The sequence below is a fragment of the Castanea sativa genome, chromosome 8 (assembly GCF_040712315.1).
Source record: "Castanea sativa cultivar Marrone di Chiusa Pesio chromosome 8, ASM4071231v1".
In the NCBI taxonomy this organism is placed as follows: domain Eukaryota; kingdom Viridiplantae; phylum Streptophyta; class Magnoliopsida; order Fagales; family Fagaceae; genus Castanea; species Castanea sativa.
The window spans coordinates 50,876,866-51,021,044 of NC_134020.1; the positions used below are offsets into that span (position 1 = coordinate 50,876,866).

General features: G+C 35.6%; 8 protein-coding genes across 11 annotated transcripts; 3 read left to right on the top strand and 5 right to left on the bottom strand.

The window, feature by feature from the left end:
* Positions 1-2,481: 2,481 nt before the first annotated feature.
* On the bottom strand, positions 2,482-3,948 carry LOC142606506 (UDP-glycosyltransferase 92A1-like). Its single transcript, XM_075777843.1, has one exon. It carries the CDS (start codon positions 3,946-3,948, stop codon positions 2,482-2,484), a length of 1,467 nt encoding a protein of 488 aa, XP_075633958.1.
* A 4,355-nt stretch (positions 3,949-8,303) lies between these two features.
* On the top strand, positions 8,304-9,961 carry LOC142605686 (F-box protein At3g26010-like). The gene has a single exon (XM_075777115.1). It carries the CDS (start codon positions 8,340-8,342, stop codon positions 9,786-9,788), a length of 1,449 nt encoding a protein of 482 aa, XP_075633230.1. The 5' UTR covers positions 8,304-8,339; the 3' UTR covers positions 9,789-9,961.
* A 1,577-nt stretch (positions 9,962-11,538) lies between these two features.
* On the bottom strand, positions 11,539-14,425 carry LOC142605802 (IRK-interacting protein). The gene is made up of 2 exons (XM_075777239.1): positions 13,861-14,425; positions 11,539-13,187 (listed from the first exon to the last, which is right to left on the bottom strand). Exons 1-2 carry the CDS (start codon positions 14,101-14,103, stop codon positions 11,655-11,657), a joined length of 1,776 nt encoding a protein of 591 aa, XP_075633354.1. The 5' UTR covers positions 14,104-14,425; the 3' UTR covers positions 11,539-11,654.
* Positions 14,426-29,812: 15,387 nt separating this feature from the next.
* On the bottom strand, positions 29,813-52,257 carry LOC142607965 (protein ACCELERATED CELL DEATH 6-like). 2 transcript variants are annotated; one of them, XM_075779656.1, is made up of 4 exons: positions 51,919-52,257; positions 47,893-48,763; positions 33,313-33,845; positions 29,813-30,651 (listed from the first exon to the last, which is right to left on the bottom strand). In XM_075779656.1, the coding sequence occupies exons 2-4, from the start codon at positions 48,734-48,736 to the stop codon at positions 30,013-30,015; spliced, it is 2,016 nt and encodes a 671-aa protein (XP_075635771.1). In that variant the 5' UTR covers positions 48,737-48,763; positions 51,919-52,257; the 3' UTR covers positions 29,813-30,012. The 2 variants fall into 2 exon arrangements, with proteins under 2 accessions (XP_075635771.1, XP_075635769.1); XM_075779654.1 differs by having other exon boundaries at positions 47,893-48,799.
* LOC142607967 (G2/mitotic-specific cyclin S13-7-like) lies at positions 51,414-86,472 on the top strand. 3 transcript variants are annotated; one of them, XM_075779659.1, is made up of 9 exons: positions 51,414-51,511; positions 84,146-84,272; positions 84,413-84,467; positions 84,624-84,866; positions 84,945-85,070; positions 85,154-85,402; positions 85,566-85,727; positions 85,845-86,026; positions 86,142-86,472. In XM_075779659.1, the coding sequence occupies exons 1-9, from the start codon at positions 51,475-51,477 to the stop codon at positions 86,281-86,283; spliced, it is 1,323 nt and encodes a 440-aa protein (XP_075635774.1). In that variant the 5' UTR covers positions 51,414-51,474; the 3' UTR covers positions 86,284-86,472. The 3 variants fall into 3 exon arrangements, with proteins under 3 accessions (XP_075635774.1, XP_075635773.1, XP_075635775.1); XM_075779658.1 differs by lacking the exon at positions 51,414-51,511 and adding an exon at positions 83,327-83,419; XM_075779660.1 differs by lacking the exon at positions 51,414-51,511 and adding an exon at positions 83,333-83,419 and having other exon boundaries at positions 84,152-84,272.
* On the bottom strand, positions 60,787-64,382 carry LOC142607966 (protein ACCELERATED CELL DEATH 6-like). Its single transcript, XM_075779657.1, has 3 exons — positions 63,491-64,382; positions 62,780-63,312; positions 60,787-61,621 (listed from the first exon to the last, which is right to left on the bottom strand). The coding sequence occupies exons 1-3, from the start codon at positions 64,305-64,307 to the stop codon at positions 60,968-60,970; spliced, it is 2,004 nt and encodes a 667-aa protein (XP_075635772.1). The 5' UTR covers positions 64,308-64,382; the 3' UTR covers positions 60,787-60,967.
* A 2,146-nt stretch (positions 86,473-88,618) lies between the features above and the next one.
* LOC142607135 (G2/mitotic-specific cyclin S13-7-like) lies at positions 88,619-91,997 on the top strand. Its single transcript, XM_075778559.1, has 9 exons — positions 88,619-88,773; positions 89,696-89,810; positions 89,898-89,952; positions 90,072-90,302; positions 90,394-90,516; positions 90,597-90,845; positions 90,954-91,115; positions 91,206-91,387; positions 91,584-91,997. Exons 1-9 carry the CDS (start codon positions 88,737-88,739, stop codon positions 91,726-91,728), a joined length of 1,299 nt encoding a protein of 432 aa, XP_075634674.1. The 5' UTR covers positions 88,619-88,736; the 3' UTR covers positions 91,729-91,997.
* A 4,970-nt stretch (positions 91,998-96,967) lies between these two features.
* On the bottom strand, positions 96,968-111,497 carry LOC142607994 (uncharacterized). Its single transcript, XM_075779687.1, has 18 exons — positions 111,377-111,497; positions 111,189-111,285; positions 111,049-111,102; positions 110,892-110,944; positions 110,155-110,188; positions 109,432-109,522; positions 108,324-108,415; positions 106,869-106,943; positions 106,321-106,412; positions 105,219-105,348; positions 103,603-103,692; positions 103,133-103,198; positions 101,179-101,270; positions 100,991-101,056; positions 100,819-100,885; positions 98,589-98,677; positions 98,051-98,177; positions 96,968-97,408 (listed from the first exon to the last, which is right to left on the bottom strand). The coding sequence occupies exons 1-18, from the start codon at positions 111,433-111,435 to the stop codon at positions 97,364-97,366; spliced, it is 1,419 nt and encodes a 472-aa protein (XP_075635802.1). The 5' UTR covers positions 111,436-111,497; the 3' UTR covers positions 96,968-97,363.
* Between the last annotated feature and the right edge of the window lie 32,682 nt (positions 111,498-144,179).

The window sequence follows — 144,179 nt, forward strand, 5'->3', positions numbered from 1 at the left end:
CAGCTTGGGCCGAATTGTTCATTTTGCCCCCTGCAAATAATTTTATATAATACTATATTTTTCTCAACTTGATGAATTGGAATCCAACCTTCTTATATTCTATATCATATATTTTTGTATGTGACTAGTTTTTTTTTTTTTTTTTTGAGAAACAGTATGTGTCTAGTTTTAATTAATTGTTTTCATTTCTTTTTTCTTTTTCTTTTTGGTTAAAGGGATAATATATTATAAAAACACTAACCAACAACAGAAATTAGTCTGTTACAAGAAGTTGTTGCCCTATCAAGAGCGAGCAAATTCACCACCACATCCGGTGGGAGATCAAAATAAATAAACATAGCAGAAAACTTGGCTCCTAATTTCATTTCAATTTACCAAACCAATTTCCAAAATTTGTTAACCTACGCACCTTATCTTATCTAATATCTTTGTTTGATTATCCTATTCTTTTTAGTGTCTATTTTTTAATGAAATGTAGTGTCTATTTGGCTATCTTATAGTTTCCCCATGGTTTATTTGCATAGTATTTATCGAAAGATATAGTTTTTTTTTTTATAACATTTATATTAAACGTGTGATAAAAAATTAAAAGAAAACTTATTTTCAAAAGGCTAATTTTGTTTTTTTTAATAAAAAAGGTTGAAGCTAAAACCAAAAATGTATTTCATCTTATAAAACAAAATGTATTTTCGATTCTCATTCAAAGTCATGCAAACCCTTGAAAAAAAAAAACCGCCTAGGGTGTAACGCATTAGTAGGAGTCTCGGATTGGATCACACCTGCGTATTTAAGAGTTATCTAGTTTAAGTCGTGTGTTTTGTAACAATGTTGTGTCATGACGTGGATAGCCCTAACGCACCCAAGAGTGTCCTACGCCATGAGTTTTGCAGGTTCAAGTGGGCTGGGTCAATAATCACAGTGTGAGACCCTTTTTTGTTCATAAAAAAAGAAAAAAAAAAAAGTCTTGCAGGCGTATTTGATAATTTATATATATATATATATATATATATATATATATATATATATATATATATATATATCATCACTTGGATACCAAGATTTATTTATGGCAAGACAGAGTTCAAGATTTGAGATGGATATTTGAGCCTGAGGAAGTTTAAGCTGAGGTAGATCCTACATAAGAGAGTTTCAACTTTCAAATGTGTTACATCTAGAGCCTACAAAAGTAACGAATGCTTTAAGACCAGCAAATTTGGGCCTATAGCAACCCTTCCAGCGATATTGGAATTTATCCTTCCAATAAACTCAATATTTTTGGGTTTAATGAGTTATCCGGGAGTGGCCTTGGAAAGAAACACGCGAAGCCGAAAGCTCCAACTACAGAAATCAAGACTTGAAATATCGTAGCAAAATTGACAAGAATTGGGTCTCGCACAAGAGCGAGTAGGGTGCACAAGAGCGAGTAGAGAAGTCATATTGGTCGCCTCTCTCTGCTCATTTTTTGCCTCACCAAAAAAAAAACCTTGATCATGAGCAAATATCAAAACACCAAGGATAAAGTACTAAGTCAGTAATAAGGCAAAGTGATGGAGTTGAGCCATTTACTTGGTGGACGAGATGGTGGATGAATTTTCTGAAATGGAAGGGAAGAGAGTTTGGGCTCTCAGCATCAGCTGGGATTATGCATGTGATTTTGTCAAGATTCAAAACCAAGTCCCTTATTAAGTGACAAAAGACTTTTTCAGTGCTGAGAATAATCATGCCTGATAAAAAATATATCTTTTATATATATATATATATATATATATATATATATATATATATATAGGGTTGGGTTCAAGATAAATTTGATGTAATTCTAAGTAATGTTACACCACCCAATAACTGGTTATAAAATTCATATTTTGAAAATTTCACTATTGAATTACACGTTCTTTATGTTCTTAACATTCATGCCAATTTTCATGCCAATTGGATGTTATTTACCATTTAATTTATAAACTCATATTTTATACATTATTTTAAACTACAAAAACTTGAATGTAAACAATTGATTGATGACATGACTATTAATTTTTGACCACCTTGAAATTTTGTAAGTATAATGAATATAGAAAGATAATGTAATCTAATGGTAGATTTGTCAAAATTCATATTTTTTTTAAAGATATTGAGTTGTGTAATATTGTTTATCTAATATGGCTAATTGTGAGTGGTGAAAAAAGTGATGAGTCTATGTGAAATTAACATGCACATTCTTTAACACCCATGATAAATTTAATTAGAAATCATTATATATTAAAAAAAAATTCAAACTATCTCTTTGTGAATAATAATTATAAAATTATTGTGTTTCTAAAAATAGAGATTTGTGGTTCGATTTCTATTTTACAATCAAGTGTATTAATGAAAATTTCAGCAAAAAAAAAAAAAAGTATTAATGAAAATATTTATTCCATTATACTACATGGGAAAGTTTAGGACAACAAAACTTTTCACAATTTCTTACTACAATTTCTGCTAGGTGGTTTTCTTCTTCTCTCTCCATATTAATGCAGCATTGAAGAATTCATCAATGGCTTTGACAGAAGTTCCCGTGAAACCATCTTCATCTTTCTTAGCATTCTTGATAATGTCCATCACCTCACCAGCTTTCCTTTTCATATCCTTTCCTTTCTCAGTCTCATTCATCACCAACTCAATCTTGGCCACTATATCTTCATGACTAACCTCTCTGCTTGCCCCATTAGCCACCTCAACACAAATTCCCATCTCTTCCTCCAACTTCTTTGCATTGAAATGCTGCTCAGCCATAATAGGCCAAGCCAAAATGGGAACTCCATGACTAAGAGAATCAAGCACAGAGTTCCATCCACAGTGACTCAAAAAAGCACCCACAGATTTGTGTGACAAAATTTCCACCTGGGGTGCCCAATTGTGCACCAAAAGTCCCTTATTTTCAACTCCTACACGTTGTTCAAATCCTTTTGGTAACCATTCTTCAGCATTGAACTCCGAGTTAATGTCAAACTCTAAAGGTGGCCTAATAACCCAGATGAAATCCTTGCCACTAGCCTCTAATGCCTTTGCCAACTCAATCATTTGAGACAATGAAATAGTGCTTTGTGACCCGAATGAAACATATAGAACTGAACCATAAGGTTTTGAGTCTAGCCAATTCTTACATAGTTCCCATGTAATACCCGAGTCTGTTCCAGAACCAGCTTTGCTTCCCAAGGTGAGTTTCACAGGCCCAATAGGCCACACCGGGCGATTCATTTGCTGCCTGAAATATGTCAATCCAATTTGATCAATCTCTTCCACTGTATTGAACAAAAACGCATCAGATTCCAACCATTCATCAAACACTCTATGCATAAACTTTATCCATGAATCATCAAGTTTAGAAAATCTAAGATGCTCCGGCATTTGATTTATGCGTATTCGACAAGAATCAGGAAAGCCCGGAAGTGGGAATTCATTGGAATCTGTTTTCAAGTGAGGGAGGTTTAACCAGAGATTGTGAAATACCCCCATGCCATAGCCACCACCAGCGTTGAAGATTGCGTTAAAAACTCCAAATTCGTGAGCAACCTCTGCAGTCCAAGAGAAGAACATATCGGCTATAATGCAAAGTGGTCTTTGGCCATTTTGCTCTTCTATAAGATTGGAAATGAGAGTTTTAAAAGAAGGTTTGAAAGAATGAGAAGCTTCGATGAGTTGGCCAATGAATTGGGGAAAAGCATCAGTGTTCTCAGCATCTGGAGGAAGGCCATGATCAGAGCTGAGGAAAGGGATTTCAAGGAGGCGAATGGAGGAGCTTGAAGGGAGAGAAGGTTGGAGTTTTTTGATATTGAGAGAGGTGTTGATAAAGGTTACAGTGTAATTCTTACTTTGTACTATTTGGAAGGCTAATGCTAAGAAAGGCCTTATATGACCCTGTGCCATGAATGGGAACAACACTACGTTTTCTTTTCTCTGCTCCATTATTGTTTCTTTGAGGGACAGTGTGGTGATTGAGGAAGAGGAGACTGAGTGAGGGATTGCCACATAACCTACTTTTTAAACCCTATGGCCACATTTGATATATATGTATATCACTTAGTGTAGAAGATGATATATAAGGAAATTCTATATTTTTGAAAATATTTTAATTTGAAAACCTTAAAAAAAACTTGTAAAAGATGATGTATAAGGAAAATTTATGTTTTTGAATACATAAATTTTAAAACATGCACCAAGAAATAGGGTCTAAATTTGGACTCCAAGAAATAGCTATTACTACTCTTTTAAAAAAGGAATAGTTATTCATCAATTTAAACAATAATTATTCCTATGTAATAAATAATTCAAGTAATAAAGATGTAACCAAATGACTAAATTGCTATTACAGATTACTATTCCATTACTGAATCTATTACAACATATATACCAAACAAAGAGCGGTGTCTAGTGACCAAATACATGCATGTTTGATGGAGATAAACAATCCCTTGCACCTACAAAAGATCGTTTTATAGAAAGATAGATAGAGCATGCTTGCCTGATAATGATGAATGGCAATGTGCCATATATAAGATTTTAAGAACTCTACATGGAATTATCTTATCTTAAGGAGAGTTCTAAAGAATCCTCATCTACTTGATCCTATATACTGTACTCTAAAAAAAAAAACCTACCATTTTTTTGTTAAAAAGAAGAAAAAAAAAAACCCTACTTGAAAGGAGAGAGTTAACCAATAAAATATCAAATAATAGCATTGGGCATACAAGGAAAGGAATACATCAAGTATGTCTAACTTAAAAAAAATTATATATGGGAACAAATCAATAGAGATTAGATAATATTGTAGTGAAAATATATATTTAGGGCACGTTTAGTAGACTGTAACGGTAATTGCATAATAATAGGAATAGGTATTAATTACAGTGAATACAAGATGTTGTATTGTAACACTTATTACTATTCATTTATTTGGTGATAACACAATAATAGAACCTTGAAGACAATAGAATGAAAAAATTTTAAATCAAACTTAAGATATATTTTAGGAAATATCTTACTAATATAATTATATATCCTAAAAGATAATTATTTAAAAAAAATTGAAAGAGAGATTAGTTATTTTTTTATGATTTTTTATTTTCATAATTATTATGTGCATATGAAAAGTTTGTTTATTTGGAAATATATTAATTTTAGAAATTAATACACATACTAAATAATAGCTATTACGACCCTTTTAGAGATAAATAATTATTCATCTTTAAAAGGGTTATAATAGCTATTCCTCATTTTAAATAATAACTATTCATAAGGAATGACTATTTCCTTTAATAAAAAGCTAATTTTTTTTTTAAAATACAAGATAAAATTTCTACTCTAGTTTAATCTAAGTGTATATGTGTGTGAACTTCCTTCCTGGAGACTTGAACCCCGACCCTTACCTCCCATACTCCACAAATATTTATACATGTGGAGTGGCCATTGTACTAAGGGTGTGCGGTGGTTAATGAAAACATAACCAAACTACTGAGTAGCTAAACCATAAAGATAACTATTATATTGTAGTACTTATTACAGTCTACTAAACGTAGTCTTAAAGAAAATTTGAACAAATCAATAGAGACTATTATGTTTAGTTACTAAATTTGGAAAGTGAATTAACCTAGTCTAGGAGTCGGGTCACTTATCAAACATCAAGGTATATTACAAAATAAAAAATTAATAAATATAAAATAAGTTTGAGAAATCATAAAATAAATATGTAAATTGAAAACTTGAAGCTTTATCTTTATTGAAAAATCTAGCATCAACCTTATTATAAAATCACTTGTTTTCTTTATGCTCCAAATTTAGAGACAGTTAAATGAACCTATAAATATAATTTTGTTCAAAATTACAAAACCGGTTGTATGAAAACAACTTGTTCGAGTTGCACCAGTTGCAAAAGATCTACTGGTTTTACCGGCTCAATTGCATAAGTAGTCCAATTAACCAACCGGACTGACTTATGTATCAGTTCAATGGGTTAATAGCTTGATCATGTCAAGCCGAGTTAAGTTTTTTTTATTTTTTATTTTTTTTTTTAAGCTGAGTTAAGTTAATTAGGTTTAACAACTATTAAAGAAATTGAATATATTTTATGTTTCCATATACAGTTATTAAGGGTTTTTATGAATGCTATTCTAGGATTATTATTTTATATATATGCAACAAGTGCACCTAAAAAGGTTGATAACTTAATATAGTTCATAGCATGTAGCATTTTTTTTTTGTTATTTTTTTGTGATGATAAAATCTATGAACTTTGAATGGTGTAAACTTAAGAATTTATATCTTATTTAACTTTTATTTTTGAATAATTTGTTATTTGTTTTATTATTTGTATGGAAAGGAAGACAAATATTATATGATTGTATTTTATTATCATTAGAAATAATAATAATAATAATAATAATAATAATAATAATATTATTATTATTATTATTATTATTATTATGTATGCGAAAAAATACATGTCAATCTTCACCTAATTATCCAAATTCGTAACCTGATCAACCTAGCCAGTTTTGTAATTGGTTTAGAACGATTTTTTTTTTTTTTTTGCATAAATTTGGATTGGTCAAACCTGAAATAAATCGACTCGCGACTCATTTGCCAGGTCTTCGCACAACTCAAAAGAGGATTTCAAGTTTTCAATCTCTAATCTTTATAATTAGACAATACATTGAAATAATATGGCACGAAATTAAGTTAAGTTTGTATATACCTACTCCTTGGCAATGACTGAAGCTTGTTGAAATTGTGGGCTGCCTGGTCCACCGAGAAATTTCTTTGAACCAACTCTTTCAAATTGGGTGTGTAGAAACTCGTGTGATAGCTTCCCAACCCCAAATTCTTCTCGTTCTTCGAGTACTCTATTTGTTCTTTAGTTGCCCAAAACCTTTGCTTTATCTAGAGGAATAGATCAATTTGTTTTATTTTATAAAACCCTGATTCATTAGCTAAGAAGCAACAAAAGATTCAAGACAAAGCCTGTTAGAGTACAACCCAAGTAAGTCTGAATTACATACATTTACAACCCTATAGGATGGGCATAAAAGAGAACCAAGTCCACATAATTGACTTGTTCCTATCTTGGCAAGAGCATTTGCAGACTTATTTGCTTATCTGAAACAATGGACAATTTTCTCATGGGGAATCCAAGAAATACCAAAGAATAGATCAAATCATATTTTGTAAATGCTCTTAGGCCTCAAAACAAGGGGTGTTATGAGAGTCAATTGAGTCGCCAAAAGTCTTGTAATTTAATTAGTATATTTTGATAATTTATAAGATAGATGTTTAGAGTTTAAATCCCCCACTCCCATTGTAACTATTAATTTTTTTTTTTTTTTAAAGATAGTTGAGTCAAGCAAATTTCTAATTGGTATTATTATTCTGGCTAAAATGCAAAATGCACCTTCTAAGTTTGACTGAAATTTATTTCAATTCTCTAATTATACTTTCGTTCAATTAAATTCTCTAAACTTCAAAATTATTCAATTCAGACTTTTTGTTCAATTTTGTTAAAAAAATTGTTATTAGTATGCAATTAATCAATGGAAAATATTTATTGAAAAAAATTCTTACATAAAGAATCTATAAAATATTTTTATTAATTTCATAGATTTTTTAATGTTAAAATAATATATTTTTAAGGAATTTTTTTAACAAAATTGAAAAGAATATTTGAATTGAAAAAATTTGAAAATTAGAGAACTTAATTGAATAAAAGTAAAGTTAAATGACAAAAATGAATTTCAACCCAAACTTAGAAAATGCAATTTGTATTTTAGCCTATAATTTTTATTTTTGAAGTAGTCAACTATTTTTCTTAATTATTTAAAAATAATTTAATTATGAATAAAGTTTAGATACAAAATTGTTTGTAACTTAAGGTTACAACCTTACACAATAAAATAAACATTATTACATATTTTGAAAATCTAACCGTTGAATTGTATGTTATTTACGATCTTAATAAACATAATAAATTTTGTGTCCTTTAAAAAAAAGAAATACTGCTAGAAACACAAATTATTTTATAAAAAAAATTTACAAACTGCTGATGTGGCGAGTAATTATTAGTAAATGAAAAAAAATAATAAAAAACTTAAGAAAAAACATTTATATAAAAAAAATGAATTTCGGAAATAACTCTAAAAGCAATCTTGACTGTTTATTGAAATATATAAACGGTTTGGATTCTCCCCAGCTCAGTGGTTCAGTTTGCAAACAAGGACACAACACCGACACGTACAGGGCGAATCCCTAGAGTTAGATAGCGCTCCGGTTTCTCTTCTGAACTCATATCTGCTTCTTCTGCTATTGCCATGGCGGCGGAGTCAAGTGCAGACCTTTCTTTGGTTCCCAATAGCCGCAAAAGAAGAATAGAAGGGTCAGAACCAGACCCATCATCTTCGTATGAATTCATGAGCATCAACAAACTCTCTGATCTTTTGTTGTTCGAGATCCTTTATCGACTCCCATGTCGATGGGCTCTCCAATGCAAATCCGTCTCAAAGCGCTGGCTTTCTCTTATTTCCCATCCTTACTTTATTCGTCGCTACATTCACCACCGCCACTCAGACTCACAACAACAACAACAACAACAACAACAACAACAACAACCCTTTACTCTTCTGTTACAGTATGCACACAACTCTGAAAAAACCATCCTGGTTCTTCCGTCCCATAATTCTGAGTTCTTCACCGACTGTACCAATGTCGGTCTCGATTTTCTCAACTTTCTTCCTTTGAAAGCAAGAAAAAACGACCCGTTTTGCATCGCAGTCGAAGCATCGTTCAACGATTTATTGCTGGTACGCAACGAAGTTTCTTCACGGCTTTCGGAGCCTATAAAGTTTTGCGAGTATTTCATCTGCAATCCATTCACCAAACAATGGCTGACCCTTCCTCCGAGAACGACCAGTTTCGTTATGGTTGGCTTTATATGCAAACCCTATTGCCTTGACAATGTGCATTATAGATATAAGGTGGTACGCATTCATTCTCCGTCTGAAACCAATACTACTCAGTTACGTATGGAGATATTTTCTTCCGAAACTGGTGAATGGCGAGACTCGGTTGTGTCGTCGCCGCGGGGATTGAATTCTTTCAGAGTAGCGTCTCTGCATGCTGGTGTTGTTGCCTGCAATGGGATGCTGCATTGGGTGAATACAGATGAAAAGGATAAGTTCATCAAAGGTTTTGTGGTGTTCGATCCATTCAACGACGCAGAACGATGCCATTATCTCGATCCACCTATAGACATTTCACCTAAACAATTTGCTGTTTCCTTTGGCGAATTCCAAGGGCGTCTCAGGATATTCCAAGGTGGACATGGACGCAATGATGCTTACAATTCTTACTATTTTTCGGTTTGGGATCTCGAGGATTACAGTGGTGCAGGTACATGGTGCATGAAATACAAAGTTCACTTCAAGGACATGGTTTCAGAACATTCCGAGATTGTTCAGATCTTTAAATTAATGGAGGAGTACGAGGTCCAGCCGCCCGTGTTGTTTCTAGCTTTCCACCCAATTGATGATGAAATTGTCTTCTTACAATTCCGCCATCACGTTGTCTTGTGTAACATGAGGACTGGGGTATTGAAAATGGCTGGCGAATCACTACGAGATAAGGGGAATTCCTTATCTGAAGTTTCCGGTTTCCTTTGGTCAGTACCTACAAAATATGCACTTTTACTTCGGCAGCCATCGTGGCCAACACCAGTTCCTCCCCTCCCATTTAAGTTTGATGAATTCCCTTCCAATTGTTAGTTACTGAAGTACATTTCAGCTGAAAGTTGTTAACTGTATGCTACTCTTTGTTATTTATTTAGTCTTTTGATCTTAGTTTCCTTCTTTTTCTGTAGTGCTTACATGACACATTTGGATTGGAAATTAGATCTTTATTCTGATCCCTGAAAACTCTTGTCATATCTATAAGATTGAGCACCTAAAGTCAAAATCATTGTTGAAATTTTGGATAGTAGTGCGTTCTTTTTTTAGTATGCAAGAACATTTATAGATAGCCATCAAAGGCCAACACTTCAAATGCTATTCTTTCGAAATTATGTTTTGGCTTAATTAGCTACCAATATGAATTTTGTAGCAATTGAGTATACCTTGTGTATCTCTGATTCAAACGTGTTGTGGTCATACTTTTCTTTCAATGGTCCAGTGGACAAGAGTTTCTAATGGAATAGAAGTTTTTTTCGTTTGTGAAGCAGTATTCTGCATTATTTTTGCTTTCTAATCTAGTATTGGGCAGTGTCTTTTTGGATGTATTTTTCTTGATTGTGAATGGAATTGAACTTGAAGCAACAAAATGCCTCAAACTTTCTGATCAAATTATGCAGATTTTTTTCCCCCTTTTGCTTTGCAAAGGGTTAAATTTCTTAAGTTTCGAAGTAGTTTTGGTGCTACTTAGAAGCAGATTTTGCGTATGATTTGGGAACTAGAGGATTACAGTTATGCAGGTACATGGTGCATGGTGCATGATACACAAAGTTTATTTTTAAGGACATGGTTTTAGGATATTCTAGGCTTGTTAAAATAGTAAGGAGCTCCAGCCACCTGTGGATTTGCTAGCCATCCAACCAAGTGATGGTGGAGTTGTCTTCTAGCTTGTGCAACATGCGGCCTTCCAACCAAATGATGGTGAAGTTGTCTTCTACCTTGTGCAACATGCGGAAGAGAGGGTATTGAAAATGGCTTACCAACAACAAAATATGGGAAAATCTTATCTGGTAACTCCAGCTACATTGTTTTTGTACCTATGAAATCTGTATCCCTATTGTAAACCATCATGGCCAACACCAATATTTCCTCCACTCCCTTTGAAAATTTGAATGCCTTCGCAATTGTTAGTTACCTGATGTTCTAAACTACAGATGTATTGGTTTCAGTTATAGGCATTTATTATGATTGTGTTTGAAAACTCACTCATAATGATACATTTTACCGTTATTTTATTGTTTCTCTATAATCATGTAGAGTGGTTTTATTTGAAAAAAAAATTGACGGATTTTTTCAACTTGTTTAAAGTTTGAAATCTGAAGGTGTAATATTCCTTTTTTTTTTTTTTTTTGAGAGAGAGAGAGAGCGAGTATAATATTCTTTGTACAAAGTTGATTGCTTTGTGTAGGTTTTGGTAGAGAGTTTTTTTCTAGAGACTTTAAGAGGTGATTTGGTCGTTTTCAATATTGGGCTATGCATGTTTCAACAATAACAGCCTCATTCTTTTCTTCCCTTATTTATCTTTGGATCCACCATTTATAAAATAAAAATATTATAAAAATAAATAAATTTTAAAAAAAAAGTAAAAGGAAAAGAAACTCCCTATGTGTTTTTATTTGGCAAGATAACAGAAGGTAGCTTGAATCTCTAGTGGCCAAGAAAGAAAATGTGCAGCAAAGTTTTGGCATCAGACAACAAAAACAACCCAAAAAGTCAAATTAGATGGATAAGATTCATCAGTTAACCTTTGAAACTTCACCTAATACTTGACTAAGTAAGAAAACCAATGTTGGTCAACAATGGAAGAAACCCACTTTTACATTTATTAACACATCAATTTGATAATTACAAACTTCTCTAGGTGAGAATACCTTGGAAAAAAAATTAAAACCAAATTCTAAACAATTAAGCTACAGATTTATACCTACAAAGAACCTTACACCTCAATACCCTGTCCTGAACATAAAACCCTGGCATCACCATGATCTTAACTCGGCTAGGACCATGTGACTTCTGCCTTTCCATGAACATGTCCTCCATGTAATGAGGATCAAACATCCTATTCTCTTCAACCCTTAAAACTCCCAATGGTGGATTGAATGAAAAGGCAAGCAAATGAAGCAACCATATGCATTTGGCAGCAACAAAGAATGCTTGCAGAAGCTGTTCAGGCCATGGTCTTGTCCAATTCAGCGACGTGATAATGCAACTCATTTTCTGGTCACAAAATTTACTGAATTCTTCACTGTAATACTTAGTTCCTTTCCTTAATACCTCATTCCAGCTTAAGTTCCTCAGTGCCACAAATGATGAGAACTGCGCTTGGCGATCTTGTTGGGGGTCTAACAGCTTTGGAGAGCCATTTTTCTGAAATACTGAGTTCTCAAAGTCTTGGTAGAGTGATTGATTTATGAAAGCTTCCAAATGGTATAACACTGCCTTTGAGTATTTGGAATTCAAAGAAAGTTTATATGGTTGAAGAAGCGTATTTAAGTTGTCCACTAGAGTATTATCAGTTTCTTCAATCTGGCCAACAAGGGTCTTGCAGAATTGCTTTACTGACAATCTCGCTTCTGATACTATCTGCAAGAAACCTTCCACCATTACTTCTGCACTGACGGGCATCAAATTTTCTCCATTTACATCTAAGGATTTCCCTCTCTTAGGAAAATTTCCAAGAGTTTCAGGAACTTGGGAATTTTTTGCCTGCATTGCTTGTTTGAGTGCTTTCTTCAGCTCTTCACAGTAAGTCTCCAAGTGTTCCAGCTTGTGTTTAAGCTCTCCCAATGAAGATTTCATCTCAGAAACTTCCATCAAGGCTGCATCTCTATTCTCATTTGCTTCCATCAGCTCTTTCTTTAACGTTTCAATTGACATTATCCCAAAGTCTTTATAGATTTGAGAAACATCTTCTGATTCTGCTCGATTAGGAGAATTTTCATACTTATTTTTTTTCTTTAACCGAGGAAACAACCATGAAATCACTCCCCGATTCTTTGGTTGTGATTGAATAGACGAGTGAGAATCCGTTAATGGAACAACAATATTAGAGTTCCTGCTGTTTCTTGTTGCAGTTTCAGATTCAGTAGTTATAACTGCAGGCTTGCATCTATTGCAGGATGATACCGATTTGAACTCCCCCAAACTGTTTCTTGTGCTTGACTTGAAGTAGTCATTTCCAGGTGATGTTTGAAGCACAGTGATTTGGTTTGCACAAGAACCAGTGACAGATTTTTGATCCTCAGCTGGACAAATATGGGAGTCTACGCTGGCCAAACCACAAGGCAATCCCTTTCTTGAGGATGAATTCTCCTTATAATCTGATAGGAAAGTTTCATTGCCATTTCCTCCTAGTCCATACTCATCCCAACTTTCTGATAGTGTGAGGTCTTTAAGTGGAATTTGTGGATACCCAGGTGTTGGTTCATCTTCATAGCTCTGTCAATGTTTCTCAAATTCAGAAAGCTCCCTCATTTTTGAAAAATATATATTCACTCATTAAAAATAGAGAATTTTATTTGGGTCTGTAGTCTTAGGTATGAATGATACAAAGCTTCACTTACTAAAGAATGAAGTACCAAATTCAAAATAAACAAATACACACACAAACACAGATTGGAAAGCAATGCAAAAGTTAAAAAAAAGAATAGTCATCAGAATATTCTGCAGATATGTTAACAATATAACAACTACTATAGTAGAACTGAATTTCTGAGTTCAGCTAAATGCAACCTAACTAAATTTCTGGCTTTAGTTTAGTTAAGCGTTTAAACTGTAAATATGGGATTACAGTCATAATAAGAGACTTTAGCAGATGAATTAAGTAAAACCCACATAAATATAGATAGTATAATCTTTATTACCATGAGGTGCATTCACTTTCCCATCAATTAATGTATGAAAACTGAATAAATAAATGAAGAATATAGATAATCACTGCAACAAATGATAGTCACATTCTTGAGTTTGATATAATTAGAATCATCAACCTAAATAAACGCTTATATTTCAGGAAAAATCTAGGAGCATAAATACCCCCAACACATAAACACAAGGAATATAATGTATCAAGCAAGCATTACTGGAAAAGAAGTAAGAAATTCATGCTCACAGGTGTAAAAACAGGGTAATCTTGAGCAGAGAACTGAGAAACAGGGCGTGAAGCAGGGGAAGGAGATGGAAATCTAAGATTGGAGGGGCTGCTTCCTTGCATCAAAGCAGCATGAAGAGTCCTCAACTCCACTGCTTTGGCAATGGCAGCTTGGATATCTTGCCTGCTAATCTCACGGTTGTTATTGCTGCTGTTGTTGCTATGGTTTTCAAAGATTGGAGAGGCAGTAGTAGCAGCAGCCATGAACAGAGGACAGAACAAAGCAGAACATATGAACTCAGAAGTAACCGAATATGATATCTAAGTTTAGATAAAGTTCAGAATTTTTTTTAATGAGAGAAAAGTACAAAGTGGGTTAACATGAGGGTATCTAGCAGTTGGATTTGATTTGCACCGAGCAAAACCATATCCAGTGCAAAATCTTGGAGAACCAGAAATTCTAAGAGAGAGAGAGAGAGAGGGATGTAGAGGTATCTTAAACCAATGAGCTTTTGTCTTTGTTCTCAAAGGATTATGAGTAGAATGAGAGCATGTGAGTTGTGAAGTAGGAACTAGGAAGAGAGAGAGAGAGAGAGAGAGTCAAGAGTAGTTTTTACTCTATGTAGGCATGCCTCTAAGTGTGAAATGAGTTTACCAAAATGCCCATTGTTTCCAAAAATAACCATAACACACCAAAATCATTTGGTGGTACGATTGTCAACATGATTACTTTAATACTATCATAATAAGTAGTTCCACTATATTCCACTACAATGCCAACAGTGTCAAGAGATGGTATCCTTTACATTATTGCTTTGATAATCTTTTAGAAAATACTTTTTTGTGTTATCACTTATCATCACAGGCAATGATATAGGTTGGCTTGGTTTGCTTGCAATTTGAGTGTGTTCTTAGACAAATATTGATTAGACTTTTCATCATTTTGGATCCCATTATGTATGGCTCTGGCAATCTGGCTACCTTCCTTTCAATGTGTCCCTGGCCGGCTATGAAGTTTGATTTTTGTACGGTTTCTTTTGGTGCAATATGAATCTGTTCTTAGCCCAAAAATAAATAAATAAAGGGGTATGTTAACGAGCACTACTTGGTACTTGTTAAGTACAAAAAAGACACAAATTTGTCTTAAAAAGTAAAAAAAAAAAAATCAAATAGTACCTACAAAACTGAAAAAATAACATAAACTGCACAAAAAAAACAAAACAAAAAATTTGTCAGAAAAAAGTAAAAATATTGTGGTTAATGGGCACCTTACAGTGCTCGTTAACACAACCCATAAATAAATTGTAAGGTCCCAACATAAGAAAACAAAAGGAGATCCAATAATGCAATGAATTATTTTTTTCTCCTTTGTTTTTTTGAATGTATGGTGATGAAATTATAATCTTTTTTTTTTGCAATTGATATGTGGCTGTGGATAGAATTATGGCATACTATATTTTGTTATGATGTGTATGCATAATTCACGAATATTTTAAATTTTTGTTAGGTACTAGGTATAAATTGATTTATCATAACAAAAAAAAAAGAAAAAATAGATGCAAATAAATGGACTGGACCTGAAGCTATGTTCTTTTTTTTCTTTTACTTTTCTCAGCTACGCTAGTATTCGATAGATGATAGATCGCTTTTCATGTAAGTATACATGTGCAGCTTTCACTGAAGAAAAGCTGAGGAGAACTTTTGTGGCAGTGGAAATTGCTTCTTCTTCTTTTTTGCTGAATAGTGGAAATTGCTTCTAAAGAGGGGAATTGCTATCTCTCTCTCTCTCTCTCTCAATGAGCCTGATTTTTTTTTCTCCCAAAAAGAACAGAAAAGAAATGCCCACGTTCTAGTTGAACATATGCAAGAAAAAAAAAAAAACTAAGATTACACTCCATTTTATTATAAAATATTTACAAATTAACATCATCATAATAAATAAAATTCTTGCCTTTTCTTTTTCTTCTTAATCTTTTGTTTAAAAGTTGACATATTGGTTTGTAGTATGGATGACAATGAAGTAATAGATGATTAGATCAAGGATGAGGTGTCTCACCATGTGCCTTTTTTTAGGGCACAACCTATGTGGGGCATGTCGGCGTTGAGGCGATTTAGAGGTGTTTCAATATCCCTAACGAGGTAGTTGTAACACTAATGGAGAGAGAGAGAGAGAGAGAGAGAGAGAGAGTTTTGGGGATGGAAATAGAAAAAGTATTAAAAAATAATTATAAATATCATATGTATAAAAAAATGTTAAATTGTATATGTAAAAGACAAATTACAACTTACTCACTTATAGTTTGGCTGAAATTTAAGTTGCCTATTTGTATTTTGAAATTTGACACTTTATTCATATGAGGTTTGATCGAAATTTAAGTTGCCTACCTGTGTTTTGAAATCCCGTGATGCAAGTGTTCTGCTGGATTGTTTTTGATCTTATTTGATTTTGTATTTTTATGTTTATGTTTTTTGTGTTTTTTGAGGGAGAGAGACATAAAAGTGGAGTAAAATTACATTTTTAACCTCTTTTTTAACAAAAGTGGGTTACGAAACTTTAATTAAGTTAACCTCAGGTGAATAAAGTGTCAAATTTCAAATCATAGATAAACAACTTAAATTTTAACCAAACTACAACTTAAATTTCGACTGAACCACGTACAGGTAAGTTGTACTAGTGTAGCATAGAATAAAATAGAGAAGAAATTTCATTTTCTTGATTGGTGTAATAAGGGAGCATTATGCCCATGGCCTGCCAATTGTCCACCATGCAAACGAGGTAAAAAAAAAACCTGAATCGTGACCTTTACAATTCAAAGAAGTATAAGATTTTATTCTTATACCATCTTAAACTATTGCAAAGAGTCAGCTAAAAACTTGCAATATTGATTAATAAACCAACATGTCCTGTATTTTATTGAATAGCTTTTGTATATTTTCTTTATAAGTAATTAAAAAAAAGAAAAAAAAATTCCTGCACATCACTATTGATGAGGGTTGACCTTTAAGTGGACAAATAAAAGAAAATAACAAAAAAATATTCCAAAAAGTGATTAGGTAATGGAAAATTACCAAATTTATTTCCAACTCCTGTCACATTGAAAACTAATGTTGTGATATCTCGCATTGATTGGATAAAGTTTGACTATATATTATGTGGTATGTCTTGAGTATCACATTGAGCACATACACTATTGACCTAGTCTTTATTGACGACTACAAAGAATTTCAGTAGTTATAAATGTATTATACAATTATTTGTGTTAAGGGGCAAATTCGTCCATGAAAAAATATTGAGCTGTCCAAGTGCTGTTTCAGCCGAAAGGGATTTGAGGTGTGGGGGACAGAAATATCCAAAACCTTCCAAACACTGTTATTACTCAGTTGTCTCTCTCCTTTTCTCTCTCTCTCTCTTTTCGCTCTCTCTCTCTCTTTTCTTCCAAAGATTGATTCAAGTTAGGGCGTGGTGGCTGCACCCTTCAGAATCAGTGGGGACCAAACGGAAATGGAAATTCCCTCCACACCCTAAATTACATAAATGCCCATGATACACCACTAAATGTGTGTCCCAATAATGAGGGCTACATGGAATATTCCAAGGAAGTAAGGGTGGAGTGTTTTTGAAACAAAAGGAAATATGTTTTTTATTTGGAAATGGAATTCCATGTAGGATTGTGGAATTGTTTGGATATGGAGTTCGTTGTTTCCTATAACTACTTTGTGTTAGAAAAAAAAAAAGAAAAAAGATTCATTATTTTATTGAAAATAACTTTCTGAACCAACAACCCCCAGAAAGTTAGTAAGATTTGTCAACCTAACACATGGGAAAAAGTTTTCCCTCTCCTTTGATAAAAAGCATCATAAAGTTCATGAAATTGGTGGTTAGGTTCCAATTAAACTTTAGAACCAATAATTTTATAATTAGCAACTAAAATAAAGCCAATACGTTCTCTAGCTTTATGACCTAGGACAGTTTTCTTTTTATAATTTATAAATAAAAACTATTATAGGTAACATCTGTTAAAAGTACTTTGGAAAATAATAAAAAAGTACTACTATTACTTTGGTTTTACTCTTAAGTAACTAATATTTTTCTTCAAAACTAATCAATCCAGTCTTTAAACTCAACTTGGCCTTTGAACTATTACTCATTTTTCTCTTCTTTTAGTGATGAAGAACCAAATTAGTTACTTTTGAAATATTTTGGATCTATATTTTACCCTTTTTCTTTTGAAATGAAAAACAAAAAAAAACTTTTTAAGGCATTAATGCATGGATTTTGCTAATGTGTGCTCTAACTCCTAAGAGCATATAATAATTAATCATTTTTTAAAAAAAATTTCTCTAAAATTGAAAAAGTATTAACAACTTTTTCAATTTTTGAAAAATTTTTACCAAAAATGAATGGCTTAATGTGTGCCTAAGTGGACCCTTAATGCATTAGCAAAACGTTGCCCTATAGTACAAGTAATTTCACTTCGAAAAGTAACTCAATTAGGTAGCTAGCTATGATCTACAAGGGAACGTTTAGAACCTAACAATTAGGTTTTGTCTGCTTTGACAATAAGCATAATTAGAAAAATGTACTTACACAGTTACACGGAAACATTCGCATATATATCCAACAAGAAAATATTTTAAGCTAGGTTTATTATTCTGAGCAAAAAGTAATTATCATTTAATTTTTAATTTTAGATGAATCATTTTACTTTTTATCTGCTTGTCTTGGTCCTAGGCAGTACACCAGCCAATAATTTTTATTAGTTCGTAGCACAAAGGTTTCCTGAACAACATCAACATGTTTGATTCTTGCCTTTAACCCAAAATATTCGTAGATAATATTCGCAGTACAATAATACAATTTCTTTGGCCTTTACGTATTGGATAAGTCTAGTGATACAATTTTTTTTTTTTTTTTTGGCTTTTTTGTATTCAATAAGATTAGTGATACAAATATTTTTATAATTTTTGAGATGAAGCGTTATGATTTGTGCAAATTATAAAGTGAGATGCCGATGATGGGCAATGTAAATGTAATTTTACTCAAATTTTAACTTATCATATTAACAATTGTAAGAAAAAAATTGTGAAATTTTTGTGCCCCATATAAATTACGAGGCATGAAAAAAAAAGGGGAGTGAAGTCTTGCATTAGTGAAATAAAGACCAATAACTTGAGTCAGGTCCCTACCTAGTACCTGGTGCACGATTTGATATAATTATAAGCAGTTGATATGTTTCGCACCTGTGATTCCTAGCTAGTAGCTAGTGCTGGCTAGGTCATAAAAAATTTGTAGCTCAAAAATATATATGACCACTTGGTACACTCACTTAAACACATATTTTCAGTTTTTAAATAATATTATACGTACTTTTATATATTTTTTCACATACACTTCACATATGTTTTCAAACGCATATTTTTTGTTTTTAAATACATATACCAAACATTCCTATAGAGTCCTGGTATCAAACTATTCAGGTTTTTTTTTTTTTTTTCCTCAATAATATTCAAGGTTTATATACACAAATAAAAGTGGGTTTCTGGTCCCCAAAAGGACAGGAATGAAAGAATTAATTAGGGACCTCAACTTTATGGAAGGTGAATCCCAACAATTGTAGTACTGCCTTTGATGTTACCCATTGGTCAAAGGATTTCAAGTTTTTCTTGTATCAAAACAAATGAAGCAAAATTAATATTTTGTTAGAGAATAATTTATTTAGTTAAAAATGAAAAAAAATTTACTAAAAATGTAGAAAAAAAAGAAGAAGTTAAAAGCTAGTTGAATAGTACAATGAGACCTATGAATAATACCAAAAAATGTAATAGAACTCATGACTAGTATTAAAAGGAAGTTTAACACTAAAATAAATTGAAATATTTTTACATACTTTTTTATCTACATGTATTTTCACATATATTTTCAAATACATATTTTCTATTTTTAAGTACATGTATCAAACATTCCTATAGACTCCTGGTATCAAACGATTCAGGTTTTATTTTTTCCCCCAATAATATTCAAGGTTTATATACACAAATAAAAGTGGGTTTCTGGTCCCCAAAAGGACAGGAATGAAAGAATTAATTAGGGACCTCAACTTTATGGAAGGTGAATCCCAACAATTGTAGTACTGCCTTTGATGTTACCCATTGGTCAAAGGATTTCAAGTTTTTCTTGTATCAAAACAAATGGAGCAAAACTAATATTTTGTTTGAGAATAATTTATTTAGTTAAAAATAAATTTTTTTTACTAAAAATGTAGTAAAAAAAAAATTAAAAGCTAGTTGAATAGTACAATGAGACCTATGAATAATACGAAAAAATGTAATAGAACTCATGACTAATATCAAAAAGAGGTTTAACACTAAAATAAACTGAATTTTTCATCACATTCCAAATAAACTCTAAGGGTATGTTTGGTTGGGGTGAAAACAGAGAGGATGAAAAATAAGGAGAGGAAAATAAGTAGAAAATGACAGTTTTCACTGTTTGGTTGAGGAGAGAAAACAAGAGAGACAAAAAAATAGGGGGAAATTTTTTTCCTCCAAATCCACCTTTTTTTATCCTTCCAATTTGAGAGGAAAATGAGGAGGGAAAAGTGCTGAAAGATGCACTTTACACAAATACCCTCAATTTAAGTTGCATTTATTTTTTCTTTTCTCTTCCCTGGGCAGCAACGTTGCCATTTTTTTTTTTTGGGCAATCACGTTGCCAGTTGTCTCTTATTTTTCTTTTTTTTTTTCTTGGGCATTAACATTGCCTCTTTATTTTTCCTTTTGATTTTTTAGGGTTTGGGCGTGATAGTTTATTTTTATTTTTACTGGATGTGAGTTTTTTTGGAACATGTTTTTTATTTTTATAAAAAATTTTGGGTGATTGCTCTTTTTGTATGGTTATTTGTCACTTTTTTTAAAAAAAAATTTGACATCATTCTTTAACAAAGGATATATGAGTAAATTTATTCAAATTCATTTTTTCCATCTCTCCACTTTTCCACTCCCAACCAAACAAAAAGGAGAGAAAATAAAATTTTTTTCTATCTTCTCACTTTTCCATCTTCCCACAATTTTTTATCCTCCTACTTTTTCACCTCTCCAATCAAACGGACCCTAAGGGTCTTTATAATTCAACTTGCATCTTTTGATATTTTCAACAGAAATATTTAAGATTCAAATCCTCCCTCAATAATAATCGAATTTAATTATATAACAAATGGAGCAAAGAGGTGATTATAAATTGAAAAGAAAGAAAGTGATATAGTGTTCATCATCATATCACCTCCACAAGCCTCCCATGTTATGTTACATAGTGCGGGCATGCATGACCTCCAGCATAAGGGTGCCTATCATGATCTGGGGTGTACTTCCACTACAAGGGATGGGGGTGTACTTAATCACCCATAATTGCTTGTAATTACTTAATGACCCAAAGTCAAAGGGCAATGCTATAGATAGGCCTACGCATATAAGATAATCAGTTTATATTTGGGGCACATGGGGATCATTACTTGTACCATGTTGTAAGGTTTACTCTAATATGTTCTTTTCCTTCTTGAAAGAATGACTTCTTTACTTAAAAAATTGCTTGAATCATGAGTGCTTTAAGCAAACCCTTCAATTAATATATACTGTATAATATTAGTCTTATACAATATGATAATTTTTAGTACATCATTATTTAAAAATCTCACTGTTAAATTATATTCTCTCTTAATGCGTAAATATACTAAATTTCAAATCAATTAAATGTTATTTACCATGCAATTCATAAATTCATTTATTCTACAATTAATTATAAAATATAATAAAACTTAAATACCAACATTATATACTAATTATTAAGTTATTATTCATCAAAAACAAAACTTGATACTTATCATTATTATTTTATAATCTTATTGCTTGTAAGTATAGAAAGTGTTATATAGCAAATATTATTATATGACAAAAGCTTTAGTTTTTTCTTCTCTTTTTTATAGATATAATAAGATTTGAATCTACGATGTTATTTCTACGATGATTATACTTTATTATATTAGATTAAAATACTAATAAGCTAGTTTTTTGGTTTTACAAGTTCTTTTTTTTTCCTTTTAGTATGGTTGAGATTCTCTAATATTCAATGACAAGAGTCTTTATTAGTCGACCCATGGTCGAGATTAGGTATTGGTTTATCATTCTTTTAAAAGGATTTTCTTCAGTTCATCTCTACTCTCACTTTGGAAACATCGAAACAGAATAAGAATATGTCTTAATGTATGCTTGCATTGCATAATTAATGTATCTTTATGTTTGTTAAGATGTTAATGTAGTGCCACTTTCATTTTCAAAAGAGAGGTGGTTTTTGGTGTCTCTTTCCCTACTCCATAAGAGCACTTGCAGCAGTGGAGCTAAATAGCTATTTTAGCTCCACCAAAACATAAAAAATCCCCTTGCAGCAGTGGAAGTATAGCTTAATTTTTTAGCTTAATTGCTACAGTGCACATGTATAGATACATGAGCACTGTAGCTTAGAGCTAAAAAAAAAATCAATTTTTTATTCAGCTCCCGATTAAAATAATATAAGCTGGATTATTTCTTTTCATTCTTTTATTCACGCCTCTCTCTCTCACAGTGTCACTCTCATCTCATCTCCATCTGAAGCTCTGAACTCTCTCAAAACTCTCTCAAGCTCACTATCACCGGCCCTTGTCATCTTCAACGTCACCGACCCACAAGTTGAGACCCACCGCCGATCAACCTTCTCAGCCTTAGACCCACGCCGTCCCAAGCTCTCAAACTCTCTCAACGTCACCGACCCACTCTCTCAAACTCTCACCTCTGTTTCATTGTCGTCCCAAGCTGCCGGTCAGCTCAGACCCATGCCGCCGATCCGTCTAAGTTTGATCTGGGTTTTTGGTTGGGTTGATCACTGTGGCTTTTGTCAACTGTGGATGATCTAGTGGGCTTTTGGTTGGGTAGATTATAGTGGGTTTATTATTATTATTTTTGATTGGTTGTCGGTGGTGGATCATGGTGGTTCTGGGTTTTGATGGGCTATGGGTGATGTGAACTAGTGGGTGATCATGGTGGTTCTGATGGTTGCTATGGGTTGTGGATGATTATCGTTGTGCTATGGGTTATAGGGAAATTAATTTTTATTGGGACTGATATATTATTTTATTGTAGCTGATATATTATTTTATTATGTTGAAAACTAAAATAGCTGCAGCATATTTTGTAAAATGAGTAAGTAAAATAAATAAAGAAATTTTTTATGGAGCTAAATAATTAAATATTTAGCTCCACTGCTACGGGTCGAAGGAATAAAACAGGAATTGGTAAAGGATACCACCAAGTCCATGCAATAATGTGGCCGTAAATATATATGTTTTCTCTGACCCAAGAAAAAGGTAAACAGGGTTCTTCTCTTTTCTTCAGTCAAATGGCCACAAAAACTCTGGCTCAGTCACTTTTGTGGTACAAATATATATAATAAGTATTCTTGTCAATGTTAAAGTAAATAGAAAGATAAAGAGTATTTTACTATTTTTACTGGCTTTCTCGTATAACGTTTAGATTTTGTCCTGTTTTTGTTGTTTCGATCCCAGAAAAGAGGATTCGAATGTTAGCCTCACAACATGCATATAGCCAGTACAATTTTTTTTTATCATATTTTTAATGGTGAAATTAAATAAGGTTTTTTTTTAATGTAGTCCACTAATCCTAATTCTTAAGACTTTTTATTTTTCAATGTCCTACCAAAATTTTCTGCTATACCCTATCTTCTTGTCCATGTAGTAAATTTGTTTAGTTAGAATTATGGCTCGAGTGCTGCTCTAATTAGCTTCTAAATGTCTATGTTGGAAATGCTAAGAAAAACTAAAATAAATGTGCCAATGAAGCGATCATGAAGCACTTGATTTCATCCTGAAAAGGTTCTTACCTTTTATGGGGTTTTCTAGTTAAAAAAAAGAAAGATATTTTTTTGCTAGTTTGGGGTTATTTAGGAAGATTGCAATTGCTGCATTAGTTTTGCTCAGGCTAAAACTAGGAGCACTAATGTAGAAATTGAAAAGGTAATTCAAAGTTGATCCTGAATTCCCTCTACCATTGCAATCAAGATTGGGAAGACCCTTCAGCAAAAAGATTTGGAAGACCCCTGCATTAGTTTTGCTTTGGCTAAATCTTTGCAGCAAGAATTTCCTCTACCATTGCAATAAATATATTGCAATTTATTGGTGTGCTTTTAGGACATGAATATATTATAACCCATAAGCAAACTTACAATTTCATAGTTATCTGTTTCTCAAAAAAGAAAAAGTTATCATACATAAGATATAAACTATAACAAACAAAGCCCAAATTTGGTAACGATGGGGTGTAAAACTCATGTTTTACATCATTTAATAAAAAATTGCCACATCAGCATTTTATTTAAAATTCAATACATTCTATGACACTTAATAATATCTTAATAAGCTCTCAATTTGGTTGGATTTATATATGGGTATTAGAATTGATTGAGTGTGGTGGTGCTTATTATTAGATTTGTAATAAGACGATGTCATATGTTGAGAATAGAAGGATAAAATATGAATTTTACACATCTTTACAAAATTCAATCTGTAACAACAAATTTAAAATCCAAATTTTATTGATAGTATCTGAACTAAAACGGCAACTAATTAATTAGTAAATATATTCTCTTTGTAATTGCATGTCTGGATACAAAGAAAAAGATGAAAATTTATTTACTTGCTAAAATATTTTAAGCATTATCTCCTAAGAAAGGAGATTCTTTAGGACTTTCACTTCCACATGGGTTGGGTATGCAACTATGCATAGAGCATAGGCGAGGCAAAACCTTTAAAAATAGAGTCATATGAAAGCACTGATGGTACAATGTGGAGTTCATGTCTTTACAGGGTGGATATAGATTATAGATATGCAAGATTAAAGCCTGTACAATACGAAACGTCAATTCCCTATGAACACCTTATTTAAAGATTTAGGCACCATGTTCTTGATTCTTGAACCGGGAATTTGGACTTTTCTTCTTCGTTAGGTAGGCTTTACCTCGTTTTCTTTTGATCACCACATACTTCTTGCATCATACGAACCAAATTTGAAGAACCCAATGGTACAATTTTTTTAGTAGTCTTGTCAAGTGGTTGGAAGAAACTTTGGAATTACTTTATTCTTCGTGTAAAAATAAAAATGTTATCTATTTTATATGAGTGAGTTGCAATACAAAAAATTTTGTAATTATTTACACTGATAAATTATGATTAGTATCATATTAACTAGCACTTATGAACTCATTATTGACCTCACTTTTATTAGCACCTATGATAATATATAGATAATTTTTTTAGTAGTCACGTCAACTAGTTGGAAGACACATGAATTAGTTTAGTGGGAAAAAAAAGTGTTTATCTTTTTTCATTTGAATAAGTTTATAAATACAATAATTTTCATAGTCGTTTATGACTAGAGAGTTGTGAGAACATCACCTTCGTATGACCTCACTAGTGACAACACTTTTATTAGCACCTATGGTAATATTCCACCCCAATATACAGTTATGAAAAATTTTGTACCCTCAAAACTTTTTTTTTTTCTTTTATTGAGGGATCATCAAGGTTTTGTTGACTTTTTTATACTTTCCTGGGGCAATCATTCTTAGACGTCTATATTGAAATCACCTCACAAATAATAATAATAATAATAATAATAATAACCATTTAACATAAATGTCATTAGCCAACTTTTGTTGATTTGTTTTCAAGGAGACATGACATAAATTTGAAGGTTCTATATTACATTTCTCGAACACTTTCACTCATTTTGACATCAATTGATGTAGGCAGTATATGAATCAATAGATACATGGCCCTCAATTCATTTTGGAATGGATCCAAACCACAAGGCCCAACTTCACTCGCTGTCTGAGAACCCAAACTATAAGTTCCACACCGGACATCTTGTTTTTTCTTGCGTTTGAAACTTGGAATTCAATCGACCAGTTCATAAAGTTAATCTAGTGTTTAGAGATTTTTTTTTTTTTTTTTTTTTTTTGGAGAAGGTTTAGAGCTATGAATTAAAACATGCATTTTCTTCTAAAAATTAAATTAAATTAAAACCTAAATTTAAGTAAATTAATGCTCTTGCCGAGCTTAGTAATGTGAGCTTATGACTAAGTGAAGCATTAAAGTGGTTAATAATATAGTAAAAATGGCTTAGTTGGGACTGCATGGTCTGTCCTTGGGTTAATGATTCAATACTTATTATAAAAAAAAAAAAAACAAAGAAGACAATAATGCTCTTTGCCTACATTTACAACTGATATCGATCAAAGTACAATATCAATGATATGAATTACCGTGACAATCAACCAAAACTCATTAACTATACTTAAAAGATTCTCAAAATTAACACTAACTAATAACTATACCTCACAAACACACACACACACACACTCCAAATACGAACTTACTGAAATCCCATTGTACAGACGAAAATAAAATAGCAAATATAAAATTGAAAAAAAAAACCTCAATATTAACTTAGAAACTTACAAATAAGACATTCACAATTCTAAAGTTCTAATACACCCTATGGTAGAGTCTTTTGGGTAAATATTGGTAAAAATGAAGTTTTTTGGGGTTATAGTAACTGTTCGAAGTTATTTGGAAAAATGAGGAGAGAGAGTGAATTTCGGCAACAGTGTTGCCGAAATTCGAAGAAAAGTATGAGAGAGAAAATCCAAACTGAGGAGAGAGAAATTTTGAGAATTTCGGCAACACTGTTGCCGAAATTCCTTCTGCCCAAACCCTGCCCGCTTCACTGAGTGCCCATGCGCGTGAGTGCCCAAAAGGAAAAAATAAAAAAGGTTTGTGGCAATCCCATTGCCGAAAATGGAGGGAAAAGAAAAAAAAAAGAAAAAGAGAATTACAGCAATGGGATTGCCGAAATAGGGGAGAAAGAAAAAGAAAAAGAAAAAAAAAAAGTGGCAATGTAGTGCCGAAATAGGAAAAAAAAAAAGAAGGAAAATTGGCAATGGGGTTGCCGAAATAGGGGGAAAAGGAGAAAAAAAAAAAAAAATTGGCAATGGGGTTACCGAAATAGGGGGGAAAGAAAAAAAAAAAAATTGGCAATGGGGTTGCCGAAATAGGGGGGAAAGAAAAAAAAAAAAAAAAAAAAAGGTGGCCATGTAGTGCCGAAATAGGAAAAAAAAAAAAAGGAAAATTGGCAATAGAGTTGCCGAAATAGGGGGGAAAAGAAAAAAAAAAGGAAATGTGGCAATGGGATTGCCGAAATAGTGGAGAAAGAAAAAAAAAAAAAGAATTATGGCAATGGAATTACCGAAATACAAAAAAAAAAAAAAAAAAAAAAAGAGGAAATGTGGCAATGGGATTGCCGAAATAGGGGGGAAAGAAAAAAAAAATGTGGCACTACATGGCCACCTTTTTTTATTTTTATTTTTTTCCCTCTTTCTCCCCCCCTATTTCGGCAACCCCATTGCCAATTTTACTTTTTTTTTTTCCCCCCCTATTTCGGCAACCCCATTGCCAATTTTACTTTTTTTTTTTTTTCCCCCCCCTATTTCGGCAACCCCATTGCCAATTTTCCTTCTTTTTTTTTTTCCCTATTTCGGCAACCCATTGCCAATTTTTTTTTTTCCTATTTCGGCACTACATGGCCACTTTTTTTTTTTCTTTTTTTTCTTTTTCTTTCCCCCCTATTTTGGCAATCCCATTGCTGTAATTCTCTCTTCTTCTTTTTTTTTCTTTTCTTTTCCCTCCATTTTCGGCAATGGGATTGCCACAAACCTTTTTTATTTTTTCCTTTTGGCACTCACGCGCATGGGCACTCAGTGAAGCGGGCAGGGTTTGGGCAGAAGGAATTTTGGCAACACTGTTGCCAAAATTCTCAAAATTTCTCTCTCCTCAGTTTGGATTTTCTCTCTCATACTTTTCTTCGAATTTCGGCAACACTGTTGCCGAAATTCACTCTCTCTCCTCATTTCCCCAAATAACTTCGAACAGTGACTATAACCCCAAAAAACTTCATTTTTACCAATATTTACCCAAAAGACTCCCCTATGGTACTTTCTCACTTAACTTAAACAATAGAAAAACACTCGACTTGCATATACTACTATCTTTCAACCCAAGGAAATTACCAAACTATTCACCCCATATTCTCCTAAAAGAGTCTTCTCCTCTACGGCTCTACCCATACAAGACAAGAGTACCACTTGAGATAAAGTCTCAAACTCTATCTAGATTAATTTATTTATTATAGTTTCTGGAATGTCACAATTTGCACCCAAACCCAAAATCAAGATTGGGATAGGCCCAAAAAACTCAATACAATGAATTTGTAGAGAATGGACTTGAAATCTAGGTTCTAGTGATGTTAAATAACAAAGATGATGGACCAGATTGCAACATCATACACATGAGACAGTTTATATAACAGAATTTGTCCTCGGACTCAAACCAAGGAAACTGGATCTTATATTTCACTTTTTTAAAGACAGATTATAGTTCTTGATCCCCCATTTCTACAGTGTTCTCTTTCTCATTTTATATCATCCTTCTTCTTCTTCCCATCCTCCACATATGGATTAAATTATTAATTTAGATACTTGTCCCATCAGCCCATCCCTGAAGTCTTTAGAGACAGCTGTAACGCTGAAACCTGATAATCAGGCATCACTTCCCCATTAATGCGGCCAGAAAGGTAGTTGCAGAGCATTCAATGCAGTGGTAACAGCTTTATCTTAGATATTTCATAGCCCTCCTTCTTATCCTGTACATCCACCATGCCTACCCTTACTTATGGGATCTCCTAGAACATCGCCTTTGGACATCAGACAACTCTTTCCTACCTCGGCTTTACCTAGCCAATGACATACTCTTCCTCGGACCACCTTCTTGGGCAACCTTGAACAGATTTTGCCTCTTCATCCAGCAATACTGCCTCTTGAGCTATACCCTCAGACCATTCAGTGTCTTCGGATTGGGCCCCTAGCCTAACACATATTCCTAGGCCCATTGACCCTACAGTTTCAAATTTTATTCCTAAGTAAACAAAATATGGGGCAAGGATTGAGTTTAGTGCACCTAAGCCTGTTCCCAAGAAATGTAACATTACTCCTTTTACAAGCAATACCAATGATTTTTTTTTTGGCAATGAATAAATTTTTTTTCAATGACAAGAAAACTCAAATGGATAACCAAGTAAAAAATAATAATTTTAGGAAATTTTATAGTTAAATGTTTGCCAATGAACACCAAATTCACTCACCCTCTATGAATCTGAAAAATCAAATTAGTTTTTGGTTTTCATTTTCTATGCCGTTTTAATGTTTGATTTCATTTTTGCAAATTTATGTTTTTGATTTAAGTCTTGCACTTCCAGTTTAATATGTCTGTTTTTCTAATGTTTCAAATATCTATATGTTATTCTCTCATACAATCTATACTTACTACATAGGGTCTGTTTGGCTAGAACTTATTGCTGAAAACTGAAAACTGAAAACACGGTAGCAAAATAATTTTAAAATGTGTGAATAGTACCGCGGGACCTATTTTTAATGAAAAAGTTGCTGAAAAGTGAAATTTGTGGGTCCGTGAACAATGCACGAATGCACTGTTCACAGAAGACTGGGTCAATAACTGCGGCTGGAAAAAAAAAAAAAAAAACTGAAAACGCAAACGCAGCATTTTTCAGTGGAATCCAAACGCCCTCATAGTGTTTTGGTAAGTCCACATGCAAGATCTCTTTCATCGCAACCGCATGCATGAAGAGATCATTATATAATGAATACATGACATCATTATTGCATTAAGAATGAGAAATTAATAGCAATTATGATCCTCATTGCACTAAGAATGAGAAATTAATAGCAATTGAATGAAATTAAAAGAATTAATAGTGACTTTGGTCTGAACCAACTTCTAAATTATAGAACAGTCCGATCAAGAAAATTCCACACAAAATGCATTGATAAAATAAGAATACAAGCTTCCTAAGAATCAAAACAGAGTTCTTAATAGTACAGTGAGTCAGTGAGACTCCTAGATCAAACACAAACACTTATAACAATACACACCCTGTTAAATGACCAGAGTTCAGCAATACCAGACAATATACATTACAACATGCATAAAATAAAGGAGATTATTTTTCTTCCCCATCATTAGTGTTACTCCTAGTAACCATTACCAAAAGGCAAAATGGGTAGTAGACAATGTAGCGAAAAATGGGATGGGGTAAGGAACTTGGCAAACATAGTGGCAAAAATAGTAACGTGAGGATGAAGAGGAAGATTGATCCAATGATCAAAACCACATAAGCAAGCCAGTTAAGGCCTCTCACCATTAAATAACTACCAATCATGAATGCTGAGGAGACCATAATCAGAGCTAGTCCCAATATTGGCACGGCAAACTTAAGGGAAGCAATAACCAAGTTAAGATCACCTAATTGTGCCCAGATGAGTGCAACAACAACAGTAACAGAACTATACATAGCTATGGTGTTGCTGATAATGAATGCTTGGAACAAGTGGTGTCGTAGGAATTTTGCCATGCCTTTGTGTGGATCAGAGTCATCGTTGCCGCCTGGCACAGTGAAACCTGCAGCAAAGGTTACAGTGGCCACAAGTGTTGCAACCAACAATAGAGTGTTGACCCTATCCTTGTAATTGTCCATGTTGGGTGCTGCCGTTGGCTTTGAGCTTGGCAAATTGTCCTCGGTAGTGCTTGGACTAGGAGCATGTGAGACGCCGGCGTATCTCAAGGCTAACCACGTTAATCGCTGCACGATAAATGACAAACATTTTGTCATGACCATATTGGTCAAACACAACATAATCTTCCCCCCATTAGATAGTTTTTGCAGAATTGAAGTTGAACTTTAATGTTAGGCTTTGTGAAGTCTAGTTTATGTTTGATTCAGTTGATGATCTGACTCGACTCAAATAATGTTGTGTAGTTTATAATGGGAGATTTTCTGAGGCTTAGTATATGGAGCGGAGGCTTGGGCCGACGCCCAAGCCGGAGCCCCCGGGAAAAATTTTGGCCCCTTTTTTTGTAGCCTATTCTCAGGATGTAGAATAGGGTTTTTTGGTCGGTTGTTGTTATTGTCATTCTTGAGAGAGAAAATAGTTTGTAGCCGCACTCTGTATTTTTTCCTGATATTAGTGAAATCCTTGCAACTCTGTAGACGTAGGCAAATTGCCGAACCACGTAAATACTGTCTTGTACTTGTGATTATTTTCTTTGACGTGTGTTTTCTCTATTTTTTTGTTTCTCACAGGTTTAAAAATTCGTGGAAATTCTCTACATTTAATACAATATTAGAATTTATATATGTTGAGAGTGAGAGAGAGACACCCCACCCAAATGGAGAGGCCACAAACAATTTCTAAGGATGGGTGGTGGACAGCAGCCCTAGCTATTTTTAAGAGGAAAAAGTTTGACAACAAACTTGTAACCTTAAGCTACTATATTCATTTAATTTTTTTTTATTGGATGTAAATTTTAACAAATATAACATTGAATTACATTTTCTTATTATATTATTTGTGCTTACAAATTGTTTAGAAGATTAAATATCAATAGCTATGTCATCAACTAAATATTTAAATTTCAAATTTTTGTAATTTAAAATTGTGCATAAGAAATAATTTTATAGATCGAATAGTAAATAGCATTGAATTGACACGAAATTTGAATGTTTGTTAAAAATATAAAGAATATATAATTTAATAGCTATATTTTCAAAATATATAATAATGTTATTGTTTTTTAGTGAGAATTATAGCCTTAAATTACCACCAAGTTTGTAACCAAATTTTTTCCTTTTGAAGATCAAGTTTTGAGTCACATGTCGGGCAAGGAAATTTCTTACCCCACTAAGGCTATGTTTGGAACCTCCATTGAGTATGCATAAAATCATTTACATAGGCGAAAAAAATGGTGTTTTGTTAGAAATTTCAGAATTTGTAAAAGTCATTTACCTAGAATGTATTTTTCAAATTCTATTTTCTAAAGCAGAAGTCAAAAGGTCAAATTCTATTTTCTAGAGCTAGTCCCACTGCAAGAGCTCTTTCTTCTCTTTCTTTTAATTAATTAATTCTGTTTCTTCTCTATATATGCACCCTTCACAGAAAGCTCTTTCCCCATCTTCGTTTGTTCTCACAGAAAATTATTTCTCTTTCCATCAATTACTTTCTTTTTCAACCCAAAATCATAACAAAACAAAAATGAAATCCCAAGATTACATCAACAATCTCTCTCTCTCTCTCTCAGATTCCTTTTAGTGTTATTTACTTATTTTTGAAAACTTCAAGCGCTCAAATGAGTAAAATCAGAGAGATAAAAATCTCAGATTTTGTGCTTCCTCGACATTAATCTGATTTCCAAATTGATCCTTCTTTTTTCTTTCCTCCAAAAAGAACAAAAAAAAAAAAAAAAAAAAAAATTTGCCAAGGAATCAACATGATGCTCTTTCATCACTAGGTTTACATCTACCATCCGAATATATGTGATTACTTTTCCATGATTTTTTTTAGTCAGTAGGTTTTTTTTTTTTTTTTTTAGAAACAGCCGGTAGGATTTGAATGACATTTATTTATTTTTAATTTTTAGGACATGATGCTTCTTTACTCAAATTGTAATTTAACTTTAGCCAATGCCAGTTCCAGCTTGAAATTTATTTATTTTTGGTTGAAATGACCAAAAACACTAAACATAAAAAGCAGTTGAAACTTGAAAGACCATTAATACAGTAGTAAGCCCATTAATTTGGGCTATCAGTTCATTTTAAGTTATGTCCCAAAACTAGTGACCCGATTGGGATGAATCTGCCCACTTTTTTTTTGGTGTGAAACAAACACACACGAGAGAGAGAAATGATGTTCTAACAATCTGCTCACTTGATGTCCACTTGTGGACGGTTTCAACCGCTGTAACATTTGATAGTCAGTGGTACTCGTGTAACCTAATTAGTTAGGGTCAGATAGCAAATCATATCGAACTTGACATGATCGACATGTGACCATCCCTAACAGAAATTTATATGATTCGGCTACGTGAATAGCAAAATACCCTTGGTTGGCTATATTTTTATTGTAAGCCCATCAGGATATATATAGATCCTAACTCTAGACCAATGACAGATTAATTCTGGAATGACTTTACTTATACTCCTACACCTACAGTCCTACTACAAGTAAGTCTAATATAAGTTGGATTAAAATTACTTTAATTATTCTAAAAGTAGATCTTAATAAATTAATGGTCTGTTTGGATTGAGTAAAAAAGAGATGGAGTAGAGAAAGTAAAGTCGAGTTGGCCAAAAATTAGCTTAATATATAGCCAACTCTACTCTGCTCACTCTTGTTTCCCGTCTCTCCTCTTAATCCAAACAGGTCATAAATCTAAACAAATTATAACATTTTCAAGGATGACATACCTCTCGAAACGAGGGCACCTTCCCACTATACTTTCCCGCAACGTCGAGTGCTGTCTTGCCCTCATCGTTCAACAACTTTGAGTCAACTCTTTTGTCCCACGTCAGAATGCTCACGACCTTAGGATGCCCTCCCTTTGAGGCCAAATGTAAGGATGTGTTTCCATCTACATCTTTTTCATTGACAAGCATTTCAAGTTCAGGCATTTTGAGCATATAATTTACCACTTTGGCTTTCCCACTCATAGCAGCTACATGCAAAATGTTTTGATCTTGATGGTTGAGCAACTCAACCGAATCTGGATATCTTTGGATAAACTCCTGAACTATCTTGATATGTCCTCTACTGGATGCTGTGTGAATTGGAAAGAAGCCATTCCGGTCACTTTCATACGTGTAATCTGCAAATTTGTTTAAAAAGTAGCGAACCCCTTCAAGGTATCCTATGTATGCTGCATAGGAAAGAGGTGTCATCCCCTTGCTGTCTCTCTCTTTAATGCGATGTGGACCTTCATTCATAACACTATCCAACACATCTGTTACATAAAATGAACTATCATTCACCCATAATTAAAAACCTTGATGATAATAAGAAATAAGAAATAAGAAACATCTTGATCCAATCAACTTTGTTAGGTTCCTCCATAAAGCCATCAGATTTAACAGAAATAAAAAAAATGTAAACTCATCATCCCTTAATTTCTCGTTGAGTATACAAAGTTTACAAAAAATAAATAAATCAAATTTGATTTCAATGAGTTTTAAAATTTGATCTCAACATGTAATTTGTCTTTTAACTGTTCACATAAATTTGGTTAAATTATATATATACACACACACATATGAACAAAGTTTAGCTACAAAATTAGTTGTAGTCTCAAGCAACAACTTTGCTCAATATCATTAACATTACAACATATTTCAAAAAAGTTACCGTTGGATTGCATTTTCTTGACGCTCTTAATACACATGTCAAATTTTGTGCTAATCAAATATTATTTACTATATGATCTATAAGATTATATTTTATGCATAATTTTAAACTACAAAAACTTGCAATTTAAACAATTTATTGATAACACAGCTATTGGTATTTAATTTTCTAGGAATTTTGCAAGTACGAAGAATATAAGAAGACAATATAATGCAATGGTAGATTTGTCAAAATTCACTTCCAATAAAAAAATGTTAAATATGGTTGTAGCTAAACTTTATCATATATATATTAGACTCATCATTCTAACTGAATTTTGGTACACTTGGTATTTAATGACCGAAACTTGCAAGAGAATAAAATTACGCATTTGATTTACTTATTGATAATGTTGGTACCATGTGCCAAATATTGTTAAATTACATGTTCTTTAAGTTCTTAGTAGTCATACCAAATTTCGTATCAATCAGATGCTATTTATTACATTCAATACCAATTAGATGCAATTTATAATAAAATCTAATTAGAATAAGTTGTGTCGTTAGATTTATTTTTATTCTAATAAATATTTTTAGTTGAGTTTAAATTCTTTTTGTTCTATATTTAAACCTTTTGTAAGAACTTTATCATTTCGTATTTTCTTTAACTGGTAAATAGATAATATACTATCATAACTATCAAATTTCATATGTATACAAAAAATAAAAGAGAAAAAAAAAACTATACTTTGTTAAACTCTCCACTTGAGAATAAAAATGTGAATTATTTTCATTTATCTTTCCATCTCATCAAAACTTCGCATCTATGTTAATGTATTAATTAATTGACATTTGCTAATAGAGAAATGCATTTAGTTTTGTATATTAATTATTTATTTTTAGACAATGCACTTATTATTGATATAAAAGGGATTTTTATGATTATTTTTATAAAATTTATTCAAGGAAAATTTTATTTATAATACTTATTATGGAAAAATATGATTTAGAATAGGAATTTTTATGCAACTTGCAGGATTTTTTATGCAATCCACTAGGCAGTGGTTAAAAAAACCATCTACGTATAGGCATTATTCCTTAGGTTTAATTTCTTTGAAAAAAAAAATGAGATAAAAACCATCAAATAAAGAAAGAAAAATTAATAATACATGCAATAAAGAATATAAAAAATAATTGTGCACTTAAATTATTTGAAATAATTAAATATTTCAGAATTCACAAAAGTAATATGTTCATATTTTTAATTATACTAATCTCAATAATTTATATTTCATAACTTCTTTTTTCTAATGACATCTATAAGGACACAATTCAAATTCCAAATCTACAACCGAAAGGAAAATGACTTGAAACACCTTTTTACAATAAATTTGTAGAGAGTGGGCTTATAATCTAGATTTCAAGGATGGTTTAAATAACAAAGAAAAGAAACAGGCTCTGGACCCAATGGCACGAAATAAAGAGTTATTGTAAGAGTATGAACGAAAGCTCTTCCTCAGACTCAATCCAATGATAGTTTATAATATTACTTCCTAAGGCCGATTACAATTATAGATCGTCAGATTATCATATACTATTGTCTTTCTTTTCAAAAGAAAAAGCCTCTCTTCTTCCGAAGGTCTTTTCCCTTATTTATACTTCATCTTCTTCTCTTTATCATCTTCCACCTCATGGTTGTAACGCTGATTTTGGATACTTGTCCCATCTATTTTTCCCCGAAGTCCACAGGGGTCAGGGACCAAGTTCCGAACCTCATGCTCAGGTCCAATCTTTCCATTAATGCAATCAGTATATCAATTATAGAGCTTTTAATGGGTGGGCGGTGGTAGCAGCTTTACCTTAGATATTCCATTGCTCTTTCTATTGTCCTCCACATGTGCCGCGCCTTCCCGTAGTCATAGGATTTCTTATAACATAACCCGGGGACATTAAACCTTTCTTCCTATGACCTCGACTTAATTATCCGAGAACAAATCTATTCCTCAGACATTATTGGTCACTCGTTTATCACCTCTTGCCTAGCATTTTCTTTATGACGTACATTCACGCACTCCTAGATCATTTGATATCCTCGGATTTGGGTTTTTAGCCCAAAAAAATTTGTTGGGCCATCCTTTGTAAATTATTGGGCCCAATGTCCCTACAATAACCCTCGAGATTCTTTATTTCTTCACCTCGGGAGGAAAAGAGGATCTCGACTTAAATATCCTTTTATCTTGCAAATTTTTGGCAACATTACTGACGGGGACAATGACTTTTGAATTACCCATCGCATGTTATCGATGCTTCGGCATGTGAAGCGCCCCTAAATTAAATTCTGGCGTCTCTATGTCCCCCATGTTTCAATGATGCGACACATATCCAACAGTTGAGAGCTGTTCCTAGGTTGAGGCGGGAATTCTCCTGCTTCATAACTCCTATTTGATACATAAATACCAATTTCCTTCAAATTTTTCACACTACAAATAATCTTATAATGTACCTGCCACATTTGCTACCTTCACGTGCCTTCTCCTTTTACCCAATACCCTATCCGAGGTGCCCGTGCCTTCTTCTTTTTTAAAGTAAGTTCTCACATACTCTCTCCCCTTCTTATCAGCTTCTTTGTTTCTTTTGTTTTTCTCTCCCTTTCTTTTTCTTTTTCTCTGTATCTTTCGTCCTTGGCATAGTCTTTTTAGTTTCTTCACACCCCCTTTTTCAAAGATGGGTAGATTTGCATCCCTAGTGGATTCAAACGAAAAAATAGAGCAGTTTAAGGCTAAGTACCGAATCCCTTCGAACGTATCTGTTAGGTACTGTAACGAGGAGGAATATTTTGTAAAAAAAAAAACGGGGGAGGTAGTCATCCCGATGATTGCATTCATCGAAGGGAGAATGAGAATCCCAATGGGAATCGTGACTAAGGATTACCTTAGGGTCTTTAGATTAACTCCCACCCAGTGCGCCCCAAATGTCTTTAGGATCTTAGGTTCCATAGATGCCTTAAACGAGAAGATGAACCTAGGACTCACTTATCACGACGTGAACTGGGTTTATAACCTCCACTACCTAACAAAGAAAGATGAATATTACCTAAAATCTAGACACCCAGCAGTCAGGCTAATTCAGTGTTTGCCCAAATCTAATAAGGGTCTAGAAAACGACTTCTTAATCGTATCAGGAAATTGGCATGACAGCTTACCCTGTCCAATAAAGGAGGGGACCCTAGGTGAAGTTTTTGAATTTTATCTAGAATCCTCAAAAACTTTTTTTTTTGTCTTTTTATTTACTCTTACCCCTTTTCTTTTTGGATAATTCAACAAATCCACACACAACAGATCGTCATCCTCTTCTTGTCGATTTTGGACGATTGGACAGGATCCTACAAGCCGAAGTTTTTTTGCATACTGACGGCCAACTTTGAGTGGCTTGGCCCATCTCATCCTCGGCTACGATCCTATTTCCAAAGCTTTTCAGGCGCCGAAGTGTGTGATCAAAGCCAATGATCCCCGCCTTCCCCGGATTAGTGTTGCCGTTGAAGGTTTCCTGCTACCTGAGGGGGCTCCTATTCCTCAGGGTACTTTGGTCACTCAACCTATACAACCCCCACAACCCATTCCAGTTGGGATTCCCCTAGTACCTATCCATACACAAAACGTACTTGGTGAAACCACATCTTCCCATCCCATTGTAAAGGAGGAAGAAGACATCGTCGAGGTATCTGATTCTAGGGACGAGTTCGAGGTTTTTAACCAACCCCACTCTCCCGAAGACTCATTTTCTATCCTCGGCACCTCTTCACAAGTCTCGCAATCTATTGTTCAACAATCCGAAAACATGAGCATTCAGCGTAAGGTCAAGCCCAGCTTAAAAGACGAACTTGAGGGTCACGTAGGTTCTCAAGAGCCTCCTAAAGAACTGCGCCCTCGAGCCCAAGAAAAGGGTGCTGACAAAGGCCCTGAGTCTAGGCTCCCTCCTCCTCCTCCTCCTCCTTCCCAAACTCAACGTACCAACCCGGCTGACCTTAAAAGGAAAAGGGATCAGCAAAAGGGAAAGGAAGTGATGAAGGTAGGAAAGGGCTCTCTTCCTAAAGAGCCCGAGATTGAAAAGGGGGGTAAGCAGGCCCGCACCGTGCAGACAAGGTCGGACAAAAGGATCGAATCGCAGGTGGTCGTGCACGCTCCTCTATGGCTCCCTGACATGACCATGGACGACCGGGCTATTACCGTGGACGCGTCCATCAAAAACTCTGATGAGGAAACTGCTGCATGCGTGGCAGACGTATTGGAGCATGCGTGGCAGACGCATTGGAGCAAGCGTTGCTACTCCTCGAGGACATGGGTGAGCTCAGAAAGAAAAGATACCACAATGTCTTTATGATTTTTAAGAAGGAGCTTGCGATGGTAAGTTTTTTCTTCTAAACTTTGTCTATTTTTTTTATTATATATATATATTTTTTCATAAAACTTATACATATATATTTTTTGTTCACATGCTGTTCAATTTGCCCATAGGGCAGAAGAGATTGCCATCAGCTCGTACAAATCTTTGAGGGTCGAGGAATCAAGGCGCGAAACCGCCCAAAGGATCTCGGACCTACAGAAGAAGAAGCTGTAGGAGGTCTCAGCCAAGTTGGTTAAGGTAGACAGTGAGAGGTTAGGTTTAGAGGCTGATCTCAAAACAACCACTAAATAGGCCGAGGACCAATGACTGATGCTCCGACAAGCCGATGAGAACCTCGCTGCAGCATGAAAGCTTATTGAGGATCTCAAAAAAGATCTGAAGGAGTCTGAGAGGGTCAAGGAGGAAGCCATCAAGGGCAAGGAGAAAGCCCTTCAAGAAAAGGAAAAAGCTGAAAAGGCAAAAGAAGAGGTCGAGAATTTAAAGGACCGAGCTGAACAGGTAGATTACGAGATCGGTGTGAAGGAGGTCACGGAAACCTTCAAGGCTCAGGTTCCTGAGGTATGTAGACATTACTGCCTCCAAGTGTGGAACGAGGCACTTTCCCAAGCTGGGGTTGATGCCTCTTCTACTCTTTGGAAAGTAGAGAGTGTCTACTATCCTCCAGCAATTCGAGCCTCTGACGTTCCTCAAGCTGATGATGATGCTGCCCAGGTATCATCTGAGGATAAGAGAGGTGAACTGGCTGAAGACTCAGCTTTTTCTGAAGATCTTCCCAAGTAAGTTGATCCAATACTAGAAAAGGCACTAAAAGACATACAGCCTTCAAGTGACCTTCATGAATCTTCTAAGGATGAGCTGGGTGATCAAGCGAATCTGATAACTTTCAAGGATGATCCCAAAGGCAAAGGAATTGCCGATGAGTCTTCGGTGCAGCTTCCACCTCCTCAAGACCCTAAAGGCCATCTGAAGATAAAGTTGAAGCAGTGATTACTCTTCCTTAGTTTTGGTCTTTTCTTTATTTTCTGCTAAGTGTAATTTCGCAAGTTCTTTGTATTTACAAAAGTACTCTTTGAATCTAATGTAAGCGCAAATTATACTTTCTTTGTTTGATGCTCTTTGCCTTTGTTTTGTTTTGATTATATCACTTCATATTTGTTTTGCTATATATTTAGAACAGTAATCCCTTTACCCTTGTTAATTTACTAAAGTCAAAGCTACAACCTGGATCAAACTTGATACCATAAGCAAGTTCAATATGCCAGGAGATGCATTAAGTGATGCTCATGGATTTCTTATCCATTTATTACTATCTCAAGGAGACTTTAAGCAATTGAATTTTCGTTTAGATGGGGCACGTCTAAGGGTTAAAAAATCCGCTAGTAAACTATGTTAAATACTTTAAATAAGGCATATGGTCTAATGATCTAGGCATACCAAGCTTTGATACTTTAATAAAAAGAAAAGGAATGTTAATTTCCTCAAAGTAGATGATCCGAGGACCAGACATAACTAAAGTTCTTTTTAACACTTGGTAAAAAATATCAATTTAGACGAGGTATGTGGTCCGAGGATTCAGGTATACCAAGCTTCATTTTGATACTTAGATGAAACAGTTGAAATGTTAATTTTCCCAAAGTAGATAATCCGAAGACCAGATATAACTAAGGTTCTATTTAACACTTGGTAAAAAATATCAATTTAGATGAGGTATGTGGTCCGAGGATCCGAGGCCAGTTTTAACAAAAATGGCCGAAGTGCCTTTCATTTAATAATAGTACATTCGTAGGTTATTTACATTCCAAGGACGTTGTACAACACGTTCGTCCAAATCCTCAAGATTGTAAGCCCTTATTTCTGCGACCGAAGTAATACGATAAGGTCCTTCCTAATTGGGCCCCGATTTTCCCCCATGCTGGGTTCTTTGTTGTGCCCAAAACTTTCCTCAATACCAAGTCCCCAAGTGCAAGAGGTCGCAGTTTTACATGAGAATCATACCCCTACTTGAGCTTATGTTGATAATAAGCTAGTTGAACCATGACATTCTCTCGTCGTTCCTCAACTAAGTCTAAATTTCTTCTCAATAGATTATCGTTGCTATCTGGAACGAATGAGCTTTTCTTTAGGGTTGGGAACCCAGTTTCTAGCGGTATTACTGCCTCGGCTCTATAAGTCATGGAGAAGGGTGTTTCTTCTGTGGATCTTCGTGGGGTAGTTCAATATGTCCACAAGACATGTGGCAGTTCTTCCACCCATCTTCCCTTAGCGTCACCCAACCTTTTTTTGAGTTCATTAACTATCACTTTATTGACGGCCTCAGCTTGGCCATTCCCTTGAAGGTAAGCTGGAGTGGAATATCTATTCGTGATGCCCAGATCACAACAGTATTTCCTAAAGGCTTTGCTATCAAATTGTAGACCATTATCTGAAATGAGAGTATGAGGGATGCCAAACCTGGTAACGATGTTTTTCCATACAAACTTTTTTGCTTCCATGTCTCTAATATTTGATAATGGCTCAGCTTCAACCCATTTGGTGAAATAATCCATTCCAACGAGGAGCTATCACCTGTTTCCTGTTGCTTTTGGGAAAGGTCCAACAATGTCCAAGCCCCATTGAGCAAAAGGCCAAGGTCTAGATAGAGGATTAAGGACACCTCCTGGTTGATGTATGTTTGGAGTGAATCTTTGACATTGGTCACACTTCTTCGCATAATCCTGCGCCTCCCTCTGCATATTGGGCCACTAATAGCCCTAAGTAAGGGCTCTATGAGCTAAAGATCTTCCCCCAGTGTGACTTCCACAAATCCCTTCATGCAACTCTTTCAAAAGTAACTTCGTCGCCTCAGGGTGCATACATAACAAATATGGTCCCGAAAAAGAGTGTTTGTATAATTTCTGGTCCTTGGATAACCAGAACTGAGTTGCTTTCCTGCGAATTTTATCTGCTTCGGCTTTTTCTCTAGGTAGGATGTCATCTTTGAGAAATGTTACTATTTGATCCATTTAACTACGCCCTGTCCTAATTTGAAGAATTCGAGTGGCGTTACCATTCGTCTCAGCGGGTTTCAACAGATCTTCAACAAGGATAACTCGCGGTAGGCTTTGCGCCAAGGATGTTGCGAGTGTGGCTAAGGAATTGGCATGGGTATTCCAACATCTGGATACATGTAATAAAGAAAAAGACTCGAATGTAGATTGCATACACCTGACTTGGGTTAGGTATCCTTGCATTCTTGAATCTCTTGCTTCTAGCTTACCTTTTACTTGGCCTACCACCAATAGTGAATCCGAGAACATTTGTACCGTCTTCCCTTCCATTTTATGAACCATGTTCATCCCTGCGAGGATGGCCTCATTTTCTGCTTCGTTGTTGGTGACCGAGAACCCCAATCTCAAAGATTTCTCAAAAGTAATTCCTTCTGGGGATACCAAAACTAGCCCTACACCAGATCCTCTCTGATTTGCTGCTCCATCAACGTGTACTTTCCATAACGGAGGCTCTTTGTATGAAATCATGCCTACTGATTTTTTACCCACGCCTGATCCTTCAATATACCCTTCTAATAAGGGCTCAGTAAATTCTGCCACAAGATCCGCGATGACTTGCCCCTTTACAGAGGTGCGAGGCATATATTTGATGTCGAAAGCTCCTAGGACAGTGCCCCATTTGGCAATTCTTCCCATATAATCCGCACTCCGAAGTATAGATTTAAAAGGCAGTTGTGTAAGGACCACAACCGTATGGGATTGGAAGTAATGAGGAAGCCTTCGTGTAGCATGCACCACCACCAAGATAGCCTTCTCCAGAGGCAAATAACTCACCTCGACCTCATGTAGAGACTTGCTTACATAATAAACTGGCCTCTGGATATTATTATCATCTTGGATAAGAACCAAACTAACTGCATGGTTAGCTACTGCAATATATGCAAACAGAACTTCATCAATTTCTGGTTGAGACATAATGGGCGGTTGTGAGAGATACTCTTTAAGCTGTTGAAAAGCCATCGCACACTCCTCGGTCCATTCAAAACCCTTCCATTTATTCAACAACTGAAAGAAAGGTCTGCCTTTGTCCGCGGACCGAGATATAAATCGGTTGAGGGTAGCGGTCATACCTTTTAGTCTCTGCACTTCTTTAGGATTCCGAGGTGGGTGTAAGTTGTTCATGGCCTTAACCTGAGCAAGATTCACCTCAATTCCCCGGTGAGTTACCATATAGCCTAGAAACTTGCTCGATCCCATACCAAAAGAACATTTAGAGGCATTGAGTCGCAATTTATACTCTCTTAGCGTTTGAAAAGTGTTGCTCAGATCTTCCAAATGCGTAGAAACTGCTTTACTCTTTACCACCATATCATCCACATATACCTCAATAGTCTCTCCCAACTGTGTCTCAAATATTCTCGTCATCATCCTTTGATAGGTAGTCCCTGCGTTTTTTAAACCAAAGGGCATTACCTTATAATGGTAATTTCCTGTGAGAGTGACAAATGCAGTCTTCTCCTGGTCCTCCGCAGCTAAAGGTATTTGGTGGTAACCTTGAAAAGCGTCAAGAAAACTCATCCGAGGATGTCCAACAGTAGCGTCCACCAATTGATCAATCCGAGGCATTAGGAAAGAGTCCTTCTGTGAAGTCCACACAAACTCTCCATTTCCCATTCTTCTTCTTCACCACTACCGTATGGGCTAACCATTCAAGATAAAAAACTTCTTTAATAGCACCCGCCTTTTTGAGTTTCAGCATTTCCTCTTTTACAGCCTCGGAATGCTCTTTGGAGGACCGCTGAGGTGGTTGCCTCCTCGGTACCACAGCTGGATTGACTCTTAAATGATGACAAATAAAACTCGGATCAACCTTAGGGCCTCATAAGCATTACATGCAAATACATCCATATTTTTCCTCAAAAACAAAATCAGCTCTGTCTTCTCCTCCTGTGGCAATTGAACCCCTACCTGAAAGAACTTCTCAGGGTCGTCGTCTATGAGAATCTTCTCCAATTCTTCAAATGCAGGTTCATCTACCTTGGCTATAGCAAAAGACTTTGATTGCTACGCATCTCCGCCAGCCGAGGCCGAAGACTCCGGCTCAGGTTGACGCAGAATTGCAGCCATGACACATTGTCGAGCCACAGACTGACTCCCAAATAGCTCCACCACCTGGTCTCCAGAATGAAATTTAACCTTGACATGCAAGGTTGAGGAAATAGCTCCTAACGCATGCAGCCAAGGTCTTGCCACAATAGCCGTATAGGGAGAATAGACATCCACCACGATGAAATCTATGTTTACCACCTCTGGGCTTGATTGTACAGGCAGTCTAATTTGTCCATTTGGAACGACAGCCTTTCCCTTGAAGCTTATCAAGGGTGAGTCATACGCCATAAGATCTTCAAGCTTCAATTTTAAACCTCTAAATAGGTCAAGGTACATGATATCTGCACCACTGCCTTGATCGACCATCACCCTCTTCACATCATAGTCCCCTATTCTTAAGGTTACCACCAAGGCATCATCATGAGGCTGGATAGTCCCCATTTTGTCCTCCTCCAAGAAACCCAAAACTAGTAGGATATTCGCCTTAATTCTCTTTGGCTGATCCCTTGATTCTTCGGCCAAAGTCCGAGCCACTGACATCACCCTAAAAGGAGCTGAGCCAGCCTTCCAAGTGCCGCAAAAATCACATTGATTGTACCTAGAGGAGGCCTTGACGAAGGGCCACCGTGGTTTGCCACTCTTGATTGGTTTCCTTGCCCATTAGGCTGATACAGGAATTGCTTTAGCTTTCCCTCCTTAACCAACTGCTCCAAATGATTCCACAGAGTGCGACAATCCTCGGTGGTGTGACCCCTCTCCTGGTGATAATGGCAATGGAGATTTTTGTTGCGTCTCAAAGGGTCCCCTGCCATCTTATTTGGCCATTTGAAGAAAGACTCATGCCTGATTTTCTCCAACAGCTGTTGCACTGGTTCTTTGAAAACGGTGTTGACCACATGTGGGGGCATATGACCAGCTTGTCTGGAAAAATCTCTTGCAGGCCTATTGTTGTTGTATCTGTCCGACCTGAAATCCTTCCTTTCCTGTGGGATAACCTTCGCCTTACCCTTTCCCTGCTGCTGATCTTCCTCAACCCTCTTGTACTCGTCGATGCGATCCATGAGCCGGCGCACGCTTCTGACAGGTTTCTTCGTCAAAGACTTCCTCAAGTCATGCTCCGTCGGTAGGCCGACCTTGAAGGTCCTTATCGCCACATCATCAAAGTCTCCGTCAATTTCATTGAACATCTCCCAATACCTATCCGAATACGTTCTCAGGATTTCCCCATCCCTCATGGCCATGGATAATAATGAATCCAATGGCCGAGGAACTCTACTGCACGTGATGAAGCGAGAACCAAATGCTCTAGTAAGCTCTTTGAGAGAACTAATAGAGCCTGCCCTCAAGCCATCAAACCATCTCATGGCGACGGGCCACAGGCTAGATGGAAAGATCTTGCATATCAAGGTCTCATTCTTGGAATGTACTGCCATTCTTTGGCTGAAATGGCTCACGTGCTCCACAGGATCCGTCCGGCCATTGTAAATAGTGAAGGCTGGTTGTGTGAAGTGCCGAGGTAACCTCCCTTCTTCCAACCTGCGCGTGAAGGGTGACTTGGAGATTTAGTGCAACGCCCTACCCATTGTATCATTTCCCAAGCCCTTAGAGGTGTAGTCTCTGCCATTCCTCCCATGCAGGTTGTCCTCCTCGGAAGAAAAAGATTCACCTGGGGGAGTCCTGGACCTCTGCCTGTAATTGTCATCTTCGGATCCCTCCGAAGATGGGTCAGAGACCGAAGGAGTTCGCCTTCGCCTCTCGTGACGCAACTTTCATTTTAGGCCGTCAATCTCCTTCTGCATGGCCTTGATATTCCTCTCGTGAGGAACTCTGTTTCCTCCTTGTGAATGACTCGTACTTCTGATAGTGTGCGTAGTATGCGCACTACCTTCCCGGTTCTCTCCGTGATCAGGATGCAAGGAGTGATCCTCATGCTGGGAGCTTACAGACTTCGCACTGCGTTGTGGTCCTGAGCTCACCATGATGTTCTAAACTTCCTTAAAGACTAAATTCTCACAGACGGCGCCAATTGTAAGGACACAATTCAAATTCCTAATCTACAACCGAAAGGAAAATGGCTTGAAAGGTCTTTTTACAATAAATTTGTAGAGAGTGGGCTTATAATCTAGATTTCAAGGATGGTTTAAATAACAAAGAAAAGAAACAGGCTACGGGCCCAATGGCACGAAATAAAGAGTTATTGTAAGAGTATGAATGAAAGCTCTTCCTCGGACTCAATCCGAGGATAGTTTATAATATTACTTCCTAAGGCCGATTACAATTATAGATCGTTAGATTATCATATACTGTTGTCTTTCTTTTCAAAAGAATAAGCCTATCTTCTTCCGAAGGTCTTTTTCCTTATTTATACTTCCTCTTCTTCTCTTTATCATCTTCCACCTCATGGTTGTAACGCTGACTTTGGATACTTGTCCCATCTATTTTTCCCCGAAGTCCGCAGGGGTCAGGGACCAAGTTCCGAACCTCATGCTCAGGTCCAATCTTTCCATTAATGCAGTCAGTATATCAATTACAAAGCTTTTAATGGGTAGGCGGTGGTAACAGCTTTACCTTAGATATTCCACCGCTCTTTCTATTGTCCTCCACGTGTGCCGCGCCTTCCCGTAGTCATAGGATTTCTTATAACATAGCCCGGGGACATTAAACCTCTCTTCCTATGACCTCGGCTTAATTATCCGAGGACAAATCTATTCCTCGGACATTATTAGTCACTCGTTTATCACCTCTTGCCTGGCATTTTCTTTATGACGTACATTCACGCACTCCTAGATCATTTGATGTCTTCGAATTTGGGTTTTTAGCCCAAAAGACTTTGTTGGGCCATCCTTTGTATATTATTGGGCCCAATGTCCCTACAACATCTAACACAGTGTGTTTATTAATTAATTAATTATAGGTAGTGCACCAATTATTTATATAAAATTAATTTTTTAAAATAGATTTATATAAGAAACCATTTATTGGGTATGATATCATTAAAACAAAGTCCAATAAAGATAAAAAAAAATTTAATATAGCATGCGGTTCAAATAAGATAATAAAACCCTTTTGTGTTCAAACCAATCTCTCTCTCTCTCTCTCTCTCTCTCTCTCTCTCTCTCTCTCTCTCTCTCTCTCTCTCTCTCTCTCTCTCTCTCTCTCTTGCGTGTGTTTGTTTCTCAAAAAAAAAAAAAAAAGATAGTAAAAAATTTTATGCTTAATATAGTAGAAATAATTAAACATCTGTTCCATAGAAAAAAAAAATTAAACATTTGTTGATTTACTCAAGTAATAGGTTCATAGTGTGCATATAAAGTTCATAGTCTTAATTATCTAATTTCTAACAATTTGCATTTTGTCTTTTCTAAGGACATGTAATATAATCGAAGTTGATTCTCTAAATAAAAAGATAATAAAAAATTGTATGCTTAATTTAGTAGAAATAATTAAACATCTGTTCCATCAACAAAAAAAAAAAAAATTAAACATCCGTTGATTTACTCAAGTAATAGGTTCAAAGTGTGTATATAAAGTTCATAGTCTTAATTATATTACTTCTAACGATTTATATTTTGTCTTTTCTACTGATATGTAATATAATGGAAGTCGTTCTCCAAATATTATAACACATAAAAGATAACACATGTTTCACATTTAGTTGAGGTAGTAGGTGGTAGTTTGTGATTAGGGCAATGCACTGTTTTAAAAACTAGACTAGATTGGCCGGTTTAACTGGGAATTTGGCACTAGTTCGGTCTGGTAAAATCCCTTAAAAACTGGTTTTTAAAACCACGGTGCAACTTCACTTCCATTAGAACCGTTGTTAGGAACACATGGGTAGAATTCACTAGCTTGTAAGTGGAGGGTGCCCAAGAGATTATAAACATATAGTTAAACTTACACTTAATTCATGTGGAACTCTAAGACCATAACAACCATCAATAATATCATTGTATTATCCACTAATCATAAACTACCATCTCAACAATTGTGAAAAACTTTGTAAAATTTATTGTGTCGCTAAACTTATTGGTGTTAAATTAAATAATTAAATTCATCATTTTCTAAAATCCCAAAAGTTTTGTAACAATCATTAATTTATCAATTGGGATGGCTGAGAAAATCATGGAAACGGCTGGAAAATGAAATATAGTGAAGTAGCTAGTAAACTTACCTATGTTCCTTCCAGTAATGGCAGCATGAGCAATTGATTTGACTTCGTCAAATTGAAAGTCCCCCAAAACTCTACCTACTGCTTCTACCATGGCCATATTAATTCCATCTGCTTTTTCTATCATGAGCTTCACCATTTCCGCATCCCCTGCTTCGGCTGCCATATGTAGAGGAGATTTGTGCACCTCATTCGGACAATATGACACTTCTGGGTTTGTTTCAACCAAGAATTCAGCGATCTCACTGTACTTAGTTTTCAAAACCAAATCCACTTCTCTGTATTTTTTTATCAAGGCCAGGTGAAGGGGAGTATTCCCTTCATTATTCTTAATAGTCAGGTATCCGCTATAGGCGGGTGCCAATTTTTTTAAAGTGGACAAATGTCCACACCTTGCAGCTACATGGACAGCAAATTCACCAGCAGAGTTTCCCTCCAGCCTATGTTCATAGTCGTTTTCAAGCATCTCTTCCACAAGCTGAGAGTGACCTAAGCTTGCAGCAATATGAAGGACTGAATTCAATTGGGGAGTTTTTTGTGACTCAACAGGACCTTCCAAATCCTCGGTTTTAAGATTTTTTATGAAGTCAGTGTTCCCAAGCTTTGCAGCCATGTACAAGTCAGGTTGCATGTTTTCAGCCCTTCTAGAAACATCAGTACTGATCTTCGAAGTCTTTAATTTTCGTTTTGGTCTAGCTGCTATCTCTTCCTCCGTTCCAGTTTCAAAATCCTCATCTCTTTCTAGGTCCTCCGGTAGCTCTCTGTCCATTTCAGCATCAATTACAAGTAGATGTCGTGGAGCCCGTCGATGAGTCTGTTGGGACGGGTTGGAGCGTTTTCTCGGCATTGAGGACTTCCAGGTAATTGCTGTTCCCTAACGTCAATCAAAATGTGATTGGGTTCGCTAGACCTGTCAAAGACTTTCAGAACTAAAAACAGGTACACTAACTTTTATAGAGTTTTTCGGAAAAGTATTGGTTACAGTTTTGGTTGAGCAATTCGGTAACATATAAGTATCGAATCAGAATCAAAGCTGCTCCTTCCCGTGTAAGACTTTCCACTTACAAATAAATTTTATATCACTTTATGTTGTGCTGATTTTTCTCTTCAATTATTTGTTTGACATTAAAATAGCCTATATAGGTAATAAACTATATAACCAGAGTCATGAATCATGCTTATACAGTTATAGATTTCTAAGTTACGCCACCAGACTGTCCATACACAACTGTTTGCTTATTTAGATTCATTCTCCCATAAACAATGGTGAGTTGTCTCATTGGAGCAAAATCCATCATGGACGGACCTGAATCTGACTAATGCCATTGCCAGAGGCTCCTCCATTTGGAGATAGATCGAGAACTTGATCTAATTCTCACTTTTGAACAAATTGATGCAATTAAAAAATTACAAGAAACAAAACACGTTTACTTATGAAAGATAACCTTAAATCCACAAAAGGAGAGACTAGAATCCACCAAAATAATGTTAGAGAAAACTTTGAAATTTTATTAATTGAAAACTAAATTATCTTGGAGGCTATAAAGTGCTTAAATACAAAAACAATCCAAAGGATACTAAGAGATGCTTAGAAAACCATAAACGGCTCCTAGAGCGACTAAGAAAACATCTTAAAACCATAATTTGTGTTAAGCACGAAATTAGGTGGCAAAATAGGAAAATTATCAAAAATGGCAAAATTGAGATAATTACAAAATAAAATCCCACTATATCTAGGAGACGTCTCAAATTGGGATATTATTCTCACTTTTAAATTAAAAGTTACAATAGAAAAAAAAAAAAAAAAAAAAAAAAAAAAAAAAAAAAAAAAAAGACTAAAAACGGAAAACAAAGATTTCAAGGCCTAGACAAAGGAAATTTTTCAAAAAGCGAATTCGATTGTGGCCGTGAGTGACGAGTTTTGCTCCTAGCATCGTTTCCCTTCTTGTCACCAATTTCTCGCAATTATATCTCTGTCACCAATGATTTTTACTACCATTAGTTTACTTCCTAGATTTCTTGCACTAACTTGTGGCAGTTTCTCTGCTTGAGGAAAGACTATGATGTCTATTCTACATCCAATATCTAGTGACCTCGTGTGACTCTCAATGACCATGGCAAAGCCAGTGCCTACTCTTTGGGACTTCCTTTTCACCACCATCGTCATTAGTGATTAAGTCAACTCTCAAGTTCTCTCTCTCTAACACACACTCTCTCAATATTTTGTTGAAAAACTATCTTTTAAGATGGTCTTATAGTACATCTCTCCCACAACATGTGTGAGTCCCACGTATACGGGTCCCATATGTTGTGAGAGACATGTCTTATAAGACCATTTCATAAGATATTTTATCATTTGATAGAGCTAAACTTTTTGGTTAAGCTACTTATGTACAATATCTATGTTTAAATTATTCGACATTATTTCGTTTCATTCAAATTGTTTTAGGATTTAAATAACTAATTAGTAATTTTACTCGGTTTTTTTTTTTTTTAACCATCAAAATTTAGCTTAGGTACCCATATTCTAAAACCATATGACATGTAGACCATTCTCGAACACTTGGACTCATTTTGACATTGATTAACGTAGGAAATTCAGTATAATAAAAATCAATTGAAAATGGGCCTTAATCCATTTGGAATCCCAATTTTACTTACCATCTGATAACCCAAACTTTCCAAGTTCCACCATACTTTTTTTTTCTATCTTGCATTTGAAGCTTGGAATTCAACTGCCAGTTCATAAAGTTAAAACTGGTTTGATGCCTTGTCTAAACAGGAATAACCAACCGACTGACAGGTACATTTTTACTGTTATTTATAATACTTTTTTATTTAAGTTTGTCTTTTTGTTGACGTGAGTTTTGTTGAGTTAGGAGATCTCCAAACTCAACAACTCATTGCTAAACTTTATTGCTACGGTTAAAATTGTGGAAGCATGCAGGAGTGATTGTCGTTTTACTTTTGATTCTTAATGAAATTGTTGTTTAACTAAAAACGTAATCAATTAAAAGTGTGCGTAATACTATTTTTCCTCTATGTTAACACTATTAATTACTTACCTTTTGCTCAAAAAAAACAAAAGGAGAAACAAAAAGAAAAAAAATAATTTCTATTACACAATTCCTGTTACACATAAAGTTGTGTAAAATCTTTTTAAATTGAATTTCAATTTAAAAAATTATTACGCAACTTTCTGTACAACATCTCCTGTGCACTAGTCATTTCCCTTATCCTAAACCATAAATTAACTTACCATATTTACTTTTTCTTCTTCTTTTTCCCTTCAATTACCATATCTGCTTATTCTTTTTTTTTTTTTTTTTAAATTACCATACTTGTATGATATTTTTTTATTTTTAAAATGTACCTTGGGAGTAACTACTATTTCAGCCGTATGATCTTGACTTGATCCAAGGGTCGGAACTTGAAAACAGAAGTCGACCGTTGGAGCCATTGCTTCAAAAGCCCTTTTCCAATAGGCTTCTCCTCAGAAAAGAAACAGGGCACAAACAGAGACAGAGAGAGAAAGAGAAGCAAAACCCAGATAGATTTCTCAGAGACAATAGAAAAGAATTAACGATGGAAGCCCGAGCAGTTGTTTCTGCACAACCAAGAGGTCCGTCACTGCTTCTAATCTCATATTATTTTCCCTTTTTTTCTTTTTGAAGAATTATTATCGATTTTTTCCTTTGATATCCCATGTGGGTTGTGGTTGATCATGTATAAATTCATGTAGATGCTTTTACTTTTGGATTCTTTGGTATTAGTGTTTGGGTTTAGAAAAACTTGGTTTAGTTCTGATTGATGTGTTCATTGACAATTCTTTCAAATGTTGGGTATTGATTTTTGAGTTTCTCTGTTTAATTTTTGGAGATTCTTTTTGTATAAAGAAATCAGCTATGATGCACAGAGTCACAGACCCACAACAAGCCACAAGCACAACAAAACAAACATGAGCCAAAACTCTAAAACAAAAAAACACAGAGAGGCGAACGCAGGCGAGGCAGAGTGTGAGAGACTTACCAGCGGTAAGATGAAGGAGGAGCAGCTCTTGCGATCTGGCTGGATCACTTCAGCCTTCGGCCACCAGAGCAGAGCACAAGAGTAAGAGTGAGAGTGAGAGTGAAAGTAATCATGTGAAAGGATTAGTACCTTTAACACCCAGCTGTGCCGATCGAAGGGTCGGAAATCATCCAGCTGTCAAATTCTTTTTCTTTTTTCTCCTGTATCAGATTGGTAAGGCGCGAATCCCCGGACGTGTCGGTGCATCAGTGCAAATCAGGTTTTTTTTTTTTTTTGAAGTCTATCATAAAATTGTTACTGGGATTTCTTTTTCCCAGATTGTAATATCTCATATTAGTAATCTCTTCAAAGATTCTGTTATGGTCAAATGAAAGGCTAGGGACTGAATCTAAGCCTACATTTGGATTCAGCTGAAAACTGAAAACATTGTAGTAAAATAATTTTTAAATGTGTGAATAGTGTCATGGGACCTATTTTTAATAAAAAAAATTGGTTGAAAAATGCATGAACAGTGCATAAACAGTGCAAAACAGTGCGTGAACAGTAACCACAATGCGTGCAGAGGAGAAGGAAAAAAGAAAGAAAGCTGAAACGCATGGCATCCAAAATGTAAACACAATAATCCCTATCCAAACAAACACTAAATATGGGTTTTCCACATCTTTAAATCTTTTTACTACTAGAGTTTTTAGGCTTTTTTTTTTTTTTTGGTGTGTGTTTGTTGGTTTGTATTATTTTTTCCTTAATTCTTATATGATACTAAAGGTCCATTTGGATATAGCTGAAAACTGAAAACATTGTAACAAAATAACTTTTAAATGTGTGAATAGTACCGTAGGACTCACTGATGTGATGAAAAGTAACTGAAAAGTCAACATTATGCAGCTACTGTTTATGAACAGTAAAATTTGTCCCTTGACTCGTACAACAGCAAAAAGAAAAAAAAAAAAAAAAAATGAAATGCCCAAAACCAAAACGTGGACGCAATCAGTTGTATCCAAACCAAGCTGTCTTGATTGATGGGGGTGCGGGCTTTCTCGAAAGGATTAGTGCCTTTAACCCAGCTGTATCGATAGGAGGGTCAGAGATCATCCAGGAGTCAAATTCTTATCCTTTTCTTTTTTCCTTCTCTCGACAGGGAAGTATACCCTGTTAAGGGTGCATACTTCCTCCTCCGAACAAATTGAATGGACTCACAGCTTCATCCTAAGTGCACACCTGAGGGTCTTCCTTTTCACGCGCACAAAACACGCATTTGGGGTCTTTTGTCTCTTTTGCAAGAAGACAAAATTGTTGCTTGGTAGTTGGTGAAACATCCAACTCATTGTTATTGAATCTTGTCCACATCTTTCTCTGTCAATTTCCTTGTGCTGAAGCAGGTCATAATGTGTTGGGCTTTTTGTGGAGTCTAGTTGTGTTTGATTCGGTTGACGATTAGATCCAATCTGAATAATGTTGCATGATTTTTAATGGAAGATTTTCTGAGGCTTAGTCCATGAAACGGGGGCTTTAGCCTCTCGCCGTAGCAATTAATATTCTATCTAGGAAGGCACGAAACTAGGATTTCGAGTTAGGAAATTGATGATCTGTGTGAACTATGATTGTTTAGGTTGATCGATGGTCGTTTGGATTGATCTATAGAGTTGTTTGGGAAAAAAAATTAACTCTTTTTGTAGCCCATTGTGAATCCTGTGCACAGGATATAGAAAAACATTTTTTTGGTGATTAAGGTTTTCTATTCTTGGTTTTTTTGAGAGAGAGAAAAACTGTAGCCGCACTTTGTATTTTTTCCTTGATGAAATCCCTGCAACTCCCACACATAGGCAAATTGTCGAACCATGTAAATTCTGTCTTGTGCGTGTGATTATTTTTTTCTTTGACATGTGTTTTCTCTATTTTTTTTTTCTCTCATGCTGGGAATTTCATGGTAATTCCCTACATAATGATCCGGCTAGTGAAGTAGTTAATCTTGACTTCACTGTTCTCATTGATCTTTCTTAACTCTCTGTAGATATTGTTGAGAGTATAAACTCTTTCTAGGTGTAGAAAAGCGCTAGCAATAGCCAATCAAGAATTTATAGAAAGCAAAAAGAAGCAGAAATGTGGTGAGATTAGCAAATTAAAACCACCAACAATAGAATATATTTATATGGACTCAACCTGAAATTAATGTACGGATGAGATCAATTCTGATAGACTGGTTAACTGAAGTTCATAGCAAATTTGAATTAATGCCTGAAACCCTCTACCTTACCATAAATATAGTTGATAGATATCTTTCCTGGACATTTGTTTCAAGGAGAGAACTTCAATTAGTTGGCATTGCCTCAATGCTTATAGCTTGCAAGTACGAAGAAATATGGGCTCCACAGGTAGTGTTCTCTCTCGTTTGTAATCACTATGTTGAAAAATTGTTTATGTTATGGAATATACAGGTTAATGACATTGATTTAAATCTGATTTTGGACCTGATGTGGGGTATGGAATGTGCAAGTTAATGACTTTATTTGCCTGTCAGACTATGCTTATACAAGAGAGCAGATACTCGTCATGGAGAAAGCAATTTTGGGGAAGTTGGAGTGGTACTTAACAGTTCCTACGGCATATGTTTTTCTCGTTCGATTTATCAAAGCTTCTGTTTCACTAGATAAAGAGGAGAGGTACTATGTTTATTGTATTTTACAAACAGAACCACTTTCCACTTCTTTTGAAAAGAGTAAGCATAAACTAATTGCCTTCTTTTCTGTTTTTACTTGGCCTAGTTATGTAGATAGTATTCTTTCTGGTCTAAGATTGGTCTTATGCATTATCCAACAATAATTTTGTATTGCCCGTCCATGATTGCGGCTGCAGCTATCTATGCTACATGATGTACCCTTGACAAGAGGCCCTTTTGGAGTGAAACCTTAAAGCATCATACAGGGCAGGCTACTCTGAAGAAGAGTTAATGTAATCTCTTTTTGTTCCACAATACTCTCATTTCTTGTTTGATGAGCTTACTTGATGTACTAATTTGTTCTGCCTAAAAAAGGTACTAATTTGAGTAGGATTTCTTTGTCATAGGAATTGTGCTAAGCTGACTGTCACATGGCTGCTGCCGCTGAAAGCAAGCTGAGGGTGATTTACAGTAAATTTTCAAATCCTGACATAGGTTCTGGGCCCCAGCCAAATGTTTTCAGGCCACATGATCATGAATAAATGATTAGAATTTTATTCTTTACCCCATACATATAATAGTGCTGAATTGGATATCAGAATCTTCTGATTTGGTTGTTATTTTTGAAAACTAGCTATTTTGCTACTTCATATGTATAATATTCTTTTTAATTAATGTAATAATGTATGCAAAAGATTTTTAAAAAATTTGGGAGGACCATGGCCATAATGGTGCTACAACACCATTGAAGTTTAAAAGACATTTTTTTAATCGTGTTTATTTTATTTTTATATTTTAATTGATTGAAAATCTAGGGATTAAGATAAAAATGTGAGTCATACATATATATATATATATATATATATATATCCAAAGTTAAGAGAAAATCTAATTGAGGTCTAAATTGGATTTCAATTGAGGTCTAATTTTGTTCCATATGTCCAATTTAAGATTTAAATTTTTGTGCCAAACTAATCAATTATTGAAAAATATGAAAATTCCAACATTAGATGAAACTGCATTATGGAATATAATTTAAAAAGTGATAACAAAAAATTACATGAAATTATTATGGTTTAAGTTAAAATAAAAAATACAACCTAAAATATTAAAATACAATAGCTAAGTACATGATCTAATATTTTTTTAAAGTAAAATATACACAAATCTTAGTATATGTAGAATTGGAAGAAAAGCTCAAATCTCAACACACACACACACACACACACACACACACACACACACACACACACACATATATATATATATAGAGAGAGAGAGAGAGAGAGAGAGAGAGAGAGAGAGAGAGAGAGAGATGAAAACTCAGAGAATTGAATAGAATTCTCTAGAATTCTCTAGAATTATTTGCATTCCAAGCATAATGATAAAATGTATATTAAGACTCTTTTTATAGAGTTCTACAATTGATCACATGGGTCTAATCCCAATAACAATCTGTAACTAACTTTCCTAACACATTACATAAATATCAAGCTTGTTACAAAATCAATCTGGATTAGTTTGAAGTTATCTGGATTGGTTCAACACGTCAGCAGAAACACGTCAGGTTGAGGAAGGAAGCTTGGAACGATGTCGTGTTGGTCTTAGCAAAAAACATAAAACTTTTCTAAAAAAGAACGACGTCATGCTACTTAACCAAATGAAGTCGTTTGTCTTTAAATGAAAATGGCACCGTTTGATATATTAACGTTAAGTAGCCGTTGTGCTCATTTTTTGAACCAGGATCAGAATCTGACTAAGAACTGGACAAATGGCTTTAGCTTTTTCCTCTTTCATCCCCCCTCAAAATCATGGGGGAGATAGGCAACATGATTTTGGCTTGCAGAAATAGGAAACAAGCAGTGGGAAGGCTTTTAGTGAATACATCTGCCAGTTGATCATCAGTGGCAATGTATTTAACTTGAAGATCCATATGAAGAACTTGATCTTGAATGAAATGGTAATCGACTTCAATGTGCTTCGTTTTGGCGTCAAAACAAGTTTGGAAGCAATTGCTAATATAGAAACATTGTCACGCCAAAGTTTGGGTTGATTGGAAAGAAAAAGGCCCAAATCTTTCAACAATTGATGAAAACAGAGTTTTGCAACATTGGAGGCAAGAGCTCGATATTCAGATTATGTGGAAGATTGAGAGACAGTCGGCTACTTTTTGGCACTACAGGTAATAGGACTATACCTTAAATAAACTAAATAGCCTGTTGTGGATCATTTATCATATGGATCACTGGCCCAATCTGAGTCAGTTGAGGCTGAAAGTAATAGAGGACCTGGTGCAGATTAGGTGACTTATTATGCATATTAGGTGTGGGAAGTCTATTAATAATGTGAGTTGCAGTTGCAACTGCATAAGACTAGTAAGAGAGGGGAAGTTTGGAGAGTAATAACATTGTAAGTGAGCACTCAACGATATGCTTGTGTCTCCTCTTAGCAACACCATTTTGTTGAGGTGTGTGTGGGCAAGAAAACTGATGAATGATGGCTTGTGAGGAACAAAACTCAGCAAAGGCTTTTGAAGAAAACTCCCCATCACAATTTGACCTAAATATCTTAATTTTTTGATTGGATTGATTTTCTACTGTGGCTTTGAGAATTTTGAAGACATTAAAGACATCTGACTTGAGCTTAAGTATAAACACATACAAATCTAGTATAGTCATCAACAAAGACAAGATATTATTTGAAGTCATTAACAGAAATAGCAGAAGTAGAACCCCACACATCACAATGAATGAGTTCAAGAGGTGATTTAGATTGAAAATTTGATTTTACAAAGGGAAGTTGATGCATCTTGCCACTAAGGTAGTGCTTACAATGTGAAGTAACAGAAGAAGTACACTTGAATACATTAGAATGTTCAAGAACTGAGATTGCTTAATGTAAACTATTATCACTAGGATAACCTAGTTTATGGTGCCATAGCAACTATTTATTTGACCTATTAATGTTGAAAGATGAATGTGGAGTATACTATGTAAAGATGGACGAAAAGCCAGATTATGCAGAAATGATTGGAGGATGAGTGAATGAAGGAAGCTTGGATTCAAGTTTTGAGTAGAAAGGATAGACACCATTTTCACTCAAGCCCCTGTAGAGGAGTCTCCCCGTAAGAATATCCTGAATTTTGAGCTCATTAGCATCAAAGTGACAAGAATAATTGTTGTGTGACCAAAATTTGTGCGCAGACAACAAATTCATAGCAATCCTAGGGGCATATAAGACATTTCTAAGAATAAACTTGTGGTATTTGGTGTAGATAGAGGAGTTACCTATATTGTTGATTGGAAGTGCTTAACCATTCCCCACAGTGACTTGTTCAAGTTGGTTGTGAGATAGTCTGACGTACCTGAATCAACTAACCATGGGATCTTGGTTGTTGGTGATAGTAGCATTAGATGTAGTTGCCATAGCTGCAAGTATAGTTGGAGGATTTTTTCCCTAATAAGAAAAATCCCTCCTGTGATAGCAATCTAGTGCAAGGTGACCAGTTTTCCCACAAATCTAGCACAAAGGACGATTAGAATCAGTTCTTATGGATTGATTTCCAAACTGTGAGTTAGTTTGATTTTGATGTGGAGAGTAATTCTGATGAGAAGAACCACCACTATTATTGTTATCTGCCACCACCTCTTCCTTTGTTGGAGCCATTTCAACCCCTTCCTCTTCCAGAACCTTGACTCTAGGTATTACTTCCATTTGGCCTTGAGTTAGCAGCAAACATAGCTCAAGATTGAGGGATAGTCACAAAATTCTTCGTCATTGCTGGTTCTTCACTTTGCAACATAATGGAGAGTTGCTCATAAGTGATTGGATAACTTCTTGTATGTATAGCTAAGCAGAAGTGTGCGAACTCCTTGGGCAAGCCTCGAAGAACAATGCAGAGAATTTATTCATTATCAACTACAACTCCTACTGCAAGAAGGTTGTCTCTTGCAATCTTGATCTCCTGCAAGAACACATTCATAGTGTCACTTCCTTTCTTCATGCTTTGCAATTCCAACTGCAGATTGAGAATATTGGCTCTTAAAATCGAGGTGAATCTTTGTTCTCAAGTATTCCAAACCTCTCTCGAGCTTGTGATATCAACTACCACACAGTAGAAAGTCCTTGATTGTCAAGGAGAAATTGACATGGTTGAGGCATAGTGCCATCGATATGATCAAATAGTGAATAAGCTTCAAGAATGGTGACAAGTTGATGCCTCTATGGAATGTAATTTGTGATAATCATAAGGCTGATGTGTTTACTTCAGAGTCAAATACTGCCAGCCAAGAGTCCAAACATATTGCCATAAAAGAATCCAATTCAAATTTAAATACTTGCAAAACATAAGTCAACCAATATCACTCCCTTGATTCTCTCCTCCGTAGCACATCCCTTGATTCTAGCTAATTCTCTATAAATGTAAATCTGCTGTAATTATATTCTCTACAATTTAGGGGAGTTTGTCTATAATATTTTAGTATTAATACAAAGCAGGACACGCCTCACTTGGGGTGGTTTTTCAACCCAACATATACTCTGTACTATCTATTCCTTTAATTTGTATAATCAAGCTTGATTGACATCAGGTTTGACACGTTTGAGAGGAGCAGTAATGGAGATTGTAAAGATTGAGTATGAAATATGGAAGGTGAGCTAGTGCTTGATGAGGAAGCTATGGTAGAGGCAGTGGAAGCCATGGAAATTGGATCTAATACCATGAAAGAAAAAATGAAAGCTTGGAAGAAAAGCTCAAATCTTAACATAGAGAGAGAGAGAGAGAGAGAGAGAGAGAGAGATATGAAAACTTAGAGAACTGTATTGAATAGAATTCTCTAAAATTATTTGCATTCCAAGCATAATGGTAAAATGTACATTAAGACTCTTTTTATAGAGTTCTACAAATGATCACGTGGGTCTAATCCCAATAACAATCTGTAACTAACTTTCCTAACAGATTATATAAATATCAAGTTTGTTACAAAATCTATCTAGATCAGTTTGAAGTTATCTGGAGTGGTTCAACACGTCAGCAGCACAACCATGGAGGTTTTGGTAGTCTTGATAACCAGAAAACAGAGTTGAGGAATGAACCTCGGAACGACGTCGTGTTGGTCTCAGCAGAAAACATAAAACTCATCTAAAACAGACGACGTCGTGCTACTTAACCAGACGATGCTGTTTGTCTTTAAATTAAAAAACAGCACCATTTGACATATTACCGTTAAGTAGCCGCTGTGGTCATTGTTTGAACCAGGATCAGAATCTAACTAAGAACTGAACTGATGGCTTTGGCTTCTTCCTCTTTCATTACACTCTAGTGGGTCATTATAGATGAAGGTCTAAGACTCATCAGAAATATTTTCAACTTTGGGGGGGCCATGGTGATGGAACTCTAATCCTTGAGCAATTTCACCATTAAGATCTGAAATACAAAATATATAGGAGATTTTTTAAAATCTTTGGGAGGGCATGGCCCCCTTTGCCCCTTAATAGATCCGACAATGAGTGAGCAAGAAATATAATATTACTCTTTTGACAAGCAATGTCAATTATTTCTTTGGCAATGAAAAAACTTTTCTTCTACAACAATAACAACCAAAAAAAAAAAACTTAAATTGACAACAAGTAAAATAATAATTTGAAGCAATTTCTCTTAGCTAAAAATTTTCATTGATGGACACCCAAATTCATTCTCCCTCTATGAAAATGAAAAATCAAATTAGTTTTTTGGTTCTCGTTGTCTAAGCCATTTTTATGTTTGAGTTCATTTTTGCACATTTATGTATGTTTGATTCAAGTCTTGCACTTGCAGCTTAATTTGTTTGTTTTTCTAATGTGTCGAATATTTATATTTTATTCTCTCATGCAATTCTTAATTCTACCTAATGTTTCAATTCAATAAGTCCACTTGCAAAATCCTTTTATTCGCAACTGTTTGAAGATTTTATTTTGCTGAGGCAACACAAATTATAGGTTGAATTTTGGAGATCGAGACCAAGGATTTATATGATGATTTTTTTTTGAGAAATTTATATGATGAATTGATGATATATTTAAATATGGCCCATATGGATCATAATACTTTCCCATTGCAAAAACGATCCTTATTGCATTAAGAATGAGAAATTAATAGCAAGTGAAATAAATATAAGAATTAATAGTGACTTTGATCCAAACCAACTTCTAAATTCAAAAACAATCCGAACATAAAAATTTCACTCGTCAAATATTAATAGAATAGAAGCTTTCATAAGAATCAATACAGAATTATTAATAGTACAGTGGGAGTCCTTTATAAAACATTAGTAACAATACACACCCTATTAAATGACCAGAGTTGAGCAATATATAGCACACAATATACAATACAACATGCATAAATAAAGGAGATTATTTTTCTTCCCCATCATTAGTGTTACTCCTAGTAACTATTACCAAAAGGCAAAATGGGTAGTAGACAATGTAGCGAAAAATGGGATGTGGTAAGGAACTTGGCAAACATAGTGGCAAAAATAGTAACGCGAGGATAAGGAGGAAGAATGATCCAATGATCAAAACGATAGAAGCAAGCCAGTGGAGGCCTCTCACCATTAAATAACTACCAGTCATGAATGCTGAGGAGACCATAATAAGAGCTAGTCCCAATATTGGCACGGCAAATTTAAGGGAAGCAATAACCAAGTTAAGATCACCTAATTGTGCCCAGATGAGTGCAACAACAACAGTAACAGAACTATACATAGCTATGGTGTTGCTGATAATGAATGCTTGGAACAAGTGGTGTCGTAGGAATTTTGCCATGCCTTTGTGTGGATCAGAGTCATCGTTGCCGCCTGGCACAGTGAAACCTGCAGCAAAGGTTACAGTGGCCACAAGTGTTGCAACCAACAATAGAGTGTTGACCCTATCCTTGTAATTGTCCATGTTGGGTGCTTCCCGTGGCTTTGAGCATTGTGAGTTCTCCTTGACGGCGTTCTCCCTTGTAGTGCTTGGACTAGGAGCATGTGAGACGCCGGCGTATCTCAAGGCTAGCCATGTCAATTGCTGCATGGTAAATAAATAACATTTTTCCATAACCATATTGTTGATCACACCGAACAATTATCCCCACTACATAGCTCTTGTGGTCACCATTTGAATTAGTAACTTAACATCAATAGTATCATTCTACATTATATTTGTTAGAATTGAAGTTAATACGTTGGGTTGAAAGAGAGAGAGAGAAGAAAGAAAAAGAGAGAGCTGAAACACACCGAAATCAATGGTATCATTCTACCTTATATTTGTTAGAATTGAAGTTAATATGTTGGGTTGAGAGAGAGAGAAGAAAGAAAAAGAGAGAGCCGAAACACACCGAAATCAAGATTGCTCATAGACTCGGGAGACGCGGCCCACCCTTCCAACCCGGTCTAAACAGAAGGACAACGGACAATTTCATAAGATGGGTCAAGTGGATGATGGGCGCAAACTATTTTAAAGATTAGGTTTTGAGTTACATGTCGGGTGGGGAAATTTCTCACCCCACTAACCCGACTTGAATTGATTGACTATTGTGAACTTTTTTATGTGTATAATATTACTCTTAGCTTATTGAAAATCCAACCTTATCTGCCATGTAAATCACTCACTCTTCCTTAAAATAAACAAATCCAAGAAATCAATTAACATGACATTTATCATTCGAATATTCAATTGCTTTTCCTTTTATATCACCCCACCAAATTTGAAGAACACGAAATACAACATTGCACCACCAAAATCCCTAGCCTAACTTGATAAGTGAAGACTGAGAGGGACAAAGAGAGAGAAATTAATATGGTTCAGCCTAACAAAATTTATATATATAGTAAACGTTGGACCTAACAATTTACATACATAACAAAAAGCCCTTGATTGGCTATATGTTAACTTGAAGCCCATTGGGATATATATACATACTAACACCCTTTAGACCAACCATAGACTAGTCTTGGAGTAACTCTACTCATACTCCTATAAATAAGCTTACTATAAATAGGATTAAGATTACTTTACCTAAATCTTAGTACACTAAATCTTAGACTATTTATAATATTCTAGGGACTTGGGCTTATATCTCTAAAGTTATCAAAAACAGAGTTTGCTTTTAGGAATTAGGGATTTAACTCAAGTGGCGCCACAAGATCTGCACGCAATTTTATCAGACTTTCAAGAATCACATACCTCTCTAAATGAGGGCACCTTCCCGCTGTACTTTCCTGCAACGTCTAGAGCTGTCTTGCCTTCGTTGTTCAACAACTTTAATTCAACCCTTTTGTCCCATGTCAGAATGCTCACGACCTTAGGATGCTTAGTCTTGGAGGCCAAATGTAAAGAGGTGTTTCCATCCTTGTCTTTTTCATTGATGAGCATTTCCAACTCAGGCTTTTTAAGGATATAGTTTACCACTTTGGCTTTCCCATTCATAGCAGCTACATGCAAAATATTTCGACCTTGATGGTTGAGCAACTCAACAGAATCTGGACATTGCCTGAGAAACTCTTGAATTACCTTGATATGTCCTTTACTGGATGCTGTGTGAATTGGAAAATAACCATTCTGGTCACTTTCATATTTGCAATATGTAGATTTGTTTAACAAGTAGCGAACACCTTCAAGGTATCCTATGGATGCAGCATAGGAAAGAGGTGTCACCCCTTTGTTGTCTTTCTCTTTGATCAGTTCTGGATGTCTGCTCAAAACGCTCTCCAATACACCTAGTACATAAACAAGAAATATCATTCACTGAAAAAATGGGAAAACCTTTAACTATCAACCTTGATTATAATAAAAAATGAGAAACGTGTTCATCCAAATCCAATATACTTTGTTAGTTTCCTCCATAAGCATAAATTGAAATTGAAACACAGTGAACTAGCTCACTAGTAAACTTACCTATGTTCTTCCCAGTGATGGCAGCGTGAGCAATTAATTGGACTTCCTCAAATGGCATCTGACTTATATTTGCTTTTTCAATCATGAGCTTTACTAGTTTTACATCCCCTGCTTCGGCTGCCATATATAGAGGAGATTTGTGTTCCTTATTCAGATAATATGACACTTTTGGTTCTTGCTCAACCAAGAAATCAGCCATCTCACTGTACTTACTTTTCAAAACCAAGTTAAAATCCACTTTGTATTTGTTTATCAAGGCCAAGTGAAGGGGAGTATTCCCCTCATTATTCTTCACCTTTGGTAACTCAGTACCGACCATTTTTTTTACCAAATCCAAATGCCCACCACTTGTAGCTACATGGAGAGGAAGATCACCAGCAGAGTTAATTTTCAGCTCAAGTTCATAGTGGCTTTGACAGATCGCTTCCACAAGCTGATAGTGACCTGAGCTTGCAGCAATATGAAGAATTGTATTTGATTTGGGAGTTTCCTGGAAGGTAATAGGACGTTCCATATCCTCAGCTTTCAGCTGTTTGATGAAATCAATGTCCCCACGCTTTGCAGCCATGTACAAATCAGGGTTCATGTTTTGAGCCGTTCTAGAAACACCAGTAGATTCAATACTGATCTTCGAAGACTTGTCTGCCGTTTTTAATTTCCGTTCTCCCCCAGCTGCAATTTCTTTCTCTAGCTCCTTCTCCATTTCAATCTCCCCTTCTCTTTCTTGGTTCATTTGCTCGTTTACCATTTCAGCATCAGTTGTATGACGGCGAGCCCGTCGACGTGGTTGGGATGAGGAGGAGTTTGTACTCGCCATTGAGGGCTTCACAAGTGAAACAATTCCAGGTGATTGCTGTTCACTTTATGTCAATCAAAATGTGATTGGGTTCACTAGACCTGTCAAAAACCGTGACCAAAGGCTTAAGGACTAAAAACAGGTCTTTTGGGTAAAATATTGGTCACAGGTGTCAGGTATCGGAATTGCTTGTTATTCAGTAAAGGAATCACCGAACTAACAAGCAAAAAGCTTGAGCAGTTCGGCAATGTAAGTATCAAATTAAAGAGATTCCGCTTAGTCTTTTTGGTCAAATATATCGGAATTGCTTGTTATTCAGTAAAGGAAACAACCAAAAAGGTTGAGCAATTCGGCAACATAAAAGTATCGAATTAAAGAGACTCCGCTAGCAATTAAAATTTCACACTTTATGGTATACATAGAGAAGCAGTACATGCATTTTATGTTGCGTTGGTTTTTTACTCTTTCTTTTTAATCTTTGTTTGACATTAAAATAGGTAATACACTATGACCAGAGTCATGCTTATACATTTCTAAGCTACACAAAAATGATTCAAAGTTCGTTCTGAATAGATGGGACAACACTCTGTAATCTCGATTCAGTGAGATATTGTTTTTCATTTCGGTGCATTAAGTGCCGAAATTCGAGAATTGTTAGGCCGAGGGGTTTCTGCCTGGAAGATGGACTGGTTCGTTCACATTGGAAGATGGACTGATGATATCTTGTTGTCATTGGGTGTACATGGATTGGGTCCAGTTGAGAGGTTTTGGACTTTTTTTCAACCCAACTTATCATGGTGGGTTAAAAACAAAAGTCTAACTCAGCCCAACTCACAGATCGAATTTGGTCTATTAGAGTAAAATTATAATCAAATAATCTTGAGCATAACACCAAATCAATACAAATTATAGGAAAAAAAAACCTTAAGGTTTAAATTTTATTTAGGACTCAAAATATGAGTGGGAGTGAGTAACATAAGATAAGAAGAAGATTGAAAAGGAGAATGGTTTGGGTTTTATTTAAGAAAAACGATTAAAAAAAAGTAAATAACAAAATTGTATAATATATTTTTAAGGGATTAGGTTCAAGTTACCTATGGTGTAACTCTAAGCAATGTTACATCACCCAATAACTAATTATTGAATTCATATTTTAAAAATTCAACCGTTGAATTACACGTTTTATATGTTACTAACATGTATGCCAATTTTCAATCCATAAACTCATTTTTTATGCATTATTTTAAACTATAAAAATTTGAATTTAAACAATTAATTAACATAGCTATAGATCTTTGATCATCTTTAAATTTTGTAAGTATGGAGAATATATGAAGATAATGTAATCAAGCGGTGAATTTATCACATTTAATTAAAAAATATTAGATGGTATAATATTGCTTAGAGTTACACCAAGGTGTAACTTGAATCCAACTTATTTTTAATTATATATTAAATAAAGTTGATTTGAATTCAACTAAGCATATTTATGAATCCTATGACTCGAAGCCAACTCAATTCAATATAAAATAATAAATTTTTTTTAAAAAAATTGCAACCCAATCCACTAACCTCTAAAATCAGGTTGGATCTGGTCAGGTTGGCACTTGCACACCCCTTGTGATACTCATACCTTGCGATACAGGCAAGACTACAGTTTCGTCTCTAGTTAAGTGGGTTGTGCCATGAATTGTCAGTCTTGCTACACTAGCAAGCAAACTTTTATTCTTCTTCTTGGTGCCATGCTTTTTGTATTTCCACAATGTCGTCTACTCGGTTTTAGTCCAAGCCGGCAACCACTATTATGGTATCTCTCTCTTTCTCTCTCTCACTCTCTCTTCGTAGTGTGCTATTCTCTCTTTACACAGCAAGTTACTTTTTTGGTGGAACCATAAAATATACGAGCATTCACATTAAAGCTCTCAAAAGCTAAAAATGCTATCTTTTAGCATTTCATTCCAAAAAAACACACTACAACAAATGTGTTATTGTTAAAAATTTTAGCAGCTAAGCTACAGTAGACTGCTATCTATGACAGTCCATTGTAGCTCAAATCTTATAAAAATAATGATTTTTTAATACATTTTCAATTAAAATATTCTCTCTTTCTCTCTCTCTCTCTCTCTTTCTCTTCTTTCTCCAAACTCTCTTTTCTCTCTCTTCTTTCTCATTTTCTTCTCTCTTTCACCAGTTTCTCTCTTCTCTATCTTTTTTCTTTCTTTCTCATTGGTTCTCCCTATATCTTCCTTTCTCCAGCCCTCTCGCCCTTGCCTTCTCTTGTTTGTTCCTCTCTCTCTCATTGGTTTCCCATGGGTCGAAGTCATAGTGCTTTGGCGGTCACTAGGGGTCACCTAGTCACGGTGGGTATAGGTCGTGGGTCACAGTTTGGTGGTGGGTGAAATTTTGTGATGGCTGGGTTTTGTGTTTGTGATGGTGGTTGTTTTGTGATTTGGTGGCTAGGTTTTTGTTTTGTGATTGGTAATTTGTGATGGATGGGTTTTGGTTGTTGTTTTGTGATTGGTTGTTTGATGGCTGGGTTTTGTGATTTGGTGGTTGTTTTGTAGTGGTGGTGGCTAGTGGTGGGTTAATTTTGGGTTGGAGTTTACAGTGGTGGCAGGTAGATGGGTGATGGTGGCTAGTGGTGACTATTGGTTTGTTGGGTTTACGGTGGTTTGTTTTTCTTTGTGATTTTGGTGATTGGGGGTTGGGTGGTGGTGGTTGTGGCTATGTGGCTGTGGGTGGTGGTGGCTGGTGATAGTGGGTATGTAGGTAGTGGAATAGTTGAGATTGAGAATAAAAATAAAAATAATATTTTAATGAAGTGGTAAAAAATATAAAACTTTCGATATTGGGTGTATTGTAAAGTGAATTGTTAAAATAAATAAAGTAGGTTTTTAAGATGTTAAAATTCTAAATTTTTTGAGATCTCTAACGTATTGGCTGAATACAAATTAGGATGTGGTCCAAAAAAAAAAAAAAACACACAAAACCATTGGGATGCAAAGAAGGCAGCTCATTCTTTGACCCGATGGACTTTAGCAAGCTCTTTTTTAGCCACAAAAAAAAAAAACATTTTGAATTTTGATACCTACCTTTTTTGTTATTGTCAATTTTACATCATCTCTTTTTTTTTTTTTTTTACTGTGAACTCATTAATAAAAAATGTTAGTTGTAATTACAAGTTTAAAATAATATAAACCAAAATGACTCAACTCACCTACAACATGATCCAAACTACAATTTGAGAATAATAAAAATTAAATTAATTGCCACCAAAATGTACAGCCAAACTAGCAGTGACCCAAAAATAAAGGATCAAAATGGTATTTTTGCTTTCTTTTCCAAGCTCCTTTGATTACGGACATGGTCCCTCTTCTTCTGTAAATATAATCAATGAGAAAGCTCAGCCGGTTAGATAGCCTTGCTCCTCCTTTTCTTTTGCTTTCTTGGTTTTCTAATAATATTTTCAATTTCATCAAAAACTTTGTTTATATAATATATAATATATTTAGTGGTAATGGTTTGAGTTGTTGAATTATTATCATGCATATTATATATATATATATATATATATATATATATATATATATATTAATATTTGATAGTAGTAGGAGGTTTTGAGATAAACAATTAAATCATTGTTTAATTATTTGGTTATATTTAGTTTCACATAAATAGTAATTTTTATGGGTTTAAAACCTAGAACGTTGAAAGAACTGAAAAATTAAGAAATTTAAGATTTTTGAGGTTAGACCAAGATTCAACCAAGATCGAACCATAATGATATTATAAATAATTTTGAATAAATTTAGTTTTTTTTTAAGAAAGTTTCAACCTATAAATAAATTTAGTCTTAATTGTATATAAATATATTTACTATCCACTTTTAATCAATATGATCATGTAGCCCAGTGGATTTTAACTAGGACATTTTATGGAACCAATAGGACTGAGGGTTTTTTTTTTTTTTTGGGAGAAACAGTAGAACTGAGGTTTAAAAACGGAAACTCTAGATGTTGAAGTTGAACACTCTAAAAAGACTCCAAGCTGTGAACCTAGGCAAATAAGTTTTGCTTCCTAAAATCGTAATCCTGGATTACGACTATTGATATGGAAGTATTTTAAATCAACATGATAAATTCATTGAAGGTAGCTAAAAACCAGGCCATATTAATACATAATTCAAGATTATCAAAAGTTTTTGAGTGTTTGTTTAATAGTGTACAAAGAAAAAAAAATTTGTAAAAAAGTGTTGATAAAATTATGTTTAAATAATTAAATTTATTATTTCTTAACAATTTTAAGAACATTTAAATTTTTTGGATAACTAGTAAAATATCATAGTATTAGAATATATATGAGGTACTCAGTTGTGCAATGAGTATACCCCTCATAATTGAGAGCAAGGTCACTAGCAGAGTGGTTTCAAGCAAGGAAGTCAATACCGTATCGGAGGTTATACCGGTTTGGCCAGCGGTACGATATATTTCGGGTACCGGTCAATACCGGTGTATCGTTTTGGATTTACTGCTAATATATATATATATATATATATATATATACACACACATATCTACACACAAAATCTCTAGAACCATATTTATAAGCATATAATATTTCACTAATATTATAATAAATATAAAATTTTATCATAGAACATTACCTCAATTCAGAACAAATTATTCATAGTTTTAGACTTTAGCATCAATTAAAAAAAAAAAAACACAATATAAAAAATAGAAAGCTTAATTGTTCAATGCATACTAAGAAAATAAATAATACTAATAAGTTAATGTAAATAAGTTACCATTATGCCCTTACAAAAATTCAAAAATTACAAAACTAAAAAAAAAAAAAAAGTTTTTTTTTTGTACCGGTCGGTACGCCCGATACCGGTCAGTATTGCCCTAAATTGGCCGATATAGCCGGTACGGCCGGTATTTAAACTGGTACGAAATATTATTGTTTCGATACCAGTATACGTACCGGTACAATATGTACTAGCTGATACCGGTACGGTATCAACTTCACTGCTTCCAAGGGTTGCTTCTACAAGCTGATCGTGACCTGAGATTGCAGCTATACGAAGGACTGTATATTTCATTCGGGGGTTTTTTGGGACGGCCTAAGATAATTTGAGGCCTAAGGTGAAAAATTAAAATAGACCATTTTTATATCTAAATATCACATAAATAATATTTAGTTTATTTTTATATTATAATTTTTTTTTATAAATTTATTATTAATTTTTACTAATTTTTTAGAGAGTTTCAACCTATGGCGTCTGCTCCTGATGATAGTTCTTTATTATCAGACCAAGATATCAATCAGTTTTTGGTGTAGGAGGGGCTTAAACCCTAGATCTCTTATATAATCATCAAAAACTTTATCAGTTGAACTAATTAGAACCCACATTAATTCTTACTAATTAATAAGACTAATTCACCTAGAGTGAGCTAGTGATACTATGTAGGTTTTATAAATTAACATGTCACAAATATATAAATAAAAGTTATTCAAAACATTCATTTATTATATTGTTTGAGTGGCACCAATCTTATTCTAGTCACATCAATTTGTAAGTTTTTTGCCATAAAGTTTATATTAGTTTTAACACTTTTCATTCACTTAATGTTGAATTGGTAATTGTGTTGTATATATATAAATTCATAATTTTTGTGTGTGAGGAAAACAGAGGGCCAGCTGATCGAGGGGGCTGGTTAATTTGCGGCTTTCATGTTCTTAGCTCATCACATGATATGTATATCTCTCTCTAAAGTTCTCTTTTCTATGGTTTGATTGATTTCCTCTCTTCTTCTTTTTTATGACCAATTTTCATTCTTTTTTGGTTTTGTTGCTTTAATTTTTAAATACCTAAATATTAGATGAAGAAAGATGTAGTGGTTGTTGATTATATATATGGTTTTATACATGCATTTATCAGTTTTGTTTTCTGATGGTATTTACTTTGGAACTTTGAATGTTGATGAGGGTGATTTAACAACTAGCTCCTAACACCTTAAGAAGGCGATGGGAGTAACAGCCCCATCAGCTTTGGTCATTGAACCACCTTCCTTTGACGACTGCAGCTCTGCCTCATATCTGACAGCATTAGGCTGAAGGGAACAAGATGGCGAGATCAAGGCTGAAGGGAGAAAGCTGACGAGATAAGGCTGGAGATTCTGAGCTGATGACCTTTCTGGGAGCAGCTACGTAAGCTGACAACCTTAGGAAGGAAACACGGACGGAGGGAAAAGCTGAGGGCGATGAGCAAACCTTCATCCATAACCTAGCTTGCCCCTCACGTGTACGTGTATAAGGAAAGTTCTTGCGCTACACGTTTGATCCTAATTGAGAAGATCTCTATAAGGAAAAGAACTCTAGGTGATACTAAGATCCACAAAATACTCTCCTAGAAGTAAAGTACTTCCTCGCCAAGGCGCGTATTTCGGCCCTACACTACTATAAATACTCCAAAGTCCTTATAAACCAAGGTACGCATAATTCACTTCAGCTCTAGCACTTTAGAGTTACGAAGAAGAGATTTTCTCTAACTTGACCGTCGGAGGGTATTTGGCCGGTACCATACCGATACTCCTCTTAAGGTCTTCATCTTTTGTGTTATGTAGATTCTTCATCGGGAGCACGTGAGGACCGTGTGGCTTACTGACGATTTTTGGCATCATCAGTTGGCGCCGTCTGTGGGAATCAACTTAGCGACTTATAAAGCCATGCTATCGCTTCCTGGACAAAGAGTTGCATGGTACTCACTCACTCGATGGTGACCACTAACAATGTTCAAGGAGACGAACCACACACGACGGCACTCGAGAGGCAAGTCCAAACTCTGGCTGCTGTTGTGGAACGCCTAACCAAACAGAACCAAGACTTGGAAGAACAATTGTGTCAGAGGAACACGGGCGCTAACACCCAGGAAGAAGATCAAGAAGGAACCAGCACGGAAAGAAGGAATCAAGAAGGGCCGAAAGGCAGCAACGCCCCTAGCAGGCCGGAGCGGCAAGACACGAACCGGCTGTCTGTCATCGATACTGTCCCACCTCACATAGTCGCTGAGATGCAAATGATGAAGGAACAAATGGACTGCATGATGAACGCCCTCAAGGGACGGGTGTCCAACGACCTAGATGATTTGGTCTAACAAACCGACTCGCCTTTCACAGCTTCTGTTAGTGCCTCCCCCCTTCCACAAAAATTTCATATGCCACAGGTAGAAAGCTACGACGGGTCTAAGGATCCCTTAGATCACTTGGAGTCTTTTAAGACCCTGATGCACCTTCAAGGGGTGCCGAACGCAATCATGTGTAGAGCCTTCCCCACCACACTGAAGGGACCCGCGAGGATCTGGTTCAGTAGACTGACGCCCAACTCCATTGGTACATTCAAAGAGTTGAGCGCCCAATTCACCTCGCACTTCATTGGAGGCCACAGGTACAAGAAGTCCACCACATGCCTGATGAACATTAAGCAGCGGGAAGATGAGACGGTGAGGTCTTACATAGCTCGTTTCAACAAGGAGGCCCTCTCAATTGATGAAGCAGGCGACAAGATACTCGTAGCAGCGCTCACTAACGGACTGCGGAAGGGTAAGTTCCTATTCTCCCTATATAAGAACGACCCAAAGACCATGTCAGATGTGCTTTACTAGGCGACCAAATACATGAACGCAGAAGACACATTGTTGGCTCGAGAAGAGAAGCCCAAAAAAAGGGAAAGACAGGAAGAAGCACGATCAGATAGGGGCGAAAGAAGGCTAGAACTGAAGAACGACGGAATGATCGATGCCCTAGACCACCCGCGAGGAGATTCACAAGTTTCACCCCTTTGACTGCTTCTATCGACCAGGTACTAATGTAGAGGAAAGATGAAGGAGCCTTGACCTTTCCCGGCAAGCTAAAGGGGGATCCGAACAAGAGGTCAAGAGACAAATACTGCCACTTTCACCGGGATCATGGTCATGACATAGCTGACTGTTACGACCTGAAGCAACAAATAGAAGCTCTCATTAGACAAGGAGGGCTGCAAAGGTTTGTTAGCAAGAAGAGAACGGACCCACCACAAGATCAAGCTCCCCGACGAGAGAATGAGCATCCCAGACAGCCCCTAGGAGAAATAAGGATGATTATAGGAGGCACCACGGCCGCTGGGTGATCAAAAAAGCCTAGAAGACATACCTTAGGACGGTTCAGAACATACAGCTGACGGGTTCCATACCCAAAATGTCGCGGATTGACAATCCCTTTATTGGATTCTTAGAAGAAGATGCACGACGTCTTCACCACCCCCATGATGACGCGCTCGTCGTTACCATACAAGCAAGAGATTACAACATGCACCGAGTCCTCGTCGACAACGGCAGCTCGGCAGACATCTTGTACTACCCGGCTTTCCAACAAATAGGGATTGATAGGGAGCGGCTAGTTCCATCTAACGCCCCGCTCGTCGGCTTTGGAGGAACGAGGGTATTTCCCCTTGGCGTCTTCACCTTGGCAATAACCGTTGGAGACTACCCACAACAGATCACCAAGAATGTAGCGTTCCTCGTAGTCGATTGCTCGTCAGCCTTCAATGCCATCATAGGACGTCCAACCCTCAAATCATGGAAGGCTGTAACCTCAACCTACCATTTGATGGTAAAGTTCCCTATTGATTATGGAGTAGGAGAGTTGAGAGGAAATCAAGTGGGTGCACACGAATGTTACGTAACCATGATGGAGATGGACGACCACCTTTAGGCCATGAACATAGAAGAACGACGGGCAGCAACGGAGCCCGTTGAGAGGCTTGAAGACGTATCTCTTGACGAATCCCAACTACAGTGGACAACCAAGATCAGTACCCTTGCAGACCCGACGGTACGTCAGGCATTCGCGACCTTCCTCCAAGAAAATCAGGACGTATTCGCTTGGAGCCATGACAACATGCCAGGAATCAGTCCATCAGTCATGGTGCACAGGTTGAATGTGTCACCTTCCTTTCCCCTCGTCTGCCAGAAGAAACGGGTGTTCGCCCAAGAAAGAGATCAGGCAGTGGCTGAAGAGGTCTGCAAACTACTAGAGGCGGGTTTCATTAGGGAAGTTTACTACCCTGATTAGCTGGCGAACATCGTAATGGTCAAGAAGAGCAACGGGAAATGGAGAATGTGTGTAGACTTCACAGACCTAAACAAAGCATACCCTAAAGATAACTACCCCCTCCCGCGGGTCGACCTCTTGGGGGACTCTACGGCCCAACACCAATTATTGAGCTTCATGGACGCATTTTCCAGATACAACCAGATCTAGATGGAAGAAAGTGACCAGGAGAAAACCTCATTCGTAACAAGCCAAGGCCTTTTTTGTTACAGGGTCATGCCGTTCGGTTTAAACAACGCGGGCGCGATGTATTAGAGACTCATGAACAAGATGTTCGCACAACAGATTAGCAGAAATGTCCAGGTGTATGTCGATGACATGCTAGTAAAAAGCCGAAGGGAAGGCTATCACTTGGAGGATCTTAGGGAAAACTTTGACACTCTCCGCTCCTACAACATGAAGCTTAATCCAGACAAGTGTGCCTTCAGAGTAATGGCGGGAAAATTCTTGGGATACATGGTATCCCAAAGGGGCATTAAGGCTAACCCAGACAAGATCCGGGCAATAATGGAAATGGCACCTCCTAGAAACATGAAAGAGGTACAAAGCCTTAATGGCAAGATCGCCGCGCTTAATAGATTTGTATCCAGGACAACGGATAAATGTCTACCATTCTTCCGTACGCTGAAGAGGTTTTTTGAGTGGACGGCTGAATGTCAGCAAGCATTCGAGGACCTAAAGGCCTACCTCTCTTCACCACCACTACTTAGTCCATCACAACCGGGAGAAGAATTATTCCTTTATCTAGCTATCTCTCCAGCCGCCGTCAGTGCAGCCCTAGTCAGAGAAGACGAAAAAGCACAAAGACCCATATACTACACCAGCAAGGCGCTGCATAATGCAGAAGAAAGGTATCCCCCCATGCTCGCCCTCTCTCTAGTCACAGCGGCCTGAAAACTCAAGCCATACTTCCAAGCCCATACGGTGGTCGTCCTAACTGACAAGCCTTTACGGTGAGCAATGGGTAGTCCTGAAGCCGCCGGACGAATGGCATTGTGGTCAATAGAGTTGAGCGAATTTTACATACAATATCGCCCCCGCACCGCCATCAAGGGACAAGCGGTCGCTGACTTCATTGTGGAGTTCACCAGCGCGGAAGGCGAGGGGGCAGAAAATTCCCAATGAAGCGTTTTTACAGATGGGTCGTCCAACAAGAAGGCTGGTGGTGCAGGGATTGTACTTAAGTCTCTAGAAGGCGATGAAACCGAATGTATGATTCGTCTTGATTTCCCTACAACTAATAATGAAGCTGAGTACGAAGCCCTGATAGCAGGTTTAGACCTCGCCAAGGCTGTAGGGGCCGCGAACATGGTTGTTCACTGCGACTCCCAGGTTGTCACAAGCCAAGTGAACAGCGAGTATGAGTGCAAGGGCAAAAAGATGAAGAAGTACTAGGAGCAAGTGAAGAAGAGGGTAGATGAGCTGCAGGCCAAGATAGTCTAAATCCCAAGAGGAGAAAACGAGCAGGCCGACCGTCTTGCCAAAACCGTGTCAGCAGAGTTTATGATCACCCTCAACAAGGTACTCTCTTTTATTCAGCCTTCACCACTAATAGACGTTGTCAATATATAGGAGATTGGTTCTGAAAACAATTGGACCACCCCTTTGATCTCCTACTTAAAAGACAGCACGCTGCCTAACAAGAAGGAGGCCGCAAGGAAGCTGAAGGTCCAGTCAGTACGGTTCGTCTTGATGAAGGACGTCCTGTATAAGAGGGGTTTCTTCCGACCGTACTTGAGATTTTTAGGCCCCGAAGAAGCAGACTATGTCATGAGAGAAGTACACGAGGGGATATGCGACAACCATTCAGGGTCACGGTCATTGGTACATAAGTTGATTCGGGCCGGATACTACTGGCCGACAATGCAAAATGAAGCCCAGGTTTATGTAAAAGCTTGCGACAAATGTCAAAGGTTCAGTAATATCATTAGACAGCTGATGGAAGAATTGACCCCAATAACTGCCCCATGGCCATTCGCCCAGTGGGGGTTGGATATCATGGGACCATTCCCAATAGCAGCAAGGCAACTGAAGTTTCTCGTTGTCGGCATCGACTACTTCACCAAATGTGTCGAAGCTGAAGCCTTAGCCACGATCACTGAAAAGAACGTACGGAGCTTCATATGGATTATTTGCAAGTACGGAATTCCAAGGGTCTTGATCTCGGACAACGATAAGCAATTTGACAACGACTCCTTTCGAGCCTTCTACTCAGAGCTAGGAATCAAGAACCACTATTCCTCCCCAGCCCATCCTCAAGCAAACGGACAAGTTGAAGTCACGAACCGATCCTTGCTTCGAATCATCAAGACTCGACTCGAGGGGGCAAAGGGCATATGGCCTGAGGAGCTGCCCAGCGTACTATGGGCATATAGAACGACAGTAAGGACTCCTACGGGAGAAACTTCGTTCCAGCTAACATACGGGAGTGAAGCGGTCATCCCAGCCAAGATTGGACTCACGAACTACAGGGTGGACAATCACGACGTACAGGGTGGACAATCACGACGAGGGAAGAAATGACGAAGAGCTACGTCTATAACTTGATCTAGCTGACGAGGTCAGGACGAGGGCTGAGCAGAGACTCGCACGATACTAGGACCTCATGGCCAAACACTACAACTCCTGAGTCAAACACTGAGACTTCAAAGTCAGAGACCTCGTTTTAAGGAAAGTGATGGGCGCCGCCAGAGATCCCGCACAAGGAAAGCTTGACCCAAACTGGGAAGGACCCTACAAGATAACATCATGGCTAAGGAAGGGCACCTATCATTTAGAGACACCTGACGAGCAAAGGCTATGCTACCCATGGAATGCCGAGCATCTCAGGAAGTACTACCAGTAAAAGATGGCATGAAGAACACTACTCCTCATTTCCAATTTATGTCTTTTAATTATTTTTCCTAGTTTATTCTTGTCTACAATACATTCTAAGCCCAAAGGGCTGAAAGTTTATTCTTTTTGGAACAATGTTCTACTTATGTATTCATCATAATAAGAGGAGTTTTATTCTGAAATGACTAGTAAATTTGTTATGTCTTTAAGGAGACAGCATTGCCAAGTCCACAAAGTGGACGACCTTATCACTAAAATCCACAAAGTAAACGACCTTATCTTTTGAGTCCACAAAATGGACGAATCTACTACCAAGTCCACAAAGTGGACGACCTTATCGCTAAGTCCACAAAGTGGATGACCTTATCTCTAAGTCCACAAAGTGGACGAATCTACTACCAAGGCCACAAAGTGGACGAGGACAAGTTTAATATAACGTCCAAAAAGAGGACAAATCTGTTATAAAACCTACAAAATAAATAAACTTACTAAAATCCATGAAGCTGATGAATAATCAGTAAAGAGGAAAGCTGAACCCGTCATCCACAAGTGTCAACCGAGAAAGCTGACACCGTCACATATAAAGTGACGGGTATATAAAAAAAATTTTAAATAAGTTTGTCAGTCGAGAAAGCTGACACCATTACCCCTAGAGGCTAATGAGTATATGGCAACAACTTAAAATAAGTTATTAATCAGCTAAAAGAAAGCTGACGTTGTTGCCCCTAAAATGAAGAAAGCTGACGCCGTTGCTCGTAAAAATGACGGATATATGGCAAACAAATAAGTTGTATTGAATCAGCTAAGAAAGCTAACGCCATAAAAGGCTGACAGGCATAAGCAAGCTAAAGTAAGTTGTTAAAACAAATGAGAAATCTGACGCCATTGCCCATAAGGCTGACGGATCGATAAAAACGGCTCGAAGTTTCAGCTAAAAGAAAGTTGACGCTGTTATTATTTTGATAATTAGCAGAAAGAGGACATCGTCACCTATAGGCTGACGGGCTCATCACAAGCAAGTGGTTTTTAACTTGGATTGAAGAGAGAAATATGCCTAAAATATAAAACAATACATTGAGATTAATATAAATTAAGTAATGTTTTTACAAAAGCCCAAAGCAACGGGCATCAAAAATTAAAATTTATTTATATTTTACAAAAAGAGAAGTGCTGAAGTTCATGAAACGGGGGGATCTTGAGACTTTCCGTCACCTTTGGCGATAGAAGGCTGGGCGATAGAAGGCTGGGCGCTAGGAGAAGAAGGGTCGACGGCATTTTGATCGTCACCATGAGGATTTGCTGACGGAGTCGAAGTGATGGGCTTATCCACAGCTAGCTGAGCAAGAACAATGCTATCATTCCTTTGGCTTACCTCTAGCTTGTTGGCATCGTCACCTTCCTCATTGATGGTGTTGCCTGTAGGAGTCGACGAAATAGGCTCGTCCATGGTAATCTTAGATAAATCCAAGTCAGGATAAACGGACTTAACTTGTTTCAAGCAGTCCTAAAACCCGTTAACATAGTAGGCGGCACAAACATCTATAAAGGATTGCAAGTCCTTAAACTCCATCACAGCGTCGCTCCTAGCTATTTCCACCTGAATTAGGATGGACTTCAGCTCATTTTCTGCCGTCAGCTTGGCTTCTTCTTCCAACTTCTGCTGACGACTTTCCTCCACCAACTTTTCCTTTAGTTCCTTCAACTCGTACCAAGGACACGGTTCGCGTCCTTATATTGCGCTTGTCCGTCGGCTAAGTACTTGATACGCTCATGTAGACAGGTAATCACCCCCTCCTTGGCTGCACACCTCTCTGACAAAACCTTCATCCTAACCATAGCCTACATTGCCAAGGAAAAACAACGTCACGTCATTAAAACTAGTCAGACACCAAAATAAGAAAAGGCATACCCTAGTAAGATCGAACAGGCTTGATGCCCCTATCTCGTCCGTTGCCTGCTCGGCATAGGGGTCCATCTCCTAGTCCTTTAGAATGGACTTCGTCACCTCCACGGCATAGTCTTTATGGGTTAGAAGGCGACAGACGAGCCCTTAGCTGACGGGGCCTATTGACGTCATCAACCCTTTGCCTGTACCATGGACGGCCTTGGGAGGCGACGACTTCTTGGAAGGTTTACCTCCAAGAGTTAAGGCAACCTTCTTCCCAAAACGATCATCCTTGTCGTCAACCTTCCTCTTGGCTCCTACCTTCCCAACGGACTTCGGAACTGACATCGGTGTCGCCTCCCTTTGGGCCTTCTCCTGTTCTTTTTTCTTGGCAGTAGCGGTAGCCTGTATTCTTTGCTTGGCTGACTCCATTTCTGCAAAAGATAAGAGAGGGTTAGAAAAGAAACAATGTTAGGGAGCAAACGAAAGAAACTAGAAAATGCTCATGTAGACGAAAGTAAGCGTTTAGCTTGCAAGCCTCCTCCGTTAGCTCCGGACCACCACAATAAAAATGTAAAGTGTCTAATGTAATTAGGTCCCGACACTTTCACTCATCCAAGGGAATAGCCGTCACTCGATGGATGAAATCCTCTTGTTCTACGGTAATACGTGGACGGGAGTTAGCTGAAAAGAAAAGGAGACGGGGTTAGGAACCAAATAGGCAGACTAAATAAAAAAGCAGACGGGGTCGACCTGAGTTCCTAACATATGCCCAGGTGTTGTCAAAAAAACCATAAGGCATTGACTCCTACTCCTCTTAATAGCATACCCAGTTTTTCCCCTTTACAAAAAAGTATTTGCCCTTCCACTTTCTATTAGAATCGAGCATGTCCAATACCAACTTTAACTCTTTCTCCCTTACTATAAAATGATATATCCCCTTTGACGAGGAGATGTGCTGAGGACGGTAGCACCAAAAAAACTTGTCCAAGGTTAATTGATGATTCCCACCACTCAGACGACCTCACAGGATCTTGGCACCAATGAATGTTCGCCATGCGTTGGGGGCAATCTAACTGATGGATATTCCTAGAAAGTTAGCCAACTGACAGTGTAAGGCCGTTAATGGTAATCTTAATCCGGCAACGAACATTGCATTATATATACCAACGTCCGCAGTTCGTCCCAAATAACATCTCTCACCCTCCTCGGAGAGGCGAATTAGGATATCATCTGGTATCTGATAACGGGCTCGCAAATTTTTTAAAAATATTCCGACATCGTCAAAGAAAATTGGTTGACAGACCATTCTGGGGGTAGGATAAAAGGACGATCGTCACCAGAAGCTCCCGAGGTACTTTCTAAGGTTTCCTCGTCACCGTCACTCCTACCTCCGTCACTGGTTCTTCCTTTTCCTCTTCATTGGTCCTTTGGTCTTCGTCACCTACCCTTTCCTTCTCTTCACTGTCTTCGCTCACCTCACCTTCTCTAGAACTCCCTACTTCTTCGTCAGAAGAATGGGTTGACGTTTCCCTTTCTGACAACCGAGATAGACCCTCCTCGAGCTCACGGCCTGATTGGAAGACATCATCGTAACCCGCTACTTCGCGGATCGACGATTGTTCACTCGTCGCCTCCCTAGACATTTGACTACCTACAAATGGTGGGTTTATTCTAAGAACCTAGGCCGACGACCTCACTAAAGGGCACTACTAGAAAAATAAAAGAAGGTAAAATAAAGGAAGAGAACTTACAGTTAAAAGAATCCTCAAGTAAAAGGATGGTCCTAAGACGTTGACGGAAATTTAGTTGACAGAGTCAGGAGATCAGCAAATGAAACGAAGTTCAGAGGTGACGCTCTCTCTCTCTCGAAATCAGCAAGGTGTGAAAAGTCGGAAATAAGAGGGGAAATGAAACATATATATATATATATAGGCGAAAAAGGGCACGGAAGCCGAAGCAACACGCTCGTCCAAGCACAGAGCCAATCAGTCCATGCCATGTGTCCCACCATTTAATGAAGATGGCTTGAATTACCACGCATGAATGGCTTCCCAACAACGTTAACTCCATAACCCGTCAGCTATAGCTGACGGGATCATGGGGTAGGGGGCAGCTGATGAGGGTGATTTAACAACTAGCTCCTAACACCTTAAGAAGGTGACGGGAGTAATGAGCCCGTCAGCTCTGGTCATTGAACCTTCCTTTAACGACTGTGGCTTTGCCTCATATCTGACGGCATTAGGCTAAAGGGAACAAGATGACGAGATCAAGGCTGAAGGGAGAAAGCAGACGAGATAAGGCTGGAGATTTTGAGCTGACGACCTTTTCGGGAGCAGCTACGTAAGTTGACGGCCTTAGGAAGGAAACACAAACGAAGGGAAAAGCTAAGGGCGATGAGCAAACCTTCGTCCATAACCTAGCTTGCCCCCCACATGTACGTGTATAAGAAAAGTTCTTGCGCTACATGTTTGACCCTAATTAAGAAGATCTCTATAAGGAAAAAAACTCTAGGTGATACTAAAATCCACAAAATACTCTCCTAGAAGGAAAGTACTTCCTCGCCAAGGCGCTTATTTCGGCCCTATACTACTGTAAATACCCCAAAGTCCTCATAGACCAAGGTACGCATAATTCACCTCAGCTCTAGCACTTTAGAGTTACGAAGAAGAGATTTTCTCTAACTTGATCGTCGGAGGGTATTTGGCCAGTACCACACCGATACTCCTCTTAAGGTCTTCAGCTTTTGTGTTGTGCAAGTTCTTCATCGGGAGCACGTGAGGACTGTGTGACTTATTAACGATTTTCAGTATCATCAAATGCAATTCCCAAAACATTCATGAATGCAATTGGATTGGGATGAGTAACCAATGGTATATATTCATCTCACACCTTTTTTTCCATCCTTTGATTCTATTAAAGTTCAACATCATTGCCATTCGTGATCCACCTCAAGAAAATCAATGAAAATGAAGTTTAAAGGTCTGTATAATAAAAAAAACATGTACTTTGGAACTATATTAAAAAATAGGCTCTCATAAAGGAAGATAAATAGATACATTATTGCAATATAGTATATCATTTTGTTTTTTGATATAGACAAATGAAGTGTCCATTTAGAAACAATTTATTTAACTGAAACTGAAAACTTTTTACTAAAAGTACTATAGATACAGCTAAAAGTTGGCTGAAATAGTACAATAGAGCATATGAATAGTACTAAAAAGTGCAATTTGACCTATTAATAGTAGCAAAAATAAACTAAATAGTAGTAAAAATAAGCTACATTTTTCAGCTAATGCCAAACGCAACCGAAGTGGACAAAAGATATGCTCTCTTTTGTTAATCTATTGTGTGCCTACTATTAGTATCATCATTTTGGGGGTTCTTATTTGACATCATATCTACTTATGATGTAGTAGTTTTTAAAGCATATGTATAAATTTGAAGTACGTTAAAATATTAGGTTATGACTTGTGATGTATTATGTTTGTTATTATAATCTTTGTGTTTCTTTCAAATGTATTCAAATTAATATCTCTTTTGATGGTAAAATCTCTATATACTTCAAAGATTAATTAATTTACCACCGTACACCCTTGGTGCAATAGTCACTCCATAAGTATAGTGTCTGTGTGGTGTAAGTGGTAAAAGTCGAGGTTCAAGCTAAAAGTACTATAGATAAAGCTAAAAGTTTGCTGAAATAATGCAATAGAACATATGAATAGTAACAAAAAGTGCAATTTGACCTGTTAATAGTAGCAAAAATGAGTAAGTAGTAGCAAAAATAAGCTACATTTTTTAGCTAATGCCAAACACAACCGAAACGGACAAATGATATGCTCTCTTTTGTTAATCTATTGGGTGCCTACTATTAGTATCATCATTTTGGGGGTTCTTATTTGACATCATATCTACTTATGATGTAGTAGTTTTTAAAGCATATGTATAAATTTGAAGTATGTTAAAATATTAGGTTGTGACTTGTGATGTATTATGTTTGTTATTATAATCTTTGTGTTTCTTTCAAATGTAATCAAATTAATATCTCTTTTGATGGTAAAATCTCTATATACTTCAAAGATTAATTGATTTATCACCGCACACCCTTAGTACAATAGACACTCCACAAGTATAAGTGTTTGTGGAGTGTAGGGGGCAAAAGTCAGGATTCAAGTCTCTAAGAGGGAACTTTACATACATATACACTTAGATTAGGCCAAGTATAAGTGTTTGTGGAGCGTAGGGGGTAAAAGCTGGGGTTCAAGTTTCCAAGAGAGAGGTTCACACACATATACACTTAGATTAGATTAGAGTAGAATTTCTATCTTGTATATATATAAAAAAAAAGTAATTAATTTATATTTTTGGTTTGTATTAAAAATATATTCTAAATGTCAGGGTTCAAGTTTCTAGGAGAGAGCTTCACATACATATACACTTCGATTAGGCTAGAGTAGAATTTCTGTCTTGTACATATATATAAAAAAATAATTGATTTATATTTTTGGTTTGTATTAAAAATATATTCTAAATTTAAACTTAATCACTAGTATTTTTACCATTGCGAACCAACCTAGTATATTAAAAAGTAAATAGAAGAGCAAGATCTTCTTTTTCTTTTTTCTTAAAAAAAGTTTATTCAACCCAGTTAACCGTGGAATTATTCAAGTGTAAAGTGTGCAACCCATAAACAATTTAATGAAATGAAAAAAAAAAAATATATCAATCTAGAATATCCAGAGTTAATGGGTCTTGCCTCTATTTTATCTTAATTTAGAAACTTACCGTGTAAGTTTCCTTAAAAAACTTTCTCTCATTTCTTTGTGTGTGTTAAAAATACTTAGTATTCTAAAATAAATAAATAAATTCTTTAACTATAAATAAATTTACCAACTCTACATTTCCCCCCTTAAATTATAGATTTTTTGGAGATAAAATTACCATATTTGCTAAAATTTGAAACCTTTATAAAAAAACACCTTTGTTAATAAATTCTATTTCAGCCGTACGATCTTGGTATGATCTAAGGGCCCGCATTTGAAAACAGAAGTCGACCGTTGGAGCCATTGCTTCAAAAACCCTTTTCCCATAGGCTTCTCTTCAGAAAAGAAACAGAGCACAAACAGAGACAGAGAGAGAAAAAGAGAAGAAACACAGATAGAGAGAGAAAGAGAAGCAAAATCCAGAAATATTTCTCAGATATAATTAAAAAGAATCAGCGATGGAAGCCCGAGCAGTTGTTCCTGCACAACCAAGAGGTCCGTCACTGCTTCTAATCTCATATTCTTTGCCCTTTTTTTTCTTTTTGAAGAATTATTGTTGATTTTTTCTTTGATATCCCATGTGGGTTGTGGTTGATTGTGTTCATTGACAATTCTTTCAAATATTGGGTATTGAATTTTGAGTTTCCATGTTTATTACCCTTCTTTTTTTAATTTTTTTGAGATTCTTTTTTATAATCAAATCAGGTTTCTTATATTCATTGTATTTTTTTTTTCCTTTCCTGTGGTATTTATTGAAGTCTATCATCATAGATGTAACTGGGATTTCATTCTCCTAGATTGTTATATCTCATATTATTATTTTCTTCAAAGATTCTGTTATGACCAAATGAAAGGTTAGGGATTGAATCTAAACATGGGTTTTTTCACATCTTTAAATCTTTTTACTACTAGGTTTTTTAGGTTCTTGTTTTGTTTGTTTGTTTTCTTTTTCCCTAATTCTTATATGATACTAATATTCCTTTGTTTTTTTTTTTTTTTTTGGTACTTGATTGATGGGGTGCGGTCTTTCTTGATTCATATAGTTTTTAACTTTTTATTCATTGGACTTTGATCTCATAGTGGTTTCTGAGTCTTTTTCAATGCTTTGCATTTGTTTTAACATATTGTATTTCTATGGCCTTTTGGTTTACTGGGCCTTAAAAATCTTATTTCTTTTGAATGGATATTATTGAGATTGAAGATTTCTTGTTTTTGTTTTAGGGGCAGTTAAGGTAAAGAATGAACCAGCACAAGGAAGGAACCGGAGAGCTCTTGGAGACATTGGTAATTATGGGGTTCAAGCTTTGGATGGAAAGCCCAATGCCCAGATTTCTCGTCCCATGACAAGGTTTACTATCTCTCTCTCTCTCTCTAGTTATGAATTACCTATTGTCTGAAATGTTAAAGCTATTAGGAAATAGTGAATCTAATCATTTAACCATTATTCTAACATTGAGTGCTAATTGCTGACTGAATTTTGTCTTGCAGGAGCTTCCGTGCACAACTGTTAGCAAAAGAACAAGGGGCAGTAGAGATAAACAAGGTAGAGAACTGTAGTAGTGTAGTGTTTAATAATTGTCTTTACCTCTTTGTCTATGAAATAATACTTCTATTGGGAATTATACAAATGTCCAATTCAATGCAATGAACTTTTCTGATATGACTAATTCACAGTGCAATGAACTTTATTGATATGCAGAACCCAGTTGTGCCAGCTTTAGACAATAGAGTAGCCATTAACAGAAGGCGTGTTACTGTAAACAAGGTTGCAGAAGCTCAAAAGAAGGTAGATGACAAGCCGAATTCTGATGAATCCAAGGCTGCAACCACGACAACTTCTGAAGGAGAAAAGATTGAAAGTGTTAGTGGAAGAAGGTCCAGAGAAGGGTCCTCAAGGAAGGAAGTGAAGACTCTCACATCGATCCTCACTGCTCGAAGCAAGGTGTGTGTTTTTTAACATTCTTTAAAACATTCTTCTTTGATTTCTTGGTTGTGCATTGAATTTGGCTTCTTTCTGCAGGCTGCTTGTGGTGTTACTGTCAAGCCAAAGCCACAGATTGTGAACATTGATGCCGCAGATGTCAATGATGAATTAGCAGTAGTTGAATACATTGATGATATTTATCAGTTCTACAAGCTAGAAGAAGTACTTTCACTCTAATCTCTGCTTCCATCTTAATTATTTTTCATTCTTTATCTTTCTCTAATGAATTGTAATTTGTGATGCAGGGAGAGAGTCGTGTTCGCGATTATATGGACTCACAGCCTGAAATTAATGCAAGGATGAGATCAATTCTGATAGACTGGTTAACTGAAGTTCATAGAAAATTTGAATTGATGCCTGAAACCCTCTACCTGACCATAAATATAGTTGATAGATATCTTTCTCGGACATTTGTTTCAAGGAGAGAACTTCAGTTAGTTGGCATTTCCTCAATGCTTATAGCCTGCAAGTATGAAGAAATATGGGCTCCACAGGTAGTGTTCTCTCTTGCTTGTAATCACTGTTAAAAATTTGTTTAAAGTTATTTTCTTGTAGCTGTTGCTGACCCCAATTAATTGGGATGAAGGCTTCGTTCAATCTGATTTTGCTTTGCTTGAAATCTGATTTTGGACCTGATGTGGGGTATGGAATGTGCAGGTTAATGACTTTATCTGCCTGTCAGACTACGCTTATACAGGAGCGCAGATACTTGTCATGGAGAAAGCAATTTTGGGGAAGTTGGAGTGGTACTTAACAGTTCCTACGCCATATGTTTTTCTCATTCGATTTATCAAAGCTTCTGTTTCACCAGATAAAGAGGTACTATGTTTATTGTATTTTACAAACAGAACCACTTTCCACTTTTCTTTTGAAAAGAGTAAGCATAAACTAATTGCCTTTTTTCTGTTTTTCTTTTTACCTGGCCTGGTTATATAGATGGAGAATATGGTATTCTTTCTAGCTGAGATTGGTCTTATGAATTATCCAACGATAATTTTGTATTGTCCATCCATGATTGCTGCTGCAGCTGTCTATGCTGCACGATGTACCCTTGCCAAGAGCCCCTATTGGAGTGAAACCTTAAAGCATCATACAGGCTACTCTGAAGAACAGTTAATGTAATGTCTTTTTGTTCCACAATATCCTCATTTCTTGTTTGGTGAACTTTACTTGATGTACTAATTTGTTCTGCCAAAATAAGGTACTAATTTGAGTCGGATTTCTTTGTCACAGGAATTGTGCTAAGCAACTGGTTGACTGTCACGTGGCTGCTGCTGCAGAAAGCAAGCTGAGGGTGATTTACTGTAAATTCTCAAATCCCGACCGAGGTTCTGTTGCTCTTTTCACTCCAGCGAAATGCTTTCAGGCCACATGATCATGAAGAAATGATCAGAATCTTATTCTTTACCCCATACATATAATAGTGCCGAATTGGATATCAGAATCTTCTGATTTGGTTAATATTTTTGAATATATCTAGACGAGCAATGTATTCAGTAACAAAAATCATTTTCATACATTTATATACTTCAAAATGAATAGAACTATGGTTAGTAGATGACAATCATGGTTGAATCTGTCCAAATTTGCTTTCTAATTCAAAACAGGAACCAAAGTTTTCATTAAAATAGAGGGCTGCAAACAACTTGAACAGTTTCAGTCCATATTCTCTTTATAAACAGGATTTTTAAATTTGCAATGAATATTGTGTCTTGTCTACTCTCTGTCAAAAAGTTTTGTTCCCTAATAGTACAGATTGCCCAATTATGCTTCTTTTGAGGGAATTCCATTTTGTTATCATTGATTGAGTTTTTATTACAGTTTACAGATGGTTTGACCGGGGTGGCTCACTCAACCATTAGGCAATTTAGGGAATTCCATTTTATGTTTATTTATTTTATTTGGACTTTGGATTTGCAGAGGTTGGAATGAGTCCCTGATATGAAAACATCCCGGGTTTCTTGAGTTAAACCATTTACTCATGAGATGTCAAATTTTTTGGTATTCCTTTCCATATGCAAAAGATTTTTCTTAAGGGAAAAATTTGCAAAATAACATTTATTTTACTTATAATGATTTAAATTGACCCCTAGACTTTTTGACTAAAATTGTGGTTAAACATGATTTTAAAGAAAATATTAATTCTCAAATAACTTCAAAACAACACCAATTAAAATAATTAAAATTAAATAGAGATTATATTGTAATTTTTGCCATTTCTTAAGTGTGCATGGGAAGATGGTTTACTTTGTGGGATATGTGGGAGTAGGGTGCTGGCAAGATGGTTTTACTTTGTGAACTTAAGAAATGATGAATTATAGGATGGCTTGAGGATGGGATAATTGGCAATTAGTGCTTAAATAGCCAAAAAATTTAAGTTTTTGGGTTGCAATGGAAAAAAAATATATATATATATAAGGAGGCTCACCCCTCATGTTAGAGGTGAAAGCAATATTCCCAAACTATCGAACAAATTTCCATAGATGAGAGGGAACTCAACTTAAACTACCCCTAGTTGGATTCTAATGGTTTTTATACCGACCCTAAAAAAGTTTGATGCTAATTTGAAGCAACCCAAATTGGCTTAGTGCATATAGGAAGAGAGAGTTTGGCAATTTGGCAATATGACATGAGACATTAAACCTTCTTTAACCCCCAAAAGGCCCAAAACTTCAATAAATAAATAAAATACTAACATTCCTTATGAGAAAGTGTTTCTCAAAGTAACACTTCTTAATTGACATTTTTTAGTGCTTCCAATGAAAACGTTTTAGATTCAAAACTACCTTATATATTGTAATCATTGAAATTTTTTTGTTTAAATAAAAGTGTTAAATAGAATATTAATTCTTTTGAAGATACTTAAATGATAGGTTCAATGAACTTAAAAGACATATTGGAGGTCCCAAGTTTTATCCACCATACTATTTGTCTGTAATTGGAAATTCCACACACACACTCCCATTCGTTTTAACTATCTACTAGCATAAATTTAATAGTAGAATGCTCGTATGAATCTTTATTTTTGCTTATGAAAAATGTTAATTATTCTTTTTTATTTATGCCTGTACTTTATTTTTATATATCATATACTTAATTCAATAATACTATATTTAACAAATTTTAGTTTTTTTTAATATTAACAAAATTAGTTAGGAATATAACAAACTGGCTTGTATAAAAAAAAAATTAAAAAGAACAAAAAAAAAGAAAAGAAAAACCAGCTGTCCAACAATTTCATTTTTTTTTTTCTAATTATCCGACAATTTATTTGATAATAGAATTAATGAACCATTAATCCGAACCTTGTCAAAGTTTTTGAGAGAAAACCTTGTAAGAGTTGATGACTGGAACCATACTAATACAATATAATATAAATATACGTGGTAATGTGTGATATTTTTGTGTGTTTTTATTTTTATTTTTAATTAAAACATAAAAGATTTTTTTTTAATGAAAAAGATAGAAATACTATTTTTTTTAATACTTTTTTGGATAGAAGTGTTACTTGCGGTTTTTTTTTTTTTTTAATGCGGTAATTAGTTTTTTATAATATACTTAGGGAAAAGCCCCTGGGTTTTACACACTCTCTTTTTCATCTGTACGATCAATATCCATTAAAATCAAACGGTCATAATTCAAATTAAAGAGAAGAGAATATGACCGTTAGGGGTAAATTACATCGATTCGGTAGCTTCCTTATATGCTCTTGAGAAAGCAAACCACACACACGTAGAGAGAGAGAGAGAGAGAGAGAGAGAGTGGTTAACGGGGTCTGAAAGCAAAACCCAGAAAAATAATTTCAGAGACAATCACAAAGAATCGGCAATGGAAGCAAGAGCAGTTCTTCCACCACAACCCAGAGGTTTGTCTTTGTCACTACTTTTAAGTTTTAACTTCATCTGCGTTTTTCATTTTTTTTTTGTCTTCTGTTTGATTGTGGATTTTATTGGTTGATCGTGTATAAATTCATATATGGTTTGATTTCTTTTTACTATCTTTATTGTAAATTTTGTGGGTTTGCAAATGGGTTTAGTTCTTTTTAGTTTCTTTTATTAATTATTGCTATGATAATCTCATGTGGGTTTTCTTGATTGACTGTTTGTAAATTTATATTCATATAAATCTGGTTGCTTTTGTTACTTTTTATTGTATATTTTGTGTTCTTTTGCAACTGGGTTTGATCTGATTAATGTATACAACATTACTTTTTTCAAGACTGCGTTTTGCATATTATCAAAAGCAAAAACAAAAAAAAAAAAGATTGAGTTTTGCGACTGGGTTTTTGTGTGTGTGTGTGTGGGTGTCATTTGTTTCCTCAAACTGATGGGTTAGGGTGATTCATAGACATTTGGAGGCTTGGATCCATTGATTTTCATTTGGAGGCTTTGTGGTTTTCCTTAACTTTTAATTGATGGTTTATGGGTCCTTGCAATCCAACCCTTTCAATTGGTTTTGATCAAGTGAGCAGGGAAGTTCATGTAAATATGATTGTAACATTCTTTCTTCATATTATTGAAATCTGGATGTATTGGGTTTCTGTGATTGCTATGATTGTCCTATTAATTTTTTCTATGATTTATGTGTGACAGCCTAGATTGATTGGTTGGGGTGTCTCTATACTGAAAATTTTCATGATTTTTTTTTAAAAATTTTTATCTCAGCGTGTTTATGACGTTTTAGTTTACTTATTGGCTCAGGCTGCCTTGGGGCCTTTTGTTTCTTCTAGTTTGATTTTCTTTCATTGAATGTTAATGAATATCCAAAATTTCTTGTTTTATTTTTAGAGGAAGGTAAGGTAAAGAATGACCAAGGACAACGAAGGAATCGGCGAGTTCTAGGAGACATTGGCAATCAAGAGGTGGTTCGTATTGCAGAAGCAAAACACCGCCCCATTACGAGGTTAACTCCTCTCTCTCTCTCTCTCTCTCTCTCTCTCTCTGCGTGCGCATGTGCGTGTCTCATTGAATGAGTTTTTTGACCTTGCAGGAGTTATCATGCACAACTGTTGGCTAATGCACAAGCTGAAGCAGAGAAGAAGAAGGTAGTAAACTTTGTCAACTGCTTATATTGTGAATGAATACTTAGAATTGGATCCTATAAAAAAAAAACTTAGAATTGGAACTATACCAACTCAATCCATTAAATTCGGTATTACTGCAGAACCCGACTGTAGCAATTGTGGATGATAAAGTAGCAGTTAACAGAAAGCATGGTACTAAGAAGTTAGTTGAAGCTCAAAAGAAGGCAATTGATAAGCCTGAACCTGAGACTATAGTCGTGATTAGTTCTGAAGAGGAAAAGGTTAGATCTGTTAGTGGAAGAAAGTCAAGGGAACGGTCCTCAAGGAAGGAAATCAAGACGCTTACTGCGATCCTCACTGCTCGAAGCAAGGTGATTGGTCTTCTTCTTCTGCCACATGTTCTGGGATATTTTTACTCCTTTTTTGTTTTTCAGTGTGTTTACTGAATTAGATTTCCCCCAGGTTGCTTGTGGAGTCAGAAATAAGCAAGATCAGATTGTGAACATTGATATGGGAGATGAAAATGATGATTTGGCAGTAGCTGAATATGTTGATGACATCTACAAGTTTTACAAGCTCACAGAAGTACTTTCTAGTCTTGTCAAATCATTACTTCTTATTTAAATTTCCTCTCTCTATTGCTATAATGGAAATTTTTGATGCAGGATGAGAGCCAAGTACACGATTACATGAACTCACAGCCAGACATCAATGTGAAGATGAGGTCTATTCTCATAGACTGGTTGATTGACGTTCATAGAAGATTCGAACTCATGCCTGAAACACTCTACCTTACCATTAATATAGTTGACCGGTACCTTTCCAAGAAGATTGTATCAAGGAGAGAACTTCAATTAGTGGGCATGAGCTCAATGCTCTTAGCCTGCAAATATGAAGAAAGTTACTGTCTAAAGGTATCTAGCAATCTTATCTCACAATTATGTTAAGCTGAAATTTTTCATGCTTTCCTGCTCATTACGTTTTAAAATTTTATTCTGATATGGGGTTTTGGAAATTTACAGGTTGATGACCTGGTTTGCATATCAGACTATGCTTATCCCGATACTCAGATACTTGTCATGGAGAAAGCAATTTTGGAAAAGTTGGAGTGGTATTTGACAGTTCCCACACCTTATGTCTTTCTGGTTCGATATATCAAAGCTTCTGTTGCACCTGATCTGGAGGTATTCTACTTTCCTTTTGATTTTCACAATATATATTTTTACTGAGTAGCAGAGACTTGACTGGCCTTTTTCTTTTTGTGGCTGATGTAGATGGAGAATATGGTGTTTTTTCTAGCTGAACTGGGTCTTATGCATTATCCAACAACCATTTTGTACTGCCCTTCAATGATTGCTGCTGCAGCCGTTTTTGCCGCAAACTGCACTCTCAACAAGACCCCTTTTTGGAGTGAAACTCTGAAGCACTACTCAGGCTACTCTGAAGAGCAGATAATGTAAGTTCTCTTTTCTTTGTAATTCTGGCCTGCAGGCCTGCTGTATATGTGCTTTTGGTATTTGCAGCTTATGGCATTGCTGAATCATCTGTAGCCTGTATAAACTTTGTTATAGAGTGCCATTTTGGGCACAAGAAAAAAAAAGGAGGGAGGAAAGAACAAATAAAGTACTAATTTCTTGTATGTGATTTTACAGGGACTGTGCCAAGCTATTGGTTGAGTTTCATTTATCTGCTGCAGAAAGTAAGCTTAAGGTGGTATATGGGAAATACTCATGTTCAGACAGGGGTGCTGTTGCTCTTGTCCCTCCACCCAAAAGTCTTCTGGCTAGATCCACGTGAAGATTATTCTCATATCTTGGTTGGTTTTTGTAGCCTAATCACCCCGTAGTGTTGTAATTAATTGGATTTCTACTAAATGATCTCAAATTCTTTTATTGTGTTGGATACTTTTTGGAGTCTTTCTTGATTAATGTACATAGCTTCTGTCATTCTTTTGAATGTATTGATTGTGGTTTCACAGATTCATAGCTGAAATCACCATTCACAAACAAGTTTCTTTGTCAACTATAAGTTGTTGCCATGAAAAAAAAAAAAAGGTTTCTGGTCAACTATAAGTTATTGTATCTGTTGGCTTTTGAGTTTTGATTGAGATTAGTATAGTTTTGTGGTTGTTTTTAATTCCTCATCGTCAAAGGCAACGGTCAGTCCGTTCATCTTTGAAATCATCACCCAGGAAACAGGCATCAGAATGAAGAAAACTCAAATTCTTGTTCATCTTCAATAGAGTTATAGAACTTCAAATTCTTGTTCTTCAAGGACTTTGATCATTTTCTTTCCCCACGTTCACAAATGGAAGGAAGATGCAAACAGTACAAACTAGAGGTCATTTGGGGATTGAAGGTAGGGGTGGGGGGTACATAGTTGTTACATACTACAAACCAGAAAAGTGAGCTTTGAACCAGTTCATGCCATGGCCAAGGCTTTGTAAGGCACCTATATGTTCAGGGTTTTGCTAAATCGTTTTTGTTTTTTTAAATCCTTTCTGTTTTTTACTCTCTTTTTAATTTTTTTTTAAAAGCCACTACAAGCCTCACCATCAAAAGTAAACACTTGCAAGCATATAGGTACGGTATTATGCAAGGGTATGGTTTTTTATCTGGCAAGCTTCATTGTGCCCTGTTTACAAGATTACGGGGCTTGTCCCCTTTACAAGGCCATGGGGCATTTCACTTGTTATGATTGTATCATAGTACAATAACACAATCTATCCATATATGCAAGGATTTAGAATCTTATTCTAGCTGCCCTCTTTGTAAGGAGGAAAAGGAATCTATTGTACATTTCTTCTTACGCAGCCCGATAACAAAAATAGTGTGGTCTCTTTCCGAATGGCCCAATGAATATCAGTCAATGGGTTTCCCCTCTTTTGAATACCTCAAAAATCTTAAACTCACTCCATTGAATGCTCACAATCTGCTCCTCATGTTGCAAGCCTTCGAATGCAGGCTTCTCCTCCATTCTGTTAGAAGGGGTCCCCTTCTAGTGGATGCTCATAAGCTGTTCCTCATGTTGCAAGCAGCTTCGAATGCAGGCTTCTCCTCCATTGTGTTAGAAGCAGATGCTCTCAATGTTCTAAACCAGAAAAGTTGCTCTATCATCCTACCCCATTGGTCTATAGCTCTGATCATAGATGATTTGTTTCTAGCTTTACGGTCTTTTTTTCTTTTTTCTTTTTTTTTTGGAGTGCAGCTCATGTTTTGAGACCGGTAGACTCTCTTGCATAGAGTTTGCTAGCTGGGATTTCTTGTAATCAGGTGGGAAGTATCCCCCATCTCCTCCATCCCTTCTTCTGTTTTGGAATTGGGCGATAGATATGGGGGAAGCATCCCTCCCTACTTTTGTTTGAATGAAATTGAGTACCTCTTTTACAAGTTGATGGGACTCATATATGAGAGGTACAATGAATTTGTACGTGCATTCAGGCATATTATAAAACATTCCTTTTTTAAGTATAGGGATGAATCCTACTTTTCATGTATGAATGAATCTTACCTAAAATCATGAATATCAATTTTCATTTTACTACTTAGTGGATTAATGCATTCTTATGTTTAGAGGGAGGGTGGAAAGTGAGAGTGGAGTTGATTTCATACGGTACCGATTGATACAGCCAGAATTTACCACACTAGCAGGTAAACCAGTACAAAAACACAATGATTTCGTGTCGATTAAAATACCGGTCATATCGAGACCATTTTGGTAGTACCAGAGTAGGGCTATGCCTGTGTAGGTTCGAATCCTATTGTAGACGCTTTTGCTATTTTTTGCTTTGCTTTATTTGTCTGCATATTTAGTGCAATATTGGCATTAATGCTTTTCCTTTTTCTTTTTCTTTTTTGTGGTAATTTGTAAAAATAAATAAACCGTCCTAGTACTTTATTTTTTGAAAGTAAAGTACCATACAAACAAAAAAAGATAAAAATAAATCACTACACAATCCACACTTTAGATATTAATTACTATCTCAAATATTTATAATCCACATAATAATATAAAATTTATAAAAAAAAAAAGTGAAAAAAATTTACCCTGTACTTGATTTCTTAAAAGTAAAGTACCATACAAAAAAAAAAGATAAATCACTCCAGAGTCCACAATCTAAATATTAATCATTATCTTAAATATTTATAATCCATTTAATAATATAAAATTTATAAAAAAAAAAAGTGAAAAAAAAATTTACCATGTTCTTGATTTCTTAAAAGTAAAGTACCATACAAAAAAAAAAATAAATAAATCACTCCAGAGTCCACAATCTAAATATTAATTATTATTTTAAATATTTATAATCCATTTAATAATATAAAATTTATAAAAGAAAAAAAAAAGTGAAAAAAAAAATTTACCTTGTACTTGATTTCTTAAAAGTAAAGTACCATACAAAAAAAAAAAAAAAAGATAAATTATTCTAAAGTCCACAATTTAAATATTAATTATTATCTTAAATATTTATAATTTATTTAATAATATAAAATTTAAACAAAAAAAGGTGAAAAAAAAAATATTTACCCTGTACTTTATTTCTGAAAAGTAAAGTACCATACAAGTCCTCTTCTTCCAACACAATTTACATGAGTGCTATGGGGAGTTTAGGTACGTACAAGAAAGACTTTACATATTTCTTTTTGCATAAAACTTGTTGTGGGGACTAAAAGGACCTAAGTAAGTATTTGGGCCTCGGGCTTTGTTGATGGGCACTAGTTTGTTTTAGATTAAAAGTCTCTTAGAACTGTAGCTCGACCCATGAGCTGAGAGTCCGAGGATTTGTCCGAGGACGAATACCTCCTCGGAAAGACCCACAATGACCCTGGGACTCGCCAAAAAGATCAAGGCAGAGTTTTGGAAAAACCGTTGGTTAAGAGGGGGATTTAAGCACCCTCCATACGCAACGGTGTGAGGAAAATATCTTAGAGAAAGGCTGCTACCTCCACATTAAAGGCCCTACACCTACCTCCTTGGCCGCATTAACGGGGGAGTGACCCCTGAATAGTAGAAGTCAGCCTTCTTGCTATCATTTGAAGACTTCCAGAGGATGGTGGATGGGACAGGTGTCTAATAGGGTGATTTGCATTACACGTGGAACAAGAGGGAGGAAGGAGAGGTATTTAAGGAGGGAAGAGAGTAAGGAAAAGGGGTGGTAAAACAAACCCTAAGAACTGTAACCTTTGAGAGAAAACAAACAGAAATAATACATAAATCGTCCTCGGCTTACGTTCGAGGAGGCTCATTTGCCTTATTCATCCGTTGTTTGCAAATACTATTACCAGCTAGCCTGTTCATCAAACTTCGAATATCCTTGAACTAGATTGCGAGCCCACACTCTACAAATTTCATTGTTTAAGGCTCATTGGGCCTGAGTCCACGTGTGTTTTTGTGTCCAGACGCAATTGTGCACTTACACTTGTTATACACATGCTATTGCACACATTTTTAATTTATTTTAATATTATCCTTTTTTTTATTTATTGAAATTGAGTTGAAAGCATGATTTAATCGTATATCACCATTTCAGTTCAAAAAAAGGTGTATAAGAGCAACCACATCAGCTCTTTTAAAAATTTCCTCTATTTTACACAAAAAATCTACCTTTTCTATTTTACACTATCACTTTTACAAAATCTTCACATCAGTTCCTCTATTTTACCCATCTTTTAATTAAATAATCAATACTCTCACAATTTTTTATTATTTTTCCTAACCAACAAACGCGCGCTCTCTCTCCTCTCATTTCTGATTTTTTCTCTCTCTCTCTCTTCTTTCTCATTTCTGATTCTTTCTCATTTCTGTTTTTTTTCTCTCTCTCTTCTTTCTCATTTCTCATTCTTTTCTCTCTCGCTCTCTCTTTCTCTCCTTTCTCATTTCAGACTTTTTTTTTTCTCTCTCTCTCTACTCATTTCAGATCATCTCTCTCTCTCTACCATCCCGTTTCAGATCATCTCTCTCTCTCTCTACCCGTTTCAGAATCTCTCTCTCTCTCTCTCTCTCTCTCTCTCTCTCGATTAACACTTCGATCCACTCGGATCTGGGCTCCGATCTGCTTGGATCCAAGCTTCGATCCATGATTCACCAGCTCCGAGCTCGGATCCGCTCCGATCCACGAGCTCTGATCTGCTCCGATCCGTCCAATCCACGAGCTCCGATCCGCTCCGATCCACGAGCTCCGATCCGCGCCGATCCACGAGCTCCGATCCGCGTTGATCCACCGGCTCCGATCCGAGCTCCGAGCTCCGATCCGAGCTTCGAGTTCCGATCCACGATCCACCAGCTCGGAGCTCCGATCCACAAGGTCCGATCCACAGCCACGAGCTCCGATCTACTATTTGTGTGTATCTCTTTTTTTTTTTTTTTTTTTTTTTGAGAAGTGTATCGCTGTGATGATTTCTGTGTGTTTGTTTGTGGGTGTGTTTGTGTGCATCTGAGGAAAACGAAGATGAGCAGTTAACTGGGTTGTTGAGCACGGGTAGGAGAGAGAAAAAAAGGAGCCAATGGAAATTAATAAAAAAAAAAAAGGGATAAACGAGCTACAGTAACCGTGTATATTTCCACGTTACTGTAGCTCGGGGATGGGTTTGCACAACTTTGCATGTTTTTACACCCACTGATGTGTGCATTTTTTGGCTCAAAATGTGTAAAATTGGTAATTTTTTGTGTTTTAGATGATTTTAACTGGACTGATGTGGATGCTCTAACAATGTGTGTAGCAAACACTGCCTTTCTTTTTTGGTGCCAAACTGTAGTCGTGAAAATTTTATTGATTCTCTTAAAAACTGATGGACTCATTCCAGCAAAGCAAACGGCTTGTAATTAGCTTGGGCTCCGCTTATTCTTTCTTATCAATCAGATGAGCCGTGAACGACCAAAAAAGCCAAGGTTGAGTGCCAAACAGTGTTTATGTAACAAACGCTGCCCTTTCTTTTTTGGTGACAAATTGTAGGCACGCAAATTTTATCAATTCTCTCTTAAAAATACATAATTTTCGATTAAAAAATTATATAAAGAAAATGTATCATTAATGAAAATCAACCCCAAATGGAAACATTTCTATTTTTGGACCATTATAGAACCTTAAATATAGAAATAGACCCAGATAACAGATGTACAGCATACGGCAATCACTAGCAAGGACCCTTGAATTAACAAAATATTAATGAACTGCTACACCTTACAATGCACTTGAGATAAGGGCTTAATTTACAAAAGATTCATGGACTGCCTTGAAAGACCATTTGATTGAACCACAAGAGTCAGGATTCAATCCCATTTTGCATGTCTTCTATTCTGTAAGATTTAGGAATTCCAATGTTAATGGCTTCAGCTGTTGTTTCTTGCCATAGACATATTTACATGCTTGATTGAATAAGAGGATATAGAACATGTCTCCAGTCCAGCACAACTGCCTATACAATAATCCAACTTAAAATGATTGTGGCTTCTGGGAAATCACGAGCAAAGATGAGTGCTGAAATCATTCATCAATCAAAAGTCAGGCTCCATTTGTAAATGGGGAAGACAAAATCAGGGAAAAAAAAATCATGTCAACTCTTGATAAACATATGCTTCTTTTTAGTATATTGTTCACTTGGTTTTAAAACTCAATTATATCCATGATCATGTAAACACTTCCATTAGTATGCATCTTTCATAAGTCTAACTTCTATTTGGCATGGCTAAAACTAATGAAATTTCTTCAAGACTATCCCAGTGGAGAGGTTAACACTGTCCGCAATATGCTCACACTGTACAGTAACTCAGTAACCCTTTAGGGAGTAGTACATTTATTTAAAAAAAATTTAAAACTGAATATTACTTGGGATTTTGCTAATTTTTGTCAATTCATGAACAATTATTGAGTGTGCTCACATGCATGTTTGGACTAGTAAAATATTCTTCCCACTTTCATGCTTGAGTAAGCAATGACATATGCTGTGCTTTTCAAAGAGAAGATAAGGAAGAGAGAGAGCCAACAAGCAGTCTATGAGTTAAAGGACAGGAATCTATGTTAAAGAGGATTCTTTTTTTTCATTTTTACCTTTAAAGAAGAGGCATATTTATAATATTAATAACAGAAAGAATATTAAAGCAGGTCCTCTAGACTACAAACCTTTGTCCCAGCTATGATGGTACCATTGAGGGGATGAGCAGCACATGCAGTAACACCTTCAGACAATGGAACAAACCTGTTTTGCTTTTTTTGATGTTTTATCCCAGAAGAGCTCTCTATATTTTCACTACACCAAAAAATGATTCAGCAATATTTTAAAACAGAAAGAAAATGAAGTAGAGGCAGTTCACACAGGCATGCCTACACATGCGCACATGGACATACACACAAACATGCAAAAAAATATGCTAGTCCCTTTAAAGAGCTTGATCATTCTTAGAAGACAGTATCTTTTCCAAATAAAGACAATACAGCTAAATGGAAGTATATATTTGCAGAATCATTTGAAGAAAACACACAGCACACCCCTTATTCAATAACTTAGGTTGAAATAAACTTATCATCTAAAGTGGATGATACAGTATATTGAGATATGCTCATGTACCCATGCTAGCAAATTAGGTCATAAATCCCAATTTAGCCCCTTGAACACCAGATGGTCACTTAACAAAGGTTAACATGGTAATGAGTTTCTTACCTGTGCTCTACATGGCTGGCAGAACTTGGATCAGGATAGAAATCCAACAGATGAATGCCTTTGTCAGATGATGACCCGACTGCATAGATCTGCACCAGAAGAAATCAGAATAATATTGTACCTCAAGATTTGGTCCAAGGGAGATAAATTACTTATCAATAAATCCTAGAGAAACAGATGTCACAATGTAAACACTTAGTATGTAACAGCTCTTATTTGAGAAAATTGCTCCTATTTGAGGACTGCTTGGGATTATTGCCTATAAACTCCATCCTATCTTTCTTAGCAAAAAAAACCAAAGCTTTGGGACCTGTGGACTTAGTTACACATCGCTAAAGAGAGAGAATGAGTGCGAGTTTATAAGTGCCCATTGCTACCTCAGGAGTTACAGTACTCCTTTTGATGTTGCTTGGAATTTGCCTGTAAACTCCATCCTCTCCTCCTTACTTAGGGGGGGGAGATGGAAGTAAAACTGATGAGCCCATTCCACATAAGCAAACTGCATGCAATTAGCTTGGGCTCTGCATATTCTTGCTTATCAATCAGATGAGCCATGCTGAAGCCATGAACACCCAAAAAAGCCAAGGTTGAGTGCTTTGCCTAAAATAGGCCTGTCACTAAAGAGTCATATAGTTGGATTAACTTAATACAGAAGATTTATTTTCCAAGGTGCTCCAATATAAAAAACTTTATGCCTTGTACAAGTCATTATCAATGGTGAAGATGTAGAATAGACAATAGACGCAGGGAAGTTCTAGGACATAGGAAGACTCATTGCTTCTTAATGTAGCAGTCCATATGTAGGAGATTTATCACCGTTGTGTAGAATAAAATAAACTAAGTTTAAAATTATCATTGCATTTTTATTATTATTAAAAAAAAAAAGGTTCTTCCCTTTTGCTCTTCTTTTACATAGTGTCACTACATACTAGAACCAACACAGCCTCTAAACAAGACCGTATGGTGAATCATTTTGTGGCAAACCCGCAACAATCATTCCAGAAGCTGACAAGTACACAGCACAAACAATTTTGCTTTGTTCCAGTGCTTCTTAAAACCATTATATTCGAGTTTCATAATTTCTCTACCAGAGGTAAAGATTTCATTTTCCTTCTTGGCTAATTATGTTTCCACTTTTGATTTCTATCTTTCAATGTCCACTGTCACAAAACAAAGGGCTATTGACCAATACACACACACACACACACATGCACATTCTTTAAAGAAGCAAGTGGATTGACAATCTAATTACATGCTGTCTTCACTAGTTCTGTTTTTTAACAGCACTATTGATATGCAACACATTAAGCAAAACTGATGAGCCCATTCCACATAAGCAAACTGCATGCAATTAGCTTGGGCTCTGCATATTCTTGCTTATCAATCAGATGAGCCATGCTGAAGCCATGAACACCCAAAAAAGCCAAGGTTGAGTGCTTTGCCTAAAATAGGCCTGTCACTAAAGAGTCATATAGTTGGATTAACTTAATACAGAAGATTTATTTTCCAAGGTGCTCCAATATAAAAAACTTTATGCCTTGTACAAGTCATTATCAATGGTGAAGATGTAGAATAGACAATAGACGCAGGGAAGTTCTAGGACATAGGAAGACTCATTGCTTCTTAATGTAGCAGTCCATATGTAGGAGATTTATCACCGTTGTGTAGAATAAAATAAACTAAGTTTAAAATTATCATTGCACTTTTATTATTATTAAAAAAAAAAGGTTCTTCCCTTTTGCTCTTCTTTTACATAGTGTCACTACATACTAGAACCAACACAGCCTCTAAACAAGACCGTATGGTGAATCATTTTGTGGCAAACCCACAACAATCATTCCAGAAGCTGACAAGTACACAGCACAAACAATTTTGCTTTGTTCCAGTGCTTCTTAAAACCATTATATTCGAGTTTCATAATTTCTCTACCAGAGGTAAAAATTTCATTTTCCTTCTTGGCTAATTATGTTTCCACTTTTGATTTCTATCTTTCAATGTCCACTGTCACAAAACAAAGGGCTATTGACCAATACACACACACACACACACATGCACATTCTTTAAAGAAGCAAGTGGATTGACAATCTGATTACATGCTGTCTTCACTAGTTCTGTTTTTTAACAGCACTATTGATATGCAACACATTAAATTAAAACTTGTTTATTTCAAGTCAAAACAACATAAGAAGCCAGGTGGAATGAGGTTAAGCCAATGGTTGACAATCCTTACAGAATGTGTGGGTAGCCATGATGGTTTCCTCAGATGTAACAAATCAGATGAAGTGTTGGAATCATTTCTAACCCCTCCAAATCAAGAGAAAAAACAGAGTTAATAGATGCAAGTTGCTGATGCCTGGGACATTAAAAGTACAACGCAATTGAACTTATTCAAATTCACTTACAACCAAGCCGGGGGAGGGCAATGAACATGTGATACTTTAAAGTTGTATATATCCAAAACACCAGACCTACAAATAGTAATGTTGGTAATGAACTATTGTCAACTATTACCAACTCAATAACCTACCAACATGATAAGATAAAATAATACACAAACAGAATGAAAAATAAGATTCAATTCCAGACCTACCAGCCATCATCAAGATGGAATGCCAGTTGATATGGGCAAGATGGATCAAGATCAATAGAGTGTATTTCCTTTGAAACGATATGTGACTGTGCCTGCATGATAACGGCAACGTGTTAGAAAGGGCGAACTATGAGTTTGTAAAAGGTGATATTTATCCAGTATTAAACTCACAAAATAAGACCCTTATAATTAATATTTAATGAACCACTCCATGGTTAATGAAACCAATATTTCCTAATACAAATTCCTTTACAGTGTCTTTAAAATTATCATTTCGTAAATTAACCAAATTTTTAATTTCCATATATAAATACAAATATATTAGACATTCATCAAATTTATTAGTAGTTTATAAGGCAACACAAATTCTTAGGAAAATCTATAAGCTAAATTCTGTTAAGTTTTCCGTCATCATTTCTCTACTATATGTAATTTCTCTTACAGAACAACGAGTATATTAAACAAGAGAAATGCTAGGGACACACTTCTGTATAACTTTGTGCCACAACTCGCCACATGGCAAGTTGTGATTGGTTAGAGAGTATTAGTGGGCCATGCGGGGACATATTCTAACCAATCACGACTCACCATGTGGCGAGTTATGGTCAAAGTTGTGCAAAAGTGTGTGTCCCTATCATTTCTCATTAAACAAAGCATGGTTTTGCTTATTGCTTTTGAAATTTAAAGAGGTTTGGAAAATTTCAAACTATTCATACATGTGTCTATTAATGAAGATCATGACACATTGGTGAATCAGAGAGGCTGAGCTTCCTAGTTTATTCAAATGATTAGGTAAAACAAGATGTGAAATCTAAGCTCTCTCTATACACATGCACGATACATGGTGACTGTAGTGCAAAAGGCATTGAGGCAAAAAATGATGAACAAATATTCAAATTATATATATAGACAATAAACTCTTTGACATATATTCAACAGACATAATCAGTTAGAGAGGACTAATTTATTTGAACACTCATCATTCAGCATTTAGTCAGCAAAAAGACTCACTGCATTGTGTGTGTGTGTGTGTGTGTGTTAATTAAAATATGTAGGGGAGGGGGATTTGAACCCAAGTTCTTCATTTTGAAAGAATCAGGTAATGTGATCAAGCTACAAGGCTCTTGGCTCACTGCATGGTGTAGGTAAGCATAAAATCCTCCAATTAATCAGAGACCTGCTTGTCCTATACATCTACTCATTGAGCAAACCAAAGCAACCTATATCACATGTAAATAGTAGAGTTCATAATTTGACTATCCTTGTGGCACATTAATCAGCATCCATACACAGAAGATCCACCAAAGAAAAGTCCAGTTCTGAAATTTTGTGCAGTGTGGTTAATATTTACATATATAGTGGAATTCAAATTACTTAGTTCTGATGGTGACAGATCATTAATTCTTGTTGTTAAGAAATGATAGAAGAAAGATACACCAAACTCTGACAATTATACACTCATTCAAATAAAGAGCAACTTAGTTCTCACATTCCATCTGAAACAATGTTTCTAGTATAATCAATGCACTTGTCGATAAAGATTGAGCTTATCTTTTAATGCATAGGTAGACAGAATGTGCAATATGTATTATTACTTTTATGGACATCATGAATATGTATTATGAAATAATGAATATTTCATAATGAAGGTTTTAAGTATCTCATACAAATTGAAGACTGAAAGCAGACTTTCCTTTGTATGTAAAGAAAAAATTATTAATTATTTACAATGGACCAGATATTACAAAGTTAAGAATATTAAATTCAATTTCCTGGTAACAAATAATGAGCATTTCAAAGTTATCTTGAAATGAAAATCTATAGGAAAGCAAATGTGCACGCCCAAATATGTGGACAGAGAAGTATTGATGTCTTATATTTATTGATAATATCACTGCAATCCATAGTGGATAGTGAAATTAACACAAAAGCATAAAAAAAAAAGTTATGATACCTTCAGAGACTCAATTTTTTCAAGCATTGATGCTAGCTTCAACGATGTTAGTGGTGGATGACATACCTGAATGGCAAAAAAAACAGAAACTTACATACAAGGGAGTATTCACAACAATATTAAGAAGCCGTGAGACTTCATAAAGTAACAGATAAAAGAAAAAAAAAATTAATTATTATAAAAATTAACATATCTGGTAAAAAATGCAATCATAAACTCAAATAACAAATGGACAAAGTTTTTGAAAGTTTTGTCAAGTGTGCCCTACATAGCAACTCTCAAAACAAAATATTCCAAGCAAAGTGAATTGTTACAACGGAGTTGGAGACATATTTTCTGACTGGCCAAGTCAAAGGAAATAAATTATCAATATTGTCCTTGTTAAAAATATGCTAACCACTTGCCAGTTGTTTCATGTGCTCATCCAATTTTTGTAATAAGCTTGTGTAAAGAAAATAGCTTAACTATACCTCTTTATGACTTTGAAAAGCAGCAGATCCCCTTCCTCCTCTAATATCCCACATATAAATAACTCCATGCTTACCAGCTCCAAAAATGACCTACAAATAAATAAAATTGTAATTGCAAAGGTGCATACAATTTAGCAACAAAACGCAATGCAACTTGTGGGGATGAAAGCATGAAAATACACATGCATATTTCTTTTTATTGATAACTATACCAAGTTGATAAAGAATAGCATAAGTACATTCACAACTATTTAATGGTAAGGACAGCTCAAGGACCCACACAAGATTGAACTAGTGATCTTACCCCTTAGAACCTCCATGCTCCATCCCTTATGGTCCGTTTGGATTGAGGGAGAGAGAGGGGGAATAGAGTAGAGTAGAGTAAATTTAGAACAAAATTAGCTTATTTTTAGCCAACACTGCTCTACTCCCCTCCATCCAAACAGGCCATTACTTATGGAACAAATTGATGCCATCTAGTCCAAAAACTATCAGCTAATAAGTATAGACAGCACTAAGAGTAAGCAAACCTTTAACCAGATGACAATTTGCCCCCCATTTCTACCATGCAAATTCATGAATTCTACATAGGCATAGAAATATAGATTCGTTTGTTTTGGTTCACACCAGAAATCACAAAATACAAGGAAAGTTATGATAAATTAATGGTGGGTGAATTGGTAGAATTTGAAGAGGGTAGAAAAGACATTGCCTTCAATTTGGAGTCAAACAATTTTGGTGTTGTATTAATGGCTGACAGTTTGATGAGAAAAGAAAGAAGTTCTACAAAAGCAACATGAAGAACTGCTAAGATACCAGTAAGTGAGACTATGTAGGTCATGCTAAAAATGCCCTAGCTACACCTATTGATGATTGAGGTGAAATTTCAACTTATGTACCTCAGATAATTGAATCTCCCACTCTTGGTATCATTTTGAGACATTTTATATGCGAGCCTGTTCAATTAAGACTATTGCGATTGATTCTAATTATTGCATCTATGGCCTTCAAACTAATTGCCAACCATGACTTATCTTGTTGAGGATCCATAACCAACACAAATTAATTTGGGACTATGGCGTTGTTGTTGTTATGGTCAAACCAATTGGGAGATAAAGAATGCTGTCTCGTTATAGACACATGACTAATAGATATGCAAATGACCTTTGGCTCTACTCACACCTCCTCGAACCATAAGAATAGGGTGGAGGGTAAGATCATGGGTTTAAGACACCTTAGGTGCATGTGTAAATCATCAATCAAAAGTAGTGCCCCGAAATATTATTTACTACACAACTATGGAAAGCATCCAAGTCAACTCTCATGACCACACTCTTCCTAGGCTAATCCTAGACCTAGAGCTCACTTCAAAGCACCTTAAACACAAGTTTGAAAAGATAAAATCCTCAACAATATGCATACTTAGTACTATTTTCTAGCTTGTTGAACAATCTGATAAGCATTTATAGAATACAGAAAGCAGAAAATGTAGCTTAAAATTATATGATAACATCGTAATGCTCCAAGTTTATTATATCAAAGCCACAATATACAAAATAGATGCACATGTGTAACATAAATTACTACAAAGAAGGTTGTGATAACTGATAACTAACCTGATTTTCCAAGTTTAATTCAATGCTATTGACAGTGCTATGGGAATTAGTTGTGAGTTCAAGACATGGAAGAATACTCATTCTTCTGTCCCATACACTGATAACACCGGATGTATCAGAAGCAAGTAACCTATTGAACATGGTCATAAAGAAAAGTAGTATATTATTAGAAAGGCCAACACACAAACAAGAGTCACTGAAGAAGCCACATACAAGGTCAAGGAATAACGTTAAATGTCACACTTAACTCTGAAATGTGAAAGCATAAAAAACACAATTGACTACTATCTATCAAACTACAAATTTAGATCATGCTTTACGTTTTGAGGCCTTTAAAGCAATTGACATGTTAAGTTTACCAATATGGATCAGACACCTCTTGCAACAACATTTATTACTCATAATGAGATTGATTAGTAGTTCATTCTCAATTTAACATCAAGGTCAATGAACAACACCAAAATACAAAAACCATGACCAGCCATCACATGATGGTAAAAGTGCAAATCTTGTAAACTATAATCCTCCACCCTACAATATGCATCCAAGTTGAATACATTAAAAGAATTGTTGCTCTTTCTGTTTTAATTGAGCTAGAAAATGATTTAGTATAAAGAGCTTAGTACATGGTTTCAATAATAGACAATAAAGCACACCAAAGAACAGGGGAGAAACATGCCTTGGACAAAGTCCTGCCAAACCAGAAAATTGTTTAATGTATTCTAACAAGTGATTCTGCATTAATATGTATTTGCAAAGAAGAGTACATAATCATAAAAAATTAAAATTTTCCCTATTATTCTCAAAAGCAGTCTTCAGATATCATAAGATCTACGTTTTAAACTTAAAGACAGAATCACATGACAAGAAAACACAGACCATTATCCAGCTGACTTGGAAAATTCCCCGCTCTAATTCTAACAGGAGAGTTAAAATCTATGTAAACATTCAGATCGAAAGAGACATATGTTGAGTTGCATGTATGGACCTCATGATTAGAAAGATTCCCCTACAAATTTGTTATAAGTTTGTTCTCTCATAAGTCCATTATCCAAGTGCAGCAAGAAAACTGTCTTCTCTTAAGTCACCCTCTTTTACCAACCTTGAATCATCAACTGAAGTAAAAGCTATATCAGATAGACCTTTATGACTGTCAGATCCATGAACAGTGACAGCTTGTCTTGTTCTTAATACCTGTATCAACAAAGAACAGTGAATAAAAATTGTCCTCATATACATTGAAATTAAGGATATTCTATAATGAATCTCAAATAAAGAAGGCAGAAAAGTGACGTCTAAAATTATTTTTTCCTATGGAGCCATCAAATAATTGCAAAGCACCAGACTACCAAAGGTTTATGCCAACTAAAATTGCAAGTCCTGGAATTGAGTCCCCTATGTTGTCCTTGGAAAAATTCACGTGCATGTATGCAGTGTGGAGTGTTAGGTATATGTTACCTTCTAACAAAAAAAAGGTTGGATAATTTACACACTATAAGTAATCTACAGTGGAGAAGGTTTCAATGGTAATGCAATGGGAAAATAGACACCGCAAGATCTTAAATGTCAATTGAAGTTAGTTAGAATATATGCTTCCAGGGAGAGTTGTGGTAAAAACATATAAGATAAAGATAATAAGAGAAGACTTACTTCCACTGGTTCAGAAGAGACATAACCAATGTCGAAAATAAGAACTTCATTACGTTTCATGGATGTGCAAGCAACCTAAAGAAGTGAACAAAGTAGATATATATTAAGGTTAAAATTCCATGAGAAAATTAAGACATAAAACAATTACAAGACAGTTAATCAACCAAAACAGCAGATGCATTTAAAAACATGATTGATATTTTCAAACTAAAAGCATCATAGAGAGCATATATTCCTTTCAATTCCAAATAAGAAATATCATTCATAGTACTAAGGAAATGATAAGCCTAACGCTCATAATTACTTACTCAATACAAACAGCACATAATACTTGTAGGCTAAGCATGAAAGTAGAAGTTCAGATTCTATTTTTCATTTCTCGAAATATTGAACATAAAAAGGCCTTGATTGTACAAAATAACTGATAACGCTTTTGAGTGTTGATGAATGACAAGGGAACTAAGAATAAGAAAGGAAGAGAATAACTAAGTTGAGGATGAAGATTTGACTAAAAAAAAAAAAAACTAAAATTGATACCGACCCTTACAAGATAGAAAATATGAAGACTAAAAAGATAAATTTGAATGGCAATTACAAAATTTGTAATAGCCTCTGAAATTCCAATCCTCTTAATGTTAAATGCATGTGGACCTAAAACTTACTTAATTAAGGTCTTGGAAACTAAGAAAGCTTCTAAAGACTAGAAAGAGAAATGAGACAGGTCTGTACTTATGAAGCCAAACTTAGTGCATCAATTGGGACACAGATACCAACTCACAGACACATAAAAAGAGGGGGTGGGAGGATTTTAAACAAATGGCAGAAAGAGATACAAGTGGCAATCTCCAATTAATTGGAAAAAGGATCCATAGAGATGACCCCCAAATTAGTAGTGACTGAGGTGTAGTTGAGTTGAGCTGAAGTGTTGCGTACAGTTGAAGGTTAGAAATATAATAATCTAAGTAAAACAAGGAAAAGAAAAAGTTATGAAGTCCTCATTAAGGTCTCTTCTCAATAAGGTAACTAATTAGCCTACTTCAGAAAGAGTAAAAAAGATCCACATAGCATTTATAGACTTGAAATAGAAGATTAATCAAATCACAGAAATAACAAGCATCCATTGAAAGATTTAGTGGTTTATTGAAAAGAAATTCCAAAATGATATTTTATTTATGAGATACAATTTCAAAAGTCAGGTTGATATCAGGGAAGCATTGTGAAAATTTCAAACATTGGTACAAACATGCTATGTATTAATCTACTTCAATGAAATTTCCATCAACAAGCATATCACTTGCGCAAAGGTTGAAATATGAACTCCAATGCCACAAGCTTTCAGAGTTAATGAAAGAACACTGACATTCTAGAGCAAGATATCTGGCTCTGGAATGTAGCATCCATAATATATAAATTCCAAATGTATATCAGTGAATAGAAGCGCAGTTGGATCCATACCTCATCCTGGTTAGCACCATTCCAGCGGACAACATCAAGTTGTTTATTTAAAGAGAGGTGCATTAAATGTTTAGCTTCATCTTCCTTTGAACCTACCAGGGTTTTTTATTTAAAATTAAAAAAGAAATAATTAATGTAAGGTAAAATTAAGTTTATTCTTAAAGTACACTACAAAGAGATAGTAACCAAAACTTATATAAGTTATGATATGTCAAAATACATATTAATATCTAAATGGAGAAAGACTGCGGCACCTATAAGAAACTCAACACATGAAGAAAAGACTTCCAAGATTTTGTGAATGCATGGATCAACTGACATGCTTGCTAACAGCTCTTCCATTCAAGTTCATCTCATATTTCAGAAAAAACTTAGCAACAGAGGAAGATTTTAGATGCTAACTGACAAACATGTTCAATATGCAAGGAAAGATAATGAACAATTTTTTTTTTCTTTTTTTTAATAAATGAGAAAATGGTCCTGGCAGGGCTTGAACACACAACCTTCAAACATGTGACAATGCTGGAACATGATGTTGCTTCAATAACAAATGGTGCTTTCATTTTCAATTTCTAAAGGCAGCATATATGCGTATGTTGGTTTCTAGCATTTACAAATTTTCACAGAAAGAAAAGAGCATTCACAGTGAAGGCACTGGATAAAAAATTAAACATGCATATTTACCACATGAGAAACAAAACGAAGAATCATGCATTTTACTGTAACCACTTACTCACTATTGCATATCATAACCATAAACACTAAAAATGTTAAAGATTAAATGTTATTTTCTTTTTCCTATATTAAAAATAAAAAACAAATCAAGTGAATATTGCCAATCTGTCATCTGAGCCACCACATGTAAAATCAAAGTATTGTAAATACTCTAATGTACACACTAGTTATATATTGTGTGCGTGCATGCCTATCTATTAGTGTTAGATTGCATTTGATTTTAGTTTAAGAGCAAGTGTGCTTCAATCATGTTAAATAATTCACAAAAAATCTGCCCATAGCCTAAATAAGCCTCCATTTGCCTTAGTCAAAACTCAAACAGATACTTGCCATTGAGAGAAACAGTATAGGAAGTTGCAGTGTAGGAACTTACTTGGCAATGATTCATTACTCTGGCAATAAAGAGCTTCAAATTCATGTACTGTTAAACACCCTGATTTTGTCACTGATACCAAATATATCCCCTTCAATAAAGTGAATAAGAGATAAAAAGGTGAAATCCCCAAGCTGAAAACAAGTAAATGAAAGCAAAAGTAAAGGTATGAATGCAACACTCAGCCTATATCTAGAAGAGAATGATGATTAGAAGGTGCCTAAATGGGTATGACCTCTAAGTGTCATTTGCAAAACTATTCACAAGTTCCTTAAATGAATTATGAGAGAGAGAGAGAGAGAGAGAGAGAGAGAGAGAGATTAAACAAACAAAATACTGCTTCTTTGAATGGTATTTTAGCTATATTCTCATGACATGAGCTGACACATAACACAACTAAGAGCAGATGTAGAGATTGATTTTTTTAGAGCAGTATCAAAGTTTGTTCATAAGATAAAATAAAAAAGGCATGCATGAAACTTGATGACAGTCATCCAACAAAATTTAGAATATGAATTTGTCTGTGCACAAAATTAAAAGTGTGTATGTATATGTAAACATATGTAAAATAAAAATGAAAGAGAAATGGTGAAATTGTGTGTGTGTGTGTGTGTGTATATATATGTATATGTAAACTAAAATGAAACAGAAACAGAAACAGTGAGAGGAAAAAAATCTAGAATCCAGAAATCATGAGTTAAAAAATTATGACTCGGTATTCACCTTTTTGTCAAACTCCAATGCAGAGATGCCTTGCCTGAAGAAAAAAAGCCACAATATGTAAACATGAAACCAGAGAATATAGGTAAGGACATGTCCTAGCATCAATGCACCATTCTTACACTGTAACTAACTAACTATGTTCATCTAATCACACAATGTAAAGGGTAAAAGCAGCAGGAGTTTGCTATTAGGTGTGATATTAAAGACAGCATTACAACTAAAAGAGGAGAGAGAGAAAGAGATGTATTCACACATTACAACTTAAAATAATGTATAAATTTTATCAATGCCTCAATCAACAAAGTTAGTTTGGGTTGGCAATTGATACCATTAGTCGGGTTCAAAAATTGACATTATCAATCAAACGATTAGAAAGTTGTAACGTGCGAAAACGATTACTTTATTTGATATTATTACTCGAGTTTACTTGAATTAAACGATTACAAATAATGATTCCATTACTTTAAGTTGTAATGTGTGAATTAAACAATTACTCTATCAAGTAATGGCATACATTAAAACGATTACTCTATTTTAGAAAGATTAAAGTTACTATCAATTCACAACCGCTATAAGCTATACAAAAAACAACATGATGCATTGGCAGCAGCTATTAAAATTAAACTAACATCATCTCATGCTACACGGGAGCACGTCCCTTAAAAGACTATAACTTGAATTCATAATATTTAATCAAGTTTTGACCTAATTCAACAGATAGAACAGAAAAAACAAACCTTCCAATTGGCAGTTGGCCAACGAAACTCGATCCATTACCAATCCGATTCATCTGTAAAATCCACATTCCAAAAAACCAAACAATTCTTAAGCACTAATTAACAAAACTAATCAATCAATCAAAAATCAAATTAAAAAAAAAAATTGTTCTCTTACATGCGTTTGACACGGAAATCCATCGATATGATACGAATGCGGAAATGCCCCAATCTTTTCCCAAAAAAAAAAAAACTCAGCGATTTTAAAGAAAACTGAATCACAAAAATTTGGAAGTCAATTGAAAAAATTAGAAAAACCTCGGAGTAAGATTGCATGAGCAAACCAGAGATCTCGTGACGGTACTTCGGCTCGAACCGGCCGTTCAATTCGATCGCGGTTCGTTTCCATCGGCGCCTTTGAATTAACACACACAAAAAAAAAAAAATTTGAGAATTTTGGAAAACAACAAAAATTGAAGAAGAAGATGCGTTGAGAGTGGTTGTACCTTCGAATGGGATTAGGTTTTTCAGGTGAGGGATTGAGAGGTACCAAGTACTTGTCCATGGAATTGAGCTTAGAGCAATTTTTTGGTTTCGGAATTTTGGAAAGGAGTAAAAAAAAAATGTGAAGGCAACTACTCGTTCTTTTCCCGCCAATTATTTTTGTAAGGCGCGAAATTGTGGATGGGCTGGGCCTGGATGTCATTATCTAGTTGGATTGGGCCGAGTAAAGCCTGACCCAACTAGTGTAAAATTGTTTTTAAAATAAATTTTGGTAAATTATAAATTCCATTTTGTGACATTTATACTTTTGTAGTTTTCTTTATAGGGCATTTATGCTAATTTTAACTTAATTTGGTGAAGTGGCAATGCTAACATCAAGTGACATTTTTTTTTTTATTCCTATGACTTATTTAAATAATACGTATGGATAGTCTTATAAATCGTTATATAATGGGTAGAAGGAGATATCTTCAAATTGATTTAGAGTTGAACATTTTTCCATATAAAATATAACGTTTTAGGGGAGAAGATGAGCGAGGTCATGTGCATGATTTTGCAACTGATTCTAGCATTTCAAAAGACTTATAGAGGACAAAATTTGGTTGCAAATTTTGTCGTAGCTAATGGCTACAATTTTTACTAGAAAAAATAACATGAATATATAGTTTGAAAATCTAATCATTAGATTTCATATTCTTTATGTTCTTAAAATGCCTGTCAAATTTTGTAACAATCGAATTTTATATCCTATTTAATCCATAAAATTATTTTTTATACATAATTTATATAAAAAAATTGAAATTTAAACATTTGATTAATTACAAAGCTATTGATCTTTGATTTTTTAGAAATTTTACTAGCATAGAAGATATAAAAAGAAAATGCAATCCAATTGTGAATTTGTCAAAATTCACATTCAATAAAATATATTCAGTGAAGTTGCAGTAATTTGTTACAACCAAGTTTGTAGCCAAACTTTGTCATTTTTTTTATATTGATTATTGATCTCAGATCCTCTAGGCCTTTTCTTTGATTTTCGAACAAAGTTCTCCTCCAAAATAATTGGTTTAATAATAGATATTAATTACCATATAATAATAGATATTACTCGAAATTTTTTCAAATTACTATATAAAAATAGATAAAACGCCCATAATTTTTTTTAAATGATATTGCTTGAAAGTTTGGTAAAAAAAAAAAAAATTGTACTTGGCCCTCCGAAAATTGGAAATCAATCCTATAAAAACTAGACAATTAAAATGACCGCATAGCTCATATATGTTGCTGAGGGCCCCCTTCTCGAAACAAGAACAAAAATCTCTTTTTACTAATTGAAAGTTCAAATAGTATGTAAAACACCTATGAACGTTTAGACCCCCAAAAACAAAATAACCAACACAAGCTTATAATCAAACAATATATGTGCGGAAAAATGAAATATAAGCTATAACAAAATTGGTAACACACTCTAAACCATATTTAATCATAAATACAACAGCAATTAAAAGGTAAAGAGAGAGGGAAGAAGGATGCAAACACAAAGATAACACACCAATGTATTATCGAAAAGGAAACTGAAGAACTCGGCGAAAAACCTCTCTGCCACCCTCCAAGCGGTCAATAATCTACTAGAGAATGAAGTTGGGATACATGAATAGCAAAAGACCCTCCAAGCCTAATCTACCCAGTGCACCTAAGCCCTCCAAGCTTCTTACTCCAACAAGGTTACATCGAACCTTGTCTTCTCTAGCTTATCGGATCCCACAATCGCTCATTGCATCAACCAAAATGAATTGGTTCCTTCTGAACTGCTTCCGAAGCACCAAAATATCTCATCACTGATGGGTATGGTGAGATGAGGATTTGGTTAAATGTACCTCTCAAGGATATATCAATGGAGAGGGTAAGAGTAGAGTAATTTGGAGAATCAAAGGATGAAGATTGTGGATGAGTCAATCTTGTTTTTCTTTAGGGTTTCTCTCTCAAAATTCTCTCAAGAAGCTCTCTACATTTCGTGGGTATAAGGATATTTATAGTAGAGTGTATGAGGAATGTGAAACGTCAGGTTTTATCCAAACAGGGAATTCTAGTGACTCGACCTCGCGACTGGAACGAGTTGCAAGTTTGAGTTGCGAGCTAATTGCCTGGCCAGACTGGAAGTTTTGTCCAGTAGTGCTCCAGCTGTCACGACCCTTTAGCTCCCCTGCATGCTCCACACATGTGCCACCTTTGGCGACTCGGCAGTCGCAATCTAGTCGCGAGGCTTTTCTTGAGTGCACATATTTGAGGTTTCTTCACATTCTCACACACTACCCTTACATAATTTCCACCGAAATACAGGGTATTTAATTGCTAAAATACAAGAAAATTTGGCAGGAAATAAAGCCAACACATGATTGAATAAATTCAATCTTACAATCTCCCTCTTTGACTATTCCATGACAAGACCCTAAAACAGACTCTAGACTTAACATGTGAGTTGGGAACAGTTACCAAAACTCACTCACATCTAACTCTAGAAACTGTGAAGCTCTTGAACCATACAAACAAGTTTTTTTTTCCTTCTGAAAACAATAGCACAAGATGATCATTGTAAGCAGAAATCTTGAAATGCATATAGAGCGAGCACAACGCGATCAAGTAGAAAAGATTAAAGCAATAAAGCATGACTTGACCAAACAAGAACAATCACTATAAACAGCGATCACAATGAACATTCACACAAGGAATGAACATTCAGACATGCAAGCTAATAAGCTCAGTGCAAAGAATCATTTGCATGTCTAACACTCAACCGATACAAGAACACAAGGTAGTTGCATCAAGAATATAAAATCCAACAGGGGCACAAGAGAGAAGTACTCAAGAAAATGCATAACATTAACTAAAAGTACTAAGCTACAAAGCAAAGGTACACATGAAAGCATGCATAGTTAAAAACACAACATCGGACATGAAATAAAAATACACAAGAAACACAATATTAAATAAGCTTGTTGTGGCTGCTTTTATTGCTACTCTTGCTGTTCTTGTTCTTCATCTCCAATGCTCCCCCTTTGATCTAGCTCTCTCTCCCCTTATAAAGACAATCTCCCTTTTTGTTACAGAATAACTAATCTTCATCTTCCTCGAGCTTCGTTTGGATTTGGTCCAATTGGGTTTGGAGAGATGTGAATTTTGTATCAAACCAGGTGTGGTGAGAATACATGAGAGATGCTAGACCAAAGACTTTGGTGCTAAGGTCTTGCATAGAGGCAAGGATGTTGTCCAACTTCTCATCATTTGAATGAGAACTAGATTGTGCACCACCTTGAGGAGCATTACATTCTAGCTTGATCTCCTTCTTGCTGTGACCAATGCTAGCATGCAAAGTCCGAATGTTGATAGGACTCGGCTAAGGGTAGGGATGCTCGTCGTTTGTTGGATGAACACCTTTAAGCTTCAATATTTTTGAAATAAGGCAGTAAAAAGGAACACAATTCCTTAAGGCAGTTCTTTCAGCAGTTTTGCTCAAAATGTGGAAGATATGAGAGCAAATGTCAATTTCTTCTTCATTGACCAGGTCATAAAGGAATAAAGCTCTACCAAGATTTATGTATCCGGTGCTGGAGAGAGGATAGAGATTGTGAAACATGAGTGTTGTGAGTACCCTCAATTCAGAAGATAATGATGAAACGCTAATTGATTTCCCATTGGGAGAAAATTCCAAGTTTACTCCTAGAGTTTCCCGAAGTAAATCCTCTTTCGGATACAAATTATCATACACCGGTGGCTTTGGGAACATTGGCCGGTTGATGCACAAAATATTTGCAAGATAGGTTGGTGTCACTGTGAAACTTTTTCCTCGAACCCAACATTTCAGCTCATCTCCTTCTAAAATAGCATTTGCATAAAACTCCTTGATCATATTTTCATATGGTTCCTCAAAGCTAGTCAAGAGAAAGTTCCAATCCTTGGTGGCGAACCATTTCAGAATGTTTGTATCAAGAAGAGAATCCTGATCCACCACCCTTTCTACCAACAAGGGAGCATCTCTGAAGTAACTATCATATCTTTGAGCTGCTGCATAGGATCTGAACTTTTCAGTATCATAAAAGCCTGCGGATGACTGACTCTTCTTGGACTTAAGGGTGAAGTTGTCCAAATCGATCACAGGTTCCTTACCCTTGCTGCCGCTTCCTTTTACAGTTGATTTCTTGAAGAGAGACATTAGCAAGCTGTAACATGTAATATTGAAAAGCAAGAGAAAGAACAACAAACTTGATTAGCAACAAGTTAGTCCTTAAGAAGAGATTTTGAATATTCACCCTAAAAACATACACACACACACACATAGGGGAAAACAAAGAAAATTAACATGTGACAACCAGAATCATCAAGACATGGTGAAATTATGACAATAAACACTGAAACATGTCAAAATGTGAGTGTGTGTGTGCATTAGATGCAAAAGTGAGCAAACTAGGGCAATGAGAATAAGAGACATTTCATCATGTGTATGATATGCACAACACAACATAACCATGATATACTACTCAAAGATAATAAGCAAATATGAAAACATGTATAATAAGCATCATATTATCAAAATCAACAAAACCCATATAGCAAACTCAACAAAATATACCCACAAAATTTTCAAAATTCAACAAAAACTCAAAATCCAAGAAAACAAGGGCTAAAAACATGAAATACTTTGAGAAAAATAGAAAACCCATACCTTTTCTTGAAGATTGGTGAAGAGATGATGAAGAAAATGGAGGATTTTTGATAGAACACAGTGAGTTTGTGAGGGAGAGGAACGGACAAGACAATGAACAGTCACAATGTGCAAGGGAAAAATAAAAGTTTATAAAAACTGTCTAGAATATGACCCTCAATGTGCAAAACACGTGTTTTTCGCGACTGGAATAAGTCACAAACAAGTTGCCAAGTCAAGTAGCCAAAAACTTGTGTGACAAATTTTGAAAAATTTGTCTAAGTGTTTTTTGTGATTGAAAGGTCCACCCGCGAGAAAGTTGCAAGGGAGTCGCGAATCATTCTGAGTAAACCTCGCGACTAGAGCTTCCACTCGCAAACCAATCGCCAAAGTGAGTTGCGAAGATGACAAAAACCTAGAAATTTTGAAAATTTTCTAAGTCTTTTTCGCGACTAAGGGCTTGACTCGCCAGAGAGTTGCGAAAGCTTCTAAGTAAGCTTGCAACTTGGGGCTCGTGACAGGCTTCACCCGTGAGGTAGAGTCGCCAAAACAGAGTTGCACAGTTTTTGAAAATTTTCAAAACAAAAAAACTTTTCAAAAACAATTAAAACTTTCAAAAATCTTTTTGTGTTTGATCAACATATGATTTTGCATGTGCAATACATTTAATCAAATAGAATCACACAAATGAATAAGGCATTCATTGAATGTAGACATGTGTGATGTGGGTAGATATCAAATATGAGATAGTCCTTAGTCTAATGTGAAGTTTCAATGATCAATTTAACCAAGGCATACACAATTAATACTAGGAAGAGTGACCAATCTCTATTATAGAAATATGCATATATGACCTCCCACACAACTTGATTACATAACCTTGAGACTTTTCATTTGGCTTCTTTACAATACATAACATTTGATCATTTTGATCTTTACATCTTTTTTTGAGATCGATGCCTGAAATTTTTTAATATTTCAATTTGATGAATAAGCCTTTGGCTTTTGGGCACCATACATTTTCATAAAAGTCGCTTTTCTTTTTTCCTAATCAAATACTAGTATATGTGACGGCTTTTGCAGCTCATTATCTCTTTTCATTTTGAGATTTACATTTGTTGAACTCTTTAAACAAAAAAAAAAAAGTGGGAAGATATATAGACACAAGTCTATGTAAGTTTCAAGATCATCAAAACCATTGACTAATCATTCATGACAAGTTTGAAGATCTATTTACAACAGTCACATAGATGTCAAGATTTTTCTCATAAAGATATGGGTGCAAAAAGAACAAGCTACGCTCGTAAATGCACAAGGTCATTTGTACGAAGGTACAAGGCAAAACATGTGTGTGACATAACACAATAATGCCGATCAAACCTTTTGGATTTTCTACTTTTTATGTGTTTTTGGATTTTTGACACAAAAACAAGTAAAGATTGATAAAAAAAAAATGTAAAGTCATTCAAAGAAAAAAGCAAACAAACAAAAATTTTCAAAACAGAGAACACACAACCAATCAATGTCCCATTACATAGGAAGTATTAATGCATAAACATGTTATAGTGCATATGCAAATGTACCCCTCTTCACCCACACGGTACGTGCGTTTGGGGTGATATCCTTAGAGGATTGGGTACTTGTCTTACAATTCTCAAACCTGAGGTTGAAGTTTGCCAAACAGGTGGTTAATGCTTCAATCATCTTCTTCACATCCCTCACTCTGGGATCACCTTCTTGAATTTTTGATTGCTCAGCAGTCGAATTCCCTTTGCCATTTCTTGGTCCTCTTGTCCTTTGGGTACTTGGATTCTTTAATGCTTGAAGTTTATGGCAATTAGGTCTGGTGTGTCCTTGAATTCCACAATAATGGTAGAAATGTTGAGTTCTTGGACCTCTTTGTGACTTTGGGAGAGATTTCCCTTTAGCCTTAGATTTAACTGGTGATTGGTTAGGAGGCTGTGTCAAAAACTGTTGGTTAATCATATTCCACTTCTTCTCAAACTTCAAATTCTCAACAGCTGAAGTAGCTGCCATCGATTCCTTAGCTTTCACAAACTTTATGTCCTTGACATATTTGCACTCGAACTACTCTCTTCGGTTTATCCCAAACCGCTCTTGTCAGAAAAGGGTTTTTGATGTGCAAGGACCTTATCAAGCTTTTTGGAGGAGACTTGCTCTACTTTAGCATTAGTTTGAATCACTTCAAGCTTAAGAAACTTGATCTTTGAGTACGCTTCGGTTAGCTCTCTGTATATCGTCTCCTTGTACCGTACTAGAAGACTTCTATAATCTTGCTCTACTTTCTTCATTTTCTTAATGGCTGCTTTAGCCGCTTTTGCATATTCACTGGTCTTCTCAAGAAGAGCATTATAGGTTTCTTGTAACCCCATTGTCCATCCAACTTCCTCATCATCAGATTCCTCCACTATCCCCATCGACTCCACTTCCATATGCTTACCAAGTTCTTCCACTAACATACTTAATTCATCCGAAGATTCCACGTGAGCAATGATCATAAGTGCAAAGTAGTTTCCTTCTCTGTCACAGCTTCTTCTGAGTCTAAATTAGAGGAGTCTGAGTCACTAAGAGTAGTGGCATACACTTTACCCTTCCCTCTCAAATAGTTCGGACACTCCTTCTTAAGATGTCCATGACCGTTACATTCATAGCACGTGATTCCCTGAGAGGATTGAGAATCCTTCCCATCTTTCTTCTTGAAATCCTTCTTCTCCTTCCAAGTATTTGGGGATTTTCCCTTGTCAGCAAACTTTCCATTCTTTTTGAATTTCAAGAACTTTCGGAAGTTCTTAACAAGATACGTCACATCTTTTTCGACCTCATCTTCATCCGATGAGTCTTGAGCTTCCACTCTCTCATTGATGGTCTTTAGAGCAAGAGATTTGCTCTTCCGTTGTGATGGTAGGGACAACTCATAGGTTTGAAGTGAGCCAATAAGTTCTTGAACTTTGATCTCATCGAGGTCCTTGCTCTCTTTAATGACAGTAACCTTTGCACGGAAACTTTCAGGTAATGATCGTAGTATTTTTCTTACAATTTTGGAGTCATCCGTCGTTTCCCCCAAGTTAAATTTTCCAATTACCACCTCATTGAGCTTCCCATAAAATGAGTCAAATGACTTGTCTTCACTCATCTTTAGCTCTTCGAACCATGTGGTAAGCATTTGGAGCTTGGTGTCCTTCACCTTTTTGGTTCCCTCATATGTCGTTTCCAAAATTTTTCACGCCTCCTTGGTAATTGTAACATGAGAGATCCTGTGAAATTCATCAGGAGAAACACTACAGAAAATAGCATTTAAAGCCTTTCTATTAGCATTAGCTGCCGCAAGAGCTGCCTTATCCCATGTGGATTTGGCGGCCTTCGGCCTAGTCCATCCAATATCTACAACATCCCAAACACTCTCATCAATAGAACATAGGAATGCCCTCATATGAATTTTCCAAAATGCATAGTTGCTTCCATCAAAATATGGAGGAGCATTAAGAGATTGAGACCGATCCATCTCAAAAGGAGTCTAGGATCGCACTTAGGTAATTAAAACCACAACAAGTGCACCCGCTCTAATACCAATTGAAAGTTTAAATAGTGTGTAAAACATCTATGAACGTTTAGACCCCCAAAAACAAAATAACGAACACAAACTTATAATCAAACAATATATGTGCGGAAAATGAAATATAAGCTATAACAACAATTGGTAACACACTCTAAATCATATTTAATAATAAACACAACAACAATTAAAAGGTAAAGAGAGAGGGAAGAAGGATGCGAACACAAAGATAACACGTCGATGTGTTATCAAAGAGGAAACCAAAGAACTCAGCGAAAAATCTCTCTGCCGCACTCCAAGCGGTTAATAATCCACTAGAGAATGAAGTTGGAGTACATGAATAGCAGAAGACCCTCTAAGCCTAATCTACCCAGTGCACCTAAGCCCTCTAAGCTTCTTGATCCAACAGAGTTACGTCGAGCCTTGTCTTCTCTAGCTTATCGGATCCCCCTATCACCCATTGCATCAACCAAAATGAATTGGTCCCTTCCCCCTCACTGATATGGGTATGGTGAGATGATGATTTGGTTAAATATACCTCTTAAGGATATATTAATGGAGAGGGTGAGAGTAGAGGAATTTGGAGAATCAAAGGATGAAGATTGTGGATGAGTCAATCTTGTTTTTCTCTAAGGTTTCTCTCTCAAAATTCTCTCAGGAAGCTCTCTACATTTCGTGGGTATAAGGGTATTTATACTAAAATGTATGAGGAATGTGAAACGTCAGGTTTTATCCAAATAGGGCATTCTGGTGACTCTATTTCGCGACTAGAACGAGTCGCAAGTTTGAGTCGTGAGCTAACTGCCTGGCCAGACTGGAAGTTTTGTCCTGTAAAGCTCTAGTTGTCATGACCCTTCAGCTCCCTTGCATGCTCCACACGTGTGCCACCTTTGGCAACTCGCCAATCGCGAGGCTCTTCTTGAGTGCACACATTTGAGGTTTCTTCACACTCTCTTACACACTACCCTTATATAATTCCCACCTATTCTAATTGCTAAAATACAAGCAAATTTGGCACGAAATAAATCCAACACATGATTAAATAAATTCAACCTTACACTAACAAACCAATAACAAGTCATTTACTGAAAAAAAATTCTCTAATCAGCCAAAAAGAAAATGAATCATTCATTATAATAATGTATTTTGTATAACATTTTGGTTATTTGTTTATTTGTGACTAAAAATTTATTAACGTTTGGGACTTTAGAATTTGGATGTTATTGTGTTGTCTAACTTTACTTAAATAATAGTTAGAGTGCTTCTAATTTTTTTTAACCATCAGCATAAAAAGATGACTTCACAATTGATAATCATTATTGATTATATATTTTTATGTAGTAATAAATGACCAATTACAATAATTAAATCATGAGTTAAGTTAACATATATTAGAGTTTTTTATTCTTAGTTTTGAATCTTTTGATCCTTGAGAGGCATAAAAATCTTTTTTTTAATTGATGATATTTGTTATTTATGTGCAAGAATTCACAAATCATGAAAAGTGACTATTGAAAATATATAAAACTTCACCATTATAAGTGTAAAGTTGTGATTTACAACTATATTTTATGTTGGCTTTATTCCATAACAAAAAGTGTTGTATTTGCTTTGCTTTGTTCCTTGTATTTTGTGGAATTTTATCGTATTAGGTTTAGTATTAAGTTGGTGAAGAATCGAACATAAAATGAAGAATCAGTAGATTTCACGAGTGTCTCGCTAGAAGCTAACCGCGAAAGAGCCACGTGAAAAGCACATGCCAAAAGCTGAAGAATCATGTCAACTTGGAAGATTTCGCGAGTGTCTCGAGGGTAAGGCCTTCTCGCGAGATACCTGCGAAACTCTCTGCCTAAAGGATTTTTAAGTGTGACTTTCTTACCCTTCACCCATACTATATATACCCTCATTACCCACAAAGTTATGTGAGGTCATTCAGAGAGAAAAACCCTAGATAGGTTTTCTACAACACACACACCCATCTTTTAGAGAGAGAGCTACCCATCCTTAATGAGAAATCGTTGTAGCCTCTTCTTCTTCCCTCTCCCATTGCCATACCTTGAGTGGAGATTTGTACCAAATACAACCCACACCCTTTCAGAGTGTAGAAAGTGTTTTGGAGCTTGGAAAGCTTTGGGGATTTGCCAAAAGAAGCCGATGAGGCTTGGCGGATGCAATCAGGCATATTGCAGGATCCAAAAAGCTAGACAAGACACAGTTCCGAGAAGTCTTGTTGGAATAGGAACTTGGAGGGCTTAGGTATATTGGGTAGATTAGGTTTGGAGGGTCTTTTGCTATTCGTGTATCCCAATTTATTGTCTAGTGGATCGATTTACCACTTGAAGGGTGGTGGAGAGGTTTTTCGCCGAGTTCTTCGGTTTCCTCTTCGATAACACATCGCCGTGTTATCTTGTGTTTGCATCTCTCTTCCCTTACTCTTGTGCTTTACTTTTATTATTTGTTGTTCATGTTTATGCACTAGAGTAGTATCAGTTGACTGCGCTTTATCTACTCTTGTTTCCGCATTTAGATAAGTTAGAGTAAAAGCAATCTAGCCATAATTTTTTAATTTGGGGTCTAAACAAGCTCTTGTGTTTTAACACAAATCTGAGCTTTCAATAAGCATAATGTAATTCAACATTTGGACTTCAAAAAATTTGTTAAATATTTTTGGATTACATTAAAGGCTAGTAAAGAGTAAGGACTAGAAAATCAACGACTTACTATTTTGTTTATAGAGTAGTTATATTTGTATTTACTCTTCCACTTACTACTGAAACTATTTCAAACAAGCATTTTCAATCATAAATATTACCAAAACTAAAACTCCCAATGAAATGGATGGTGCTATTCTAGTGGACTTTTTGATTTATACATTAAAGGAAATTATTGTGAAATATAATGCAAATAATCATAGATGAATTTAGGATTCAAAAGACTATCAAGTTTTATTTTGATATATCATAAATGATTGAATTGATATATACTAAGAAACATTTATATGTACATTTTGTTCTGTTATATTTTATTAATATTGAATAAGTGAACATATACTTATTTTTTTACTTTTCACTATTAACATATTCCTTATTTTTTAATGATAAAAAACATGTTCATGTTATCTAGCTATAAGGTTGAATTTATTCAACCATGTATTGGTTTTATTCCATGCCAAATTTGTTTGTAATTTAGCATTTAGAAACTCTGTATTTAGGTGAAAATTATATAAGGGTTATGTGTGAGAGAGTGTAAAGAATTAATCAAGAGTGTGCATCAAAGAGGCATCTCACGACTAGAGCTCGCGACTGACTTGCGATTGGCCACCCACTAGAATCAGGCACACATGTGGAGCATGCAAGAAGTTGAAAGGTCAAGACAGCTAGATCACTACAGGACAAAAAATACAGTCTGACCATTCTGTTTTCTAGCAACTGGAACTCGCGACTCATCCCAGTCACGAGTGACTCGCCAGAACACCCTACTTTGCACTGCTTTGCAGAAAAATGACTTTTCACATTCCTTCTCATACTCTACTATAAATACCCTTATACCCACGAAATGTAGAAGGAGGGCTTTTGAGAGAAAAACCCTAAGAGAGGTTTCTACAATACACCCACCTCATTAGAAAGAGAACTACTCATTCTTAGAGAGAAATTTTTGTAGTCTCTTTTCCTTCCCTCTTCCATTGTTATACCCATTGAGAGGAGATTTGTACCCAAACACTACTCGCACGCATTCAAAGTGTTGAGAGTGTTTTTAGAACTTGGGAAGTATTGGAAGATGCCAAGGATGGCAGATGCAATATGGGCATATTGCGGGATCCAGTAAGCTAGAGAGGACAAGGTTAGGCTTAACCCTGTTGGAGCAAGAAGCTTGAAGGGCTTAGGTGCAATGGGTAGATTAGGCTTGGAGGGTCTATTGTTATTCATATATCCCAACTGATTTTCTAGTGGATCATTTTACCGCTTAGAGGGCAGCAAAGGGGTTTTTCGTTGAGTTCTTCGGTTTTCTCTTTGATAACATGTGCCGATGTTATCCTTGTGTTTGCATTTCTCTTCCCTTACTCTCTAACCATTAATTGCTGCTGTGTTTGTGATTAATTATGTGTTAAAATAGTTTGACAAATTAGGGACTACTTATATTTCATTTTCCACATATCTATTGTTTGAATATAAGCTTCTGTTGGTATTTTTGATATTGGGGGTCGAAACATTCACTAGTGTTTTACACACCAAGTGAACTTTCACTGGCCACCCAAGGTCATACCATGAATGAACTGGGATATCAAGTCATCATTTGCAACAACCATGTAGATCATTATTTCAAACATACAATATAATTAATATAAACTTATTAGAACTTTTATTATAAACTCACATTGCTTAAAATAGTTCGATACATTGAGTTCTTCATGCATAGATTCGCCAAAGGTTTACACTCGAGACCATCATAATTCAATAAGGATACATATTTGAAAATACAAAGATAACAAACTTTCCCACACTTGACATATGAAGGGAAGTATTTATTCTATAAAATATTTAAATTGAGACAATGGTAGACCTTAAGTGGAAAGGTGGTAGTGGTGATGGTGATGGTGAGGGTGCTTGTAGAAGGGATGATGAGGTGATGGTGGGGGTGGGGGTGGGGGTGAGGGTGGCAGTAGAGGGGATGGTGATGGCAAGGGTGGCAATAAAGGGGATGGTGATGGTGAGGATGAGGGTGGCAATAGAGGGGATGGTGATGGCAATGGTGGCAGTAGAGGGGATGGTGATGGCGAGGGTGGCAATAGAGGCGATGGTGATGGCGAGGGTGGCAGGAGAGGCGATGGTGATGGCGAGGGTGGCAGTAGAGGGGATGGTGATGGCGAGGGTGGCAGCAGAGGGGATGGTGATGGCGAGGGTGGCAGGAGAGGCGATGGTGATGGCGAGGGTGGCAGCAGAGGGGATGGTGATGGCGAGGGTGGCAGCAGAGGCGATGGTGATGGCGAGGGTGGCAAGAGAGGCGATGGTGACGGCGAGGGTGGCAAGAGAGGCGATGGTGACGGCGAGGGTGGCAGCAGAGGGGATGGTGATGGCGAGGGTGGCAGCAGAGGGGATGGTGATGGCGAGGGTGGCAGCAGAGGGGATGGTGATGGCAAGGGTGGCAGCAGAGGTGATGGTGATGGCGAGGGTGGCAGGAGAGGCGATGGTGATGGCGAGGGTGGCAGCAGAGGTGATGGTGATGGCGAGGGTGGCAGCAGAGGTGATGGTGATGGCGAGGGAGGCGATGGTGATGGCGAGGGTGGCAGGGGAGGCGATGGTGATGGCGAGGGTGGCAGTAGAGGCGATGGTGATGGTGAGGGTGGCAGTAGAGGGGATGGTGATGGCGAGGGTGGCAATACAGGGGATGGTGATGGTGATGGTGAGGGTGGCAATACAGGGGATGGTGATGGCGAGGGTGGTACCAAAGGGGATGGTGACGGCGAGGGTGGCAGCAGAGGAGATGGTGATGGCGAGGGTGGCAGCAGAGGAGATGGTGATGGCGAGGGTGGCAACAGAGGGGATGGTGATGGCGAGGGTGGTACCAGAGGGGATGGTGATGGCAGAGGCGATGGTGATGGCGAGGGTGGCAGCAGAGGCGATGGTGATGGCGAGGGTGGCAGCAGAGGGGATGGTGATGGCGAGGGTGGCAACAGAGGGGATGGTGATGGCGAGGGTGGGACAAGAGGGGATGGTGATGGCGAGGGTGGCAGCAGAGGCGATGGTGATGGCGAGGGTGGCAGTAGAGGGGATGGTGATGGCGAGGGTGGCAACAGAGGGGATGGTGATGGCGAGGGTGGCAACAGAGGCGATGGTGATGGCGAGGGTGGCAGCAGAGGCGATGGTGATGGCGAGGGTGGCAGCAGAGGCGATGGTGATGGCGAGGGTGGCAGCAGAGGGGATAGTGATGGCGAGGGTGGTAGCAGAGGCGATGGTGATGGCGAGGGTGGCAGCAGAGGGGATCGTGATGGCGAGGGTGGCAACAGAGGCGATGGTGTTGGCGAGGGTGGCAGCAGAGGGGATGGTGATGGCGAGGGTGGCAATAGAGGGGATGGTGATGGGGAGGGTGGCAGCAGAGGTGATGGTGATGGCGAGGGTGGCAGTAGAGGGGATGGTGATGGTGATGGTGATGGTGAAGGTGATGGTGATGGTGATGGTGAGGGTGGCGGTGGAGGAGATGGCAAGGGTGGCAGTGGTGGTGGTGGAGATTTTGGAGGTGCAAGTGATGGAGATTTAGGCCGTGGAAGGAACGGTGACCATGGTTGTGGAAATTTTGGTGGAATGATGGGTAAGTGTGGCCTACCAAAGAAGTAAGACTTATCAGCTACCACATTAGTGGCGATGAGGCAAAATGCCATAGCATAAATCACGTGAGGCCAATGCCTCGAGTGTCTAAGGGAATCCATTTCTAGTAATTCAACTTTAATCACAAGAAAATTAGTCCTTAAGCTTGCATGGTAATGATGGGAGCTAATCTTTTATAAACAGATTCATTGACAATAATATCTTTATTTTAATCCTTTAAAATAGGTAATACTAATGCTTTAAATTTTATTTAAAGACCTTGTACTAATTTTTGACTTTCTTATGTATCATAGTTCGGTAGTCAAATTAATACAAAAGGTTATAGGGCATACCCATTTTACAAGGTTAATGGATGTTCCATTAGATTTGTTTGCATCACATATAGCAAGTGCATCAATCAATCGACCCATTCATGCAAGGGTATGTTCTTGCAAGCTCTATTGTACCACATTTACAAGATCGAAAGGACGTTCCACAAGTTATGATTGCATCACATACATTGCATGACATTATGCAATCTATCCATACATGCAAGGGTATAATATATTAGCTCACAATCCTTGTTGTTCCCTTTTTACAAGGTTGTTTGGTTTACCCCTTTTACATGTTAATGGAGGGAATCACATTAAGTACGATTGCGTCAAACCTACCCATATGAAAGGGTGTGGTATTTTATCTTGAAATATTTGTTGTGCCCCTTTTATCCCTTTTCCAAGGTCATGGGGTGTTCCATTAATTATGACTTCATCACATACAATACATCACACAATCTACCTATATATGCAAGGGTGTGGTATTTTGCCTCACAAGCTACAATGTGCTTGTTTTACAAGGTCATGGGGCATTCCAATAGTTATGATTGTATCACATAATTAAATCATGCATTCTATATAGGCTAAAGTACAAAACACACCCTTAGAATTTTGAGGGGAAGGGGGTCTTTGGATTTTCCCCTTAATGTTTTAAAATTTGGATCCGAGTCCATAAGGTTATATGCTATTGTATTGAATTAGGGCCAATTTGTAGTTGAGGCTTTCAATTTTTCTATATCAGTGAGGACCTCAGCTTTGTTGTAGCTTGTTTTGTGGATGTGAGCCTTCGCGCGCGTGTGTGTGTATTTTGGCTTAATGTGAATGTGAATTTTTTACTTTTATATGTTTAAATTTGAGGATGACTTAATATGAGAGATGTATTCACTATGTGGGTCATGCTATAAATGCTCTAGCTACTAGTTAAGTTGAAATTTCAGCTTTTGAACCACAGATAATTGAATCTCCCACTCTTGGTATCATTTTGAGGATATTTTAAGTCATCCTCATATTTAAACATATAAAAGTAAAAATGTTCACATTCACATTAAGCCAATATATACACACACACACACACACACACACACACAAGAAGGTTCACAACCACAAAACAAGCTACAACAAAGCTGGTAGACCCTCAATGATACAAAAAAGAAAAGCCTCAACTAATGAATAGTAACATTTGTAATTTGGAAAAAAATGTTTGCATTTAAGACAAATAAATAGTAACGATTGAATAGTAATAGAGTGCATCAATAGATTAGTCCATAATCATTGACATGTAACCACCGCACACCCTTGATGCGATGGTCACTCCATAAGTATAAATGCTTGTGGGGTGTGAGGGGCAAGAGCCGGGGTTCAAGTCTCCAAGAGGAAGTTTTACATACATATACACTTAGATTAGGATATAGTAGAATTTCTATCTTGTATAAAAAAATTATTTAAAAAATAAATAAAGAGAAATCATAAAGGAAAAAAAGGATTAAAAAAAAAAAATGGTGTGGTGGATGAGGTGGCTCAACAAGAGTGAATGAACATTAAATGCCACACTTCATCTTTTAGATATACTAGTTATAGGCCCATGAGTTGCACGGTTTTATGAAAATAGCTTATAAAATAAATGTATAAATAATTATATATTTTAATAGATTCAATAAAGATAAAAGAAAAAATTATCAAGTGTAAATAATTATCTCACTAAAATAAGGGGTAAGATTTCTTCCTAAAACTAAATTAAATTGATAATTCCAAATTGAATTTTAAATTGATAATTATTTTAAAAAAAACGTACTAAACAATTGATAAATCTAAAATTAATATAATCTTGATAATATTGTGGGGACTAAAATGACCTAAGTAAGTATTTGGGCATCGGGCTTTGTTGATGGGCGCTAGTTTGTTTAGACTAAAAGCCTCTTAGAACTGTAACTCGGCCCATGAGTCGAGAGTCCGAGGATTCATCCGAGAACGAATATCTCCTCGAACAGACCCACGATGACCTTGGGATTCGCCAAAAAGATCAAGGCAGAGTTACGGAAAAACCGTTGGTTAAGAGGGGGATTTAAGCACCCTCCAGATGCAACGGTGTGAGGGAAATATCTTAGAAAAAGGCTGCTACCTCCACATTAAAGACCTTACGTCTACCTCCACATTAAAGACCTTACGTCTACCTCATTGGCCGCATTAATGGGGGAGTGACCCCTGAATAGTAGAAGTCAGCATTCTTGCTATAATTTAAAGACTTCCAGAGGGTGGCGGATGGGACAGGTGTCTAATAGGGTGATTTGTGTAGCACGTGGATAAAGAGGGAAGAAGAAGAAGTATTTAAGGAGGAAAGAGGGCAAAGAAAAGGAGAGAGACAAAATATTAAGAACTGTGACCTTTGAGGGAAAAAGAGAAATAATATATAATTTGTCTTCGGCTTACGTCCGAGGAGGTTTTTTTGCCCCGTTTGTCTTTTATTTGCAAACACTGTAATATTTTAGCTTGTTCATCAAGTTTCAAATATCACTAAACTAGATTGCGAGCCCACACTCTACAAATTTTATTGTTTAAGGCTTATTGGGCCTGAGCCCACGTGTGTTTTTGGGTCAAGGCGCAATTGTGCACTTACAAATATTATAAATTAAAATTAAAGTTGATAATTCAATAATACATGTGTAGAACATCTTGATAATTTGATGTGAAATTAATCTATTAATTGCAACCATATTTAATCATTAATTCTAAGACCCTAACCCTAAGCATATAAATTAGATCAAAGCTAAGAAAATTAGTTTAAAAAAAAGGCAACCAATACACAAAACCTAATCAATTTAATAAAAACAAAATACAAAAACAAAGAAGGAGCCTTTAGAAACTTGACAATGTTTTCGAATGTTTTGAATTCACCAATTAAAATCACATGAAGACAAAAAACCAACAATAACACTAAAGAAAATAAACAAAACGAAAATAATAATAATAATAAAAGAAGAAAGAATGCATACCTGCATTGTCATGGAATTTAGACATTCACATATTGAAATAGGCTTCACTCCAAAAAGGATATATAGGGTTATATATATTAGTAGAGTTCCATTTGAAATATAATTCATTTAAATCTTATTGAAATTAAAGATATCTAATCAATGTGTTTGTTTTTATCCCATAAAAATTGGAATTAAAAAAAGGTCATATGAATAGAATGAAAAAAAAAAGAGTTGATTCAACATAACATAACATATAAAAAATTAGAAATTTAAAAAAATTAAAAAAAAAAGAGAAAGAGAATGTGGTTGATAGCTATAAGGAATTTTGATATATATATATATATATATATATATATATATATATATATATATATATATATATATATATATATATTTTTTTTTTTAAATGTCATTAACGTAGAAATTATCAAATTAATAGAGATATATACTATCTTTTGGGATAGATAGAGATTATCAAATTATTGGAGATATATACTATTGTAGGAAAAATACATGTTTGTATCGCATACAAAACATACACAGCGGAAAATTAACAGATCTACTTCATTTGCAATTGATAACATGTACTATGTAAGTTTCAGAATTTAAAAACAAAAGAGTGTACCTTGGCATGGTGAATTTCAAAACTAAATATCAGAAGCACTTAGGAACACTTTTAATCTTCACTTCAATTCCACTAACGCCCAAGAAGTGTGGTCTCTCGAAGTTTTCAATGGAGAATTAGAGAGAGTGGTTTACACTCACACATACACCATTTCACAAGAGTGAAGATTAAAAGTGCTCCTTTATAAAAATTCTGTATGTTTCTCCCTTTGTATCTAACTGATTATTTAATTGGGCTGACCTTTTTGGCCTTTCCAATTAAGCTTAAGTGTGTGGCTTAGAGTGGGACCAAAAGGGACTAATAAGACACTAGCTCCAATGGGCCTTGGGCTTTTCTGTCAACTCTTGATAAGTCCAAAGTTACCATTAATTATATTTAATACCACTATATAAATATAGTTGCACTCTAAGCCTTATTTATAAATTATATTCCAAGACTTTATTGTACATGCAACCCCTTCATAAAATATTTGTAGTAATACAAAGTCATGAATATAGACTGCCACTTTGATGATTACTACATCTTAATTCCTTAAGTACCCAGTTTAATCTTTTAAGTTATTCATCATATATTTATGAAATCCAATTCTATAAATATATACTTTAGTAACTCCTTACTAAAATGGTTAGGCCTAACAATTTGAATAACCAAACCCAATAAACTTATCTTAAGGGAATATTTTGTATCTCCATTAAGAGATTATGAATTCCATCTTGAGAATATGTTTTTCATCAACACTAAATGTGGTAGCCCAACATATTGAGGTTTTGATCGTAACTTTAGACCTCACTCCTGATATATCAAAGCAACCTACACTTTATGATCAGGTCCATTATCCTCTCAGGATTAAGAGTTCATGTAAATACAAGTTGTGAGTTTATTATTCATTTAAAAATCGTTAGGAGAATAATAATTCTCACAGCGGTCTAGTTCAATATATTTTAACTCTTAAAATATATCAACATGCCAACTAGAAATCTCCATTTACATGATCAAAATAAATCATCTTAGTTGATATGTTATAGTCTTCGCAGATGAAATGTCCAATTTCATCACCAACTACGAACTAAAATTCCGAGTTTACAAAGAACTTGTGATTTATGTCTTTTGTGACTAAATCACATATTATGCATCTCATGAACTATATGATAATGTCACAATATTCATGTTACCATTATTTTTATATAATAAAAAAAAATTAGTAATCATAACATTAAGTCATAAATAATGTCATACATAGCATCGTATAATAAGATTTAAGGGCACATATCCTAACAACTGTTTCTTGGGATAGATTTATATTAATCATCTCTTGAAGAATTTGGATTGTGCTTATCCCTTAATAACCAAGTTTTGTACCTTGATATTCTGGTAAAATAATATTAATTTAATAATATTAAAATATCCAAATAAATAAAAAATAATGTTAATCTAATTTTATTTAATGATAAGAATAAATTAAAAATAATTAGGATTATGAATAATAGACATTGTAGGTAGAAGAAGAGAATAATAGCGCAAATGAACCGTATGATGGGTATTAATTATGAATGATTATATATATATATATACACACACACACACCCGCTCCACATTGAAGAATTTTATATGAACAAAATGTCTAAAGCTAATTAAACCACCATGTGACATGCCAATTGCTGGGTCTTTTAATATTTAGCAAATATTTAATTTTGTTTTAATTTGGTTTAATACTTAGCACCATGGGGGATTCCGGCATTTTACACCTATTTTTTAAAATATTTGGCAATATGCCCCTATTTCCAAACTATATAGGCTCATGCCCTTATTTAGAAACTCGATTTATTATAATCGAGTTTCAATCAAAAAACTCAATTGGTAGAAAATCGAGTATGGGGCAATAAAATAAAATAAAATTTTTTTTGCATGAAACTCGAGTTCATGGAGCTCGAGTTCCATACCTATAGCGGCGTTTTCAATAGAACTTGAATTCATGGAACTCGAGTTCCATGCATTTTTTTTAAAAGGTTGATCAACTTAAAACCTATAGCGGCGTTTTCAATGGAACTCAAGTTCCATGCAATTTTTTTTTTTTTTTTTAAAGTTTGATCAGCCCAAAACCTATAGTGGCGTTTGGTAACACCTATAACGGTGTTTTCATTGGAACTTGAGTTCCATGCAATTTTTTTTTTTTTAAGTTTGATTGGGCATAACTCGATTTTGTACCAATCGAATTCTTCATTGAAACTCGATTTTGAAGAAATTGAGTTTCAAAACAGGGGCATGGACCTAAATAGTTTGGAAACAAGAGCATATTGCCAAATATTTTTAAAAATAGGGATAAAAGGCTAGAATCCCCTAGCACCACGTGACCCAACTATTGCTGGGTCTTTTTAGCACCACATGAAGTATATACTTTTATATCCTTAAAACTAAGATGCCACATATGTCAGAGAGGAAAAGTATATGCCTTGTAGCTCTATCTTTGAGAGCTACATGTCGTTTGCATCTCTTTTCCTCTCTTGAATTTTAAAGTTTCAACCTCACCAGGGCCTTATTGGCCAAGGAAGCACGACACTGTTTTTTATACGTAACCTTCATATTCAGATTAAGCGACATTTGAGTGAAATACGAATTGCTTTAATTGCTTTAACTTGATGCACGGCTTTTAATTGTTATGATTTTTGTTTTATCCACTAATAAATACAGCAAGTGTAATTTAACTTTAATCAAATTAAGATTTTTATCCACTTAGAAATTATAATTGAAAAAAAAATTATACCTACTTAGAAATTATAGTTGAAGAAAACTTATATATATATATATATATATATATATATATATATTCTTAAAATTTAAAAATTTAAGAAATTTTTTGTAATTTGGTGCCGCCACTTGGCGCAACTACGGCATCTAAGCCCAACTTTTATTATATATAATACTAGTCGCTAACTCGTACTATGTACATGAACCTACCTATTTGTGAGGTAAACTAAAATAATTTTATAAAATCTTAAATTTATTAAGAAACTACACCATTACATGACTTGTTCTTGTATGACTTTAATTTGTATTACAATTTAATAAAGAAGTCATGGCTTACAAAAAATTTGTCAGACAATTTCAGATACTGCAAAAAATAACTCAAAAATTCAGATATTAGAACTTCTAAAAGACCAAAAAATATTAAGGAATCAAATGATTCACTATTTAGAAATTATTGAAACAAAACAAAATATATATGACTAAAAAATAGAAAAATATAATAAAAAGATTGGGTTACATTCAAAAGAATAATCCATGGCTATAAGTTTGCACCCTATCATAAAATATCACATTAGTGAAGTAGAGAGATAATAATAATAATAATAATAATAATAATAATAATAATAATAATAATATCAACGTTTGAGTTTGAGTTTGAGTTTAAGTTAGACTTATTAGAGAGATAGAGTTTTACTCCTTGATAAATTTGGATTAAAAAAAAATAATTTTGTTTTTTAAAAATGATGATAATAATAATATCAACGTTTGAGTTTGAGTTTAAGTTAAACTTATTAGAGAGATAGAGTTTTACTTCTTGATAAGTTTGGATTAAACAAAAATAATTTTGTTAAAAAAAATGATGAGTTTGAGTTTAAGTTGGACTTATTAAAGAGATAAAGTTTCACTCCTTATTAAGTTTGGACTAAATAAAAATAATTTTATTAAAATAAAATGATAATTTTATTTAAATATTGTGCTGACGTGAAAAATTGTGAGAGCTTCATAGGTTTCGGTTATATATATATATAAATTAAATAACTTTTATAAATCTTTAAAAAACTTAAAATCAATCCCAAAAATTATTAAATTAATTTTTTTTTCTTTTCTACATTTTATGGCATGAACAAGTTAATTATTTTCCCTCACAAAAGAGTCAGATCAACAAGAAAAACTCAAACAAAAAACTCATATCAACCCTTTTATTAGCATGAAACCCAACCAAAAGGTAAAAGAATAGCCACAAAGTAAAATGAACAGCCACATGAGAGAGAGAGAGAGAGAGAGAGAGAGAGAGAGAGAGAGAGAGAGAGGATCGCGTTCCTTGAAGACTAGCACCCATTAGACATATGTTGAGTTAAATCTAGGGATCTTTAGGCCTTGTTTGGATTTTTTTTTCATCACTCATTACTCTCACTCAATTTTCGTCACTCATCACCCCTTACTCATCACTTATCACTTAAAATACCCCAATTTTCTAATACCCACCGTTTGGCACACTACACTCAACTTCTCATCACTTAGGGTATGTTTGGTAACTGTTTTTTCTCCTTATTTTATGTTTTCAAAAAAAATTTTCTATTTTTGAGACTGAAAAACTTGTTTGGCAACTCAAAATGGGCAAAAAACAAAAATTGTTTTCAAAACTCAATTTGTGAAGGAAACTGAAAACATGCAAAAGGCTGTTTTCAGTTTCTAATTTTCAAAAGTTAATGAAAACACACATTTTATTTAATGAATCTATCTTATTTAATGAGTTAATATTAAAATTCAAATCCTAATAAAACATATTTTAGTATTTTCTATTATTTTCTTAAAAAAACTATCTTTTTAATTTTAACTAACCAAACATGTTTTTGATTTCAAAAATACAAAAAAATTGTTTTTTCTTTATATTTCCAAAAACAAGTTTTTGAAAATAGAAAACAAAAACTGTTACCAAACATCCTCTTAGTTTTTCTACTTTTTTGCGGGACCCATTCCTGTAAATTGGTCAAAAGGTTTGTTAAGCCTACCCGCTGAACCCATTCCCCACCATTTTCTCTTTTCTCATTTCCCCTTAACCCCTGTTACTCTCCCAAAACACAAACCTATTCCCCAGCTAATCAAACCTTTCCTAGGCCTCCTTAAACACGCAAACCCCAATCCCACCTCATCTTCCTCAACCAACAACAACAACAACAACAACAATAACAGCAATAGCAGCGGGAACAACAACAACAACAACCTGGAGTTCCAGCACAAGAACTCGCGCTCTCTCATCAGAAAAATTGAGGTGTTTTCTCAACCCAACAGTGCCAACCCAGTCGGCTTCATCTTCATCAACTTTGCCTTCTCAACCCAACGACGCCGATCCCCGTGCCGAGCTGGACATGGCTGACGACAATATTCCTCATTCCACTCAACGTGCCGTGCCAAGATCCCTTTTTCTTTTTCTTTTTTTTAGGTTTTTGGTTTGGTTTGATCTGAGATCGGAGTCAGTGACTTCGATGTTTGAATCTTCATTCTTCTGCTTCTTATATCTGAGAAGGCTCCGATCTAGATTTTGTTTTTTTTTCATTCCAGCAATTTCATTTTTTTTTTTTTGTGGAGATTGTTTGAATTGAAAAGTTTGTGGGTATTGTTTGTGGGTCTCATCGGAAACAAAATCGGTTCACGGAGCTATGCTGAAGGTGTTGATCGGTGGAGAGATGCGCTTCAGTTGTTGCTGTGCTATGGGTTTGGGAGAAGGAAAAGGGAAAGTGATGAATGAAGTAGTGAAGTGCTGGAGTGAAGTGCTGGGTAGTTGGGAAAGTAAACACAAAAGTGTCGTTGGGAGCTCAGTGGGTCTGCTGCGTATGCACTGATGTAACATGACACTGCTATGGGACCCAAAACTTGATGAAAATTACGCCTTTTGCCACTGAGTTAACATAACTTAAAACTTGAAAACAGCCCACAAGTGTTTCCGAGTTTGTTAACTCAAAAGCCAAAAAACCCAGTTTTGTTAACTGAGTTATCATCCAGAAAAATCATCCAAACAGACTTATATCATGTGTGGCCCACGGTTTTTGGATGATGAGTTAACAAAACTCAGTTTTATTAACTGAGTTTGGCAAAATCCAAACAGGGCCTTAAAGACTAGCAACCTAGGCCATGAAAGGACTGCTTTCCATGAAGACTGGCACCCATTAGGTCACGAGAGGCCAAATTTTAAAAATACAGTAACTAAACAATTTTTTAGGGGAATATTTTTAATCATAAGGTCCATGCATGTAACTCAGGATATGTCTCTTTTGATCTTAATGTTTACATAGATCTCAACTCTCCTGTTAGAATTAGAGTAGGGAATTTACAAGTCAGATGGATAATATTCTGTGTTTTCTTATCATGTGATTTGGTATTTAAGTTCAAAACGTAGACCCTATGATATCTAAAGGTTACTTTTGTGAATGAAGTGCATAGGGAAAATTCTAATTTTCTTTTTATAATACTATAATTTTCTTTGCGAATACATATTAGTGCAGAATCACTTGTTAGAATACAGTAAACAGTTTTTGTTATGCCATAAGATCTAGTTCGGCAGAACTTTGCTCCAAGACTTGTTTCTGCCTTTTTTTTTTTTTATTGGACCAATTGCCACATGTGATAGTCATATGTGGCATTTAGTAGACATGTAAGCAAGAAATGAGCAGAGGAGCTGCCAATCAAAATAGCATATAACGTTATGGACGCAGATCCAAAATTTGAAACATTAAGGGGCAAAATCCAAAGATCCCTCCAAATTTTAAGGGAATGTTTCGCACTTTAGCCTAAATAGATTGCATGATTTAATATATGTGATACAATCATAACTATTGGAATGCCCCATGACCTTCTAAAAGGAGCACATTGTAGCTTGTGAGACAAAATACCATACCCTTGCATATATAGGCAGATTGTGTGATGTATTGTATGTGATGAAGTCATAATGAAATGCCCCTTGACCCTAGAAAAGGGGCAAGCCACATAACCCGTAAAAGGGGCACAACAAATATTACAAGATAAAATACCACCCCCTTTCATATATGGGTAAATGTGATGCAATCATAATTAATGTTGTACCCTCCATTAACTTGTAAAAGAGGTAAACTAAACAACCTTGTAAAAAGGGAACGGCAAGGATTGCAAGCTAATATACTATATCCTTGCATATACAGATAGATTGCATGATGTCATGCAATTTATGTGATGCAATCATAACTTGTGGAATGTCCTTTTGACCTTGTAAATGTGGTACATTAGAGCTTGCAAGATACAAACAAATCTAATGGGACATCCCATAACCACGTAAAAAGGTTATGCCCTATAACCTTATGTGTTAATTTGACTGACTACCTATGATACATAGGAAAGTAAAAAATTAGTAAAAGGTTTTTCCTATTTTAAAGGGTATTCCCTATAACCTTTTGAATTAATTTAGTTTAAAGCATTAATATTACCTATTTTAAAGGATTAAAATAAAGATACCATTGTCAATGAATTTGCATATAAAGGATTAGCTCCCATCATTAGCATGCAAGCTTAAGGACTAAATTTCTTGTGATTAAAGTTGGATTACTAGAAATGGATGCCATTGGACACTCAAGGCTGTGGCCTCACTTGATTTATGCTATAGCATTTTGCCTCATTGCCACTAATGTGGTATTTACTTCTTTGGTTGGCCACACTCACCGTTACTTCCACAGCCTCCATCTCCATCACTTCCACTAGAATAACACCTTCCATTTTATTGCGAAATTTAGCTTTGGTAATATTTATGATTGAAAATGGTTGTTTGAAATAGTTTCAGTAGTAATTAAGTGGAAGAGTAAATACAAGAATAATGACTCTATAAACAAAATAGTAAGTATTTGATTTTCTAATCCTTACTTTTTACTAGCCTTTAACGTAATTCAAAAATATTTAACAATTGTTTTGAATTCCGGATGTTGAATTACATTATGCTTATATATGGTGAAGTTCCATTTTCAATAGACGATTTTCATGACTTGTGAATTCTTGCACATAAATAACAAATATCATCAATTAAAAAGAAAAAGAAAAAAAAGACTTATGTGCCCCTCAAGGATCAAAAGATTCAAAACTAAGAATAAGAAACTCCAATATATGTTAACTTAACTAATGATTCAATTATTGTAATTGATAATTTATTACTGCATAAAAATATATAATCAATAATGATTATCAATTGTGAAGTCATCTTGCTTATGGATAAAAAAAAAGTGGAAGCACCCTAACTATTATATAGGTAGAGCTAGACAACACAACATCCAAATTCTAAAGTCCCAAACGTTTAATTTTCAGTCACAAATAACCAAAATGTTATATGAAAAACATAGTTAAAATAGAGGATTCATTTGCTTTTTGGCTGAGTAGAGATTTTTTTTTCAGTAAATGATTTGTTATTGTTTTGTTAGTAAAGAGAGATTTTTGTTCTTGTTTCGAGAAGGGGGCCATCAGCGACATATATGAGCTATGCGGTCATTTTAATTGTTAAGTTTTTATAGGATTGATTTCCAATTTTGGGAGGGCCAAGTACAATTTTGTTAACCAAACTTTCAGTGAATATCATTTTTTTTATAAAAAAAATTATGGGAGTTTTATATATTTTTATATAGTAATTTGAAAATTTTCAAGTAATACCTATTATTATATAGTAATTAATATCTATTATTGAAGCAATTATTTTGGCGGAGAATTTACCTTAAAATTTTTTTTTGGAGAACTTTGTTAAAAAATGAAGGTACAGCTTAGAGGATGTGAGATAGATAATCAATATAAAAAATTAAAAAAAAAATGACAAAGTTTGACTACAAACTTAGTTGTAACTAATGACTACAACTTCCCTCAATATACTTTTATTAAATGTGAATTTTGACAAATTCACAATTGGATTACATTTTCTTCTTATATCTTCTATGATAGCAAAATTTTCAAAAGATAAAAAAGATAGTTATGTAATTAATCAAATGTTTAAATTTCAATTTTTTGTTATATAAAATTATGCATAAAAAAAAATTTATGGATTAAATAGGAAAAAAATTTGATTATTACAAAATTTGATAGGGGTTTAAGAACATAAAGAACATGAAATCTAACGGTTAGATTTTCAAACTATGTAGTCATGTTAATTTTTTTAGTGAAAATTGTAGCCATTAGCTACTACAAAGTTTGTAACCAAATTGTGTCCTCTAAAAGTATATTAAAATGCTAGAATCAATTGCAAAATCATGCACATGACCTCGCCCATCTTCTCCCCTAAAACGTTATATTTTATATCAAATAAAAATTTAACTCCAAATCAGTTTGAAGTTATCTCCTTCTACCCACTATGTGACGCTTTATAAGACTATCCTTAAGTAACATGAATCAATAAAATAGGTCACATGATGTTAGCATTTGCCACATCACCAAATTCCATTAAAATTAACAAAAATGCCCTATAACGAAAACTACAAGTGGAGGTAAATGCCTTATAAAATAGACCATGAGGAAAGTATAATGGCCCGTTTGGATTGAGAGGGAGGAAGGGGAATTCAGCTTATTTTTAGCCAATTCTATTCTACTCCCCTCCACTCCCCCTCCATCCAAATAGGCCATAAATGTCACAAAATATAAGGCTATATTGCGAGAATGAAATTTGTAATTTAACCAAAATCTCTTTTAAAAACAAAAAACAAAAACACAATTTTACACTTGTTGGGTTAGGCTTTACTCGGCCCAATCCAACTAGATAATGACATCCGGGCCCATCCCATCCACAGTTCCGTGCTCTAACTAGCCCTACTAAAAATAATTGGCAAGAAAAGAATGAGCGGTTACTTTCTTCACTTTCCGTTACTCCTTTCCCAAATTCCAAAACTGAAAATTGCTCTAAGCTCATTTCCATGGACTAGTACTTGTTACCTGAGTTAATAAAAAAAAAAATAAATGAACTAATATTCCAACTTACTTATAAACAAACTATATCCAACTAAGTTGATAAACAAAATATAAATGAACTAGTATCTCAACTCAATTATAAACAAATAGGAGTGGAGTAGGTGAGTGGAAGTGGGAGGCAGGAGAGAGAGAGAAACAAGATTGTTATGGTTTGTAAGGTAATTGGCTTTTATATAGGAGGATCCGAATAGAGGAAAAAAAATTTTAAAAAAATTATTAATTATATAATATATTTATATATATAATTTAAATTTTAAATATATAGGTGGGTTGGGTCAGATTTGGCGGGTTTGTGATTGTTATAACCCAAAACCAACTTGACCCACTACTAAAAAGATTTTCATAACCTAACCTAACCCACCAACTCCTAAAAATTGACCTAATCCCATGGGTTGGGTTGGGTTGGGTCGGTTTTGACGGGTTGGTGGGTTGACTACACACCCCTAGGTAAGATGGAGATATATAAAACTATCAATCAGAAAACAATTGAAGTATATATAAGAAAGAAATTAATCATTTATTCTTCAGGATGCTGTATATCAAAGATTGGACTTTGGATCCTATATAATCAACTTAAGATTTTCAAACAACGTAAAAATTAAACTGTCATAGGAGAGGTAGTCCCCCATTGTTCTTTCTGTTAGGTTCTAAGACCTTAGGGACTATTGTATTAGAACTTCAATATGTAATGTGTTGGCAAACCATGATCAAAACATAGTGTCTAGGTTTAGGCTTACTCAAAGTATGTTTAATTGTAAAATTGGAATCGAGTGATTGCATAAATTATTGGACAAATTCTGTAAGGCTCGATCGATCGAAAATTAGATTTGATCGATCGAGAATCGTGCAGATTTAATTTTCTATAGAATTTCTAATTTAGTCCAAGCTCGTTTGACATGTACGGTTTTATATTTTATTTCACATATTAAAAGAAAAACCCTAGCTACAATTTAAAGGCTTTTTGATGTGCTGTGTATTGAATCTCTTGTTAGATCTAGAGGTGTTTACCTTCACACACACTTAGGGTTATCAAGATTAAGATTCATGTCTAGAACTTGGTGATCGTTTCAGTTGCTGCATAAAGAACTTAAAGAAGATCTGAAATCTTTAAGTGGAGTCTCAAAGTCACAAGTAGGAGAACTTGTGGTTGCAGTGGATCAAAGAAAGAAATAGTCCGTGGACTCGGAGCTGTCACGTGATTGTGGTAGTAAGTTTTCTACTTGAGGTAGCAATAAGATGTTAATGGTCTAAGTTCTATTGTATAAACTTCAATTCTTTCATAGTGGATCTGTTTTACCTTGAGGATAACTAGGCTAAATCCTACCCAAGTTTTTTACTGGTTTGGTTTTCCTAGGTCATTAAATCTTTGTGTTCTTTACTTTCCACATTATATTTATTTTACACATATTTGCTTAACCTAGTTTTAATTAAAAAACTTGTTAATCAACTTGGCTTAATATTAAATTAAACATATTGTGTTAAGGGGTCTAAAACTTTACAAGTAGTATCAGAGCGAGTTAGCTCTAGTGTTTAGATTTTTTGATCTAAGAGTTGATCCTTGACCCCCGTTGTCATGGAACACGATCACTCTCTTGTGATCCCACCTCACTTTGATGGGAACAACTATACCTATTGGAAAGTAAGGATAAAAGTATTCTTGAAATCTATTGATAAGAGAGTTTGGAATTCCGTTGAATACGGATAGGAGAAACTGACTACTCTTGTAAGCAAGTGATCAACTTCTCAAAAAGAAGCAGCCGCTTTTAATAGCAAAGCTATGAATGCTATTTTTAATGTTATTTCTATGAAGGAATTCCAAAGAATCTCTAATGTTGAGGTTGCTCATACTGTATGGAACATTCTCCAAATTGTGCATGAAGGCACAAAGACAGTTAAGATTAATAAACTGCAGCAGTTAACTACTAAATTTGAAAGTATTAGAATGTCTGATGATAAATGTTTTGATGAATTCTATGCTAAACTGAATGATATTGTTAACTCTGCTTATAATTTGGGTGAAATTTATGATCAACCTAAGATTGTCAGGAAAATTCGTAGATCCTTGACTGAGGACTTTAGACCCAAAGTGACTGCCATGATTGAAAGTAAGGATGTGGACTCCATCCCTGTTGATGAGCTTGTAGGATCTCTCTAGTCCTATGAGCTAGACCTACCCAAGCCAAATCAATGGCTCTTAAGTTAGTTGATGATGTTAATGAGAATGAATTTGATGATGAACTCTCTTCTACAGAAATTGCCTATCTTGCCAAGAACTTTAGAAATTTTCTTAGTAATAACAACAAAAGGGCAAGAGGTAAAAACAATACTGAACCTAGAAACTTTAAGAGAAATGAACCAACTAAGCTTAATAACAATAATGATAAATCAAAAGAGAAAGCTGGTCAAACCTATAGTAACTCTCTAGGCCAATAATGTTTTGGTTGTCAAGGGTACAGTCATATGAAATCAGAATGTCCTACATTCTTGAGATCAAAGGGTAAAGCTATGACTGTAACCCTTAGTGATGATGAAGTTTATGATCACGAGTTTGGTAGTGATGAAGATGGAAACTTCATAGCTTTCACAGCTACTACGGTAGTTGATGAAAGTGTTGTGGTTGAAGAGAACCCTTCTGATGGGGAACTCTTTGAATGTGTTGATTTGTAAGAGGCTTTCAATAAGCTATGCAAGGTTGCTGCAAATAATTCGATGAATGTTGATTTAGGTTTAAAGAAAATTGCTTCTCTTGAAGTTGATAAGAAAGATTTGTTGTTGAAATTGCTTGATGCTAGTACTTTGATTGATAAGGTAAAGACTAAGAACATGATGTTGCTTGATAAGATTAAGAATTTGGAACTAGAATTATCTGTTACTAGAGAACAAACTAATAAGTCTGCTAGTTCTAAACTTGATCACATGTTGAGTGTTCAGAAGTCTCCCTTAGACAAAACTGGTTTAGGTTTTGTAGAAAGCAGCTCAATGTTTGAAACTCATTCCACCAATTTTGTTCCTTCTTCTGAGCTTCCCCTGAGTGAGATTGTCAAACCAGTGGAAGTTACACCACCTCTTAGGAAGATTAGGGTTGACATTAAAGAATCCAAGTCTAAGAATCCTAACCTCCTTAAGGATAAGTTGCATGATAGACCTTTGTGGTTTTGTCATTTTTGTAGAAAGACTGGGCATATTCGCCCAAATTGTTTCAAGTTTCAAGTTGCAAGCTCCAGTTATCAAAAAAAAAAAAAAAGTTGCAAGCTGCAAAGCGAGCAAATAAGCCAAAAGAACCTGTGCCTCAAGCACAAGATCCTATAGTACTTATTGGTGAATTAGTAAAAGCTCTAAACCTTTATACCAATCCTAGAGTTGCTCATCATTCTAATGTGAATAATAACTCCAGACCCAAAGTTGCATCTAAGAAGTTTTGGGTGCAAAAGGCTCAATCTAATTGAGTCTTTCTGACATGATCCTTGTGCTTCATCTCAATACTCTTTGTGACCGTTCTTCTTTTGCTGTTTTTGTTTTCCTTTTTGCTTTTAGGATTTGCATTGCAATACATTCATGCATTTCATAATAGGTTGTTTTTGTCTTTTCCAAAATTTTTTTAAAAAAAAGGAAAAAGGGGAAAGTTAAAATGTGTTTTGTATTACTTATCTTGGATGTATAATCAAGGTTGGCCATATCAGTTTTACATAACATGCTTATGTACTTTATTTAGCTTGGATGAGCTTATTTTACTGCACTTTGCTAGTGTTATCTATGTAGTGCATGTTGTGTGGGGGTTGTTTATAGTTTTTGATCACATGATCTTAATTTTGAAATCACATGCTTTTGATTGTTAGGACTAGAACTTAATGAGAAATGAATAAATAACCATCTCACCACTATTTACAAACCAATCATGAACACTTTAGTGCATATCATGAGATTTTGTACTCGAGAAAGTGTTGCACATGCACAAAAGGAACATAAGGTGTAGCCTCAGATTAATACTCAAATTGGTGTGTATATTATTGGGTTATAATAAATTCACAATGAAATAAAATTGGTGTGTATATTATCTAGCTTAAATATCAATTTAACAAGGAAATAAAATTGGTGTGTACATTATGAGGCAAAACAAGAAACTTCCATGATTACAAGCTTGTTTTCTAGGAGATGTGAGAGTTATATGATGTAACTCTTTAGGTGATAATCTCTTTCAAACTTATGTGATGAATTTTGTAGAAAATATGATTGATTACTATCTACATATCACTTCACATGTAGCTCATGCTTTTGCTAGTTGCACACACTACACAGATTATTCCTTGCTAAATTTAGTACATGATATTGTGTGTGCATGTATTTTAGCCATCCAAGATTATATGTTCCTTGATTTTGATGCAAAATGTGTTTAATGTTTGAGTTTTAGGGACAAAAAGGTTGAAAATATTGTTTTTGGTAGATCTGGGTTAAACTCAAGTTTTTTTGAAAAACTTTTAAACTCATAATCATGCATTTCATTTATGAAATAAACTGGTTTGAGTGATTTCTGCTTAAATCTTGCATTGTTTTTCAAAATTTTCAAAAATCCAAATTTTTGAATCGAATCTGTTTTTC

Excerpts from the sequence above, each read along its gene's own strand:
- LOC142606506 (XM_075777843.1), bottom strand. The coding sequence starts at position 3,948 with ATGGAGCAGAGAAAAGAAAACGTAGTGTTGTTCCCATTCATGGCACAG.
- LOC142605686 (XM_075777115.1), top strand. The coding sequence starts at position 8,340 with ATGGCGGCGGAGTCAAGTGCAGACCTTTCTTTGGTTCCCAATAGCCGC.
- LOC142605802 (XM_075777239.1), bottom strand. The coding sequence starts at position 14,103 with ATGGCTGCTGCTACTACTGCCTCTCCAATCTTTGAAAACCATAGCAAC. Across the intron at positions 13,188-13,860 it reads ATTACCCTGTTTTTACACCT|AGCTATGAAGATGAACCAAC; the intron begins GTGAGCATGAAT and ends AAACATTGACAG.
- LOC142607965 (XM_075779656.1), bottom strand. The coding sequence starts at position 48,736 with ATGCCGAGAAAACGCTCCAACCCGTCCCAACAGACTCATCGACGGGCT. Across the intron at positions 33,846-47,892 it reads CATTACTGGAAGGAACATAG|ATGTGTTGGATAGTGTTATG; the intron begins GTAAGTTTACTA and ends TTTATGTAACAG. Across the intron at positions 30,652-33,312 it reads AGGTGCCCTCGTTTCGAGAG|CGATTAACGTGGTTAGCCTT; the intron begins GTATGTCATCCT and ends TTTATCGTGCAG.
- LOC142607967 (XM_075779659.1), top strand. The coding sequence starts at position 51,475 with ATGGAAGCCCGAGCAGTTGTTTCTGCACAACCAAGAG. Across the intron at positions 51,512-84,145 it reads TGTTTCTGCACAACCAAGAG|GGGCAGTTAAGGTAAAGAAT; the intron begins GTCCGTCACTGC and ends TTTTTGTTTTAG. Across the intron at positions 84,273-84,412 it reads ATTTCTCGTCCCATGACAAG|GAGCTTCCGTGCACAACTGT; the intron begins GTTTACTATCTC and ends TTTGTCTTGCAG.
- LOC142607966 (XM_075779657.1), bottom strand. The coding sequence starts at position 64,307 with ATGGCGAGTACAAACTCCTCCTCATCCCAACCACGTCGACGGGCTCGC. Across the intron at positions 63,313-63,490 it reads CATCACTGGGAAGAACATAG|GTGTATTGGAGAGCGTTTTG; the intron begins GTAAGTTTACTA and ends TTTATGTACTAG. Across the intron at positions 61,622-62,779 it reads AGGTGCCCTCATTTAGAGAG|CAATTGACATGGCTAGCCTT; the intron begins GTATGTGATTCT and ends TTTACCATGCAG.
- LOC142607135 (XM_075778559.1), top strand. The coding sequence starts at position 88,737 with ATGGAAGCAAGAGCAGTTCTTCCACCACAACCCAGAG. Across the intron at positions 90,303-90,393 it reads TCCTCACTGCTCGAAGCAAG|GTTGCTTGTGGAGTCAGAAA; the intron begins GTGATTGGTCTT and ends GATTTCCCCCAG. Across the intron at positions 91,116-91,205 it reads CTGTTGCACCTGATCTGGAG|ATGGAGAATATGGTGTTTTT; the intron begins GTATTCTACTTT and ends TGGCTGATGTAG.
- LOC142607994 (XM_075779687.1), bottom strand. The coding sequence starts at position 111,435 with ATGGACAAGTACTTGGTACCTCTCAATCCCTCACCTGAAAAACCTAAT. Across the intron at positions 108,416-109,431 it reads GAGTAATGAATCATTGCCAA|GTTCAAAGGAAGATGAAGCT; the intron begins GTAAGTTCCTAC and ends AAACCCTGGTAG. Across the intron at positions 105,349-106,320 it reads ACTTCAGTTGATGATTCAAG|GTTACTTGCTTCTGATACAT; the intron begins GTTGGTAAAAGA and ends CATGTTCAATAG.